Raw genomic sequence first — 144,179 nt, forward strand, 5'->3', positions numbered from 1 at the left:
TCTCCTTCCAATCCAGGTCTATTTCTTCTTTCAGCAGTCCCTGGTACTTTCCGTATGCCTTGCTAGCACTGTTCTTCAAATGGAAATCCTAGTCCCTATGAGTTGACATCAATTAAATGGCAGTAGGTTCTGATTTTTTTCCCCCTAGGTTGCCCCAGTCTGAGTTGAGCCATAGTTCAAGAACTTTGGAGATGCTTAACTGGAGTTTAACTAACAATTACTTTGCTTCTGAAAATCAGTGAGAAAAATAATTCAAATATTAATTGATGGGAGAAGGAATAAGAGTTTGGAAAGCTTGTCTCTGGCCTTGTTTAGGTACACAAGGGAGTTCAGTGAGTCTTACCTGAATCATATAAGAATGGAAGTTATTGGCAGCAAAATATTTTCCTCAACACAAAGAATTGAGGGTAAAATTTTGGAGGTGGGAGCCTTTAAATCATTTCCAGTGTCAAAGGCTTATGGTTAAGTTCAGAATTAAACTTTGTGATGAGATGAACACCTCCCTTTTTTGGTCAAGAGCTGAGGAAACTTTTTCTTGGCCAAGGCCATTCAGATCTTTATAACATAATTTTCAGGACATACAAAATTACCAACTTAAAAATTACCCTACTGTATTTGGTTGGTCAGACATTTAGTTAATGAGCCCCTTATTTGATGGCTAGAAGGGCTTCTATTTGGTGAGATGTGTGATGTTAGCCGGTGGTGCCATAACTGATTGCCCAATGATGGTTTAGTGGTTACTGGTTGGGCTGTAAATCAGAAAGGTCAGCAGGTGGAAACCCCCAGCAGATGTGGGAGAAAGACGAGCTTACTGTATTGGCCATTGACAGGGGCACCTCTACCCTGTTCTACAGGTGAGGTAGTTCACATTTATTGTGCCAACCTCTGCAATAACTAACACGTACCATCACTTTTTAGTCTGGGTAGACTAGAGAAACAAATCCATAGAAGGTCATGTGTATATAAGACAAGAGTTTTGTATAAAGGTAAGTGTACATTAAGAAAACATCCCAACCCAGTACTGTCCAAGCCCATAAGTCCAACATTAGCCCATATGTCCCACACCGATATATAAAGTCCTCCATCTCACAAAACACACAATGATACCGGGTGCAGGAGGAGAGTCAAGTCAGTGAACGCGTAAGCATTTCAGTGCTGGCAAGGGTCTCCACATGGCTGCTCCAGCACCCAGGGCTGCATCGGGGTAGGTCCATGCGGCTACTCCCCTGGGATGTCTTTCAGGAAGTGAGCCTTGCCAGCTGAAGCAGGGAACTGGCAGCTGCAGCCTGGTCTGACCATCAGAAAGCAAGAGATCCGAGAACAAGAAAGGCGAGGCTCACCGATCCATGTATCTCTCTGTCCGTGCTTCAATTAACTCCACATGTGTTTATTGGACAGGTTGGCACAATAAACGTTAACTAACTCAACAGTGTCATAACAAATAGGCATCAACTATGACAGTGAGTTGGTTTTTACTGGACATACAGGAGTGCTAGTCCTAGAGTCCTTACTAGTTGAACTGCTAATTACATGGTCAGCAATTTGAAACCAACAGAAAGCCCACAGGAAAGAGATGAGACTTTCCACTCCCTTAAACAATTGTGGTCTTAGAAACTTACAGAGGGAGTGCTGTCTTGTCTTATAGGATTGCTAATAATCACTATAGACCCGATGGCAGTGAATAGGTAACACACACAAAAGGTTGCAGGTACAATTAGAAAGTGATCTGAAAAAAGGATTTTTCTTTAGTGGTTTATGATCTAAAATAACAATTCCTAATGCTAATTCCACATTTGATATAAATATTGCCTCTATCTTATATTTAACACTGTTTATATATATATAAAATATTAGGATACCTGTGCTCCAATTCCACCCCTTTCTGTCATGTTCACAGATCTTTAACCTCTATCAATCTGTCAATCATTTTAAACATTTAATATATTAAAATAATTTAAATTTAAATAATTTAGGCATATTTAGGAAATGTTCTTTTAGTGTTTAAAAAGTAACCACATGTCTATATTTGACTAAAGAGAGATACCTGGCATTCCTATGTATCATTGTAGCATCCTAAAATGTTGCATTACAATCTATTACTGACTCCATGTGTGGATTTAGTTTATTTTAAATAAAATAACAAGAGGAATAAGTTTTCTCTTCATAAATGAGTCTATTGTTTTCCCATACCTAAAGTATGTTTTCTCTCTACTTATTCTGAGGGCTTATTCAGAAATTTTGAATATAAATCCCATCTCTTTAATATGTGTTGCAAATAGTTTTCTTGTCTGTTATCTACCGCTAAATGTTGCAACTGATATATTTAATCTAAGCAACATTTGATAAATATGTTAAATTCAGTTTATTTTACTTTATTGTTTGTGCTTTCTTTGTTTAAGAGAGTTATCCCTAGCAAAACCATTAACAGTCTTATGATTGTAAGAAAAATATGAGAATGCCAGGGTATTTGTTGACCAACCTGAAGAAGATTGATACATTTATTATATTGGTTATTAGAACCTATATGGTACATCTCTTTTATGGTATACAAAAAAATCATGTTTTCTTCATAAGTCTTCTGTGAAATTGTTTTTAGGCACTTGACAATTTCGTTGATTTTGTGTACACTTAAAGACTGTGAGTCAGCTTTCCTTCCTTCCGTCCATTAGCCTTTATCTCCCCTCCCTTCCTTTATTTATTTATCTTTACTTTTATATGTGTATATAGAAATATATTGTTACTAACTTGGGTTTGCTTATTTAATGATCAGAAAAATTATTATTATATCATTGATTATATTTTAAGGTAAGGCTTATTTTAATTAATATTTAGACATCCATATTATTTGCAATTGAATGAATTTTCATTTTTCTCTGATAATATATTTTCTTTTTTTATATTTCTTGTTGCATTATATTTGGATAGCATGGATAGAATCTGAATGGAGTGTTCTCTTTAACACATTATTATAGATGCAATTAACATACTATATGTTCATTCACTTAAGTTTACATTGAAAAAATTTACAATCTTAAAAGTTCTTCAACCATTATTGTAATCCGCACTCCATTTTTTAAAAATATGTGTCACTGTCAAAATATACTCAAAACTGATTGACATTAAGATAATGATCTCATTCTCTCCTTTTCAATGCTGTGTTGGTATGTGCCCTGACTCCAGTATGATTACATTGTAAACGGTCTTCATATTGACCCCAACTCATAACAGCCCTGTGCGAGACAGAGCAAACCGCAGCTGCTCCTGTGCCACACTCAAACTAAATGCCGTGTTTACACTCACCGTGGCAGCCACAGGAGAAGTTCATCTAGCTGAGGGTGTTCTTCTTCACCATTGACCCTGTATATTACTGAGCACAGTGCCCTTCTTCAGAGACGGACTCTTTCTGATATGTTCAAAGTGTGTGAGATGAAGTCTTACCATATAGACTGTGCTTCTTCCAAGGTACAACGCTAACATTTTTAGTACGTCTCTCGGAGCTTCTCAATACATCACTTTTTATCATGGATTTTCCTTCTAAAATGCATTAGTTTCTCTTTGAGTAATCAAAAACAAAATACAAAAATAAGGAGAATTCATTTAGTCAGGACTTTCTTCTCATTTGTCCTTGTTATTCGTGCTGTTGAGTGAAATTCCAACTTGTAATTTTCCTATAGGACAGAGTATAATGTTTTAAAACTGTAAGTATCCAGTTTAGCATGTCTTTCTCCCAAGGTAATTAGGTGATTTCCAACAGAGGACTGTCAGGTAAGCAGACAGGTACTTAGCACTCCAGCCATGAGTGCTGCAATCCTCGCAGTTGAACGGCACTTACTGTACTCCTTGATGCTCATTTACAGCACTTCCTTCCCTAATCCAAAGTCAACTGGAGCAGTATCCATTATTGTTCCACTTGCCAAGTAGCCTCTTTCCTTTCTGTTGATAATCAAAGAGGAATCTTACCATTGCTACAATGCTGAGGGCTACCTTTTGAAAATAACTGATTTCTGAATCAGTGCATAGTACTATAACCCAAATTAAAATATTTATATGTTTATTTATTGGCCAGTTGATTATTAATCAATATTTAGCATCTATCAAATGTTAGGCATAGTAATATGATTAAGGGTTATGGAATTGTACATAACACTTTCCATTTAATATGCATGCAGGTTTAAATCTATAGTGTATGTGTAAAATAAACAGAATTATTAGTATATTTTCCTTCTCAGTGTAAAATATTCTCTTTTATTTTATGCTGTGATAGCTACAAATTAAGTTCTATTAACCAATAGCTTTTATGTATTAATGTCATGCCTCTGTATATATTAATGAAAAATAACACTTTTGAAATCTCAATATAAAAGAAATTAATGCACTATTTTATTTAAAAAGTAATGATATGCTGGTTTCAAATCAAGAAATAGATTTGTGACTTTAAAAGAAAATGGAAGGTTTAAGCAATGGATCTTAAAATAGCAAGTCCACTAAATCAGTTCAGAGTTCATACAAATGCATGGAAAGAAATATGAAATAAAACTTAAGGAACTGTGAGGATGCAAAGAGCAGCATCCTTTATCAAGTATTAAAAATAGGATGAGTCTGAGTTTCCACTAAAATAAATGATTACACAAACTATAGGAATTGTAGCAGATAGGATAAATTAAACTCCTAGGATACTAATAAGAAGTTCACATTAGCCTCAGGCGAGGTCAGATTTTAAAATTCAGCTGTGTGATCGACGGATTTACTATTTTGCCTGATTTATTCATTATCATTATCATATCCTTAGTGCCCAGAGCAGTGCACAGTACATAGGCATAGGCAGCTTTTACTTAATATTATTGAATAAAGGAAAATAAAACATAGGTGCAAAAATATGTGGCTGTTACAAAAATATGTCTTTAAAAAACCTTCAGTTATTTTCATTTTAAATTCTGATTTACGGAGAAAATAGTGTACAAATGTGCATGTGATTGTACAAATTTCGAATATTTTTATGTATATCTATAGCAGTTTTCCATATTAAAATGCTTAGTAAGAAGGTTTATAACAACTGTCAGCCAAAACAAGTTATCAAGCGAACTGTTCTGGAAACTGTAATTAGAACATAGGATTGTTTATTTGCATTAAATTTCCAAGAAGAAAGTAATGGAAACCTAACATTATTTCTTAGTGTGGTTTCAAAAGACAGATTTTTTTTTTATTATTTGCCCTAGTATCCCTTAGGGAGATATTTTATCTCAGAAGGTAACAGCACTCACAATAATTTATTTATTTGTTTATTCAAAGTAATTTAATGAGTAGACAATAATTGGGTGCTTATAATAAGATTTGTAATATTTATCTGGCTATAGGATTTTGCTGAAGGAAACTATGATAAATAGAAACAAACATTTAATTCAAGGAATTACTATACATGGTAGGGAAAGAAAGAAGACATTATGTGATACTGGGCTTTTAACCACAAGGTCAGTAGTTCAAAACCACCACCCACTTCACAGGAGAAAGATGAGGAACTTTACTGCTGCAAAAGACTATAGTCTTGGAATCTCAGAGGGAACTTCTACACTGTATCCTGTAAGGCTGGTATGAATTAGAATACACTTGATAGCTGTGAATTTGGTTTGGTTTACATTACGTAATTATGATCAATCAATTCCTTTTGAAGTTATGATCAATCAATTTATTTGCCTATTAGAGGTTAATAAAGCCTATAAACAATTAATCAATTAAAAGATTGGCAGTGTACATATTTGTTGTACTTAAGTGTCATTTAATAAATTTTTCCCAAGGAACAGTCCATATAGCCATATAGTAAATAAAAATTGGGAACATAAGAAAATTATATAAAATAACCTTTGAAAGCCCAATCTTTTCAAAGAAAAATGTTTGAACTCTGACTAATATTTAATTTATGATGTGTTAATATTTGGAAATCACATTGTTCTTACTCTCTTCTACAAACCCAGAATCCATGTTGTTTACCAAATATTTACCACTTTTCATTATGTATGCATACCTTTCTCCAATAAATATTCAGAAGAAGCCCAAAATCACATCTCATCAACCAGTGAGTGCTACTGGAGAAATGCACTCAGGTTTTGGACACTTCTGAACTGTCAAACTGCCCAATAATGATTTTCTACCTTGTTTTCCTGAGCATACTACAAAGTTACTTGGAAAGTAAAATAGAAGGATTCAAGTCCAAAAACTAAAGCATGTTTGATGATTAAAATTCTGAGCCAGTGTAAGAGAAATCTCATAAAATATTTGATATGGTAAAAGTAAGATTTAGTGACTCCTTGGAATCAATTATTGGTATGTGTGGTAGTTACATAATCTGATGTCAATTTAAGACTATTAAGAGTGAAGAGGTGGAGTTTAGTGTGTCAAAGAAGTTGTTGCTTGATGACCTCATTTGGAGGCACGAAGGACATGAATAACTTGCTGAAGGCAAGACATTGCTGTTGACAAGCCAGATGTGCTATGCTAATGGAGTCAGAGTCCTGGGGCTGGAGGAACCATATGGAGACCCATGTCAGTGCTGAGATGCATCCTGTACCACTGGATCCACAAGACTTTCTATCTACTGGCCTGTGATCTTTCTTCCTGTACTCGGTGTCATTGCCTGTGCTGCATGAGTCTGAAGAAGAATTTATAGACCTGTTTTGGACATATGGGTTAATATCGGATTTATGTTCTTGACTTGGACTGGACTGGGATGTGCTCTTAATGGACAATTGTTCTTTGATATACAGTTCTCTCTTGCACATATATGAATGTCTATGAATTTGTTTCTCTAGTCAACCCAGACTAACACAGTATGAAACAATAAAAAGTGGAATAAAATGTGTGAGGCATGTACAGGATTCAGAGTCCTGGAATCATTTTTGCCATTTTTTTCCAGTAGCTATTTCTATGTAGGACACTACAGAAGTCGTAAACTTTACACATTCTCATTTTTAATCCCTTTGACGAAACTGTGGAATGGCTTCAACTCATCTGGAAACTTGTCTTTATTTCCTGTTGAGAATTTGCTCTGAGAGTAGTTTCTCTCAAAGTGAAATTGACTGCGCTGTCACTCTGCAGTCCATTCTGATGCAGTAGGATAACCACCTTTATGCCTGCCCCCTCAGAAAGCCTGAAAGCATTCTCTTAAGCTCTTTAACCTTACTGTCATAGCCCCTAGCCACTCTCTAAAGTACATATGACTCATAAAAGGATCAAATGTTTGATTAGAAAACTCTGCAGAAAGTTCTGTATTGTGTAGAATGTGAGGAAAATTTTATGATGCCCAAAGGCATCTACTGAGATAGTTTTGGACACGAAAAAGGTAATTCCATTGTATAAGTATAAAATTCAAGATTTCATTTAAGTTAAAAATACCATGGTATTTAAAGTAACTCATTAAACAGCGGTCAATTTTTAGTTATACATTTTACAGAATAAATGTAATAACCATTCCCTTCAGAAAATAATGATGATTAAATTGCGTCAACTTTTAAGTTTGCAAGATACTTCTGTGACTTGTTCTTTTCCACTCAGTTTCTAAACTATCTCTTGAAAAAGATATGGTCTTATCTCTATTTGGAAAAAAGAGATAAGAAAAATTCAAGTTAACTAATCTTGCTCAAAATTATGTAACTTGAAAGTATTAAAACCAGAATGAGAATGGGATATTCTAACTCATTTGTTCATTTAAGATTTCTTAAATTGTAAAATTCATTAAAAAATGTGAAATACTAAACTGTGAATTCAAAAAAAATGTAGGTATGCAAGAAAGAAAGCCCGAAGGAAAAAAGAAGCCTAATTCATTACTGGAACTATATAAATCTTTTGCTTTATCTTATTCAGTTGTTTCCGCACAGTTAAGGTAAATTTGCTTCACATGTTTTTCAATTAATGTTTTCAATAAATATTGATCTATTCACAAATTTTCCAGTAACATTTTTTAGAGAGGGGAATTATCCCTCAGGGAACCTATGATATTCCCAAGACATGGGTCAATCACAAGATCCTTGAAATGAAGGTAGAGATCCAGCTGTGAACTTCATTAAAACGTTTAGGACATAAAAACAATGTGAAATGTGTGGGTTTTATCTAGAGGTTTGGGGAAAGTCTTCACTAATAATGAGTGGTATTTGAGCTAATATTTGGAGACTATAAGAAAATTCACCAGATAAAGAACAATAAGAGGGCAGTGGGGGTGGGAGGGGGGGTGGCTGAACACATACCACAGATAGAAGAAAAAGCATATACAAACAATGAGTATAGAGAAATTACAGTATATAATTGGCCCTGATAGCAGGCAGCATGATTTGGCTGAAACGGGAAATAGGGACAGGTCCATTCAGAGGCTATATCTCAATATATCTTGATCATGACCATGAGAGTAATAATAGTTCATTAAATGATTTATTTGCATTAAGACAGGGAAAGTATTTCCTTTTTGGGGAAAAACCTGGGATCAGCAAAAATCAATGTAGACTTAATAGTTAGGAAACTATTATGTTAGAACAGGCAAGAAAATACTCTTGATTGGGCTAGCATATTTGTTGCTTAGATGGAGAGTGTTTGTTTTAAAAATTTCAAAGAGATATTGAAGAGTTAAAACCACAGAATTTGATAAAATATTAGAAAGGGAAAGTAGAAGAAATCGAGGTTTTAGTGATGACTCTCAAATTTCATGCTTATATAAAGGTAAATAAAAATATGGCTATAAATCATAGAAAAGTATATTAAATAAAAGTGAAATTACAGCTTCTCAGCCTATCTTCAATCTAGGACTTCGGATAGCTGTGTTTCCATCTCATTTGCCCTTCCTTGAAGAATTCCTATGCTTTTCAATTTATACCATGTCAAAATGGCAAATTTAACATCCTCAGCGCACTCAAATAACATTCCTTTGAAATGATCTTTGAGTTTCTGGAACAGAATAAGTCCGAAGGGGCAGGATCAGAGCTCTAATTTGAATGTGGTTTCCCAGTGGCATTCTTATAGGAAAGCTCTTGCTTCTCTTTCAGAATGAGCAGGTGTATTGCGACAGAAAACATTCCTTGGCAAAATTTTCCTGAGCTTTTTCTCACCAGAGAAAATTCCTATTTTCTTAAAACTTCTCCATAATAAGTTCCATGATCATCTTGTTTCCTTTGAGAAAATATATTACAATTACTGCTTTCATTCCCCCCTTCCCCCAAACAAAACAAAACAAAGCAAACAAACCTCAACTGTCACAATAACCCCCTGGGATAACCTGCCTGCCCTCAAATTAATTGACTCAGCAGCCCCCCTTAGAAACTTCTGTTTTGACTGGACCTTGCTTTCTGTAGAGCTTTGGTAAACTATACTCAACCCATGTACTCAACCCAAGTTATTATTTGAAATATTGTCAATAACTTTGTTCTTGCATAAAAGGGTGGTGGAAAGATCAATCCTTTGAGCTAGCTGATCTTTGAATAATGCTTTCGGCACCCACCTAGCAAATGCTTGCTTAAATTTCCAACCCTGTGAGAGTCCAACTTGAGTGGCTAATGTCTTCAACCAACGTCTATGAAATGTCCAGTAACATTTTTTAGAGAGTTGAATGAGCTCTCAGGAGCCTGTGCTATTAGCCAATCCATGTGTCCATCACAAGCCCATTGCAATGGAGGCTGTGAGCATCAGGGAAAGGTTTAGGACATACGAACAATGAAAAATGTGTGTGTTTAATCTGGAGGTTTGGGGAGAGTCTTCGCTAATAGTGAGTTGTATATGGTCATTATACTTAGTCTATAAAATTCTCATGTCTTCTATCCACTTTGTTTTTGGTCAACTGTACCAATGATCATGATATTGGTTTCACACATAGCTTCATTTGTTTGAAGCATCGAGTCCATGACTGCAGCCACTGTGTCCATTCAGCTTGTTGTAGTTCCTCTTTCCCAGGGCTCCTCTACTGTCCCAAGAATGACGTCTTTGTCCAGCAATTTATCTTTCCTGATAACGTGTCCACAGTACGTGAGATGAAGTTTCACCATTCGGACTGCTAAGAGAATTTCTCATTGTACGTCTCCGAAGACAGATTTGTTGGTTCTTTAGGTAGTCCATGGTCCTTCCAATCTTCTTCACCAGCACCACAATTCAAATGCATAGGATCTCCTTCAGTCTTCCTTATTCAATGTCTAACTTTTCATATTGGGATTTTCATATGCATATGAAGAGATTGAAAATGCTATGACTTAGGCCAGGTGACCTTAGTTCTCAAAGTGATATTCTTGCTTTTCAGTGTTTACAGAAGTCTTTGTGCAGTAGATTTACCCAATACAATGTCCATTTGATATCGTAACTGCTGCTTCTCTGGGGATTGGTTGCGGATCCATCTTTTCTGTTTATCAGGATGGTGCCAATTGTGAGGATTTTGGTTTACTTTTCATTTGAATTGTAATCCATACTGAAGACTGCCATCCTTAACCTTCATCAAGTGCTTCAAGCCCTCCATGCTTTTAGCAGATAAGGTTGTGTCCTCTGCATATCTGAGGTTTTTGATAAGCCTTCCATCCATCTTAACGCCACATTCTTCTTCTTACAAACCAGATTGTTTGATTATTTGCTCTGCATACAGATTGAATAAATATGCTGACAGGATATAACCCTGACACACACATTTCCTGATTTAAAACCAGGCAGTATTCTCTTGTTCTGGTTGTTGTCTCTTGTACAGGTACATCATGAGCACAGTGAAGGGTTCTGGAATTCCCATTCTTAGCAAGGCTATCTATAGATTGTTATCAATTACACCATCAAATGCCTTTGCATGGTTAATAAAGATCATGTAAGCACATTTTTGGTATTCTCTTCTTTCAGCCAAGATCCCTCTTACATAATCACCTTTCTAAGTCCTCTTCTGATTCTGCCTTGATCTCGGGCAGCTGTCAATGTGCTGCTGCAATCAATGATCTTTAGTAAAATTTTACTTGCATGTGATACCAATTAGATTGTTTTATAATTAGCACCTTCTGCTGGGTCTCCTTTATTGGAATGCATTCCGACATGAATCCCTTTCAGTGAGTTGGCCGGATATCTATCCTCCGCAGTTCTTGGGCATAGCTGAGCGTGCAGCCAGCGCTTCATTAGCTTTTGAACATGTCAGTTAGTATTCTGTAAAGTCTCAGCCCCTTGCTTTTGGCTAATATCTACGGTGCAGCTTGAAATTATTTCTTCAGTACTGCTGGATCTGGCTCCCATGCTGCTTCTTAAAAGGGATGAATGTCAATTAGTTCTTTTAGCTACAATGCCTCTGTGTATTCTTTCTATCGTCTTTTGATGCTTCAATATTTTCCCATTGCCTTTTTCAATAATGCAACTCAAGCTTGAGTTTTTCTTCACTTCCGTCTGTCTGAGTGTCTGCTGCATTTCCGGGTTCCTGGCTCTCAGACTTCACTATAATACTGTCCGTTGTCTTGTCAAGTTGCCCTGTGAACGTTTCTTACCAGCTCCTTTACTTCATCCTTTCTCCAGAGTCTTACCAACACTGTGATTGAAGGCTGACCATCCAAGTCTTCCAGGGCCTTGACTTCACTTTCCGAAGGCAGCTCTTCCTCACTCATGTTTGGAAGGCCTTTGTAGCGAGCAGATCAGGGTTAAGCGATGTCTCTAACCATAGTGGATCATGCTCCATTCGGTTGGCAGGGTCTGACGAGGTTCACTGTTACCCACAAGGCTCTCATGGGGAATTCCTTTGCGGTGCACACTCTACTCCGTCTCCGGAGTCTGTTCGGAGACTGCAAGCTCCACCAGGACGTGTTCAGGCTGCGTGACCCTGCGGGTCTTTAAGTAGCAGTGGCAGAGCTCTGGCGTCACAGCAGCAAGCAAGCGATCACAGGATGACAGAAAGGGGTGGCAGTATTATTGAAAGATAAAGGTTATGAAACACCATTCACTGTAGGAATGATGAAGTCATTAAAATTCCAGGAACTATCTTTTGATATAATACTCAGGTTAGAGCCACAGCATGAAGCAAATAGAAAAGAAGAAAATGGAGATAGGTAGTATATTAATATTCACCCTTCTAATGCTTGTTCCATACCCTGGGCAGTGCAATTCGTTTGCCATTGTTTCCTCACCTAAAGGTTGGAGGTTTAAATACACTCAGCGACTTCATGGTGGGGGGGGGGAGGGGGAAAGGTGTGTGATTCGCTTACACAAAGACAGCAGTAAAAACAACTGTTCTAGGGGGCGTTTGTATTCGATGATGCAACTGGTTACCATGAGTCAGAACCAATCCAATAGCCAGTGGCTTTGTTTTGGTTCCGATGCTTACTATTTAACCCCACATCCTTCAGTGTACACGTTTTCCAAACCATTTGTACTTGGAAAGATGTGGGGAGGGAATTATTATTAGTCACAATATATTAACATTCACATAGCATTTTTCAGGCATTCCAAAAGCATTAGTGTGCTATATAAACTAGGATGAATGGGGTGTTTCCTCTTCTTCCTGTTAGTATTTTATTTAACATCTGGCTGCAACTTATTTTGGACAAGTTAACTTTTAGAAACCCATTATGCACTTCAAAATTAGTTCCATAATTGTATTATCACTGTGTAAGAATTGGCTACATTTCAGCATAAAATATAAATGGATCTGAATTTCTCATTAATGTTTGATGCTACATGGTTTAATGTTGAATTGAATTGGAACCCTCAGGTGGTCATGAAAAGGACAATTTATAAATGTGAATTTAACCAGGAATAGTAGATAAAATAAATCTTAATTTTAGTTCGTCTAGGTGAACTGGACTTTCTTGATCACATAATAAGCAATATTGAATTAAAGTAGACCAAATTCATGATTGTGATGGCAAAAGAAGGCAACTTTCTATGCTGACTTATCTTTTTTCTTTGTTGTTTGGTTGAAAGCTTACAGAGCACATTAATTTTCCATTCAGTAATTAATATTTTGTTTTGCGATATTAATTTCAATCCCCAAACTGTGTTTACTGTTTTCATTCATCCTCCTTTCTAAGTTTTGTCTTTAGAAAATGCTGCCCTTGTGTTCTCTCATGGTTGATTGTTCTAGTGCATATTAACCCTGTGTGTTAGCCTGGGTTGACTAGAGAAGCAAACCCAGTGACAGTCATATATCTTTAATAAAGATCTTTATATCAAGTAATTATATATCAACAAAACATTACAGCCCTGTCCAACTCAACTTCATAAGCCCGATACTAATCCATACATCTCTCTTCAGACTCCAGCAGCCACATGCAACAATACAGAGCGAAGGAATATCACAGGAAAGTAGCTACAAAGTCTTGTGGATCCAAAGGCGATGGACACATTTCCTGGGCTCTGGCAGTAACTAGGGTCAGCCAACAGGACTGAAGGCTGAGAGAGCAGGAGAGGTCCCCAGGGCCCTCCTTGTGAGAAGGCTATGCCCACAAAGAGTCACCATCAAGCTGTCACCTGATTGACAAGGCTAAATTCCACCTAAACTAACATGAACATTTGTCACTACCAGACCCAGCTAAATCTTATTAACCATTACAGATTATGAGGAATCAATAATATCTAAATATTTTCTACATCTTCCTCACTGATACAACTGAAAGAGATAGTTGTATATACTTGAGGTAGTTAGTTTATTGTGCCTACCTGGCCGATAAACACAGGTGGGATTAATTGAAGGGCAGAGAGAGAAATGGCTAGGCGAGCCTCACTTTTCTTGTCTCTTGCTCTTTGATCATCCGCCTTGCTTGTTTTGTGCCTCCATTTGCAAGCTACACTACCTGTGGGACACATAATCTGTGGACTGTGTCGCTGTAATTTGAGGTTCCTTCAAGACCTGCTTCGCCACACCATTCAAATTTACATCTCTTGAGCTGGGGACTGTTGGACCCTGTTATCTGGCTGACTTTTGGTGACCTGCCTTGCTGTTTGCTGCCTATGGCCGGATAGCCTGAATCACTCTACAGAGGACTACCAGGTGGCTCTCAAAACTTGAAGGGCTGCCAGTGTCTCAGAAGTGTCTCATGGGAATGAGGTGCACTGAGCCATTTGTACTGCTTTTTAATTTAATTGAGTGTTTATTACTTATGTTTTATATCTATCTGTTTTAAATATATATAAAATTATTAGAACTCTGGTTTTGTCTCTCTAGAGAACCCTAACACAATACTAAATCAATATTTTATCTGAATAGTGTTAACTAGCTATATCCAATTGATTTTAGAAAAAAAATACAATAAGAGTACTCCTTAAACTCAAGGAAGACAAACCTTCAAGTGCCTTAATTTGGATGTGCCAAAGTCAAAAGCAATCACTAGTGAAGGATGCCATGTTTGATCAAGGGTGAGTTACAAGTAGGAACATTCTTCCAGAGATGAATTGAGAATATAGCTCCAATGGGTTTAAGCAAATCAAAGATTAAATAGAGGATCTGGCAATGTTTTATTCTGTTATATATTTCTTAGTTCCAACCAGCTTCATAGATACTAACAACTAAATCAACCCACAACACCAAAGCTTAGCATTTTCAAACAGGCTACTTGTATTAGCCCTCATTATCTTGCTTGTCCTTTATAGCAAATACATTTTGTTTGTTGAGATTTCATTAAAAAATGCCTAGCAATAAACTGTTTTGCTATTGGCTTTATTGTGTTTATTTTTTGAGAAAACTGTGTTTAAAAACTATTGTGTTTAAATAACATTAAATAATCCCATCTCTTGCTAAGGAAACTGTGTGTTTGTTATAGATTGTTTTAAATATGATATTGAGTAGAATGATAATTAGCCAATTTTGTTTGTGCAAGATAAAAAGTTATGAGAATCTACGTTGCTCATGAACTCAGTTATCAAACCATGGTTTAGGATAAATTGGGTTTCAACTGATGAGTTTTATAAATTACTTGGTTAAAGAATAAATACATTGTTACTGTAGGAAAAAAGCAAGACAAGCTGCACAATGTGCAGACCCAGTGCAAAATGACAACATGGAGTCTCATTTTTCAAAAAGTATTAAGAGCTGCAAGACATCAGTAGCCGTGTTTTAAACCAAACACAGAGCTCTAGGCAACTGCATAGTTTGTTTATCAAGTCAGCCCTAGGTCAAAGACATCTAAAGAACCCTGATAAAACTGAGCCAGGACCAAAAATATCTGCTCCAAATTAAATCCACTATGAGACTCCATATTTACCTTTCAGATAGTTACTGATACACCTTTTCAAAAGAGGCCAAGCATTTTTATCCCTTTAAAAAAAATGGAATGTGTAATTTCCATCAACTACTTATACATGCATTAGTATATCATACTGTCGTGGTACACATGCTGCTGTTATGCTGAAAATATGCCACCAGAGTTTCAGCTACAAAGAGAAGCATCCATGATAGACAGATGTCAGTGGTCCTTCCAGATTACAACAGACTAGAATGGAGGATCTGGTCATCTTCTAAAACTAAATGGCCAGGGGAAATCCCATAGCTGTGGCACACTGGCTGCGGTATCACTAGAAGCTGAAACTGTAAGGTTCGATAGTAATCCAAATACAACAAGGCAAGAGTTGCTTCCTCAAAGCAGAATTGACCCTAAATATATAGATGGACTCTAGCTGTAGGAACATCCATTTGCCAATTTAACCTGACTCAGAATGAGAGAAAACTGCTATACATGGTCAGTAACAAACCAATGATGGAAAGCATGAAATAGCAATTCAAGATGATAGCTCTCAAAATGAAATGGAATTGATAAAAAAAATCAATTTTTCACTAGAAAGATCTAACCTGAGTACAATGCTGTCGATCTGAGTACAGTATCCATAAGCCAAGATCATATGATAGAGTAGTACACAGACAGATCACCTACTCAATAAAATTAACTTTTTCAATAGCTTTATTGGTGACTAGGCAAATGAATCACAAGAGATAGGGTCCATAAATTCAAATTGATTATATTTGTGAAAATAAAAGATGTAGAAACTCAATATAATCATTCAGAACAAGACCAATTTCAGCTGTGGAATGGATATCCAAATGCTTAACAACATCTACTCCAAGTTAAAGTTCAAGTTAAAGGAAAAAAAATTAAAACAAATCGACAAGAGCCAAAGTTTGAAATTACGTATATTCCAACTAAATTTAGAGGTATCTCCAAATCAGATGAGACACTTTGAACATTAATGACCAAAAACCAGTCATGTTGTGGGATGACATCATTAGCATTATCCATAAAGTGAGCAAACATCTTCAAAAAGAAAAAGAACAAAGAGGAGAACCTAAAGTGGGTATCGGAAGAAACTAAAACTATCTCTTGAATGTAGAGTCGCTAGAGCAGATGGAGGTAATACATCGTCCAAGCCAAAGAAGAGAACACTATAAGCCAAAGGGTGTCTTGAAAAGACAATGCAATGTATTATAATGAACTATTTAAAGATTTGGAGTTAGAAAATCAAAATAGAAGATCACGCTTGGTATTCATCAGGCTGAAAGAAAGGAAGGAAACATCAAGTTTAAATTTGCAATGCAGAAGAAGTCTGTGAGGATAATATTGGTCAAAACAGGGATCACACACAGAAAATGAAAGAAATACACCGAGTCTCTGTACCAAAAAGAATTGATTGACTTTCAACCATTTAACAGGTAATATATGATGAACAATTGGTGGTATTGAAGGAGGAAGTCCAAACTTCACTGAAGGCATTAGTTAAAAACAACACTCCCAGAATTGAAGATGTCTAACAATTGGAGCCAACAGTGGAAACACTCACTCATTCATGTCGAGTAATATGGAAGCCTGACTATAAGAGATTCAGATTTGGTGTCCGTTTCAAGGTAAGGAGATCCATTAGAATACAGAAATTAGCCAACATTATTGTTATTATATTCAAAAATAGTTGGAGTATTAAAAATACAAGAAATTGGCATTTAAAAGAAAATATGGAACAAGGGATTTCATGGCTGATGTCATTGGATCTTGGCTGAAAGCAGAGAATACAGAAAGAGGCTTGCCATATTTGCGCAGTGAAAGTGTTCACTGGGAACCTCCTATCCATAGAGCAAGAGGAATTTGTTGGAGCAGAACGAGGGGATACTGTATGGTTTAACATCAGGAAACACATGTGTTAGGGCTATATCCTTTCACCATATTTGTTCAATATCTGTTCAGCAAATTATCTGAACTTTTATGTCTGAAATTTCATGAAGAAGAACATAGAAACAAGATTTTCCCAATAACCCTCTCACAACAGTGTTTTTATAAATAGCGCCCCGGGCTAATTAATGACCATATTAACTGAAGATCTATATGTTCTAGGGAGTTGTGCCATAAGACACTTTCCCCCAAATTGACAAGGAGGTCATTAAAGGGAACCAAAGAAAGTTAAAAAAATATAGATCCAGGATTGGGTTTGGGGCTCCCAGTAAATCCTAGCTCCAATATAAGAACAGTTAATTCTTACATCATGGCCCTGCTTAACCCTCACCTCTGTTATATGATTTTGTGTTTCTCAGTATATGAAACACAGGGTTGTGAACCTATAGAGACAGCAAGTAGAATTAGGGTGGGTGAGAGGTACAATGGCGGGGGTCAGGGGTGGGATAAAGGGGAAGCCGATCTTAAGAAGTTCAAGAAGGGGGACATATTTTGAAACTGATTGTGGTAGCAATAGTACAATACTGCTTGATATGTTTGAAGTATGGAACAAAAAAATGATATCTGTATTAACTCCCAAGGAAATTGTTTAGAGGCAAAAACGATTAAAGGGCACAGTTTTAACTATGGGTTAAATTTCAGTGTAAAATTCTCACAACTAGACCAATAAGCATTATCACGATAAACAGAGAAACTAATTAAATTGTCAAGACTTTCATTTTACTTGGATCCACAACCCATCCCCATGGAAACAGCAATCAATAAATAAAACATGATAGTGTTTTGGACAAATCTGTTACAGATTGACATGAAAAAAATTCACTTTGAGTAATAAGGTTCTTATGACTCAAGTCATGGTATTTTCAATTGCCTCATAGACAAACACAAGCTGTCCAATGAGTAAAAAAAGTTTGGGAAACGTGTTGCATTTGACTTACTGTTTTGTTAAAGAATATTGGATATGCCAAGGATCGATGAAGAGCAAATAAATCTGTCTTGGTAGAAGTACAGCCAGAATGCACTTTGTACATGTAAACACCAGGAAGACCAGTACCCGGAGAAGGACATCATGCTCAGTGAAAAGGAGGAAGGCCCTGAGTACCGTGCATTAGGATGGTGGCACGCTCTACTGGGCTCAGATACAGCAATGGTTGTTAGAATCCAGCCGGGTCAGGCAGTGCTGTGTTCTGTTTTGTACAGGTTTGAACCAACTTGATGGCATCTCCCAACGAACCACTGCATAATTTCACCGCATAGCTACTGCATACTGTTTACAATGGCTCTCCTTGGCACTGACTGTCAATCATGTAGTCTATGGAACTGCATACTGTTTACAATGGCTCTCCTTGGCACTACCTGTCAATCATGTAATCTATGGACCATCTGTTACCAGATGTATTTTATAGATGATTTTGTAGCCTCAGTTTTATCAAGCAAATAGCATTCTTAAGAGTTGCCAGCAGAAGGGCTTCCGCCTCTCTTATGCACAGATTAGTTTTGTCCAAGTTATGTTTATTAAGTATTTCATCCCAAACCAATGCCCAATCAGGTAGATGCTTAGAAATTTAACACAGCAGACTAAAATGAAGTTTGTGCATTAAAAAAAGAAGCTGAAGTGTTAAATGGAGTATAAAATTGAAGCAGTTTGTTTTAGAGTATAGGCTGGCCTGAGGCTCTGGATGCTATCAGACTCCAGGTACTTCTAAGGTTGACAGCAATTGCAGGTCCTGTCTAGGACATTTTAAACTGAAAGAGGGAGAAGTTGCGAATGGGGGAAGAGAGCAAAAGTCAAAACAAAATAAAAGCACCTGTCAATACGTTTTAGCCATTTGAGTCAATGATATTTTTAATCCTACTTATCATTTTATAAATAAACATTTCATAGGAAGTTTAAAATTTTATCTTTCAAATGGGAAACATTCATATTATAAAATCTCTAATTCTGATTAAACTAATTATCTTAATTGAAGTTTAGCACTTTACTTGTTATTGATTCACATTGCGAAATGGAAATGCTTAAATAAAAGTCAGATGGTAACGATAATAAGAGAAAGGAGCGCTCATGTTCTAGTTATTTGATTCGCATGGCTAAAGTCTACACTTTTATAGTTATCCATACATCTTTGTGGTGCTTGAGTATAAAAAAAATAAAAGCATACATCATACGTTAAATCTTTTAAAAAGCATACACTTAAATATTTTCAAATGTTTGCTTGCTTATCTTTGTTTTTATCTGTGCTCCTCCCTAAGATAAAAAAATAAAACCTTTTAGTTTTGTTTTGTTTGTCTTTCAAGTCAAGTGAAATATTAAAATTAGACACAGGAATAGACACCTGTGCTTGGTCCATGTCTTCTCAGCAGCTAAATTGAGCTGTTCATAGCTTCTGACTTCACTGACATAGACCTTTTATTTTTGTCTATGCAAGCACCACAAGGAACTTGCTTAATGTTAGGGTAAGGCTAAAAAAAGAGTTTATTCAGAAAACAGTCATGTCAATGCTCAACAAGTCCTGAAGGCTGTTTTAATGACCGACAGCAGTGAATGAACCAGAGAAGGCTTCGGTGAAGAGGATCAGGAGACATATTTTGTGAAGAGTCTTTTTTCTGTTTAAAACATGGTAATTTGTCCTAAAATGAACATTTTATGAGGTCAAGTCTCATTACTTACCAGACTTTAAGACCATGATAGCCTTCCTAATTATGCTTTTTAATAACACCACACAATGATGAAGGAAACTCACAGGCACGGTCAAAGTCAAGAGACAATTATTCTGGTCCTAGAACAGAACTGGGAAAAAGATCTTAAAAGTATTTTTAGGACAAGCTCTACTGTATAGCACATTTTTTAAACAAACAAACAAAAAAAACTACAACATCAAATACAAGATCTCATTAGATGCTTTATATGCTTTTAACAAAGCAATCAGAATGACCATAATATTGCTCACGTTTGTGTGCGTGTGTGTGTGTGTCCACTTCTTGGGTAAGTTCTGTGAGGCTTTTCACGATGAACGGGTATCTAGAAGGTATGTGTATGAATCACTAGAATAGAGAGGTGCCCAACACATGAAATGCCTATATTGTCCAAATAGAAAACTTTCATAGATAGAGATTAACATTTTAGGAGGGGAGAAGAATAAATCCTTGTAAAGACCATTTCTAAATAGGAGCTTCTCTAATTCATTTAGCATTATTTTGTCCCAAAAGATTATAAACTCCATAAAAGAAAATCTAAATTGTAAAACAAAACAAAAACATAAAACTTTACATTAAATTTGAAATTATTCTCCAAACTGAGGAGAAAAACTTGTGTAAAATATTTAAAGTTTTCTCTTCTTTTAAATGACACATGAATTAATAATGACAACTGCATGTCATTAAAGTAAACTAAAAGCTGAAGCCCTTTAGTAAAACATCTTGAAAGTTAAAAATTCACAATTCAAATTCATCAATTCTTTTTCAGTCTCGACTGAAAATTCAGCACGTCAAAGTTACTAGTAACTTTGGGAGAAAGATGAGGCTGGCTATTCTCATATATATATATATATATATATTTACAGTCTCAGAAATCTTTAATGAACAAATCCTACTTTGTTCTATAGCAGTAATTCTCAACCTTCGTAATGCCGCCACCCTTTCATACAGTTCCTCATGTTGTGACCCATAAAATTATTTTCGTTGCTACTTCATAACTGTAATTTTGCTACTCTTATGATTGTAATGTAAATATGCAGAATGTATTTTCTTTCCTTATTTAAAAAAATCATTTTATTAGGGGCTCCTACAACTCTTATCACAATCCGTATATACATCCATTGTGTCAAACACATTTGTACTTTGTTGCAATCATCATTCTCAAAACATTTGCTTTCTACTTGAGTCCTTTGTGTCAGCTCCTCATTTTCCCCTCCTTACCCGCCCCCTTCCTTCATAAACCCTTGATCATTTATAAATTATTACTATTTTGTCATATCTTACACTGTCCAACGTCTCCCTTCATCCACTTTTCTGTTGTCCAGCCCCCAGGGAGCGAGTTATATGCAGATCTTTGTAATAGGTTCCTCCTTTCTATACTACCTTCCCCTGCCCCTCCTGGTATTGCTACTCTCATTATTGGTCTAGAGGTGTTAATCTGTCCCGGATTCCCTGTGTTTCCAGCTCTGATCTGTACTAGTGTATATTCTCTGGTTTAGCCAGATTTGTAAGGTACAATTGGGATCATGATAGTGGGGGGCGGGGGGAGTAAACATTAAAGATCTACATGAAAGTTGGATGTTTCATTGTTGCTCTACTGTACCCTGACTGGCTCATCTCCCCATGACCTCTCTGTAAGGGATGCCCAGTTGCCTGCAGATGCGGTTTGGTTCTCTACTCCACACTCCCCCTCATACATAATTACATGATTTTTTTTTGTCCTTGATGCCTTATACCTGATTCTATTGACAACTTGTGATCATACAGGCTTATCTGCTTCTTCCATGTGGGCTTTATTGCTTCTCAGCTTTGTTGCTTTGGTCACTTGTTCATCTTCAAACCTTTAAGACCTAGATGCTCTATCTTTTGATAGCCAGGCATCATCCGTTTTCTTCACCACATTTGCTATGCACCCGTTTTGTTTTCTGTGATAGTGTCAGGAAGGTGAGCATCATGGAATGCCGGGTTAATCAAACAGAGTTCTTGCATTGAGGAAGTATTTGATTAGAGGCCCAATGTCCATCTGCTACATTAATACTAAACCCATAACTATATGCACATAAATCTATTTCCCCATCATCATATATAAATATATTTACATATGTGCATTCATGTATTTAGACCTCCATAAGTACCTTTTGCCTCCTGGTTCTTTCCTCTATTTCCTTTCACTTTCCTCTTGTCCCACAATCATGCTTAGCCTTCATTTGGGTTTCAGTAATTCCTCTAAGTTACATTGCCTTTGATCAAGTCCTACAGGCCTCTTACAACCTCCTTGCCACCAATTTTGGATCACTTGTTGTTTCCTTGTTCCTAGGTTTGTTAATACCCATTTCAATTCCCCCACAACCCCTTCTCCCATGTCCTCATGGAACTGTTGGTGATCCATTATTTTCTCCCCCAGATTGGTTATCCTGCCTATCTTATCTAGATAGACCTGCAGAGATATTAATATGCACAAAACTAAGACAAAGCAAAATAAAACAACAGAAAACAAAACAACAAAAAACAATGACAAAAAAAGAGAAAAGCCTGTACATAGTTGTAGGTCTGTTCTTTGACTTTAGGAGTGTTTTCTGAACGAGTCTGATGGGGTGCCATGCCCTGGCCTCAAAGTTTATTTTTGGTATTCCCTCGGGACTTCCTTGCTCTACTTCCCTTGCTGTTCTGTTACATATCCTTAGTGTTTTGCCTCAATGTGTTGGGGTCAGATTGGGTGCAATTCCCGCACTGTGTCCCCAGTGTTGTCCCCTGTAGGGCTTTGGGTCAGTGAGGGATGTCGTACCTCATAGTGGGGCCGGCCATATGGTCCTCTCTGTCAACTGGCTGCTCTTAGCGGAGATATCATCCTGAGGGCTGGGTGCGCTAGGGTGTACTCAACTCTCTCTTCCTCCCCCTTCATTTGCTCCTGTGTGCTCTGATCAGACATATCCCTCTGCCTGAACTGTAGCCTTATTTTTTTCTGGGGGGAGGGGCGACTTTCCACATAGTTGGGATTAGGACTGGCCCCTCAGACATCTCTATTGATTCCCTGCTTCATGCTGGTTTGGTATGTAATTCTATATTGTGAAATATTTATTTCTAATGACAAATAAGTGAAATTTTGTCTTGAAGCATGGTGTGGCATGGATAAGAGTCTTCACACCAGGTAGTCTATGTGTGAGTATCTGCATGTGGGCAGACCCTCCTGGAGACTGATAGAGGCGCGGTATCACGATTCTTAAGACCATCAGAAATACGTGTTCTCGACCTGTGGGTCGTTCATTCCCAAAGGGGTCACGACCCACAGGTCGAGAACCACTATTCTATAGGGTTGCTTTATATTAACTTTAATTCTCTGGCAATGGGTTTGTTTGTGGTTTTAATTCAAGAAATGAGGGTAAGGTGATCCTAAAATGTTGTTTAAAAATTCAAAGACTTAAACAAATTTCTGAAAAAGAAAATGGAAAAGGCAAATATTCTACAAGATTTACAAATAAAGTAATTATAATCTATGCGTGAATTAAAAGTCCAATGGAAAATATAGAGTGAATAACAATTATCCAGGCCTTTATAGAAAAGAATTATTAAATGTTAACATTTGAGTACAGGTCTCAGAAGGGAAAGGAGAAATACTAATGTACAATACAGATGATAATGAAAAAGATAACACTATACCCTGTGTAGAAGATAATATTGAAGAATATATTAATGTTATTTGTAATCTAAATGATGAGAAAACAACCAAAATTTGAAAAATTAATAAATTCTGCAAATTTAAATTGTGAATTTATATTATTTAAGAAGTACCATTAAAAGAAGTTATTTGCAAAACTATCTAAGGAATAAAACTATTTAAATAACTTAAGGATTAATCATTTTTACTTACCCCTCTTATACACACGTAGCAATTCTAGTTTGTAAATTTTATCATAATTCTCTCAGTCATCCATGCCTAAGCCTTTGTAGTTGATATGACTATTACTATATGTCATCTCATCAATTCATACGGATATTATTAATGCATGTGATAATAAGTCACTGTACTTTGTAAGTGGAAAACAATAAGGCAGTTCTTTGGAATAGAGAAACCTGCAACGAAATTCTAGAAATATATAAAAGCTACCTTGAAAGGTATATGGCTCATTCAGTAATGCACATAAAGTGGAACCACAGAACAGGAAATTTGATAGGTAAAGATTGTGGCTCCATTTATAAAATGTTTAGAAATAAAATAATTTTACTATTCAGACCAATGAAATATCCATGGCATTTAAAAGAATACATTATAGATTTGATATCAAATACATGGCATGTCATGATATAGTGAGCCATTAAAATTTACTACCATTACATTTGAAATAAAATTAGCAATTGAGATAGAAATTTATACTAAATTCTAGTTAATAAGCACTTTATTTTATCTGTATTCATTTAAAAAATACTAATGTCTAGATAATCATTTTCATTCTTGGTTTTCCCTTATGTACGAGGAGGTGCATCCCCGCAAAACAAAACATAACTAACCGAGAGGGTTCTGCTGGGCCGAGCTTTTAGTGTGTATGTCTTTCCGGGTAGGCGAGCATCTAGTACCTCCCCCTGAGCTAGTGCACCCAGTGGCATGATCTGGGAAGGTTGTCTCTAGTCACAGTGAATTTTTTTTCGCAAAAGCAATTTTGCTCGAACCTTGTTTTGTGTGATGGCTGATTTAAGAGAAAAGTGTGCGGCTTTGAAATGCTTTTTCCTACTCAGGAAAAATACCACAAAAACTGTTTTGGTGTTGAAAACAGCTTTCAGTAAAGACAGCGCTTTGAGAAAAACTCAAGTATACGAATGGTTTTCTTGTTTGATAAAAGGTGAAATATTGATTGATGACAGGCCTCATTCTGGATATCCATCGACTTCTCAAACAGATGAAAATGATTCTAAGGCATGTGGAGTTCGTTCCAGCAGGTCATACTGTTAATCAAGCTTTCTATTTAGAGGTTCTGAAAAGATTGCATAACTGTGTGCAACAGAAAAGGCCTCATTTGTGGCGGTTGGGGGAGAACTGACTTTGTCACCATGACAACGCACCTGCTCACATAGCCATCTCAGTGCACAATCTTTTTTTTTTTTTTTGCCAAAACAGCTCACTTGTCCCGCACACCTTACTCACCTGACCTCGCTCTGTGCAGCTTCCTTATGTTCCCACGAATGAAGAGCGACATCATAGGACAGTGACTTGATGACATGGAGGCGGTGAAGGCAAACACGAGGGAGATGCTGCCAGTTACACAAAGAGATGGGTTTGAAAATGTTTCCAAGAATGGAATCACTGGTTTGACAAATGCATTATGCAAAATGGATAGTACTTTGATGATTATAAGGTTGTTTTGTTAAGAAAATTAAATACATTGCTTTGAAATATATTCCTTTTTTAGAGGGTACCCCCCGGTATCTACATAAAATATTCTACAAATCAATGCCAGTGTTCTTTAACCAAAAGCATATAAGAAGAATATGTATGCCTTTAAAAAATTTACCTTTGTATCTTATCTAATTTATCACAAATCTGACTATTATGCACTAGCTTGATACAAAAGATACTTTATTTATTAAATAACTGAAACCAACCTGAAAAATCTGGTTTTTAGTGTGTGAATCTAAGACTGATAGTTATTTCTCTTCTCAAGGAGAGATAGCATAGTACATTACAGGCTATATTTTTTAAAGAAAAGTCAATTCCTTTAGTTTTTTGAAGATTGTTAATTGAAAGTCTCATTTAATAAAGATTTTTGGAAGGTGTTCATTTCTAGGGAGTGTGGATCAGAGAGTTCATGATTCAATAGACAGCAGCATCTGGAAGCTGTTATCCATAACGCCATGTAGAAAAAACGGCAATTGGGTCATGGTACAGTTTTTAATGGAACACGACGATCCGTGTAATGTGGAATAAGTCAAGGACAAGAACACTCATGGATGTTGAATACAAGTGTATAATCCTCTGTCACTCGGTAAATTGCAGGCATAGAAGGTGTTAGGTCTTACAGACACAAGAGGCAGAGTGAGGTCTTTAATTAATAGGTTTATTGAGGGAGGAGAAATTGTAGGGAATGGGAAACCAAAGGAAATAAAGCAAAAGGAATTTAGGATACCCAGACAAAGACAGGTTAGAGCTGGCCCTTTGTCTAAAGCCAGAGAATTAGCTAACTTATAAGGCATAAAGATCGTGAGAGGCGATATGACATAAAAGAAGAATTAAGTTTAAAACATACCCACTGACAAACTACAGCAGAGTCTGGCAAGGAAAGAATTAAAGGCTCTGGTGCTACCGCCGCAGCTCCACTGGGGGAACCGGCAGAGACAGGGACAGTGGAAAGAGCCCGAGCAGGAGGATGGATGTTCCAGGCAAAGAGCAGGGATCAGAAGCAAGAGAGAGAACAATGGATGTTCTCGGGTATTTATGTCTTTAGGCTGTCTATCTATTTTATAGACATCATGAATCCCACACTACTTTCTGGTGGGTGCGGATAACGCCAATGGTCTGGGTGCCCTTTTCAGCTGGCTGCGGTCACTAATCAGGTGGGAAGATGGGCAGAGTCGGCTTTGTAAAGAGAAGAAGCCTCTGCTGCTGCCTTTAGTACCTCTGGCACTGGACCCTAAAGCAAGATTCTTTATTTCAAGGGATGTACTGTCTTTTAGATAAACCTGAATTTTACCAGGCAATGAAGTACTATAATTAACTCAGTGAGTTACGGTTAAAGGTAACAAACACTGTCTTTGTTTTTTTTTAACCCATAAATGAGTGGTGCCTTCTTAAGTTTGGGGCTTGAAATATAGGTAGTAGTATGTAGAGATGAACCTGACATCTCTATATTTCATCTCTGCTTTCCCCAAAAGATAGACCAGAATAATGTGTTTCAAACTCAAGTTACTTATCAAAAAAATTATCTAATCCTCTATCTTATATTTTAGGCACTGGTTACGGTCATTCACTAGATAGGTTGAATCAGTTCAGCATACTACCTAAAAGTGTTGAAAAGAATTAGCAGTTATGGTTAGATAGGTAAGATTTTCCCAGCTATTAGGAACACTTGAAAAAGGAAGGGCTTGGATTCAATCCACTTGCCGATGGAATATGGTTATAAACTTTAAGGGAAATGCAGAGAGGAATAATTGTAGTATTTTTAAATTTTGATTTATTTTACTTGTTTTGGGAAGCAGGGGGTATTACTGAGAGGGAGCGCATTTACCTTAGCCATGGCTTTGGAAAGCTCGTGTACCAGTTCGAGGGTTTTGAGCCTTATGAGCACTCAACCTTTACTGGTTTGTAAATTTGTCCTCACCGTGAAATCATTGAACTAACCCCTCATCCAACAAATTCGTCACATTCACTTGCTGCGCTCTGACTTTCAAATCTTTGAAAAGGATTCAAGCCTTTTCTTGCACAAAAATCGAACAATAAATCCATTGACACCTAATCCATTTTGATACTTAGTAAGTAAGGTTATGTAAAAACTGTATTACTTTCTCAGTCTGACTAAAAAATTCTGGGAGACATAATTAGTAAATGGATCTTATAGGGCAGAGCTTTCCTTTACTGGGTTACTGTTAATACAATGAGAAGATTAAGTTTAAATTTCAACAGACTATTGACAAAACTTAATGATAACTAATGGATGGAGTAATATACATATTCTTATACAGTTCTCCAAATTCAATTTTGGAATGCTTAATTTTTTAGCTGTGAGAAAGCAAAATAAGAAAATCATGTTGAGAAATGTAAAACTAAGATATCAGAAAATAGGTTGAAGGAATTCATGAGTATATCAGGCAAAAGATGTCATGAATGTAGCCTTCATAATCTATGAGAACGCTGTGAGCAGGGACTGGGAACTAACAGTCAGCATATGACCAGGGAGGAGATGATTGGAGAAAGAGAACATAACAAAACGTAATAATCAGACTAGAAACAGAGAAAGGAGCGTGAGATCTCTTGAAGTTCAAGAAAATTATTTATAAAAAGAACCAATGATTTTGAGATTTAGCAATAAGTCAGTGGTAAGGGGCAAGGTACCAAAGTATTTTGTAAGAAAAAAATTGCATCTAATATTTGAAAGTAGAATTTCATGTCAGTAGATTGCATCTATTCCAAGGCCTGTAAATATTTCTCCTTACAAATGCATGTTCGTGTTCGGTTTGGCAGCACATATACAAATCCATATGCTTTTGCACATGTGTGTGTACTTATGAGAATTTATATGGAATAAAATTAAGAAAAAAATAAATCGACAAATATGCCCTAAGTTGATCAGTATAAAGTATCAAAAAAGAATGAGCAAATAAGACTACACCAATAAAGCCAAAGAAAATATTTAACTTATCATTTTAATTGTAAGTAGAGAGAAAAAAATCAACATATCTATGTAACATATATCCATCATGTATATTATATTTCCTGAATAATAATTGCTGAGAAGGGATCAATGTTGGGAGTTTCGATGGAGCTTTGTTTTCATAACCTTATATGAAAAAGTTAGGTATCATTGTAAAGCTGATACGTAACTAGGCAAATCAGGATGATAACCTCATGATAAGTAATTACATGAAAATTTGATAGTGGATGTGAATGTAGTGTGAATGTAAAACTGAAATGTAACTAGCCAAATCAGTATGATAACCTCATCATAAGTAATTAGATGAAAATTTAATATTGGATGTGAATTATAGACTATATTTTCACAAATGAGCTCCCCAAGGAGGTGACATTTGAGCAGATAGAATAGATTGATAAAGAGATTGTTGATTCTGGTAGAACAGATAACTGATGCAAATATTTTCATTCAGAAAGAATGAATATTTTAGTGAATTTGGTGTACACTGAATGAGTGAAATGAAAAATGTTCCTAAGACATCAAAGTAGATGGGGAGATTTTATATTATGTAAGAGCAAGTTGAACTTCATAAGACATTTGATCAACAGGTAGTGTAACCTTTCATAGATAGTGATTTTTTAAATAAAACTTTGTCACCCTATTTCCCATAAACCGATTAGTAATAATAGTAAACAATAATGAGCTTTATAAACAGAGAGTTATTGTATTCTTAGGTAAGAGATGGTCTCTGCCGAATGTAAAGACCTATTTTTAACCTTTTTGAGTTCTCAATATTATGATTTTCTGTGGTTTAGAAAACATAAAGAATGGCTATCCTATTTAGGAAGGAGATTTGATATCAGACTGGGAGAAGTTGGAGGTGAAATAGAGAGAATAATAGGAGATAATGCCTAGGTCCTAGCTTTGGTTTGTTAGATTTTGTTTGGTTTCATATGTGAACAATTAAGTTAATAGTGTAGAAGACTCTATGCCAGTGGTTCTTAACCTTCCTAATGTCGCAACCCTTTAATACAGCTCCTCATGTTATGGGAACCCTCAACCATAAAATTATTGTCATTGCTACTACATACTGTAATTTGCTACTCCTGTGATTCAGGCAATCCGTGTGAAAGGGTCATTCAACTGCCAAAGGGGGCACGCTCCATAGATTGAGAACCACGGCTCTATGTGGTTTGAGTTGGGAAGGGGTGGTGTTTGCACAACTTTACTGATGTTGGTAGGTGCTGCCAAGTTGGTTCCAACACTTAGTGACTCTACATAGAACAGAACAAGAAACTACACACTCCCGGGCCTTCTGCACAACCATTCCAGTCTGAGCCCACTTTATAGCCAGAGTGCCAGTCCATCTTGTTGAGGTTCTTTCTATTTTTTGTGTTCTTCTGCTTTACAAAGCATGAAGTTCTTTTAGCAGGGACTTTTCCCTACTAATGAAATATTGAGAACATGAGATATAGTCTCATTATCCTCATCTGAGAAGCATTCTGGCTCAATTTCAAGACAGATGCGTTCATTTTTCTGGCATTCCTTGATATAGCTATTATTCTTTGCCAACACCGTATTTCAAAGACATCAATTCTCTTTGATTCCTTAATCACTGGCCACCTTTCACAGGCATATGACTCGCTCACTTGCTGCCATTGAGTCGATCCTGAGTTACAGTTACCTTATAAGTCAGAGTAGAACTGCTGCTTTGGGTTTCTGAGACTTCAAATATTTATGGGGTAGATAGTCTCATCCGTATCCTGTGAGTGGGATTTGAACCACAAACCTGTGGTTAGCAACTCAGGGCTTAGCCCCACTACACCACCATGGTTCTTTACATACATATGAACTGATTGGAAAAAACATCACTTGGGTCAAGTGCACTTTAATCTTCACAGTGACATCTTTCTTAGCTTTCTTCTACACTTTAAAGACATCTTTTGAAGCAGATTTGTCCAATGAGCAATACCATTTGATTATGTAACTGCCATATTTGTGAGCCTTCATTATAGATCCAAATAAAATTAAATCTATGATAACTACAATCTTACCTCTATGTATAGTTATGTTACTTTTGGTCCATTATTTTGAGAATCTTTTATGTTTGTTTCATTTTCTATGTTGAGATATAATCCCTAGTGAAGGCTATAATCTATTAACTTCATCAATAACTGTTTCAAGTCTTTTGTGCTTTCAGCAACATGCAAGTTTGTCACCTACATATCGCAAGTTCTCAATGACTCTTCCTCCAACTCTGATACTATAATTCCCTTCATAAAATGCTGTTTCTCAGACTATTTCCCCAGCATATAGATTGAAGAAGCATGATGGAATTTCCCTGGGCTCCTCTGTTCTCAGACCCACTCTATAAAGAAGGGACCTTGCCTTCTGCTGACTAAAGATACTCAGGGGAGCCAAGAGCTTCCCACAGGAGCAAAGGTTTCTTAAGGAGGTGGCTTGCAGTTGGTGACAAAGATGAGCTGTCCGATGTTTACCCATGTCACCCCAAACACAGGCATCATCCGGTTTATGAAAGATCGAAAGAGTAGAAGTGTGTGTGGCTATTTATAAAGTAGACAGAGCTTTTAAGGAAGTGGGCCATTTAAGAATGGTTACGCTGATCAAGTGCACATTCAGAAGTCCTGGAACGATGGATTTCATCACAAATGCTTGTGGTATTGGTGAGCAAGTCTCATTCTGGGATGTTGCCCAGCTATGACTGAGCAGTCCGGTCAGGCTTTGGGCTCCTGATGCGGAAAGTCACTCAGCAGTTGAACTGGAAAAGCAGATTCGTGAGAAACTAAAGTGGGCTACAGTCTCACACAGTTACTTGCACCAAGAGAGGCATCAGATCTCCTTTGAGAAAAGCAGATGCTAAATTTTGATTGCTGTTTCCTCATTCTAAGGAGTCATGAGCAAAGACCAGTTTCTTGTATGTTCCCTGTCTCAGTAGGGTGCATCTCTGACACACACACCTTTACTGATTTTAAAACAAGAACTATCCCATTGTTTTGTTCAAGTAACTGCTTCTTGGTCTATGTGCAGGTTTCATGTAAGCTCAATTAAGTGTCCTAAACTTTCCCTTGTTAGCGATGTTATGAATAACGTGTTATGATCCACGCAGTAGAATGCCTTTTTATATTCACTAAAGCATTGGCAAACAACTTTTTGATAGTATCTGCTTCCAGGCAATATTCATCTGACTTTAGCAACAATACCCCTCTGGATCTGGCTGGAGTTTCTGGCATTTCCTGTTGATGTACAACTGAAACAATTTTTGAGTTATCCTCAGTACAATACATTTTATTTGGATGCTATATTAATGATATTATTCAATAATTTCTTTATTCTGTTTGATCAGGTTTCTTTGGAGGAGACATGGGTACAGATCTTATTCAGTTGGTTGGACAGGGAGTGGTCTATAAAATGTCTTGATAAGTGAGCATTGCTAGTGTTGTGGCTTTCATTTCAAACATTTCATTTGGAAATTCGGCAATTCCCAGGGAATCTAGAGGATACTCCTAGTACAGATCCTAGCAGGTAATTGCTCCCATGGTATTATGACAAAACATTCCCTCTCTTGTCTTGAAGAGTATGCAATGCCAATGGAAAAAGGAGTAAATCGGGAGAAGTGTAGTGTTAGAGAAAACAAAATGAAAACCTGATAAGCAAACAAGGCGATGACCTATTGAATATATGAGATTTATTTTGGACAATTAATAAATGGAACAAAGTTTGATGACTAAAATAATACATAAAATTAGCATAGAAATAAATTGGATGTTGTTGTCTACCATCAGGGCAATTTCAACTCATAGGGACTCTTCCGGAAATTCTAATGTAGAAAATTATACATTTTATTATTTGATATCAATTTCTGCATAGAGTTAAAATGTACAAAGCCAATTTATACAATCTCCTTTTATAAAAGTCGGGGGCAGAGCTTTACTTGTAGCTGACCTCTTTAAAATATTTGTCATATACAATTTGGAAGGCAAACCTCTAGGTGACTTTGCAGAATGTTGTGTTCATTTAAATACACCTGACATGTGCCATATTTGCATTTAACAAGTTACCTCAAGTCCCTTCTCCCTGGAGGGCTGTATAAATGTGACAGGAAGAATTCATTAAGCAGCTCCTTTTTTGTGTTGGCCTTCAATTCTCAACGTAATGTGAAATGTCGAAGGATAGATACTGCTGCTTTGATGTGTGCAGGAATCTTGGCTGACCCCACTGCGCTTCTTTCGGTTAAATACCGCCCCTTCCATCAAATAAGGAAGCCTCCTGGGTCAGTGATGGGCCTCAAACACTGTCACTAACATACAATCTTTGCATGGCTACGAGACGATAAAAATACACGTGAACTCGTGTACTTGGCTCTGGTCATCCTGCCATTGCACATCATGGACCTCCCCCCGGCTCTCAATCAGCAGCATCAGGCAGTTCCCTAATTAAACATACGATCTGAGAAGACCCGTCCAAATGTATGGCCTAAGTCATGCAACTTCTATGAATAGAAATCCCCTGTCTTATGTCAACATTTCATAATACTTGCTGTTCTCACACTATTTTTTTTCCTAGCAAGGCATCACACTAATGGGACTTGAAGATTGCGGGTTATAGCTTACCCCTAGTGCTATCGCTGGTGGGTTAGTGAAAAGCCCATCAGTTATGAAAACTCATGCGGTCTCTGTTGGCTAGGTGCTTCTCGTACTCCCAGAATCCGACCCTCCACCTTTGGCTCTAGTACGCGTACCTTCCTCCGTTCTCCCTCCAGATGGCCAGGTGCTTGCATGCTTGTCAATGGCACTGCTGAAGGAAATAGATCTGGGTAGGTAAATAGCTAAGGGAACTTGGAGAAAATGGAACAGCGAGGATCAGTTTTGGAGCTCTGAGATTACTAAAAAAATACCTGAAATGGCTCTTTCAGAAATTTTAAAAAGTTGAGACATCCCAGGCTCTGAAAAAAATTTGAAATGTATGTTTTCTGAAGTTATATTTTTAAAAAAATCGAGACAGGTATCCCGAAAGTATGTGTGTCTTATCTCACTGCTTGCTAGTTTTTTCTTTCTTTGCTCCTGGCTGCTTGGAGTCACTGATTAAAGGTCAAGTTTTATCACGTTACCAGCAAAGCAAAATTTGATCTTCTGAAAGTAAAAAACAAATAAAGATTACTTTAGGCTTCTGCCTGGCCTCATCTACAAATTCCATTTCACTCTTGTGAACACCAACCCACCAACCAACTTTTTATTAAACTTCTGAAGGTAGGTCCTTCGATTTGTGCTGGGACATTTTTGAAGCGTCTCAAAGCTATCACACAGGCAAACAAAGCTTATGTGATAAAGCTAAACTTCAAAAATAAACAACCCCTACTGCTGCCAATATAGAAATAAGTTTTCAAGATTTGCCTAATATACTATAGGACAACCCATTCCCACCCTGCCAAGCCCAGACATAATGTAGTAAAATAGATCTTCATAATAGAGAAAACTTTCATAAAACACTGAAAACCTCTTTACTTTACATTCCAAATGAGCCCTGGTGGCATAGTGGGCATACTAGATGGGTTGTTAATCCCAAAGTCAGTCATTCAAATCCATCTGTTGCTCAGTGGGACTTTCTTTACCGATGAAGATGCCTAACCTGGGAAACCCACACGGGCAATTTTACTGTGCTCAACCACATAGGGATGCTGGAGTTACAATTGCCATGATGGCCCTGCGTTTGTTTTGGGAGTTTTCCATTCCAGCATGTAGGCTAGTAATTACTATGTATCATATTTTTCAATATAATAAGTCATGAATGAATTAATGAATGGTGGAGTTTTCCCCTTATTAAAGCTTGCGATAGTTTTCCCCATAATTAGGATGATAATTTTTAGAATTATTGCGGAAACTTTGGCATACCAAAGTTAAAAGTCATACTGAAAGTAACATAATTTATGAATTGATATCTTTCTCATCACTCATTCTATCAATCACTAACTCTATTGTGATTCCAACTTCAGTGTTCCTTTTGCAACTTGAGCTCCCTGTGACATACAAAACACTGCACTCAATGCCACCGAGTCAAGGCTGACTCCTAATGACTCTCTAGCAGTGGGGAAAACTTCAGTAACCACCCATATGTGGCTCTTTCAGTACAGGCATGTGGCTCTGAAGTATAATTGAATAAAAATAAATGATATTATTCAGATAGTGCTGAATTTATTTGTTTCTAAAAATATATTTATGGCTCCCAAATAATTTTTAATTGTTGTGAGGGACTAGATAGATGCTTGTATGTTAAAAGTTTCCCAAACCCCTATCTAAAGGCCAGCGTAGACCTGCCCCTTGGGTTTCCAAGAGGGTGGGTCTTATGAGGAGCAGAAATCCTGGTTTTCCTCCCGCAGAGCAACTGGTCATTCCTGACTGCTGATCTCGTGGTGAGCAGCACAGCACACAGCACGCTATGCCACCTTTCTTACATCAACCGGAAGTTCCTATATTTCTGCAATTACTCTAAATACTTAAAATATATGAATTGATTTAAACGGTCTACAGTCTTTACAATGACACAATTTTTATCCTGTTTTACAAATGCTGAAAAATACATAGAAACAACTTGCTGAATAATAAGTTGATGAATGGTCTCTCCTGTATTTAAGTATAGGGAGGAAAACAAGTTTTTAAGTACTGAATTGCATCTCTTTGAGTATAAATTAATACACCATTCAACAAACATTTATTGACTGCTGCATCAGAAGTGAACTATTCTATGATTATGATCAGCATTCTAACCAAGGAGTCCTTGTTAGCATGTCCAAGATGATAAATGAACAATAAAAGATTTAATGAAAAAGTTCCTATCAATTTAGAATGTTATTTCCCTGACAGTCAGTGTTTTTTTTTGCCCTATTACAAGCAAACAAATAGGTACACAGTTTATTGTGAATATTCAGATAGCCACTGGTGACTTAATCTATTCCTTCATTCAGTTACAGAAAATTATAAGCAGATGGCTTCCAACAGGAAGCAGATATGGCTGCAGTGGTCGTTGGTCGCCATCCAGGAGACTCTGATGCATCGAGGACTTATGTACACGGAGGAGAATGGCAAGAAAATGACGGGATTAAAATGCTGCCTCCCTCACTTTCTAGCTCTGCAGACTTCTGTTCTAATATGTGGATTACTGTAATCAATACTTTTAAGAAAAGATAATGTGAGAATCAAATGAAATAATTCAATTCACATCCTCAAATTTAGGAGTAGTATTCACAATTTGATAAATTATGGAATTATTTAATGGTAAAGTAAAATATCTCAAAATGAAAAGTGATTTCCTTTTTGCAATACTTTCATTTTAGAGCGTTACATACCAGTCAGAAAACTAAATCCAACATGGCAGTGTCTCTATAACAGAAATTCCCAAATATACATTTTTTTTTCATTTTAACAATTATTTCCTTGGTACCTAAATAGCATCACTGTAATTCCAGTTAATTGTATTATAAGTGTTCATTAGTCACTTAATTGAATTAAGAGTTTAATTAGTCCTAGCATTTAAGAGAAATGCATATTAGCCAAAATAAGAAGTCACTTTTTTTCCCCTTTCTACTAGGATGTTATAAAAATAAGTAGGGTCTTTTTATCGGCATTGCCCTTGTACATTACACTACATTAAACTGCTGTTAAAAAAACATGGAAAAATTCAAAAAAAGTTGTTATGGACAGTATTGTCTGAGTGTTCAAAAGATAAAATCATTTCTTCAAATACTCCATTGCATTTTAATTCAAATACATATTTTATTTTTCCAGAAAAAGTAAACAATGCACATGGCTAGATGATCATACCAGTCTGCCTTCTTATTAAGACAAATACAACTGAAACAGCATCTAAATCCAGAAATATGGCGTAGAGGGTTCAAGACAAATGTAGGCAGGACAGAGCTCTGGTTTGCTAATTTGTGCTGTAAGTTCTAGGGAGAGAGAACACATTACTCAACAATTAAAAATAGCTTGGGCTCTAAGATGCAATTGAAATCTAACCATCCAATTGTCATATGCTACTTTTCTTTTTCAGATTATTATTTTATTTTTTTCAGATTATTTTTAAAGCAAACTTTAGCTCAAGCTTTTCTACTGTATTTAAAATTGTGAATTAGGTAAATAACGTGCCAGCCTTTAAGACTTTACATTATAAATTAAGTTTCATGAGCATAAATATAAATTATTATCTCTAACAGAATGATAGAATATTTAGAACTTGTGTTCTTTTTATAATTACCATAATTAGAAATAATGCATTTGAATTCTCACAAGTGCACTTTGAGTTACTTACTTTTATTATTTTCTTTATTGATCTGGATATTTTATGATATACTTATGTTCTAGCATATATTAAGTGGTGAAGTTTGAATTCAATCCTAATAATCTCTAAAACCAACCTTTACTCTTTCCTTAATCTGTGAGTTCACATACACAAAATGAGGTACACATACATGCCCATAATTATACTGAAAAATAATCAGATAAAGATTAATATGACAATTTAAATGCATCAGACTGATGCCTTTTCCAAGTAAATTGACACCTTAAATTATTATTAGAGTCATATTTTGTTTATTATTCATAAAAATCATATTATATATGTTATTAAGTAGTGTTCATTATTCACATAAAAAAGCACTCATACTGGTTGCTGGGAATATAATTGTATCTCACGCTCTAAGGAAGTGTACCTTTTTACTATTAAATAAAAAACAACTAGTATATCTATCTATCCATCTATTTATTGGGAGCATGGGTGAACAGTGGATCATTTATTGGGCTGTTAACAGCAAGCTAATCATTTCAAACTGTCTTCTCTATGGGAGAAAGGCATGAAGATGTATAAATTTGGAAACTAGAGAGGTAGTGCTAATTTGTTCTATCGGGGAGGTTATGTACTGGAATCAACTGATGACAGTGAATTTTGGGGGGCATATATACACAGAAACACATATATACATACATCTATATGAAGTTAAGGAAAAGTATTTCTACTAAGTTCCCATTCATGCATGTATGGGTTTAATCCAAACAAAATCTTTTCAAACAAGTTTGTGAAATCAATACGTGGCTGCAGACAGTTTTCTCAGTAACAGAATTCTGTTAGAGTGCCTTCAGTAGCAACAACAAACAACAGCAACAACAAAATTCCTATCAAAACAGTGGTTTGCAAGGAAATCAACTGGCTGGACCACTTAAATTCAAGGCAGAAAGAACATCTCAGAAAATTCTGGTCCCTGTTTTTGTGTTTTGGTAAAGTGGGGGGTAGATTCCAGTAGGGTAATCTTTATAGATTTTCTCAGTAAAAAACAGGACAATCGTGATTGCTAATTTGAAAGACGATTTAAGGAGAAAAGGAAAATTACATTGGGGTGGGAAAGGCCAGTAATATTGCCTTGAAATATTTGCTTGTCCCACGTGCTTGTTCATTTTTGGGGGGAAACTTTACCCACCTATCCCACAGTTCTGATCTTGCTCCTGGAAGAGCAAGGTCGTTTTTGATCTCCAAACTAAGAGAACGTGGTGTAGAAACAAGATTTGAGTATGTTGAAGATGCTCAGCTGTCCTTTCAAAATGGTATAACTAAGGAGCATAAGAGTCTTTTGAGAAGTGTTTGAGAGACATGAGCTTTGCTTCCAAAGTGTATAGACGTGAAGGAAGCATATGTGAGATATCAATAGCATAGCATTTTAAAATTTTTTAAAATTTCATAAGCACATCTATAACAATACTTCTTAATTTATCCTCATATACTGTGGAATAAATATGACTAAAACGGAAGCATGCATAATTAAAATGATAATCTCTGGATTATATTAATTTTTAAAATTATTGTTTTATAAAATCACCCATTCTCATTAATGATACTTTTTAAGACTAAATATGAACAGAAATATATAATGTATCTGAAAAATTCGAGGCTGTACCAAGCTTTCCTTTGCTCCCACAAGTTTGGTAAAGAGAGCATTCCTTACAACAGTTTCCTGAGTGAAATCTTTGCCCAGGTCCTAGCTGCTCACCGGAATTGGTAGAGATATATATGGTAAATCAAATTACTGTGTCAAGCCATGAATATGTGGGGATTATTTCTTATTTTAAACCCCAAACTAAACTCATTGCTATCAGTAGCTATTTATTTTGTGCTATGTTACTGTTGGTGTCAAATAATTTCTTAAGGAGAATTTAACATTAGTCTATGTTAGAAAGAAAATCACATTTTTAAGGGAAGAAAGAAGAATACTGGTCTTCCATAATTTTTCAGATGTTTTTTTTTCCTATCAAGTAAGCTTTTCTGTAATAAGTCGTTGATTCAAAATGATCTGTAACCATCATCACATATAATACTTGAAAAAATATATCTGAACAGCAGTGATTGCTCTTTTACCACCCCACATTTGACAAATAATATTTTCTTTTTTACTGACAGGTCTTTTATTGCATAAAATAGTCTCTTACAGTGGGCTGTATTTCCTGTTATGTAATAAATCACACAATTCTTATCATTGAAAGCCTTTTAATTCCAGTTTAAAGGTTTTCTTTGAATACAATTTTTTACAATGTAAGGGAATCCCCTCTTGTTTAGTTGGCTACTGAAAATGAATATATTCATGTTGCTTTCTCATACATTTAGTGTAGTATAGTTAACTACTATATTTTCAATATTGTCTGTCATTTCAGCATAATATTTAAGACTATCTATTTCATTTGGACATCATTGGGAATCATCTGGAGAAGCAGGTCTACATAGCAGATGATTAAAGAGAATATATGAAGATAGAACAATTTTACATATCCATAGACTGCTGCTGTGAGATTATTAAAATGTATACTGGTGAGCAGTGTCCATTAATGGAAAACAGTACCACTGGAGAAATTCTTGCCCAAACGAGGAAATACTAGTGAAACACTCATTTCCGTGTCATTGATGCAAATATTGGATCGCCTTACTGGTTTTTCAGTTGCTGTTCCATGTAGGATATTGGCTCCATCATAGTGCCAGTGCTGTGGAATTTCCCAGAGCAGCAATTGCCAAATGCACACAGGCCAAGGTCAGTCTTCTAAGCAGTGTTTCTAGTACAGAGCTTTTTCTGGTTTAGCTTTCTGAGCTATAGAATGCTTCTATCTACTCTGATTTTTTTAAGTGCTTTTCAGTAGTGGAAAGACATATTCCTATCAGGCTGTCTACAATGGTGTTCCTGAGAACAGTCTTATAAGTTCACGAGGCATTGGATCTTATAGCACTGATCACACTGATGTCCATGCCATCCTTGCTGATGTTAATTCTGAAATATTGGCCTATTTCTAGACACCAAATTTTGTAAAGTAATACTTGGAGCATTCATGAAAACTCAAAATTTTACATTAAATTTAATTCAAGGTAATTCTAAACCGCCTAACATTTCAAACTTTGATCTGATTGAGAACAACTCTAAAATTTCCTATTTCAGGATAAAATTTTAATTTGGATATCTCTATCTATGTCTATACTACTAAATGTGATTGAATAGCTCAACTCTAGTCAAGGGCACAGTAACACTAACATGAGATACTGTGAGATTTGATGGAATTCCTAGGAGTTGTTTCTGCTCTATAGACTCTTTTCTATTTACCCAAACATGCAGATTTATACAATCATTTCTATAATTAATTGTATTAAAGATTTTTAGCTCCAAAACATTGCAGGTAAAAATAAAGTGACGAGAATGTACCTTTAAAATCCTATTCTCTCCTTCTAGAGAGAAGAACTGAAGCAAATATAATTTCCACTTTTATGTCTTACACAAAATTATACACTAAGGAATGTTTGGTTTTTGAAGGCCAGCTTTGTGCTGTAAACTCATGCAAACTACTTTGATTTTCACCTCTTGCTCAAATGACTTGCCAAATACTGGTCAGATTTCAAAGAGTATAAGACATCAAAGAAAGAGACCAGGCAGAGAATATTAGAGTCATTTATTTAAGGAAATAATTATGGGGCAAAACAATAAGGTCACCGTGAGGAAGGATTTTGTGTCAAATATTGATTCTACTGACCGTACTTAAAACTTCTAAACTGATGGCTGTTCTTTGAGACTTTTCACTAAATGGCTTATTGGCCCAAGAACAACTATATTTAATCACACTGTGGTATTTTATAAAATAATTTTCTTATCAATAGTAATGGGTTATCTTCTTAGGATATTAATATTTCTCAGAGTAAGGAATTCAACTGACATATCAAGGTTTTGAAATTTCACTGCATTGGTATCAGTTGTTTTGAAGAGTAATCGGAAGGTAACGATAGGGAAGTAGAGCAGATTTTAGTCAATTCATCTTTAAAAATTATTATATAAAAATAAACCAGAAATTATATAGTTTCTTACCTTTCTCCACGAAATCCAGATGGGATATGAAGTAGAATACAGGAAGCTTTTTCAATCAGCATCTCAATAGTACACATGAAACACATTTTGATACAAGTTTGTCGGTAAGAAGTGAACATTGATTTTCTATTATTGTCCATTATTGTTAGAGCTTAGTGTTCTAGTTTATTTTTACTTTTTGTAATGCCAGAGAAAGTGATGACTAATCCACTCTAACAAAACAGATTTTAAAGAATGCGCTGCAGTTGGTTCCAGGCAAACCGGGGAGAAGACCGGAACCTCAAGGTAGTGCAGGGCAGCCCAGATGGCCCTTCCACCAGAGGATGAGTGTAAGGGCTCTCTTTGATGTCGCTCTTACTCTGGGCCACATTACATTTTGGTCCAAAGCAATGTCTAAAGAAGACCAAAGGCAATTAATGAAGATTTATCTGGTGGGGGTGTGGGTTATGCATTGGCTTGCTGACTGCCAGGTCAACTGTTTGAAATGTTTATGAACAGTAGAAACATGATGCGTTCTGCTCCCCTCCAAGTTTCCAATCTCAGAACCCCAGAGAAATAGTTCAATACCCTGTCCTGTAGGGTGTCTATGAGTTGGAATTGACTTGATAGCAGTGTGCGGTTGGTTTTTATGTTTTTTTAAATGATCTTTGAAGAACGAAATATAATAATGAATGTGTTTTTAAAACCCATACACAAAATCAAGACTGCACAGTCTTCTAAGTAACACATTTATAAGGTTCATTTAAGTTATTTTACAGAGTGAAGTAGCAAGCTAACTGAAAGCAACTTTAATGTTTGGCTTTCAAGGAGACAATGGGGTAAGGAGGATTTCATGTGTTCAAAGGAAGCTATTTAGGAATTTACTTCAAACCCCATGTTCAGTGATTTGAGTGAGAGCTGTTGGAAATTGAAAATAAATGAGGAAACAAGACACTCAGAACTCACTTCAGACAGAGCCAGTGTTTGAGGGAACCTCTTAAAGCCAGAATGTTGATTATTATTGCCAGTTAATTACACATTTTAACATTTATTGAGCCCGATCATTGCGCAGTCACAGAACAGAATATGACTGAAAGCACTCATTCCTACCGAATGAATGTGTGATTCTCATGATGGGATAAAATGAGGACCAACCAAGAGATAAATGTATCTACAGAAGTCATCCTAGGAATATTAAAGACATTGAACACGATCTCTTTAACAGCAGCACATGGTAGAGCACAATTCAATAGAGGTTTCAAAGAGACTGGTATTGTTATTCACATACATTTTCTTCTTAAGTACCAAATTGGGACCATACTTTCCCTATGGCCTTTTCACCACAATTTACATTCAGCAGTCTCCTTTTACCATTTACAATTCCCTGCCTGCATTTAATATTTATGCAATATTGAATTAAATAAAATCCTGCAGTTTTGCTCTTGTTCGTTTGTTGAGTGTTTGGGGAAGCTGTGCAGAGTTTAATGGAATATGAAAATGCACACTATATTGTATTCATTATGAGACGAGTTGCTAACTGATAGACTATCTTGGGAAATTAAAACCCTTTAGGCAGTGTATCCTTGCTTTCTTGTACAGATTCATAGTTGTTGGATTTTTCTCCCATCAGTGAAATTTGTTTTGAAAAGGACAGCTGATAAACAAATTCTTCTGTAAGCTCTTTATTCTCCTGAAAAACACTGGTGAGGCATTGTTCCTCTGCACCTTCTCCTAATCCAAATGCTCTCTCCTTAATCTCATCAGAAGTCTTTCAACAATTTCAAACTATCATAATTTCTGATTTGACCACTTAGCATATGTAGTTTTGCTTCCCTTTCGATAGCCTATGGTTAGGAAATACTCAAAGCACAGATTTCTTATGACTTTATGCGTAATAGCATCTTCCATTTTATTCCCGCTCCCCTTCCCTGAACTTGGCAATAACTCTAACCTAATTCAGTATCTTCATGGGGTCTTCCAAGCATCTCAAACTATGAGATATATGTGATTGAATAGAAAGTTCAGATTTCTCCCTTCCCCACCAAAAATATATACTTGAATGTTACGTGATCAGGAATCTCTCCTTAGAAGAATCTTCTCTTTTAATTTGTTTTAATAAGATATGAAAAAAATAAACCAGACAATGTAGATTAACATTCAGAAGCTGTAAGAAAGTCCTGAGTCCTAATTTCGATTCCAATCTGGCCTTTGTAGTGATGTGACCTTAGTTAATATGCTCAACTTCCCTCAAGCTCTGTTAACTTAGGCCATTTCCTTCATTAGACATCTTTGTATAGAATTAATGCACAATGTTCCAAGCTCACATACCTAACTAGGGGTAGTGAAAGAACGATTTCCTGTGTTCTGTCATTCAGACTATATGTGAAAGCAAGATTTCTTCATTTTAGTCACGTAATCACTCCTAGTTTGTGATTTTGGTTTATTTTTACTATGCAAATTTACAAATAGCATTTATTATGTATATTTTAGCTTTATAAGAAGTAGTCTGCAAGCAAAGTCTGTGTGTGTGTGTGTGTGTGTGTGACAGAACCACAGGTGACAGAGTGGTTATGTGTTGGCTTCTATTTGAAAGATCAGCGGATCTGAAACACCAGCCTCTCCCAAGGAAAGACAGTGCTTTGTGCTAGAGCAAACCCTTACAGCCTCGGGAAACTCACAGGGGCAGTTCTACCGTGCCCTGCAGGGTTGTCATGAGTCAGCATTACTCATTAGGGGAGGGGGGGGGGATTTGGGTTATTTATTTATTTTTGGTTTGATGTTATTCCAATGTCCCTTGGCACAATGGGACAAATCCACCTTTTGGAATTTTTTTCCCCCAAGAGCAATGTATCCTTGAGGCAGAAGACTTCTTTCTGGATGAAACAGATGATTAACAAACAACAATAGGTGTGTTTTTCAGACACTGCTAATTATGATCTACAACTAGTCTATTTTGTTCCTCTGTGGTTATGTGCACCACACACGTTTTATATAGATTGACACAACTTTATGTTTCTTAGTATATTTTAAAGTTTTATAATTAAAGGTTGAGATTATTAAACAACCATTTATAATTGTGCACCTTCAAATTATTTTACTCCTGGGAGACTCTATTGACATATAGATTACATGGACATTTAGGTTTCAGACAGACCAATTTGGTTAGACTATCTCTTCTTCTACTTGTGAATTGCTAATTTGAACATGTTATGTGGAAGGTTTTGTGCAGGAATGATTGCTTCTGGAGAGACCCAACCTGGCTGTGTGCCCAGCCGAACCATTTCAATGAAACATCTGTATTTGAGGTAGCCTGAATTTTATGAGGCAAATGCTGTACTGTAGTGATATATTTAAATGAAAAATTTAGAGAGGTTAGGGGAATCTGTGTCTTATTAATGGCAGGTGGGTAATTTTAATTTATAAAGATGTTAAAAAGGAGGATTTGCAATTGCTTAAGTGCAAGTGAATCATAGCCTACTGCATCAGTTTAGATTTGTTCTTTTACAACTATGGTAGTGTTGTTTTTATTCAAGGAATATTTAAACAGAAGTGAACAATTCAACATAGGATATGTGACTTGCATATGTAGATGCCTCCCCATATTAAAACTCTGAAGAAAAAAGAGTACATTAGTTTTGAGAAGAAGAATTCCTTTAAAAAAGTTCAAAAAGGAACTCATTGTTGGGTATCTAAGAAAAGAGAAGTAAATATTTCATATAAGTATCTGAGAACCGAGGGTCCTTTATTTACTCCTGCAAGTACATACTTCTAATTGCTATGAGTGTACACAAGAATGAGAACCGCATATCCTGTAAAGCCGTGTTTCAAGTCATGCTCCCCAAATACTTGTCCAAGGCCTGGGATTTGACAACTAGAATATCATGATGACTATTTTAAAGCCGGCCCAACCCCCTGCCATTGTGTGGTCACACCTGAAAATGATCTTCCATAGGCTTTCTGAGGTGGAAGTCCCAGCATCCTCTTGTTTCAGAAGAGAAACTGATGACTTCGAACTCCAGCACCTTGCATTTAACAATTCAGCACTTAACCTGACACCTCTGCCAGGGCTCCTGGCTTGCTAAGGAGCAACTCACTACCATCAAGTCAATGCTGACTCATTGGACAGTCAAGGCCAAGGTAGGACTGCCCTTAGTGTTTCAGAGATTGTAACTGTTTACGAGAGTTGAAAGCTCCATCACAGAACACTTTATTTTAGCCATGTTTGACATTTTGAGTGTTTCAGGATGACTTAAAACAGAAAGAAATTTCGAGGTGATTTGTGAAGTTTTACTTTCCATAGAAATTAAATATCAGAGATGAGAGAACTTTGAGAACTTTGGTGTGTGTAAGTGGAATCCCCAGTGATCCAGAGATGAGGAAAATTATCTATTTCCCAGCACAGTTGAAAGGGATGCCTTTCATTTATGCTTGGCCTTTGAACAAGCACATGAGTTTCTTTATATGATTGCCCATTTCCCCCCACCTACTGCTGATGTGGTGCACTCAAGCGTTTCAAGTGTCCACTTAAAACTCCATATGATGTATGCACTTGAACAGCATGGTCTGTGGCTGCGAAGGAGTGGTATTGGAAATATTGCGCTGCTATCACCCCCCATTGACAGTGTTAATGGTGCTCCATCATTTCAGAGTTTAATCTGTACGAATCAACTATTAATGCAATTCCATTCAGAACTTGTTTACACTTGTATAACTGCCTTTTCTCAACAGTGAGTTTGATTCCATACCATCTGATAAACCACCGACACTATCAAGAGAAATAGTTTATTCCTCAGGGGTATGATTGGTAGTATTCTCTGTCATAGAATTACAATGAAGTCTCTGAAGTGAATCAAACACAATATAAGCCATAGATATGTGAATAGATCTTGGACTAAATTTAATTGTAGCCTCAACCTAAGAACAAGTAAGTCTTAGGACATGGCCCTGCTAAAATTCATCCATATGAAGAGATCACTGAAGATATGGGTGCTATTGAAAAGTGTGATGAAGAAATAGACGGCATCCATCTATCAAAAATAATATCATCTGGGATCTTAGTCTTGTTCACAGTTAAAAGGCTATTTAAGTAAGGCATCAAAGAGGTCCACATGGAAGAAGCACATCAGCCTGTGTGATCTGAGGATGATAAATAATAGGATGGAATTCTATCAGAGTTTACATGGGAAATTCAAAGGATGAAATACTATCAGAGTTTACATGGTTAGCACTCAATTTGCAGAAGGCAATGGATGACAGTGGGAATCCAGATTCCATTTGCATGTTATCTACATGGAGTTTTCCTCAGATGAATCCCCTCTGATGATAGATGAGTGATGTGAATTGCCTTGCTGTCAGACAGAGAATATTGTAAACTTGCATATGAAGGCATAATTAGGTTAAAATGTGATACCTGACTCATTTTAAATTTGTTTTAATTTTTATTTTATCCTGATTTTATCTCATTTGGAATTTTTCCCTCTGGTTTATTTTGTTCTTGTTGGTCTGTTTTTGAAGTGTTTTCCAGGAGATGAAGTCCGGGCTGGGTGAAGCTATAGGGAGAGTGCTCGATTCGTTCACAGAGGGGAGTGCTGGGAAGTGGGGAGCTAATGATGAATACAAGAGTGAAGAAAATGTTCTGGTGCCGATTCTATAACTTAAAAATGGGACTGAAGTATGGAATTGTGTAATGTATAACCTAGGAACTATATGTCCATAAAATTAATCTACAAGACACGTCATCGGATGCTCATCATTTCCACTTGAGCTGTTCTTTTATCTAGTGATACATGGGGATATTTTGTGTGCCACTGGGAGTTTGTAGGGAATAATCCAAATTCTTACACTCACTAAAGTAACACCAGGGAAAAAAATGAGTGGGCGCAGGCTGTTCAAATCTATGTCATTTTAGACTTGACTGAAAATTATATGTGAAGTTTCAATTGCGCAGGAGGTCAGAACCCCTAAGACCATATTATTCAAGGGTCAACTGTCCGTCTATATTCTGCAATGATGTCCTGACAAACAATATCTCAACAAGCAATTGATGAAGGATAGATACCGCTACCCATGCAAGGTACATCCTCCTCACGGCAGACTTTGAGGCCCTAGCGGTAGAATCTCACATGTGTTCAGAGTCTTGTGAAGTTTAAGTTGGGAACTCTCAGTCTCTGCTGTGTAAGAAAAGTGTAAAAGCAATGTAGAATTGAGAAACTAAGCATTTTCCCAAACAAATAAAAAGGAGAGACCCCAAACTAAAACTGATACTATCTACTCCGCATTAAAAATTATCTACTTTTAAGAATTCTAGTGAGAATAAGATAGAATACAATTTATTGGGCTTATACTATTCTTATCACAATCCACACATACATCCATTGGGTCAAGCACATTTGTACATTTGCTACCATCATCACTCTCAAAACATTTGCTTTCTACTTGAACCCTTGATATCAGCTCCCCATTTTCCCCCACTCTTTTCCCTCCCCACTCCCTAATGAACCTTTGGTAATTTATAAATTATTATTTTGTCATATTTTCCAATGTCTGAAGTCTTCCCTCATCTGGTTTTCTGTTGTCTACCCCCGAGAGAGGGGGTTATATGTAGATCCTTGTAATTGGTTCCCCCTTTCTACCCCACCTTCCCTCCACCCTCTAGGTATCGCTACTCTCACCACTTGTCCTGAAGGAGTCAGCTGTCCTGGATTCCCTGTGTTTCCAGTTCTGACCTGTACCAGTGTACATCCTCTGGTCTAGTGGATTTGTAAAGTAGAATTGGGATCATGATAGTGAGTGGAGGAAATATTTAAGAACTAGAGGAAAGGAATCTTTATTTCAATTGCATCTACCTATGACCTAATCAAGGGAGCAGTACTCCATCCCAACTGCTGGCTGCTAGCAAGGTGGATTATGTTGATCTCATCATAGAGTTGATTATATTGTGGTTGCGACCCCTTTAGGGATTGAACAACCCTTTCACGGTGGTCACCCGATTCATAACGGTAGCAAAATTACAGTTATGAAGTAGCAATGAAACTCATTTTATGGTTGGGGGATCACCACAACATGACCTTTATTAAAGGGTCTCGTCATTGGGAAAGTTGTGAACCGCTGAGCGGTTCTCCTAGGGTAGCATGGGTGATTTCTTCTAAACTACTGAGAACACTGACCCCGCCAAGTTGATACAAAACCTAATTATCACAGTAACATGTCTTTATTAAACAGGAAGTAATCTATGATGTTTGTTGGTTTTATTCATACCTGGTGTCTTTTTGGGTCAGCTAATGTAATCTGATGCATAGACAAATGACTGGACAAACAAAACTGTATGAGAGACTAGCACCATGTTGATTAAAATGTATATAATCTTATCACTCAATACATTTTTTAAATTATTATATATTTCCATAAGTGTCATTTGGCCACTCATAGATTATCTGTAAAAATGTATAAATATGTGTTTATTCTACAAATCAATGAAAGTAAAGCCCACATTATTTTTTACATCTTCATGCCCATGTAACAGAAAATTGATAGGATTTTGTTTGATATGTTTCTGAATTTGAGTATTATTTAAACTCCGCAAACATTCAGGGTTTCTAATACTTGGTATTTATGTTCTTGATTATGCATTACAGGGTGGGAAACTAAGTACACATGGGAGAATGAATTGTGATGATGAACATAACGAAGGCAATACAGAAAGAATAAGAGTGAGCAGGTTCAGTGATTTGGCACAGAATAAAACAAATTTTGGAGAGACTAATCTACAATGTGATTTAAAGAAATTCATTTCTAAGTGGGAGAAGTGCTCGAAATAAGGAGGTATTTTCAGCTAAAAGGGGGCATACTAGTAAGGAATGACAGACAAGCAACCTGGAAACTAGTGATGATTTGAGAACACCTAATTTTTCAGAGTTATTAGACATATAGACATTTTGTCTATATATTGTGCCAATGAATAACCTGTTTTTTTTATTTCCAATAGAGTTACATTTACAGATTCAGGGCTTAAGATTTCAACACATGTTTCTGAGGAATGCAATACAATCTGGAGAAGACACTAACTCCCAGAGTAACCCCTTAAAGAATAAAACCCGTGGCCTACAAAAGACAGAGATTAGAACATATGACAAGAATACAAATAAAAAGCACAGTATCATATAATTGTGTAGAATATTAATGCTTTTCTTAGTCTAACAAAAGGACAGGATGACACCACATATATTTGTAATGCTCCACTCTCAAAATCCAGTTGAATGCACACGATGCCTACAAACTCTAACTCCATTCCACCTCCAATCAGCACTGCCGTCTCCATGGAAGAGTGCTGTCCTTTAAATAAGTGTAATATTGCATTGTACTATGAAATATCTGGGCCACTTATCATGGCAGAGGAGAACTACCCCATAGGTTTCTTAGGCTATAATCTTATAGAAGATGGTCAGGCCTTCTTTCTCTCAGAGTGTCTACTGCATTTGAATCACTGACGTTTCAATCCTGAATGAAACAAAAACAACCAAAGAACCAACCTTTTATTCTTCTTCCTCCACATAGAGTTTTGTGGGGTCAAAATCAGGAAACCTCTATGCCAACCCTTAACATTTTATACACCTTTTATGTATTTTGAGTAAATTAACATTAATAATGTTTGAGGCTAACACATAAATTACTACTGCAATCTGCATCATAAAATGTAGCTATATACCAATAAGGTAGGATGCATTGAATCATATAAAATCTAAGGAAGTAACCCCCGTAGCAACTCTCTGGATATTTGGATAAGAATCTAGATCAGTGTGGTCAATTCATACATAGTGAGTGAGAAAATAAAATGTACTATGGTGGAAACCGGCAAGTCACATCATTGAAAGTCTTGTAGGCCATGTGTAATAATGGCTGCTAGCAATAGCCTCTCTAGGCTTCCCATGCCTCTCCCAGTCCATTAGCTCAGAGGACTATAGTTCTCATCATCTGTGATGGCAGTGCTAATTGGAAGTGGAATGAAGACAGAACTCCTGTTTCATATATATTCCACTGGACTTAGAAAGAGAAGCATAACACATGCATGTCTTTGATAGCAAGAGTTGATGGGTTTTTATCTGATGATCTATGCCTTCATGTTAATATGTCATTTAAATATCTAGGAGGAATCAGGCCAATTTAATTTAGCTTTTGGCATTTTATCTGACAGTTCCACACATAAGATCATTATAAAACTTTTGGGAAGTTAATTTATCAGTAAGCTTATTCAAACTGATCTAATTTTTAAAAATCATTTAATTGGGGGCTTGTACAATTCTTTTCCCTATCCATCCATATATCCATTGTGTCAAGCGCATATGTACATTTGCTGTCATCATCATTCTCAAAACATTTGCCTTCTACTTGAGCCCTTAATATCAACTGCTCATTTTCCCTCTCCCTCCCCATCCGCCCTGCCTCATGGATCCTTCATAATTCATAAATTATTATTATTTTGTCATATGTTACACTGTCCAACTTCTCCCCACCCCTTCTTCTCTGCTGTCCCTCCCCCAGGGAGGAGGCTATATGCAGATTCTTGTAATCAGTTCCCCCTTTCCACCCCACATTCCCTCCACCCTCCAGGCATTACCACTCTCACCACTGGTCCTGAAAGAGTCATCTGTCCTGGATTCCCTGTGTTTCCAATTCTTACCTGTACCAGTGTACATCCTCTGGGCTAGCCAGATTTGTAAGGTAGATTTGGGATCATTATAGCGGGGGTGAGGAGGTATTCAAGAACTAGAGGAAAGCTATATGTTTCATCTTTGCTACCCTGAACCCTGAATGACTCATCTCCTCCCCACAACCCTTCATTAAGGGGGTGTCCGGTTGGCTACCGATGGGCTTTGAGTCTCCACTCTGTACTCACCCATATTTACAATGATATGATTTTTTTGTTCATTGATGCTTAATACCTGATACCTTCGACAGCTCTTGGACACACAGGCTGGTGCGTTTCTTCCATGTGGGCTTTGTTGCTTCTGAACTAGATGGCCACTTGTTTATCTTTGAGCCTCCAAGACCCCAGACACTATATCTTTTGATAGCTGGGCACCATCAGCTTTCTTCACCATATTTGCTCATGCACACATTTGTCTTCATTGATCATATCAGGAAGGTGGGCACCCACTGATATGATTTTTAGTTTTTTGATGTCTGATAACTGGTCCCTTCTGCCCCTCATGGTCAGACAGGCTGGTGTGTGTCTTCCATTTGGGCTTTGATTCTTCTCAGCTAGATGGAAGCTTGTTTGTCTTCAAGCCGTTAAGACCCCAGATGCTGTATCTTTGGCTAGCTGGGTACCATCAGCTTTCTTCATCACATTTGCTCATGCACACACACATTTTTCTTCAGCAATTGTGTATCCTGGAATGCTAATTTAATAGATCAACGTGTTCTTGCATTGAGTAAGTGCTTGAGTGGAGGCCCAATGTCCATCTGCTGCTTTAATACTAAACCTATAAATATATGCACATAGATCTGTTTCCCCCAAATCTTATATAAATATATTTACATATGTGCATTCCAGTCTTTAGACCTCTATAAATACCCTTTGCCATCTAGTTCTTTTCTCTATTTCCTTTTACTTTCCTCTTGTCCCACTATCATGCTCAGCCTTCATTTGGGTTTCAGTAATTTCTCTACGTTACCTTGCCCTTACTGAATCCCTAACAGGCCTCTCACATACTCCTTGCTACTGATTTTGGATCACTTGCTCCCCTGTCCCTGGGTTGGTCAGCACCACCTCCTCACCCACTCCTACCCCTCTCCCGTGTCCCCCCAGAACCATTAGTCCCATTGTTTTCTCCTCCAGACTATTCATCCAGTCTATCTTATTGAGATTGTTCTGTAGAGATAATTATATGCACCAAAAATCAAGCCATAGCAAGATAGGTGATGAATGAGTACACAGCGATGACAACAAAAAAGAAAACAAATTACCCATAAAAGAATAAATTAAATGATAGGAAAAAAATGAAAAGAAAGAAAAACCTGCTAATAGATCAAGGTCTGATTTTTTATCTCTAGGCGTGTCTTTCAGTCAGATCCAATAGAGAACCATGCTTTGGTCCCTGAGTCTGTCCTTTGTACTCCCTCGGGGGCTCCCTGCTCTGCTCCCACAGTTGCTCTGCCCGCACGCCTTTAGTGGTTTGTCTCGGTGTCACAGGGTCAGCCTGGTTCAGTACCGACCCTGAGTCTCCAGTGTTGTCCCCCTTAGGGCCCTGGCCCATCAAGGGACGGTGTGTCTTGTAGTGAGATCAGCCATATTGTCCACTCTGTCCATTGGCTGTTCAGAGCAGGGATATCGTCCTCCAAGACTGGTGGATCAGGATGTGCTCCACTCTCTCTTCCTCCCCCTTCATTTGCTCTGATCAGACATGCCCCTCTTCCCTAGCTGCAGCTTCAGTGCCGTGCTCTCAAGGAAATTCTTCTGGGGTGAGGGAAAGTTGTCCATGTAGCTGGTATGAGGGCCAAGCCCTTAGGTCCCTCCACTGGCTCCCCACTCCGTGCCAACACACTGCATTCATCTGGCACTGGCTTTATATCTGATCCCTCTTTCCCTGTGGAGACACAAACAATACCTTCCCCTTAGGTGAGTCAGTGCCCTATTCTCCCATCACACATCTTTTATTTAATTTCCCCTTTCCTCCCTCCACCCCCTTTTTAGTTGGCTACCATATGAACCCCTGGATTTTATCTGACCCCTGACATACTATCTGGACCTTACCCGTTGTGTGTTTGTATACAGTAGCTTTTTCCCTGTGCCCCTTTTGCACTTACCTTTCTTTCTCTCTCTCTCTCTCTCTCTCTATATATATATATATATATATATACTTACTATATATATACTTACTATATATATTAACATACATATACATATATATACATACTTACTATATATATATATACATACATACTATATATATATATACATACTTACCTCAGCGGACTCTGTTGTTGTGCTTGGCTTACTTCACTTAGCATAATTCAATCCAGTTTTTCCCACGTGGTGATATGCTTCATGTGCTTATCACTGCTTTTTAGTGATGCATAGTACTCCGTTGTATGTATGTATCACAGTTTTTTAATCCATTCATCTGTTGATGGAAATTTGGGTGGTTTCCAACTTCTTGCAATTGTGAGTTGTGCCGCAATGAACATTGGAGCACAGATGTCTGGCCGTGGTGAGTTTCTTGCCTTTTCTGTGTATATGCCCACTAGCGGGGTTGCTGGGTCATATGGTAACTCAATTTCCACCTGTTTGAGAAATCGCCAAATCGATTTCCATAGTGGCTGTACATTCCTACAAGTCCACCAGCAGTGGATGAGAGTTCCTATCTCACCACAGCCCCTCCAACACTTGTCGCTTTCTGAGTTTTTGAATTGGGCTATGTTTGAGGGTGTCAGGTGGTATCTCATAGTTGTTTTGATTTACGTTTCTCTTATCGCTAATGATCGCGAACATTTTCTCATATGTTTATTGGCCATTTGGATTTCAGACTCTGGAACTTCTGTTCAGGTCCCTTGCCAACCTCCTCAGTAAGCAATTGGTTTTTCTCTTATTGTAAGCTTGCAAAGTATTGTAGATTTTAGTACTAAGGCCTTTGTCTCATGTGTCATTGCTAAAGATGTTTTCCCAGTTGGTGGACTTTCTTATTACTCTCTTGGTGAATTCCTTCGATGCACACAGGTGTCTTATCTTCAGTATATCCCACTTGTCTATTGGCGACAGCTCTGCATTTGTATCCTTCCTATTTCTGATAGCCTATGTATTCCCTGTGCCAAGGTTCTCAGGTTTGTCCCAATTCCCTCATTAATGGCCCTAAATGTTTGGGGTTTTATCTCAGGGTCTGTGATCCACCTTGAGTTTGAATAACCAGGTTTAATACCACACAGGAGTTTCACAAGACGGCACCAAAGGGGGAAGCTGAGTACCATTTTTGTTGTTGTTTGTTTGCTTCAACTTTATATTACCCTACAGATTTTTTTTCAATAAAAAGTTATAAGAGGAAGCAAATGGGGCAAAATATTTACAGAGATTAAAAGGTCAGTGCCACTGTCCTGGAAAGATTTCTAAGGAAGCCAACTTCCTACGATCGGTGCAAAAACCAACTGACCGTGATCAAATGGATTCAGACTCATAGTGATTCAAACAGATTATCGCTCCCCCTTTGAGCTTGAGAGACTTTCAATATTTACAAGAGTACAGAGTCCATCAAAAATATCAAAAAGTGCATGCACACAAATATTTTCAACTATTTGAAAAACAAAACATTTTAAAATATTTGAAATTTATCATATTGTTTGATATACATCTGGAATTATTTAACTTTGGAAGAAGAATTGGTGCCATCTAAAATACAATATTTATAGGGGTTTCTCTAAGATTCTAAAATCCTCAGAATACTAACTAGAGCTTATTTTTATAAATATATGCTTACAGAACCTACATTCATGACTATTTTTGATAGACCCTGTTTATATTAGTTGGGATGAAGGGTGAACCATTTTTAATTACTTACAAAGAGATTCTAAATTTCAAAAAATATTCAGAATGAGTCAAAAGAATTTTGAATTTTTATACTTCAAGAATTAAAAAGTTAGCAATGCTGACTAAATGCTGAAAATTTCAGAAATGCTATAATTAGAAAATTAAATTTCCTTGTAAGTAATTGAGAAATTTAATGTTAATAAAAGACACTTCTGGTCTTGTTAAAAAATATCATTACTAGATTCAATGTCTGTGGCTTCAGCATTGAGCTACTGGCTTTTCTTTCAGCTAATTATTTCATATTCTTTACTGATTATCGTTTCATTTCCAGCGTGGATCTGATCTGTTAGGAGATGGTAATTATTGGTAACATAGAATAATATAAAGTGTATTTGTGAGTTAAATCTTAGCAATTTTATATTATTTTTAAATTTGATGCATTGAGTTTACATAGCCTTTTTTATTTCTCACCACCTTTCGGTTGATTCTGAGTCCCCATGACCCTTGAAGGCAGGGTAGAATTGCTCCTTTGGATTTCTGACGCTGTCAGTCTTTCCTGTGGAGCAACTGGTTCTTTCCAAATGGCTGACCTTTCCCTCAGCCGTCCAGTGTGTAATCTGCTAAGGCTTACACCACCAGGCTGCCCTATTTTTCACTTCCTGTGTAAGACATCAGCCCCCGTACAGAGGATTCATTGAACAACCACTTTCTTCATTAAAATGATCTTTTAACCATTATATTTAAAAATTGTATCAGAATTATATTTCTACCTAAGGTAATAACTTTCCCATACCAATAATGCATAGAAATTATGAAATTAAATTAACCTATGCTAACATAGTACAACCAGGTATATGCTGTACATATATCCTGACATTTCCCAAAGTAAGTTTTAAAATTATTCACCCATTCTTTCATTTTCCAGGTAAATCATACATTTATTTTCTTTAGTCTCCAGTTTAGATATATAACAACAGTTCAAAATATTACTTTTAATCATAATTATGTTTCAGTTTAAGAACTATGAAATATTAAAATAAAAAACAATATCCTTTAACTTTTTGTTTTAGGACTAAAGCATGTCATATTAATGTTATACATTGATTCATATATTGATACTCTTTGGTTTTAATATGACATTCAATGTTCCATTTATAAGAATGAAAATATTCATCAAGACAATATGAAAATTAAGTTTTGTATGTTAAAATTTCAAGTAATACAAATTTAATCCCTATGTTATATGAAGTTTTCATGTGATCAGAAAAGTACATTGAATATATGTAAAAATTAGATTATATAAATTATGAAAAAAGAAAAAAATGATATAGTATGCTTACAGAAACTAACACTAAGATTGCATGGTTGGGAAAATACAGCTGTATTAGAAGCAGGTTGCTTGCAGAAAAAAATACACAGATAATATGCTTCCTTTATTTATAAGTTATAACCCTTTTTACAAGTAATATTGCATTCAAATGTATGTTACAGTTCTGCACCTAAAAATTATATCTTTAATTGTAGAAACCTACTTACACTTATAGAAAATTTTATTTCATATATCTCTTTTGATTAGAAATATGGACATTTTATTAACGTTTAATAATGCACAAATCACTCAATTCTTTAAAATTAGTATGGCTTATTATAGCACATTTTCTATTGTTTAGTTCATTAGCTGGGATATTAGAAATAAAGTTACTCATATTCTTATGAGTCAGGAAGCAGGAATATGAATTTTCAGAGAGACATTTAGTTCTTCTCAATTGACTCCCAATCATATTATATATCATAGTCCTATAGACAGCCATTCTGAAAGTCTGCCAAATTGGTCTGAATTGAAAAAATTTTAAGAAAGTTTTGAGAAAAATCTGAATCTAGTAGAAGTAGGACTTTTGAATTTTAAGCGATAGCAAGGCATGCTATTTATTAAGTGTCTAAAACAGACCAGAATGTGTGGAGTCTTGGGTGGCATATATAACAATGAATGGCTCTTTAGATTACAATTTTATTGTTATTTTTATACAACAATATTAGTATATAATTCACATATCATACAATGTAAGTTTTGTCATATTAAACAGAGTTGTACAATCATTGCCAGTCAATTTTAGAACATTCTTTCCTTTCTTACTCTTTCAAAAAAATCACACTTCTCACTGACATGATCATAAGCCTGTATGAATGCAGGAGTCAGGGCAATGGTAAATAGAGTTGAGTTTATGAATAATCTGATTCTACAATAGGCTCCCAACGGTGAGACATTTTTGATATCTTCCATGCAAGCCTTTTAGTGCATTATCAGTGGGAGAACAAAGGAGACTTTCTGCTAGCGTCTTGTATAATACTACACTAGAGGGCAAACATGCTGACCTGCCAGAAATGAGAGTTTAGTGAGAAGAAGAAAGGGTTTTTGTTTAGGTGCACCTGGCCTTTTATTTGGGTGCACACCTACATATTCAGAAATGTCTTCCCTATGGGTGCAGATTAAGTCTGTACAAATGAGTAGTTCAGGGTAGTTGTAGAGAGAGGAGGTCACTGTGCACTCCCAACAGCGAGGCCGCTTTCTCTGAAGCAGACCGGGGTTGTGAGATCCCCTCTAGGCCATGGCTGTTCAAGGTGACCTGATGCATTCTACAGCATCCTCACAGCCATTCTCATGTTGTTGACCAATGCTGCAGCCGCCGTGTCAGTCTTTCTCTTTCAAGGCCTTCTTTTTCCCTGTGCCTTCACTTTACCAAGCATGGTCTTCTTCTCCCAGGAGACTTGCCATTCATTATTTTGCCAATAGGTTACAGAGTGAGACTCAATTCCCCAGTTTATTAATAGAAAGTGCTTTGAGACCAAGGCCTCAGTTTTGGCAGCTAGACAGGGGATCATAAAGACAGACCATCCTTCCAGTAAGATATTAGCTAGAAGCGTCATTTACATTCACACACCTCAGACACAAGGTTCACAATTTCATATTATCAAAACCTTTCAAATTATAGACAGAATAAGAAATAAAGAGGAAAGTGGGAGATAAATACGGGAGAAGAGCATATAAGAGAAAACAAAAGAAAAATAAGTGGGATGAGAGATTTTTGCTTCTTATTATCTTTTCCTACCAGCATTACAGAATGAAAATAATCTATACTTTCAAATATACATTCCAGGCAGCAGGCAGAATGAATGTGGAATCTCTATTGAACATGCCGTCTGGATAATGTGACTAAAACCTTGTATCTCTTAGGAATGAAAAAAATATGTAAAGTCTAATACACTATTATTTTGTTGTTATTGAAGAAAGTAGAGATGTCATAAAATTTCCAATGAAAAAATAATTTAGGAAAGACACCATTTATTTATTAAACGCAGTAAAAATACCTGAGAGGTTAAATCTATTTCACTTAGAATTGGCACACCAAAGAATTTCTTCAGCATTGGTAACTTAGTATGAGCTGTTTTATAACTATTAAAAAATAATTAGGCAAAGAGAAACCAAAAAGAAGGTCATGGATTTATGGAGTCTAACTGGCAACCTAAAATATTTGGGGAGTTTAATTCAGGGCTTTTATATTATTTGCGCAAATTTTAGTAACATTATGGAATCTTATCCGACTTCTATTTTCCTATAATTTTAACAGTTGCTAGAAATATAAAGTAATATATTTCGACATGTGGTAAAGCATATATGGACTACGAGAGTTTTGTTTTTATTTTACCTATTATAATAATAAAGTAACATTTTATTGTAAATTTAAAAAGCGAGCACAAGAATAATTCTAAATTTTAAATAATTAAATAGAAAGGTATACCCTTAAAATAAATGCTTTATCAAAAACCTAGACAGAAATGTAAATAACTCAGTACTCCAAAGTTCTATATTAAACTTTTATCTGTGATATTGAGTCAAAATACAAAATAGGAAAATCTTTATTCTTATATGAACTCTAAAAAATCATGGAAAATGTATATTATGAAAATGCTCTCCATGGATTTCAAAATGTGTTTGCATAAACATAAACTTGTGCTAACTTGTTATAATATGTCTTAAAAGGATTTAGTTTGAGGTACTTAGGAGCCCCTATAGTAGCAACATGAATTATGCTAAAATTGAAACAAGAACAAACACAATTTATGGTGAAGCTCAAGTGAAAAAATGGTGAAATCCTGATGTTTTATAAAACTTTACGGGGCCAATACCACAAAGACACCAACCGCTTACAAATTAACAACTCATTTTAAAAAAGGAACAAGACAATATTGAAAATGAAGCATGAAACAGCAAACCATAGACATCAATGTGTGAAGTAAACGTAATCATTTTTATGGCATAATTGAAGAGGGCAGATGACTAGAAGTAGAAATAACCAACAACTTCGGCATATCCATGGGTACAGCTTCTCAATTCTGACTGGAAAATTAAAGTTGAACTGACATTCTGTTTAGTGAGTACCTGCACTGCTGTGTTCAGATCAGCCGCACTCTTGAGTACTGTTATTCATTCCTCTGTCTAGGTTGTTGATAAAGTGTTTATTTTACTGGTGTACACTTCAATCTCATTATTTAAAATTTAGACTTTTTCTCGTGCTTGCATTTTAATGTACAATCATATAACACACAAACAGGAAACAAATAACAACAACCATAAACACTAGACAAAACTCTAAAAGAAAACAGAAAATAGTGTCAACCAAACAAGGGGATACCCTCCAAAATGGGACAAGCTCCGCTGGTTGGAGCTTTCACAGTGCACAGTTTTCCTGTTAGGTGAGCAACAAGCAACTCGCACTGAGTTAGCACACTCAGGAGCATCACCTGGGAACGGACCCTCTGGTTGCAGTGAATTTTTTGTAAAAGCAATTTCACTCAAACCTCATTGTTTTGAGATGGCCAACTTAAGAGAACAGCTTGTGGCTGTGAAATTTTGTTTCCTGCTTGGGGAAAATACTGCAGAAACTATTGTGGTATTGAACAGAGCTTACAAGGAGAGCACTAGGGGAAAAACTCTAGTGTATGGTGGTTTTCTGGTTTCAAAAAAGGTAAAATGTCAATTGATGACAAACCTTGTTCTGCCTGTCCATCAACTTTTCAAACAGACGCAAATGTTTACTTTTCGTGCATTTGGGGTTCATTCCACCAGGCCAGACTGTTAATCAAGCTTTCTATTTTGTGATTCTGAAAACCCCAGCATGCCTCTTTGGACCCACATACCTTAGTCACCTGACCTTGTTGCATGGGAAGCTTCTTTTTGCTTCCATAAATGAAGAGGGACATGAAAGGACAGTGATTTGATGAAGTAGAAGAGGTGAAGAAAAAACGAGGGCGGTTTTGTCAGCTATCAACAGATGAGTTTCAAGAATGGAATAGCGGATTTGGCAAGTGCATTAAGTGTAATGGAGAGTACTTTGAAGGTGATAAGGTGGTTGTGTAAGTAAAGTTAAATACATAGCTTTGAAAAAAATAGTGTTTTTTGTTTTGAGTGCCCCCTCATATTCTTGGTGTAGCCCAAATCATCAGTTAAATAAGCATAAAAAGATGACCCCATTCCATTGTTTAGAAACTTAAAATAATTATCCACCACTAACAGTCATTTGTTCTGTTCTAACAACTGGAATTCATTTCTGATACCATTTGAACAGAGACTCAATTATGTTTTAGGGTATCACCCTTTTTGTTTACTGGAAAGTAAAATGAACAAAACATTTTATCTAGGGAAGAGATAGTTCTGTTTACTTGCAGAGTTTATCCACTCAAAATAAACCGTGGTTCTTTGAACCATATGTGCTTTTTTTTTTTCTAAACCCCAAACATTACTTCCTAAGATGGTTTCAAGTACCTAAATCATCTTAGGAACTACCTTGCTTTTCTTCTCTTCTGACCAAGTTATATTGATTTCTTAACATTCAAAATGTTAATATCCTTATAAAAGATTTTTATTTTGCTTGAATTATCTAAATTCAGTTATTTGTTGCATGCAATCAATGGACCTATATCCATCACTGTGTAGTAATTATGCTACCAATGTTTAACTACTGGTAATTAATTAAGCAAAGACTATTGATCTCCATGTCTGTGACATCCTCAGTTTTTGTTTCGAAAGCTCACCAGGGTTAAGATGAGCCAATGCTATTTTCAGTCCCTGAACTATCTGTGGGATGTGTAACACTTTTACCCTTTTATCCTAACCAAGCTGTCCAGTCTTCACCTCCGCCCCTTTCCTTTTTATGCCGAATGAACCCCAAATACACCCTTCATTTTGGAGCTCCTAACAGTTTTGAGCTTTCAGTTTATCTATCTTCCACATCTACCTGCTGCACCATAAACATGTCATTATTCTTATTAGGTGCCGGGTAGTTGGTTTTAGCTCCTATTGATCCCATGTGCAATACAAGAAGACAAAGCTCTGCCAGTTCCTCACAGTTGTTATGGTAGAGCCCATTCATGGTGGGGCAGGTCAGAGGGGCAAAACCCAAGTTGCGGATCTCTGACTTTCCTGAGAAAGGAAAACAGACACAACTCGGTGCACTTAGCTTTAAGGCGGAGCACCTGGGGTCAAGAAGCATGGATTGACTTCAGTTGGGTCCTCTCCCAACTTTGCAGAGACCCTTCCCACAATTGCTACCTGGCAGTCATACTCCTCCTTTGCTTGAAGTTGATTTTTAATGGAATCAAGTTCATTCTTTTTAAAATTTCACATCAGTTTGTCTATTTTCTCTAAAGAGTCTTATGATTTTAAACACTATGAAAATCTTCCATTTGTTTTAGAAAATATATCTTCAAATGCATCATAGATAATTCCTAGCTGGATGGAATTTTTAAGAAATATTTAGGAGATTTTAGTTTTATAGACAGTTTCTCATGCTATCTCAACTGTAAATAACATTCAGGTTAAAGTTGGAGAAAATTAAAAGAAATCCCTGGGAGTCCCAACATGATCTTGAGTGCCTCTCCCATGACTTTCTAGAACATCTCAGGAAGAGATGACACCTTGGCATTCTCGCAAATGCTAGAAGAGCTCAGGGGCAGTGGGATGCTATTAGGCACATCCTACTTGAAGGAAGCTAATGGTTACCAGAAAGATAAGATATAAAGGAAATATCAAAGTGGCTATCAGAAGACACTCTGAAAGTTGTACTTGAATGTAGAGTAACGAAAGCAAGTAGAAGAAATGGTGAAGTAAAAGTGCTGAGTGGAACATTTTGAAGTGCAGTTCAAATAGAGAAGCACAGAGATGATAAACTCAGACTCAGAGAAAGTATGATGTTGTTCGATTGCCTTTACAATCTTTCCTTGGTTACTGGTCATTCTTTTGGCCATAATAAAAAGTAACTTATAATTAATGCTCATGGCTTTTGTAATCACTAACCTTATATGAAATAGTATATTAAGATACTTTGCTGGAAATAATTGATAACTACTAATCATCTTGTAAAATGTAAATTGGTATCAGATATAAAGGTATCTTTTAAGGGGACTAGGTGACAGTAAGAGTAAATGTTGATAATGAAAGTCGTTTATGAGAACAATTAATTTCCCATAATTTAAAGGTAGTGAAGATGGCGTCTCGATGGGTAGAATAAGCTGCCTCGGTGGGCTCCAAATTTTCTTCAGAACAAGGAAAGCCCGCTGAATGAAAATATCAGATTGAATCATTTCTATTTATTCTAGATAAATAACCACCAAAGACGCTTACATCCAATACTCAATTTCAAAAGACCTGCTATGTTTAAGGAGAGAATGTTTTTCTGTTTTTGAAAAATAATTAATAAAGTAATATATGTATGTGGTTTCAAAATTCAAACAGGTCTTATAAGGCTTATACTGAAAAACATGATTCTTTACCCAATTTTAGACTGATTTCTAATTCTGAGAATGCCCTTTTACTTTTTACCACCACATTTTTAAATACAATTCTTATGTGCCTATATCTCAATATTTTAAATAAATCATGAGGTATTGATATTTAACAGATTAAAATGATTATTAATGCTAATTACATCACATGTTGTGTGCAGCATTACACATGATTTATTTAATGTTTTGGCTACCATTCAGCATATTTAAAGTGTTATTTTCCATTATGAATGGATATTTTTATAGCCTGTACAAAATTGGAATGAATATAGTGCATTAAGCAGCATTTTATTTATTTTCCCCAGCACTTTTATCACAAGTAATTTACATATCATATAATTCAATAGTTCGATCATTCAATCATATCACAGAGAATGGTACAATCACCCCCACATCAATTTTAGAACCTTCCCTCTCCCTCCGGGGAAATTGCCTTTAAAATGATGCATGCAGTCATAATTCGTGTCCGTGCTCCCTCTGTCCTCCCGCCCTCATTAGCTACTCCTGAAACCCCCTTCCTCCTTATTTCTCCCCACTCCTGTGTTCCCTTTATGCCCTTGCATCTGTTATTAGCATCATGTCTCCACTCCTCCTGTGCTTAACGTCTGAGAGACCCAGCAGAAAACAAAATTACGCTAGGTTGGCAAGAGTAAAAACAGTAGTATTCAGGCAAAAATAGTAATCATTTGAAAGAAGGAAAAGCCCACCAGCCATAATCAAAAAGCCAGGGAAGAAATTTCTGTCCTGGAACCAGTAAGAGATACTTGCTGCCAGAACAATTCCGGTTACATCTATCGGTGATCAATGGCCAAGTGTTGAATTTGAGACAGCATAATCCAGATTACCATGCTCTCTGTCTTACAGTAAGGTTGATCATGATTCTTGCCTGTGGCTAGAGGGGGTCTGCCAATGGCCCAGGCTAACCAGATATTCTAAGTAGCATTTTTATCAGTTCCAACCGGTATATCTCTGATGCAGTGACTCAGATTAATTGTGCCTTTAATAAGTTGCATTTATTAAGAGAAGGAACCAGGTGTGGGAAGGTGTCAATACAAATATATTAGACATAAAGAAAAATATCTGTGTTATACCCATGTGTATAAGAGATCTGTTTTCCTAGCACTTATCTCCCTACAAATACAGTCACTGTTTCTTTTTTAATTCGCTGAATAAAACAGCATCCTAAACCTTGTTAATTGCCAGTGATTACATATTACAGCCCTGTTTATGCTATGAACAGCTGAATAACTAGTTACAGGGGCAGCACATTTTAAAATTCTGGCGAACATCTCTACTTTCTACAAAATGATCTTTCCCAGCGTGGGTCTCATAATAAGGTGGGGGGATGATACTGATAGGATTAGCTTTTGAACTATTGAGAAGAGGATTCCCTAGAGTGCCATCCTACTGTATAACTCTTTAAGAAGAAAGGAAAAGGTATCTTTTTACCAGCAAGCGCCAATAGTGAAGCAAGATCCCAAGGTCCCTAAACAATGAACCTCTGGGATCCAGAAGACAGCTGTAGCACAAGAGGAGCAGCAGCAAAACCAGAGGCCAGAGCATGGGGCAGAGTGAGAGACCTCCAGACCAAGACAGCAAGCAACGATGAGTGCTCTTGTGCAGGAGGCTGGCTGGCGGAGTAGGATGGCTTAGGGTCGTCAATTGGGGGAGTTGGACTTGCTGTCCCATGGAAGTGGTATGAGTGCCTTTGGATGGAGGCTTAACTTGAGTGGGATAGTTCGGGTACTTACTTTAGGGAGTTCGGTTTGCTGATCCACTGAGTCAAAGCTGAAAGCCTTAAGGTTGAGGCTTATAGGAGAGTGGCATGCCCTTTGGACATTTGTTAGCAGACTCTCAGGAACTTTGTCACTTGTCCTGATAAACAACCCTGAGTATTGCTCACTGGCATAGCTACCTGTTAACTTCCTTAATAAACCCTTCAATCATAATTTTTGTCTGTGAGTTCTGTGTGGACATTGCAATGGATATTAGAACTTGGGGATTTATAGAGCATTCAAACAGCCAGCAGAATAGTGCACTATGATTCCATTTCCTTTATTACGTAAAAGCTTTTTTCCTGGTATGCAAATTACCACCTTTGATAATTTCCCAATTGCTTCTTAAACATTACCTTGACAGTCAAATAATCTACGTGGTTTCATTACTTCTTTTTCTGTTTATCTGCCTGTCTGTCTCTCTCTTACACACACACACACACACACACACACACACACACACACACACACACACACCCCTCTAATCATAAACCCTTTAAGGAACTTTGCAGCGCAAACAATTTTCTTTCCCCTGGCTTCTCACACAGCAACCAAATTTCTGCTCAGGTGTTATCACTTGGCTACGCACTACCCATCACATAAAGTGTGCTGACATCCTTCCTCTGCTCTAGGCCTACCTTGCTCTTTAGGGAATGTTGTTGTCATTTCTTCAATGTCCTGTAAATGAAGGATTGGGAATTTTAATAAACTTAAAAGCTTAGGTTACAGAAGCATTCTTTGATGTTACAAATTAGAGCAATAATCCATCTAGGAAGTAATTAATTAAAGGCATTGGGTGTTGTTTTTCATTTTTCAGTTAAGGGCAAGAGATTCCTAATGTTAGCCCATTCATAATATTACATGATATTGCTTTATCCTTCTTTACGCTAAGTGGAGGTATTAAAATAGAGCATTAAAAAACCAGAACAAAATAATAAAGAAACTCAAAAAGAAAAACGCACAATCTTTCCTATCTATATATTGTATTTTAATAGATTATAAAAGCAATTGATAAGTGAGTATATAAATATTGCAATGAGAATCAGATCATGATATGTTTCTAAGGTCACAAAGAGAGAAACCATAAAGGGGAACAGAAATGGGAATGTATTTCTTGTTGGTATAAAATATAGAAATATGTCACTGGAAGCTTCACCAGGGTGTCTTCCTCCACAGTGACAATAGCCCTTCCCATTCCTCTTATCAAACAAGAGCAAATTTTCAAAAAATAAAAAAATTAAAATATGTTAATATCCCATGCATTCTACGTAAATGTACATTTATGTCAATTCTGAGTCATTACCGCCCTATGGTTCAGAGCAGAACTCACCCTGTGTGTGTCCAGGACTGCAAATCTTTACATCATTAGATGGCCTCATCTTTCCCCTGCTGAGCAACTGATAGTTGGGAACAGCAGACTTTGTAGTTACCAACCCAATGCGTAACCCAGTCTGTTATCAGGGCTCCATAAATCTATAGAAGTAAATGAAATATTTGCAATGACTAATATCTTAAAGATTATTTGCTGCACTGGTATGACAAGTAATAAATTAACATGACCCTTGTACCCATCATTCCTTACATGGTGTATTAGAATTCTAGATTCTATGCATTGACTATAATCTATTTTGGAGAGAATTATTTGTTACAGGATTAAAGTGAGATGTATCTTTATACACTACTCCCATTTAGGTGGAAGTTCTCTGTCACAAGATTAAAGTGTGATATATCTATAGACTCTACTAGAGAGTGTGAAGTAAGTCATTGCCCTCTATTTCCCTGGGGATATGGTTTGCTAGAAGATAAAAACCCCACTTCAGTGAAAGCCATTCCTCTGTGTAAGGGCTATTTTGACTACAGAAAGAAACCCCAGCACCATCAAATGTGCTGTTCCTCTATTAGAAGTGGGGGAGGCTGAGACCAGAGGAACCAGAGACTCAGAAAATCAGTTTTGAGGCTGTGAGGGACCTTCTCCACATTTCAACAGAGACTGTGGGACTGGGAGACAGACACAAGTGGTTGACCTGGTCCATGGAAGCACATTGAGCATGTAGCTGAGAGGCTGAGGACAAGACAACAAAAACTTGGCTACTGGTCTTGCTGTGGACCAATGTTTGTATCCTTACTGTTTCTTGATCCTGCCATGTGCTAACCTGTTAGCTCTCCTAATAAACCCTTTAATTGAAGTTCCTACTTTAATAATAATAAGCAGTCTGTGAGTTTTGTGTATCCATTGCAACACATATTCAAACCCAGCATTGAAGGAAAGTGCTATGAAAGGAACAGTTGGCGTCAGAGTAAAGAAGGATGGAGCCTGGAGACCTGTCTGACCATGGCTCCTTGCCAACAGGGAAGCCAGAGGAGGTCAGAAAAGGCCTCCCAATCAACTTAGTCTACATAGAATTAACAATAGCCTGCCTATGCCATTTATCATAAAACAGGGGTGATTTTGAGAGGGAACAATGACTATCAGTAATTACACAGGAAACACAGGCATCATGTGGGGCTTTCCTGACAAAACTAGAGCAATAATAGAAGGTATACTCCCTCTTTATGACCTATTAATCATGAGAAAACTTTAGTGAGAGTATTAGGAAATAACAAACATTACAAAATATAGTAGGGATATTTGTATGCTCCTTCTTTCCAAGGGAATATTGAACCTCTGTTCACTTACTTCTATCGAAGGAATATATGGAGAGGAGAAATAGGTCATTGAACAGTCATATCGCTGATTATCAGAAAATGATGCTGGGTAGATATGATAAGAAAAAAATGAAGAAATGATAAACTTTTGTTAAGATGTTATTTACACTTTAGTGTTCAAAACCAAGTTAGTCAAAACTCATATGTGCTAATTCACAAAAGTAAAAAGCCCACAGTTAAATCAGTAGTTAGATATAACAGGGTAAAATGAAGTCTTAAAGATTAATCCCTTGATTTTACCTGTTCTGACAATATTTTTTAATCAGAAAGAATCCACAAATGCCCAGAATTTTCTGTATCTTCTCATCTAAATCTTTCTAGAAAAAAAATATACACCTATAATGCCTTGATAAATCCCCAAAATTGATTCTTATTGGTATACCTATCATGAAGTCACATGTAACTCTAGGCCAAGCGATTAACACATATTACTTATTTTGGAATCCGTTTCCAAAGTTATTTATACAGAAAAACAAAGAGACTACTTTCCAAACCAAAAGTATGAACTGTTTCCAGAAGTAAGCTAATGACTACAACAACAACAAAAACAACAACATTGTACTACCTTATCTTCTCTCCTCTGATTAATTTCAAACTCATGGCATGGCCTCTGGAACATATCAGGGTTGGGTTAGAGTTACAAAAGTTCTTAATGACTTTGTTACTAGTTTTCATCTTTGTGCCTCCATTTTCTCATCTATAAAATGGGAGAAAAAAACTCTAAAACTCAGGGCTTAGAGGACCCCAATGAATAATGACCTCATAAGACAGAGACCTGTCCCATTGGTTTTTTATGGCTGGAATCTTTATAATAGGTTTCTAAATATATCCAATGAAGCAGCAGGTGAGTTTCAATCAGCAACTTTCAATTAATACCTGAGCCCTTAACCATTGAACAACCGTAGCTCCTAAAATGAAATTAATTATGTGTATTTTCAAAGGTATCCCTAAGGATTATACATATTGCATATAATGAAATCAATTTAAAGTCTAAAACATTAAATGGTGATAAAACTATCAGGAGGCCGCCTCTAAAAATGGAGCAATGTTCCCTTTGATAGTAATTTAATGCACAGCATGTAGATCATGCATCCAAGATTCATTGTTAATTATTGGTGATTGAAATGCAAAAATTGGAAACAAAGCGGAACAGACAGTAGTTGGAAAATAGGGACTTGGTAATAGAAATGGAACTGGAGATCACATGACTGAAGTTTCCAAGAACAACTATTTGTTCACAGAAAATACCTTTTCAACAATACAAACAGTGACGATATACATGGACTTCTCAGATGAAATACCCATATATAAAATCGACTACATCTGTGGAAAGAGATGATGGAGAAACTCAAATGCAGTAGCTAAAACCAGGCCAGGGACTGACTGTGGAACAGACCATCAATTGCTCAAATGTAAATCCCAGTTAAAGCCGAAGAAAATTTAAAACAAGTTCATAAGAACCAAAATACCATCTTGAATCTTTCTAACCTGGATTTTAAGAATGTTAAGAACAGACTGGGCACATTGTACACTAATGACAGAAGACCTCATGAGTTGTGGGAGAACATTATTCATGAAGAAAACAAAGAAACAAAAAACCCACAATAAATAGACAAGAAAGAAAGAAAAGATCAAGGTGAGTATCAGAAGAAACTCTGAAACTTGCTCTTAAAAGTAGAGAAGCTAAAGCAAATGGACGGAATGATGGTGTCACAGAGGTAAACAGAATATTCAAAGTGAAGCTCTAGAAGAAAAAGTAAATTATCATAATAAAATGTACAAAGACCTAGAATTAGAAAACTAAAAAGGTGAAACACATGTAACATATCTTAAACTTTATGAATTTAAGAAAAATTAAGCCTTGAATTACACTTTTGAAAGATTCTATGAGCAAAGTATTGAGATATGAACAAAGTAAAGGTTTTGTGAGCAAAGTGCAAGGATCAAGAGAAGATGGAAAAAATACACAGTCACTCTCTCCAAAAGAACTAGTCAACATGCCAACATTTCAGGAGGTACCATATGAGCAATTGTGCTGAAAGAAGAAATTCAAGCTCCACTGAAAGCATTAGCCAAAAACAAGGTTCTAGGAATACATGGAATACAACTTAAATATTCCAACAAGTTGACGACTCATTGGAAATTTGGAAAACAACTACTTGGCCAAGTAACTGGGAGAGATCTGTATTTGTACACATTCCAATAAAAGATGATCCAACAAATATTCAAACTATAGAACAATATCATTAATATAATATGCAAATAAAATTTTGCTGCTGATACTCCAACAAGCGTGGCAGCAGTGCATCCATAGTGAGCAGTTAGAGATTCAGGCCAGATTCAAAAGTGGACCTAGAACAAGGGATTTCATTGCTGAAGTCAGATGGATCTTGGCTGAAAGCAGAAAGATGCTTGCTTAGGCTTCATTGACAGGCCAATGCATTTGACTGTGTGAATCATGAGCTATGGCTAGCCTTGAGAAGAAGGCGTATTCCAGAACACTTCATTGTGCTCTGTGGCGCTTCTAAATGGAGATACTGGAAGGTTTCATATCAGGAGACGTGTGTGTCAGAGTTGTAGTCTCTCATCATACTTATTCAATCTGTATGTGGAACAAACAATCAAAGGAGATGGATTATATAAAAGAATGTGGCATTAGTATTGGAGGAAGGCTTACTAACAAATGCAAGTGACACAACTTTACTAGGTGAAAGTCAGGAAGGCATGAGGCACTTCACTTGGTGGTAAAGATTAAGGATTGCATCCTTCAGTACAGTATGGAGTACAATTCAATGAAAAGGAAGCAAAAATTCTCACTAGAGTAATAAGTGACCTCATGATAAATGAGAAATAGTCGAAGTGGTCAATGAATTTTTTCTTGCTTGGGTCCACAATCAATACTCATTGAAGCAATATTCTTCTTCATACAATTCAGCTTCTCTTATTATATTTGCTCAACATACAGATTAATTACCAATGGAGGGAAGATACAACCCTTTCACACACCTTCCCTGATTATAAACTGTGCAATATTCTCTTCTGTTCACATAAATGCCTTTGATCCATATATAGGTTCCAATAAGTACAAAGAAATATTCTGGGATACCCATTCTTCTCAAAGCTACCCATTGTATGTTGTGGTCCACAGAGTTACCTTTGCATCATGAATAAAACACAAGAAATATCTTTCTGATAGTCTCTGCTTTAGCCAAAATCTATCTGACATTAGCAACCATAGACTTAATTTCATGTCTTCTTCTGAATCTCTCTTGAATCTCGGGCAATTCCTGTTTATCTACTGCTAACTCTAGATGGATGAATGTCAGCTAAATGTTACTTGCATGTGATATTTATTATATTATTCTGTAATTTGAGTATTTAACTGGATGGCCTTTCTTTGCAATTGGTATAGCTGTGGATCTCATCCATTCAGCTGGAGAAGCAGCTGTCTTCCAAACTCCATGGCACAGAAAATGACTGTGATTCTAATATTTCAACAGTTTGTTGATAAATTTCAATTGGAATTCTGTCAGTTTCTGGATCCTTGTTTTTGGCTACAGCTTTTTGATTTTTTAAATCATTTAATTGGGGGCTCGTATAACTCATCACTATCCATACACACATCCATTGTGTCAAGCACATTTGTACATTTGTTGCCATCATCATTCTCAAAACATTTGCCTTCTACTTGAGCCCTTAATCGCGGCTGCTCATTTCCCCCCTTCCTCCTCACCCCCTACTTCATGAGCCCTTCATAATTCATAAATTAATATTATTTTATTATATGTTACACTGTCCAACATCTCCCTCCCGTGCTCTTCTCTGCTGTCTATCCCCCAAGGAGGAGGTTATATGTAGATTCTTGTAATAGGTTCCCCTTTCTACCCGACATTCCCTCCATCCTCCAGGCATCACCACTCTCACCACTGGTCCTGAAGGAGTCATCTGTCCTGGATTCCCTGTGTTCCCAGTTGCTATCTGTACCAATGTACATCCTCTGGTCTAGCCAGATTTGTAAGGTAAACTTGGGATCATGATAGTGGGTGGGAAGCATTTAAGAACTAGAGGAAAGTTATATGGTTCATCGTTGCTACCCTGAACCCCAACTGGCTGATCTCCTCCCCACAACCCTTCAGTAATGGGGTGTCCGGTTGCCTACCTATGGGCACTTTACTTGGTGGTAAAGATTAAGGATTGTGTCCTTCAGTATAGTATGGATTACAATTCAATGTAAAGAAAACCACAATTCTCACTAGACTAATAAGTGACCTTATGATAAAAGAAACAGTCGAAGAGGGCTTTGAGTCTCCACTATGGGCTTTGAGTCTCCACTCTGCACTCACCCACATTTACAATGATATGATTTTTTGTTCTTTGATGCTTGATACCTGATCCCTTCGACAGCTCGTGGTTACACAGGCTGGTGTGCTTCTTCCATATGGGCTTTGTTGCTTCTGAACTAGATGGCCACTTGTTTATCTTCAAGCCTTTAAGAACCCGGATGCTATATCTTTTGATAGCTGGGCATCACCACATTTGTTTATGCACACGTTTGTCTTCAGTGATCATATCAAGAAGGTGGGCACACACTGATATGATTTTTGGTTCTTTGATGTCTGATAACTGGCCCTTTCTACACCTCGTGGTCAGACAGGCTGCTGTGCTTCTTCCATGTGGGAGCTGATGCTACTCAGCTAGATGGCTGCTTGTTTATCTTCAGGCCTTTAAGACCCCAGACGCTATTATCTTTTGATAGCTGGGCACTATTTTCATTAATCCTTTCAATGACACTTGAACTTCTTCCTTCAGCACCACTGGTTCTTTTTCATATGCTACCTAGTGAAATGGTTGAATGTTGATTCTTTGTGGAATGGTGACTGTATTTCTTTCCATCTTTTTATTGTTAATCATTTTATTGGGGGGGCGCTCTTACAAATCTTATGACAATCCATCATTCAGTTGTATTAAGAAACTTGTACATATGTTCCCATCAACATTTCCAAAACATTTTCTTGAGTCCTTGGTATCAGCTCCTCTTTTTTCCCATACCTCCCAAGCCCTCCCACCCTCATGAATCCTTGATCAATTACAGTATATATTGTTGTTATTCCACATCTTACACTGTCCGTTGTCTCTTTTCACCCACTTTTCTTTTATTCTTCCCCTGGAGAGTGGGCTATAAATATAACCTTGTGACTGGTCCCCCTTTCTCTACCTCCCTCTGCCCCCACCATCTCCCTATCCTCACGCTATCGCTACTCCAACTACTGATCCTGAAGGTTTTATCTATCCTGAATTCTATGTGTCCAGAGCTCTTATTTGTATTAATGTGTGTACTCCAGTCTAGCCAAATGGGTAAGGTAGAACTTGGTCATGGTAATCAGGGCTGGTGGGAGGACCATTCAGGAACCAGAGGAATGATACATTTCATTGGTGCTATCTGCACCCTTGCTTAATTGTCCCTTCCTTGTAACCCTTCTCTCTCTCTCTCTCTCTCTCTCTCTCTCTCTCTCTCTCTCTCTCTCTCTCTCTCTCTCTGGAGGGGGAGGGGATGTCCAGTTGTCTAAAGATGGGCTTTGGTTCTCCACTCCAATCCCCTTCATTCACATTAATATAATTGTTTGCTTTGTGTCTGTTGATGCCTGATAACTGATCCCTGATAACTGATCCCAAACCTTCATGGTCACACAGGCTTCTTCCATGTGAGCTTACTTCCTTCCCTGCTATATGTCTACTTTTTAAATTTCAAACCTTTAAAACCCCACATGCTATATCTTTTGAGAGCTGGGCACCATCCTCTTTCTTCATCCCATTTGCTTATGCATTCATTTTGTCTTCAGTGCTCGTGTCGGCAAAGTTAGTATCACAAAGTGCCAGGTTATTAGAACAAAGTGTTCTTGCGTTTAGGGAGGCCTTGAATAGAGGCCCAAATCTGTCTGCAATCTCAATACTTAACATATAAATAAATATATATATTTAGATGTCCCTTTCATTTAAAATTAATATATTTACATATATGCATATAGCTATACCTCTATACATAGCTTTTGCTTCCTATTCTTTTCTGTATTTCCTTTCACCTTCCTCCTGTCCCACTATCATGCTCACCCTCCACGTCGCTCTTGGTAATTCCTCGTGGATACATTGCACTTCATCAAAGTCCAACAGGCCTCCTCGCCATCATTTTTAGATCTCTTGTTTCTGATGCTCCTTGCATCATTCAATATTTTGCCCACAGAATCTTTAGATTTTGCAACCCTAGGCTTGAATTTATTTTGTATTTAAGTTTAAGATATGCAAAGGTTGTTCTCCCTTTTGTTTTTCTAATTCTATATCTTTACACATTTTGTTAAACTAATTTTCTTATCCTTTTTCTTCTCTCGCTGACCTTCAAAATTTTCTATTCAATTCTTTGAGTTCCTCATTTCTTTCATTTGCCTCAAGTGTGGAAGATTATGAACTAGTTTCAGAGATTGCCCTTCCCTCCCTCTTGAATGCCCTTTTTGCTTTCTGCGTGTGTGACATTCTTTTCGTTCACACCTTATCATTACTGTTCACTGCATCCAATGTGTTCAGTGCATCCAATATGTTCACTGCATCCAATGTGTTCTGGAGAAAATCTCAACATTCAGGTGGGTGTACAAATTTGTTTCTTGACTCATTTAATTTTTTCTTGTGCTCATTTTCATTGTCTTCACCTGCCATATCAGGAGACGTGTGTGTCTGAGTTGTAGTCTCTCATCATACTTATTCAATCTGTATGTGGAACAAACAATCAAAGGAGATGGATTATATAAAAGAATGTGGCATTAGTATTGGAGGAAGGCTTACTAACAAATGCAAGTGACACAACTTTACTAGGTGAAAGTCAGGAAGGCATGAGGCACTTCACTTGGTGGTAAAGATTAAGGATTGCATCCTTCAGTACAGTATGGAGTATAATTCAATGAAAAGGAAGCAAAAATTCTCACTAGAGTAATAAGTGACCTCATGATAAATGAGAAATAGTCGAAGTGGTCAATGAATTTTTTCTTGCTTGGGTCCACAATCAATACTCATTGAAGCAATATTCTTCTTCATACAATTCAGCTTCTCTTATTATATTTGCTCAACATACAGATTAATTACCAATGGAGGGAAGATACAACCCTTTCACACACCTTCCCTGATTATAAACTGTGCAATATTCTCTTCTGTTCACATAAATGCCTTTGATCCATATATAGGTTCCAATAAGTACAAAGAAATATTCTGGGATACCCATTCTTCTCAAAGCTACCCATTGTATGTTGTGGTCCACAGAGTTACCTTTGCATCATGAATAAAACACAAGAAATATCTTTCTGATAGTCTCTGCTTTCAGCCAAAATCTATCTGACATTAGCAACCATAGACTTAATTTCATGTCTTCTTCTGAATCTCTCTTGAATCTCGGGCAATTCCTGTTTATCTACTGCTAACTCTAGATGGATGAATGTCAGCTAAATGTTACTTGCATGTGATATTTATTATATTATTCTGTAATTTGAGTATTTAACTGGATGGCCTTTCTTTGCAATTGGTATAGCTGTGGATCTCATCCATTCAGCTGGAGAAGCAGCTGTCTTCCAAACTCCATGGCACAGAAAATGACTGTGATTCTAATATTTCAACAGTTTGTTGATAAATTTCAATTGGAATTCTGTCAGTTTCTGGATCCTTGTTTTTGGCTACAGCTTTTTGATTTTTTAAATCATTTAATTGGGGGCTCGTATAACTCATCACTATCCATACACACATCCATTGTGTCAAGCACATTTGTACATTTGTTGCCATCATCATTCTCAAAACATTTGCCTTCTACTTGAGCCCTTAATCGCGGCTGCTCATTTCCCCCCTTCCTCCTCACCCCCTACTTCATGAGCCCTTCATAATTCATAAATTAATATTATTTTATTATATGTTACACTGTCCAACATCTCCCTCCCGTGCTCTTCTCTGCTGTCTATCCCCCAAGGAGGAGGTTATATGTAGATTCTTGTAATAGGTTCCCCTTTCTACCCGACATTCCCTCCATCCTCCAGGCATCACCACTCTCACCACTGGTCCTGAAGGAGTCATCTGTCCTGGATTCCCTGTGTTCCCAGTTGCTATCTGTACCAATGTACATCCTCTGGTCTAGCCAGATTTGTAAGGTAAACTTGGGATCATGATAGTGGGTGGGAAGCATTTAAGAACTAGAGGAAAGTTATATGGTTCATCGTTGCTACCCTGAACCCCAACTGGCTGATCTCCTCCCCACAACCCTTCAGTAATGGGGTGTCCGGTTGCCTACCTATGGGCACTTTACTTGGTGGTAAAGATTAAGGATTGTGTCCTTCAGTATAGTATGGATTACAATTCAATGTAAAGAAAACCACAATTCTCACTAGACTAATAAGTGACCTTATGATAAAAGAAACAGTCGAAGAGGGCTTTGAGTCTCCACTATGGGCTTTGAGTCTCCACTCTGCACTCACCCACATTTACAATGATATGATTTTTTGTTCTTTGATGCTTGATACCTGATCCCTTCGACAGCTCGTGGTTACACAGGCTGGTGTGCTTCTTCCATATGGGCTTTGTTGCTTCTGAACTAGATGGCCACTTGTTTATCTTCAAGCCTTTAAGAACCCGGATGCTATATCTTTTGATAGCTGGGCACCACCACATTTGTTTATGCACACGTTTGTCTTCAGTGATCATATCAAGAAGGTGGGCACACACTGATATGATTTTTGGTTCTTTGATGTCTGATAACTGGCCCTTTCTACACCTCGTGGTCAGACAGGCTGCTGTGCTTCTTCCATGTGGGAGCTGATGCTACTCAGCTAGATGGCTGCTTGTTTATCTTCAGGCCTTTAAGACCCCAGACGCTATTATCTTTTGATAGCTGGGCACTATTTTCATTAATCCTTTCAATGACACTTGAACTTCTTCCTTCAGCACCACTGGTTCTTTTTCATATGCTACCTAGTGAAATGGTTGAATGTTGATTCTTTGTGGAATGGTGACTGTATTTCTTTCCATCTTTTTATTGTTAATCATTTTATTGGGGGGGCGCTCTTACAAATCTTATGACAATCCATCATTCAGTTGTATTAAGAAACTTGTACATATGTTCCCATCAACATTTCCAAAACATTTTCTTGAGTCCTTGGTATCAGCTCCTCTTTTTTCCCATACCTCCCAAGCCCTCCCACCCTCATGAATCCTTGATCAATTACAGTATATATTGTTGTTATTCCACATCTTACACTGTCCGTTGTCTCTTTTCACCCACTTTTCTTTTATTCTTCCCCTGGAGAGTGGGCTATAAATATAACCTTGTGACTGGTCCCCCTTTCTCTACCTCCCTCTGCCCCCACCATCTCCCTATCCTCACGCTATCGCTACTCCAACTACTGATCCTGAAGGTTTTATCTATCCTGAATTCTATGTGTCCAGAGCTCTTATTTGTATTAATGTGTGTACTCCAGTCTAGCCAAATGGGTAAGGTAGAACTTGGTCATGGTAATCAGGGCTGGTGGGAGGACCATTCAGGAACCAGAGGAATGATACATTTCATTGGTGCTATCTGCACCCTTGCTTAATTGTCCCTTCCTTGTAACCCTTCTCTCTCTCTCTCTCTCTCTCTCTCTCTCTCTCTCTCTCTCTCTCTCTCTCTCTGGAGGGGGAGGGGATGTCCAGTTGTCTAAAGATGGGCTTTGGTTCTCCACTCCAATCCCCTTCATTCACATTAATATAATTGTTTGCTTTGTGTCTGTTGATGCCTGATAACTGATCCCTGATAACTGATCCCAAACCTTCATGGTCACACAGGCTTCTTCCATGTGAGCTTACTTCCTTCCCTGCTATATGTCTACTTTTTAAATTTCAAACCTTTAAAACCCCACATGCTATATCTTTTGAGAGCTGGGCACCATCCTCTTTCTTCATCCCATTTGCTTATGCATTCATTTTGTCTTCAGTGCTCGTGTCGGCAAAGTTAGTATCACAAAGTGCCAGGTTATTAGAACAAAGTGTTCTTGCGTTTAGGGAGGCCTTGAATAGAGGCCCAAATCTGTCTGCAATCTCAATACTTAACATATAAATAAATATATATATTTAGATGTCCCTTTCATTTAAAATTAATATATTTACATATATGCATATAGCTATACCTCTATACATAGCTTTTGCTTCCTATTCTTTTCTGTATTTCCTTTCACCTTCCTCCTGTCCCACTATCATGCTCACCCTCCACGTCGCTCTTGGTAATTCCTCGTGGATACATTGCACTTCATCAAAGTCCAACAGGCCTCCTCGCCATCATTTTTAGATCTCTTGTTTCTGATGCTCCTTGCATCATTCAATATTTTGCCCACAGAATCTTTAGATTTTGCAACCCTAGGCTTGAATTTATTTTGTATTTAAGTTTAAGATATGCAAAGGTTGTTCTCCCTTTTGTTTTTCTAATTCTATATCTTTACACATTTTGTTAAACTAATTTTCTTATCCTTTTTCTTCTCTCGCTGACCTTCAAAATTTTCTATTCAATTCTTTGAGTTCCTCATTTCTTTCATTTGCCTCAAGTGTGGAAGATTATGAACTAGTTTCAGAGATTGCCCTTCCCTCCCTCTTGAATGCCCTTTTTGCTTTCTGCGTGTGTGACATTCTTTTCGTTCACACCTTATCATTACTGTTCACTGCATCCAATGTGTTCAGTGCATCCAATATGTTCACTGCATCCAATGTGTTCTGGAGAAAATCTCAACATTCAGGTGGGTGTACAAATTTGTTTCTTGACTCATTTAATTTTTTCTTGTGCTCATTTTCATTGTCTTCACCTGCCACTTGAACCTACATAGGGTTACTAGTTAGCCTCTTCTACAGCTGACCCTGGCCTGTTTTTTAGATGCTGACTGGGTGAGTTTCTCCATTTTTCTTCCCACATATATAGTCAATTTGATTTCTGTTCTTTTCACCTGATGGAGCTCAAGTATTTAGTGATCATATGTGTTACTGAAGAAAGATATTTGAGATTAAGAAGCCAGTGGTCTCAAAAAATCCTGTCATATGATCCCCAGCTTCATTTTTATCACCAAGGCCATGTTTTACAGTTACTGTTTCTTCCTCTTTGTTTCCAAGTTTGCATTAAAATCATTAGTAATTATCAATTCATCATCACTGCATGTTTGATTGATTTCATATTGAAGACTGATGTTTGATCAATTTATTAAAGGTAAAGTGCTTGACATTCTGCATCATTCACTTTATTTTTGTTGCATAAATTTAAATACTATTTGTATGAAATAGATTGCCTTATAAGTTATAGCTATTCTCCCATCAAAGAGAGCCTTGTACTTCAAAAGAGATGCTATGCCCTTCCTCTTGTCTCTTTCACTTGTGGATGGTAAACTATATGCCTAATTCAAAACAACCAACAATCCTCACTAGGGCCTAGAATACCTATCTTTATTTTCTTCATTTCATTTTTGACAACTTCCAGTAGTGCTAGGTTCATACATTGTACAGTTCAAGTTCCAATAATTAATAGATTTTGCAACTGTTTCTTCTCATTTTAAATCATGCCCATCAACAAATTAATGTCCCAAAGGCTTTACTCACACAGGATTTACGTCATTCTTGTCTTTGAGAAGGCAACTCTTTCTCAGTCATATTTTGATGCCTTCTGACCTGAAGAGGCTCATCATCTGGTACTATTTCTGACAATATTCTGCTAATCATGAAAAGTTCAGTATCTCACAATGTTTTGCTGCTATCCATAAGGTTTTCAGCGGATAATGCCACTGAAAGTAGACAGCCTATTCCTTCTTCATAGTCCGTTCTTAGTCTGGAAGCTCTGCTGAAACCTGTTCACTTTGGGTAGTCCTGCTGATAACTGATATATGAGGCTTGTGGTCTGTAGGGTCAAGCAACACATGAACCACTACAGTATGACACACTGACAGACAAGTGATGGGAGGTTGGTAGTATGTAATTTTTGTGGAAAAGTCTATTTAAATTTTGACTGAAAATTATAAATGCAAGTCTGAAATTCATGATGTACATGGATATACTGACGCCCCTTCACATAAAATAATTAAAATATTTCTCAACATGTTAAAGTGAAGAAAGATATCCATGGCCCAGATAGTTTGTGCAGCCTGCCCTAAAGTCCAGACCAGACAGTTCTGGGAAGTTCTGAATTCTTAGGATTTACAGGTCCAGGTACTGCTTACTACCTCTCTCTACCCTTCTGGCCTGTGCGTAACCCTTCCCTCATTTGTAAAGCTCCCAATAAAAGAATGACACAGGCAAGACCACCAATGCAGGGGTGACACGGTAGCTACCTCTGTCCCCTTTCATCTTGCCCTATGTAGTCCTATAGGAGGAAGAAACATAAGGTGTTTGGAGAGCTCTTGGCCTTGGCCATTAATTCAACGTTGCTCCACCAGCAAAAACAGTTTTACGTAAGTTTTTTTAAAACTGGTTGATTTCATTTGTTGTAGTAACTTTCTTTTTACCTAATAGTCACTTAAATCTTTATATATTTAGTGTCTACCTACTTTTTTGGCATTTTGTTTTATAATACTAATTTGAATATGTTGATATTTGATCTATGATAGTAATATAACTTTATTCACTGCTATTTACAAATACTGATGAAGTTTTGCAAATATAGTCATGGCCAGACACTGAGAAGAATAATTTAGAATAAGGGAAGTATGGGAAATTAATAATCATTATTGTCTTGCCAGTCAAATACTTAACTAGATTTGTAGCCATATATGAATTTCTTTTTTCTTAAATGGTCATATACTCCAAATGAATTGGTCACCTAACTAATTTATCTTGTATTGTACTATTAGATATGCAAATTGTTTCAAGTCTGTATAATTTCCCATTGGAAAATGTATCATGCTTTGTGACTCAGTGACTAATCAATTATAGTTTGGCTATACCTTCTTGTTCATAAATTCAGTTTCTGTATTGATGGCGCATTTTGCTAATTATTTCAAATATGTCATCCTCCTAAATATCATCCCATACTTCCTATTACTTAGCTCTTCATAAAGGATTTCTATTTCTTCAATTTTTTTTCTTAATTCCATTCTCATTGCCTACATCACACACCGGACCTAACATTCCTAAGGCATACTTAAGTTGTGAGTAGTCCGTCCATTGAAGTGTTCCTGATATATCTTTTTAAAACTACTATGTGTTTATATTAGTTATCTGTTCATGAGCTTAAATTACTCTTGTTAAAAAATAACAACAAACTCTAAATATCAGCAGATGCTAAAGTCTACAGTAGGTAAACATTAAAAGTGTCATGCAATTCATTCACAGTATCATATTTTTCACTCACATTGGCTCCTTGCATTGACCAGACACTGTCATCATAACTTCAGAGATTAGGTAGTGTCCATTTTTACCATCTCTCTGATGTTTTGCCATTTTACCAAATCTCAAACCATATTTCAAAAATGCTGATTTTCCTTAAATCTTCCCCAACAATTTCAGTCATTTTAATTGAACAATTTTAATATATTTTAATCACCTTTTGTGATTTCTGTTGCACCCCTGGGGTGTACGGGTTAAGGGTTGGACTGCAGTCTGCATAGTGTGCAGATCAAAACCACAAGCAGCTCCAGGGGAAAGACTGGGTTTTCCAATCTGGTAAACAGTCTCAGAAACCCACAGGGGGCGCTATGGGTCAGCATGGACTCGGCATTGAGTTTGGTTTTGGTGTTATTTCTATATTATTTTCAATAATGCTTTAAAAAGTGCTTTAATATTTTTCTGTAAGGTAAGTTCAATTATTTCTTCTATTCATGCCCATGACATTATTCATCAAAATTTGTTCTGACTTCAACCCTTATCATGCAACAAAGTCTTTAAAAGATTAATCATATGCCTCTCAATTGAACACGCTTTCTCCAAATCTTGTGTTCATTTGTCTTTTATTTGACTTTAGAAATTTAACAACTGTCTTCAGAACCTCTCTTTTTTTTCTTTTTTTTACATTTTATTAGGGGCTCATACAACTCTTATCTCAATCCACACATATACATACATCAGAACCTCTTTTTTTTACTTCTTTATTTACTTTTTCTAGTTTTAATTTTGGTTCTCTCACCACTCTTGTTAAGTCTCTTATAAATTTATTCTCTCTTCCATTAATAGTGGAATTCTTCAATGCTTAGTTCTAGACCATTTATTTTACATCGTCTTTTGCCTTATATTCCCCAGAATATCTCATTCATGATTCCGTAACTAACCACATGTGAATGACTCAGAACTGTATATCTTTAACAAATTGCCTCTTGATGCATAAAATGTGTATAGTGAACTATTATTTGTCATTTCCATGGGTAAATATCAAAATAAAACTCATATAATGCATCATAGAATTAATAGTCTTCTATATGCTTCTTCTCAACTCCCAACTCCAACTATCTGGTTCTTCCTCAGTTTTTATCCGTTAATACACCCAACTTCACAAACCCAACTGAAGAGCAATCCTTGTCTGATGTCTTCCCTGAACCTCCCTGGATAGCCTCCAGCATGTGGTTACAGTGATTTTTACTTCAACATTTTCTTTAATTTGTCTATTTAACTTCTTCAGAACTCCTTAAGCTCTTGGTCATATCATCATTCGCCTAGATCAGGTTGTGTCAAACTGGTGGTCCATGGGCCGCATGTGGTCCCTGAGATAATTTTTTTGGCCAGCGATGCTATGAAGTGAAATGAAAATAGAAAAATATCTTATGAAGCAAATAGCACTTAGGGAAAATCGAGGCAATACCTCACAAACAATTCCCTTATTAAACCTTTAACTACTGAAGATAAGTATACACGAGGCCCAGTGCCTTTCCAGGGGGTCTGTGGACGTGCATTAACGCGCTGACTCAGTTCCGGCAACTTTGGAAGCGATATGTCTGCCACTCTCAGTGTCACATCATGTAAACAGATCCCAATAGCGAAAAGGTAAAAAAGAACACTCTGGGTTGTGCTGTTATGAATCATACCTAGCGGCAGCGTTAGTTATCATTTTTAGAGGGAAGCCATTACAATTGTGCATCACGTTTGTCAGCTGTCCAACATTTTGTGTTTTTTATTAATTACTTTGTTATATTTTCTGGTCACAACATAAGAAGTAAGTGAAAACTAGTAGGAGGAAAGCACTGGCAAGTTTCGGGTAAAAAAGAATAATTTTAGTTTTATAAATACATTAAAATAAATGTGTAAACAAAATGAATTTTATATTATTTTAATGATCCTATCCATATTCCTGAATCTTCACTTCAAAATATAAATTTAACAAAATGTGTAAACGTGACGTGGCCCACGTAACTTGTGCCTGTTGCTCCACTTGTCCCGCGTTCTAATTGAGTCTGACCCCCTGCCCTAGACCTATGCAATCATTTCCTTAGGTGGCGCCTAGTCTGTGCTCTTGGTTTTTTAATATCCATTATTCACAGATATAGTTTTTAAATCTTCCCAACTCCTTCTTCTGCTTAAAATAATAAAAGCATTTAAATCACTTTGAAAATAAAGATAAAATTCTTAAATTTGGCATCATCTTACTACAAACTGCTTCTCCAGCTGTCACAACCCTCTCTCCTCGCCTCCTTTTCACAGTCCTTCCACCTCTACTGCTTTGTTCCAAGTGCTTGACTGCAGCAGGCCTCAGGGCCTTTGTAAAAGTGATTTATACTCAGAGTTCCGTGTAGCAATAATGAAACTCACAACCTTCCTCTTGAACGCTTCCTCCTCGCAACTACCATGATCCCAATTCTACCTTGCAAACCTGGTTAGTCCAGAGGATGCTCAGCGGTACAGTCGGGATCTGGAAACACAGAGAATCTAGGACAGATGAACCCGTCAGGACCAACTGTGAGAGTGGCGACACCTGGAGGAAAGGGGGTGTAGAAAGGGGGAACAGATCTTGAGGATCTACATATAACCTCCTCTCTGGGGGATGGGCAACAGGAAAGTAGGTGAAGGGAGAGGCAGGACAGTGTAAGATGGGATAGAGTAATAATTTATAGGTTATTAAGGGTCCGTAAGGGAGGGGGGAACAGGAAGGGAGGGGGAGGGAAAAAAGGAAAATGAACTGATTCCAGGAATCAGAGCGGAAGGTGAATTTTGAGAATGATGAGGGCAATGAGTGTATAAGTGTGCTTTACTCAATTGATGTATGTAAGAATTGTGAAAAGAGTTGTATGAGCCCCAATGATTTTTTTAAAAAGTGATTTATTTAGCCTCGGACACTTTTTACTATTTTTACATCTACACTTTAAAAGCATGGTTAATTTTTATTATTTTATTGCCCTTTTCAATTTTCACTTCTTTGAGGAAATTCTGTCTAATAATCCCCATGCAGTGGATACTGATGTAATAAATTTTTGTCACCTAAATAGTACTTCTTACACTTACCACTTCAAATTTAGTTCACTATAATGGCATTTGAACAACTAGGAGACTTCTTTGACAGAAAGAAGATTGTTTTCTTCTGTTTCTTTTTATTACTCACACACCCAAGTCGTGCGTGGCACATTTGGTAAGTAGTCCAAAAAGACTGTCAAATAACTAAATACAAGTGGAGTTCGGAGCCTTTGTAGAAAACCATCTTTTTTTTTAAGTCCTTGTGCACCCAACATAGTAAACTTTCAATAATTCATTTTCCCAGATTCATTGAGCACTTTTTGATAATCTTGGAAGGTATCCCCAAAAAAGGAATTTAAGGAAGAAAATCTGGACAGGCCCAAATAGTTGTCAAGTAGAGAGACAAAGAAGATAGTTTGTCAGCAGAATGTGCGAAAGATCTATGACTGGAGACAGCACAGATTAGGGAAAAGACATGCTGATCCATGGGAGCTAGCGATTGCCTGATAAATGCTAGATATGGTAGCAAGTAAAAATTAAAGAGACAGAGGGTATTAAAATCACTGAGGGATCTATGTGTGCAATGGAGTAAAATGAGAGGTAGAAATTAGTTGTTTTCTGAAAATGACAATTAAATTTTGGAACCTGAAAACCTTGTATAAGACTATACTTGTGAAACTACACAATGATAACAGAAATAATTTGTGCAAATTGTCTTCAGTGTTGTCCTATTAATTTAATATAGGTATTCTTTCTTTTATATTTATGATATGTACATGTGTAAATATTATATCTATATTAAACATCTAGAGTAAACAAAAAGAGTTACAGTCACAGCATATAACTTACACACTTTCTATATCTCTGCCAAGAACATAAGATAATAAATACTAATATATGTGAAGAAGTTATGAAAAGTGAGAAAATTCTATTTTTAATGCATTTTAGTGCAACTTTTTGGAGTCTGCATGCATGAACACACACATGCAAGTGTCCATCCCAACTCCAAAACCACAGGACACTGATTAAATAAATGATTCAGCTATCGGGCTGCTCACTGGAAGACGTGGCTTTTAGTCTCCTGAAAGATGCTCCTGACCCTGAGTCACCTCATGAACAACACAACCGCACCTGGCCCTGTTGGGGCCCGTCCTCCACCTGTTCATACCTGAGTCCAATGTCCTAATCACAATCTGTCTTTTTAGATGTGCCTCTACTTTATTAAACATGATGTCCTTTTACAGAGACTGGTCTTTTCTGAAAAGTTAATGGTTCAGATCCACCAAATGCTTTGCATGAGAAAAATGCGGCAATTTGCTACCATAAAGCTTTATCACTTCGGAAACCCCATGGGATAGTTTTACTTTTTGGTATAGGGTGACCATGAATCAAATCTACTCAGCAGGGTTTACACACATGCATACACACAGGGGCTTCATTAAGTTTATTGCAAATTCTCATTTTCTTTTTATTACATTTTTGTGAACATTTTAAAGCATGCATGAGCAAACAATTTTAAGTATCATTTTATATATATTTAGTCTATTTAAGGTTGATTATCTCTATATATTTTATCTCTATATATTTACTTTGAGCAACTTGTCTGCTAAAAAAGAGAAAAATGCTGTCCTAGTAATTACAAAATTTTAGGTAGGAAAATTGTTCAGTTATATTTTATTATGGGACTCTCAGTTACCAAAGCAATTGCAAAATGCTAAAAGTGATGATTACAATTTTTAAATCAAGTAATTTCACTGTTTAAAACCAATCAATGTCTTTTCATTGCTCTTAGGATAAAGACAAACTTCTATCAATCAACTGCTCAATCAAATATAAATCACCTCTCACTCAGTCAACTTAGGAGGCAGGAGCTACAAGGAATCCAAGTTTCCTAGGCTTGACTGACAATCATAAAGCAGACTTTTATTATATTCACCGTACAGAGTTTCCTCAAAGGATCCTTGGTGGTCTATTGGTTAAACAATGGGCCGCTAACTGCAAGGTCGACTGTTTGAAGCTACCAGCCACTCCATGGGAGCAAGACTAGCCTTTCTACTCCCATGAAGAGTTTCAGTCTCAGAAACTTACAGGCACAGTCAGCACGGGCTTGATGGCAGCGAGTCTGCTTTGATTTAGATTTGGCAGAGTTTTCTCAATCCAGAGAGTTAAAAGGCGAGTCAAATATGCGTCATGACTCTACAGTGGAGAGACGACTTAACGATGTAACCCAAAAACATATCATTAAATGTCAACATGCATATAAAACTCAACATTATAAATATCAAATATGTTATGCTATGTAAGTAGTGACTAAGCAGTTCTAGCATATAATATCCATCAATCTCTCTGCCACGCAATCAATTCTGAAATACAGAGACATTATGTAGGGCTTCTGACATTAGACATTATGGAAGCAGACAGACTTATCTTTCTCCCAAGGAGACACTGGGGGTTTTAAACTGAAGCCCAATGCCTAGTCTACAGTTTCAATGGGCACACAAATATCAATGCTGATTCCTAGTTAGCCTGTAAGACGGGGTAGTACTGTTCCTCTGGGCTTACAAGACTAACTCTTTAGGGGAGTAGCAGGCCTGGTCTTTCTGGGGAAGAGCAGTTTGGTAGTTTTGAACTATTGACCTTGAGATTAGCAGCCCAATGCATAATCCCTACACCACCAGGGTTGTGCTTCCCACAGGTATTGTGGAAAGCAACTCAACACTGTCAGTCAGAAATCTGTGTGTTCTGTATGGAGAATTTCATATGTATAGTTGTAGGGGACCAGCCTCCACACTGGTGGGGTCCTAAGGAGCAGCTGTGTAATTGAAAGAGAAATTTGAGACCGCTGACAAGGCATGCAATAGTTTACCTCTTCTGTAATGTCTGAAACTAGAAGGAAGGGCTAATGTATTATCCAACAGGCTTTTAGAGTTTGGGGGCATGCAAGCCACGACATACACATATGTAACAGGAAGGGCATATACTAGAGGTAAACACGCAATAGAAAGGGGAGTTACGAGGGGATATACATGTGAGAAGAAGGCAGGTATTAGTGTTAAGATGGATCCCTGACATGGCTTGACCTTGGGTGTCCTGAGCATTTCTCCAGGAGAACCATCTGTGATCCTCATCAGAGGGGAGTGGGCCAGGAAATTGGGTGTGATTGCTCTCCATGGAAGACACCTCTCCAGCAGGTAACCTTCTGGTGTATAATAAGCAACTATGAACTTGTAAGAGGCATCTTACCATTGGGATTATTATGAGGGGACATTATGAAGAATTACTTTGTGTTTGGAGAATGTGCCTGGGATCCATCTCCAATTCAAGGGTCTGGCTCCCAGACTCATAATGATGAGCATAGAGAATTTGTCCGCACGCACTCTCTTCCCAGTTCTCGGTTTCCTGCACAAAATCACTTTTTGTGTTGTTAACAACGGGTGTTGGCTATGAGGAAACCCTTGTCTTACAACATTCTATCATGCAATATCCATATTTGTTTCCATCTCTAAGACCATATTTTCAAAACACTTTTCCTTCCCGTTTCTAACTTTTACATTTCAATCACCAATAATCATCGATACATCTTGATTTTATGTTTGGTCAATTTCAGCCTGAAGATATATTTTATAATCTTGGAGTTATCTATCACTAGCTTTAATTTGAAATACCAGTGACATAACTTCCAGCATTACAAGTCATGGTCACTGGTCATGAGCTTGAAGTTGAAGAAAATTAAAACAAGCCCATGAGAGCCAATGCAGTCTAGAGTATATCTCACATGAATTTTGAGAACTTCTCAAAAACAGATAGGACATATTGAACACTAATGACAGAAGAATTGATGAGCTGTAGACTGATTGCAAGAACATCAGATATGAGGATTCCAAATGTCATTGAAAACACAGAAAAGTAAGAAAATCTCCAAATGGGTGTCAGAAACTTGTGTTTAATTGTCAAGTAGCTAAAGAGCTGAATCGAAAATTTCCAAGTGTAGCCTTCAAAGACAAAGTAAATAATTGTATTGTAAAGTACAAAGACATAGAGATAGAAAACCAAAAGGGAACAACATGCCCAGCATATCTTAAATGGAAAGAACTGAAGAAAAAAATTAAGCCTTGAGTTACATTATTGAAAGCTTCTATGGGCAAAATATTGAATAATGCAGCGTGCATGAAAAGAATACACAGTTACTGAACCGAAAAGAGCTAGTCGGCATTTGAGCAAGAACCAATGGTGCTGAAGATGTTCAAGTTTTACTGAAAGCATAAGTCAAAAACAAGTCTCCAGGAATTGCTGGAATACCAATTGAAATATTTCAACAAGCTTATGAAGCATTGGAAGCACTTACTCACCTTTGCCAGGAAATTTGGAAGACAGCTACATGGCCAACTAACTGGAAGTGATCCGTATTTGTACCCATTCCAAAGAAAGGTAACCCAACAGAATGTTCAAACTATAAAATAATATTAATATCACTTGCAAGTAAATTTTTAAATCATTTTATTAGGGACTCATATAACTCTTACCACAATCCATACATGCATAAATTGTATAAAGCACATCTGTACATTAATTGCCCTCATTACTCTCAAAATATTTGCTCTCCACTTAAGCCCCTGGCATCAGGCCCTCATGAGCCCTAGATAATTTGTAAATTATTATTTTGTCCTATCTTGCCCTGTCTGATGTCTCCCTTCACCCACTTTTCTGTTGTCTGTCACCCAGGGAGGAGGTCACATGTAGATCCTTGTAATTGGGTCCCTCTTTCCAACCCACCCTCCCTATGCCCTCCCAGGATTGCCACTCACACCACAGGTCCTGAAGGGGTCATCCACCCTGGCTTCCCTGTGTTTCCAGTTCCTATCTGTACCAGTGTACATCCTCTGGTTTAGCTAGACTTGCAAGGTAGAACTCAGATCATGACATTTGGGCCGGGAGGAGCATTCATGAAGATTATCCAACAACAGTTGTAGCAGTCCAGTTAAAGGAAGCTGCTAGAGACTCGGGCCAGAATCAGAAGAGGATGCGGAACAAGGAACATAAAATGAATCTAGGGCGGAGGCATATACTATTAGAAAAGATGCTCGGTGTGCTTGTTGGACTATGTGCAGGCATTCAACTCTGTGGACCATCGCAAACTGTGGATAGCGTGGGGAAGAATGGGGATTCCAGAACATTTCACGGGGCTCATGGGAAATTTGTGCATGGATCGAAAGGCAGTTGTGTGAACAGAACAAGGAAATACGACATGGTTTAAAACCCAGTAAGGTGTAAGACACAGTTGCATCCTTTCACTATATTTATTCTGTCAGTATTTTGAGTCAGATAAAAAGCAGAGGATTTTAAGAAGGAGAAGTGTTGAGTGGAACTTTCGTTGCTACCACTTAATGAGAGCACTTGCCAATAAACAAGTTCTACACTGGGGTAGAACCTATCTCTATCTCAGGGTACCTCACGGAGGGACTTTAGATTTATTTTTAAGTGCAGTATCTGACCTTCCATTCCACTTAATTTTCAAAGAACCGTTACGTGTTGGGTTGCTAAGCACAAGGTCAGCAGTTCAAAACCACCAGTGGCTCAGAGGCAAAAAGATGAGGCTTTTTAGAGACGCCTAAGTAAGAAAGACTTCCCTTTATTACATGATTCACTGTTCTTTCTTTCAGAACTTTCTTATGATTTACATTCTACCCTAAAAGACCAAAACACAACTTATTTCCATTGAATCCCTTCACTCACCGAGACCAAGGGCCAGGAGCTCTAGTAGAGTGGTGGTTAGGCATTGGACTGCTATCTGCCTGGTTGGCAGTTTGAAGCGTCCAGCAGCTTCAACTGGAGAAAAACTGAGCTTTCTACTTCCTTAAACACTTCAGTGTCTCTTAAACCCAGGGGGGTCGGGATGAGTCGGCACTGACTCAATGGCAGTGTGCTTTTTATTTTTGAGAGGCCACGGTAGAATGACCCAAGTATGTTTCCAAGACTGGAAATGACAAAGGGAGTAGAAAGCCTCGTCGTTCATTTGTGGAGTGGATGCTTAGGTTTCCAACCGCTGACCTTGCATTTGACAGCCCAACTTATACCTCATTTCACCACCAAGGCGCTCAGGAAACTCGACTCTTACCTTTCCTGAATTCTCAGGATTTACAAATATGAGTAACCATAGAACATGCCAGGTAATAAGGTTTGGAGGTTGCAATATAAATAGGTGTCTATGATTTAGCTATTTTTGCAAATATATCTGAATACACACATATGTATTAGTAGAGTGACATTATTCATTATTTGTATAATAACATTAGTAATTAAATAATTATATATATATATATATATAATCAGCAGGCCTATGTGCCATTTATATATGATTAAACAAACAGGAAAATAAATGAAGTTGGTGACACAGGATTTGAAAAATTAGAAGAGAAATCTGCAAAGCTAGTGCTATATAAGGGGGGTCCTCTTGAGTTTTCCCAGCTCTAAGGGTGACCCTGTGGAACTGGAACCTGCACTTCTGAGCAGGCCCCTTCAGTGTGCTGGTACTCTTGTCTCAGAGATGGTGCCGCAAGACTGGGTTGTCAGTGTTGGAAAGATGGTGCTTCACTGAGTGTCAGAAAAACAGAGACTTGGCCTGGGCTTTTGGATGGAACTGAAGGCTACTGGAAGTATTATCAAATGGGGTGATAGGAACAGAAACAACAAAGAAAAATTCTCAACCCTCCGATGTCCTTTTCTCAATCCCAGGCTAGATAGTAGCAATAGGTTAGCACAAATGTGATTTGTGAACTGTAGGCCCAATCAATCTCTCTCTCTCTCTCTCTCTCTCTCTCTCTCTCTCTCTCTCTCTCTCGCTCTCTCGCTCTCTCGCTCTCTCGCTCTCTCGCTCTCTCGCTCTCTCGCTCTCTCGCTCTCTCGCTCTCTCGCTCTCTCTCTTGCTCTCTCTCTTGCTCTCTCTCTGGCTCTCTCTGTCTCCCCATCCCCACCCCGCTTTGTGTGTGTGTGTGTGTCTGTCCCTCTCTGTCTCTGTTTCACTGTTACCCTCATATATATGAGGTACGTGCGTTTGAAGAGGAAAGACAGTCGCTTAGGAATGGCACACTCTACAGCCTGTACCAGCCTTAGGCCTGTAATGAAAATAGTGCTCATCTTTAGTGCTATTTCCAACTGCTTTTCAGTGACTCTAATTGAGATAAATTGTGAAATTGTATCTATGCTCAGCAGGAAAAATGTGCTTTAAAAATTAGCAATATCTGCCATGGGTTATGGAAGGGAGAGAAGTGTGTCTTTATTTGCTGTCCCTAATAGAGCAGCTCCAAATCCTGACAAAATCGTTCCCCATAACTGCTCCTTTCATTAAGATCACTGCTCCACACACATAAAACCTTGCAGAAAGTGGCACGTTTAACTCTCCTTAGCTCAATTTTCTTTAACTGTAAAATGGTAAAAATAGCAGTAGCAAACATTACACTTTAGTGAGATGCATGCCATGAGTATGCATGTAGGGTATATTCCCCACTACCAACATTGCTTAGTTAATTAGTTTCATCAAAGGATGGTGGAGTTATGGCATTGTCATTAACTAGAGGACCTCGCAGCTTACCATGCCTATTTGAGAGTCAATAAAAAGAGGAAGACCCTCGGTGAGATGGATTGAAATAGTAGCTTCATAGAGATGCACAAATAGAGCAATGGTTGTGAGCATAGTGCGGGTGTGGACAGTTTCTTCCTATTACTCACAGGTTCACTATGAGTCAGAACCAACTCCAAGACACAACAATGACAACATGCCTCTCTTCCTGTGTGCCATGGAACTGATTCTCTGTCAGCATAGGCTGTTATCTTTAAACTTATATGAAACTAGTTACAGTTATTTAAACACTTATAGCCAAAAGTAGTGATAAAAATGCAGACACAATTTTCCTGTATAGGATACACGGTAATCCCCTTATGTTCATGAATTATACATCAAGTCGATTCTGATTTCTTGGGAAACTTTAGCACAGAGTAGGACTGCTGGTGCGGCTTTTAGAGGCCGTCATTCTATCTGGAAGCAATACAATCTCTTCTTCCTTTGGAGCAGCAGGTGGGATTGAATTGCCAACCTTGCTATGGTTCACAGTCCAGGGCTCAGCAGCTGGTTTGAAGTGAAAGCAAGTACGTGGGCAATATGTATAATATCCTCCATACATTGTTTCTTTAGCATTTTATTGTGATTTGGGTGGAAATTGAAGTGGAAAATTGGCTTCCTCTTGCACAATTACATCGATTGAAATCCCCATCATGAAGCAGCATTCTTCCCACCCCCGCCCTCTGCTGGTTATTTTTCTTTTTCTTTCATTTCAATACTTTCATGCTTTTCAAAAGTTTTTTTCCACTGGCAATTCTGACCTTTTAATCTCATACGGCTGATTGTGTAATGACTATGTACCTCGCTGGTTTTATTATTCAGCTTACAAGCCTGTCCATCATTTGACTGGAAGCTGAGTCAGAAGGGGGAGTTCAGGTATAAGCTTGAAAGGTGTCTAATGGCTAAAGTCTCTGTGGAACACCAATTATCCATCAAGCCAGTGAACTTGGTATTCTTTATGATTTTAAGTTTTGTTTCACATTTCTGTCTTCTCCTTTACCCAGGACTTCCTATTGTGCTCTTTCAGAGTGGTCAACATTGGAAGTCTTTGGGTCTCAGGGTCATGGAGCCTATTGGCCCTTTGAATTACCATATATACTCAAATATAAGCCAACCCCAGTATAAACCGAGGTACCTAAGTATTACCTGGGAAACCAGAAAAACTTATTGACTCGAGTATAAGCCTAGGGTGGAAAATGAAGAAGCTATTGGTGAGTTTCAATAATAAAAAAAAATGGAAATAAAATTACTAAAATTTGAGACATCAGTGGCATAATGTATTTAAATATTTATTTTTAATAAAAAACATAAATAAAAGGACAAGTCATTTAACATTAGTAAACCAGCACAGTAAGTGGAAAATAGGTTCAACAAAACCAATAAGGTATCAGCAATGATACCTTAAGAGTACTATTCCCTGAGCTCAATCAGCAACCAAGCTAAATGTAAAGAGTTAAAATCCTTCAAAACTGGATTCCTCATCATCATCCGTATCCCAATGCAGGGCTTCAGCTGGTGTGAGGTCATCATAGACGCTGTCATCACGGAGATGCCATCATCACCATCACTGCTGTCATTTTCATACAAAGCGCAGTCTTCACTGCCATCCATAGCATTACTAATACTACATTTCTGGAAGGCATGTCAAACCATGTCTTCTGGAATGTCTTCCCATGCATCTCAAACCCACTTTGCTATTAACTCTATGTCAGGCTTCTTGAGATTTCCTCCTTTTGTTAGTCGGGCTTGACCAGATGACATCCATTCATGCCACATCCTTCGCACACAGTCTTTAAAAGGCTTATTCAAAGATTCACGTCATCAGATGGCTCTGATTGGTTAGATGTGAGTAAACAAACATTCAAAGCCCTGCAATGTCAGCAGGGCTTTGAATGAACAGCGGAGAAACAGCTTTCCCCTGGGGAGCCCAGCAAGATATCACACCTCTCTGGGATACCACTGACCTGTGTATAAGCCAAACCCCAGTTTTTCAGCACATTTTTTGTGTGCTGAAAAATTCGGCTTGTACATGAGTATATATGGGAATTGCTTGGTTACATCTTCGATTTCCACCAATAGTCTTTGCTCAAGAGGCTGAGGAACTAACAGTTGTCCCTTAGATGTTGCTCACAAGCTTTAGTTGCTAATCACCAAGTAGGGTTTGTGGCATTGCCTCTGTGAATCAGATAATGTCAATCGAACTTAGTGTCCCCTGAAATTATGGTCCTGAGCTTCCAAGCACAGTGACTCATTCTATCAAGGTGTTCATTTATGTCTGGAAATTTTTGGTATGAGGACCACATCTGACCTACTCTTACTCACTCTGGGATGAAAAGATTTCAACTCTATGTCTTCTAAGACGACTCACCCGACCGGGATTGTGGAAGCAATCTGTCCCATAGAGCACTCCCTACCTCATTTACTTCTTGCCACCCAGTCTTGTGGGAGTTACAAAGTGGATAGAAAAGTCATAGTGGGTAATTTCACTACACTCCAATATACATAAATAGATTAGCAGTGCTTGTAAATACATATGCAAATATATCCACTCTCAAACCTGTTTCACCTCTTCATTGGTGCAATCACGTGGCTTTCCACCACTCTTTGGCTAACATATTCATCTATATATTTACTCATAGGTTATTATTCTTACTGCTACTTCAGGATTTTGGATGTAATAGCTCTTCCTTTGTTGACTTTGACGCTTGTGATCCTCCAGTGTCTTCCTTTCCCTTGATCATTCTGTGCTGAATTCTCTCTTCTTGCCTATTGCTTTCCAGTGTCTCCAAGTTAACAGGCATTCCCCCTGTTAGTGGGTTACCTTCTCTTGCCCTCACACCCTGGTAAATTTTAAAAAATGATTTCCTTTGTGTGTAAACTTTTTCTTGATATTTTTAAAGTTGTGGTCTCTCTTTTTGATGTATTAAAAGATGCACACATCTGTATTTCTTCCTTAATCGGTGACTACTGTATGGCCCACCAATGTGATCTTGTCATTGCTGGTACAGCATAGACGCCAGCCCATGGCAGCTCCCTGCACGGTAGAGCCAAGCATTGTCTACTTCTGCTCTATCCACAGCATCAGGTGTGGCTTGAATTATTGGATCCATAGGATTGTCGCATGCAGATATAGACAGTATATTTCCAGGCCTTACTTTCACATCCATCAGTGCTTGGTTGTGTTCTCTAGAGAAGCAAAACGGTGATGTTTGTATGTGTTTGTATATAGAAAATGCCAATATTCACATTGTTATATAATTATGCATTATAAATGTGTGTATTTTTATATTTTCATATGCATATATATACGAGGGGACATAGAAGTTCATAAAAAAGGAATTAAAATGAATTAGAATTTCCCCACAACTTTTTTTAATCCCCCCATATAACATGCAATATGAAGATATGCTTATGTATCTATGCCCGTGCACACATGCATGTGTGTTTGTGTGTGTCGAGAGACAGGGAAAAATGGATTCTTTCATATATGGAATACAGAAATGATTCACTTTTTTTAGCAAGGAAAAATGTGTGCTGAAAAGAGCAAGCGGGACCTTACTATGCAGATCAGGAAATCCCAGTTATCAAAATTAATTATCTGCTATCATGGGATTCCTTTGGGTTTATCTTTGAAACTCCCAAATTTCAAGATTAGAAACATTAAAAAGAAAACTCTGTCAAAGTCGAGCAGGGCATGAAAGAAAGGAGAGACCCAGGAAGTAGCACTCACCCCCGGGAAGCCCCCTCAGCTGCTCTCTCGGCATTGCCTGTCCGTCTCTTCACGGGGAGGAATTGCTGTTTTGTACAGAATGATCTGGAGGTCTATTTTGTCTTCTTGACTAATGCTTCACCAATTTTTCCCTTGGTCATTGTAATATTTTTTTATAATCTAAAAATGACGCACTTGCGTAGCTTGTTCTTCTCATTCAGTTTCCGTCTACCTTCTGACATGGGGGTATATTTTTAATCATTTTTCTTTCTTTCCCCAATAACCGAAATCACTGCAAGATTATGTCTGATATCTTTCACCAGCTGGTTTATTTTAGTTTCAATGCTAAGTGGGAATTGCTAATGAATTGAATTATTTGATTTCTATTTCATCTTCATCTCTTTCTCAGATATTAAAGTGAACAATCATAGAGCATGATAATTAAGAAAATTAAATTGTCCTTTCATCTTGCCAAGATGGTATTTCTTTCTAGGAATAAGGTGTGCCTCTGTACATTTTTTTAGGGAAAAATGATAGGAAAGTTTATTTTTATCTCCACTACTTGTCTCTTAGTTTGTTGCACTGTGGGGCTATGTGCTGCCGTGGTGAAAGAAGCTATGCCACTCATATTTCATATACTAGCATGTTCACCCAAACTTAACTGGTTTCAGCAGCACTCCCAGAGTAAGAGCAGGCTTTGAAGAAGGACTGGTCCGCCACTTGTGAGGCGCCCACCGCTGAAAACGTTATAAATAGCAGCGAAACACTGTCTGATACTGAAAACTTCACATACAGCACCTTGCTCCTTAGCGGCTGGTTCTAACATATCAGCAATGGTGAGGACGGCTTAGGATGTGGCCGGGTCTCGTTCCCTTGTACACAGGCTTGGCATGAGGCAGACCTGAAGTGATGGGACCTCACACAACAAGTCAACATTCTGATCTCTGTTATTTCTTTCCATATCCAGAACATTTTTAATTTGCATTGATTTGCTAGCTTGTTCACTCATTGAATCATACTTTGAGAAGTAGACAGGGACAATAAAGAATGGAGCTTGTGTCTCAGGAATATTGATCAAAACGATTTATGGAGATTTTGTGTAATTGGGAATAATTTGCATAAATGCTTACTTCTGACTGGAAAATACTTGCCTTCTCTTTGAAGTCTTTTTAATGCATTGCAAAAAGTGGAGTGGAGCTTTGAGAAAGGAGGTATAATCGAGTGATTACGTCAGAGAAAGGAGCCCTTTGCTTTCATCATTATTGCTGCACGCACCCTACAATGATGCTATTATCCCCATTTTACAAGGGATTAAGTAAGTGGTGTCTGTTAGTCCAGGCAGACTGGAGAAACGAATCCAGAGAGACGCTCATATGTGTGTCAGAGAGCTTTATAACAAGCAATAATTTTATATTGAGAAAGCATCCCCGCCCAGTCCAGATCAAGTCCATAGTCTGATGATTAGCCCACATGTCTGATACCAGTCTCTAAGTTCCTCTTCAGACTCATGCAACACATACAATGACACTGAGTGCAGGAAGATCACAGGTCCAGGTGGAAAGTTTTATGGATCCAGTGGCATTGGAAGCAGCTTAGTGCTGGCGTGGGTCTCCACGTGGCTACTCCATTTCAAGACCTTGGCTGCCATCGGCATATTTCCATGTGGCTTGTCAACAGGAAGGTGAAACAGAGAGTGTGTGCCTGGCCTCCAGTGAACTATTTACCGCCTTTGTGCCTCCAAATGAGGTCATCAAGCTGTGACCTGATTGACAGGCTAAACTCCACCTCTTCACAAGTTGACGGAAGATTCTGTCACTGCCACATGGTGCAAACCATCAACAGAGTTTGACGTCATTAACAGGATTGTCTTTAGTACACCTGACGTGCCGTGGGGAAATTGCCTGTGTGCTGGTGCCGAAAATGAACCATTAAAACCTGCTGGAGCACAATTCTACTCTGGTGCACTTAGAGTGTCCACAACGTGATGGCATCTGGTCTGAAAATTCAAGTTAAATCTAAGCCCCGCCTTTAGTAAATGGGAAACTGGGACATGGACTTAGTACAAGACCAAATGATGATACTTCAGTCACCTAAGTATTTTACGAATGCCATAGCACATTTCTGAGATCATCAAATGGAAATGTACCTTAAAATAACACCCACACAAGAAAGATAGCACAACCTTGACCCCTCCTACCCCACAATTAGTCTACCCCTCTTGGAACATTCATCTACTCTGTGAAAGGTCTTAAAATGTATGTAGAGCTAAAATCTCATTTCTTCTGACTTCACAAGGGGAAAAAAGCAAAAGCCAAACCGACTGCCTTCAAGCCACTGCTGCCTCAGAGGGACCCTGCAGGATAGGATAGAACTGCGCCAATGACTTTCCAAACCTGGAAACTCTGTACAGGGATAGAAAGCCTTGTCTCTCTCCCACTACAAGAGTAAAAAGAGAACAAAATTCAACATCCGCCCAGGGACAATTCCAACATGATAGAGGCCACCACTCCTCTACCATGCAATCTTATGTATCGATTCTGAGGCTAGTTGTCCTTCCCATGTCATTCTTTCTCCTTCTCTGGTGATTTGATCATTTGTTGCAAACGTTACACAGAACTCAGACAATGGCCACGATTATAGGGCTTCTCAGGGAGGTTGACAGGTTACAATGCAGGATCAAAAATGAAATGCACATTCCCAGAAGCACTTCATTTCTGACCCACTGGGCACATGGGCACTTGGCCTCTGCTGGACCCAGGCAAGTATAGCAAAGCACCATTATCAAAAAATGCTCAAAGGACTCTTCTTGTGAGAAGCATTAGACCCAAAGTGCCCAGTTCTAACTCTGTGGGTCAGCTCCCCAATTAGATGTGCGGGAGCACACAACTTCATAAGTGAGCCTCCTACGCAGAGGGGCTCAGTATGGTTCACTCCCTGGGCTGGACGCCACTGCAGTGGCTCTTGCTTTGGCGCTTGGTCCATGCTTTGCTCTTCTGCTGCTCCCCTGGCATCACAGTGTTGTCTTCTTAAAGGAGGAGCGTTAGTGTGCAGGCATCCGATGGCGTCCTGCATCACTGCTGCTTCTTTCTTGATGGAAGTGAACTTCCCCTTCCCACTTCTCAGATCGTTCACTTTATATATTGTGAGATGCCAAATTTGGCTCAAATCATATTTTCGTACAGCTTATTTACATCATCCCATTTCTGTTTGTAGACATTCATATTCTATGTTGTTTAGGGAATAATACAGTTGATTAATATTAATTTATTCATACTTTACTATTATGCCATTTAAAAAATAATCTCACCATCCCAACATTATTGCTGAAGACAACATGGGTGTATAAGTAAATGTGCTGAAGAAAGCTGATGGTACCTGATACCCAGCTATTAAAAGATATAACATCTAGGATATTAAAGGCTTGAAGATAACCAAGTGTCCATCTAGCTGGGAAGCAACAAAGTCCTGTGGAAGAAGCACACCAGGCTGTGTAGACAGAATCAGGTATCATAAAACCCAAAACAATCATATCTATGCAAAGAAAGCTGGGTGGAATGGAGAACCTGAGCCCATTTGTAGGCAATTGGACATCCCCTCACAGAAGGGTCAAAAGGAAAGGATAAGCCAGCCAGGGTACAGCTTAGTTTCATTGAAAGATACAACATTCCTCTTGACCTCAGTTCTACCTGACAAATGAGGTTAGACCTGAGCATGCACACTGGTACATATAAAAGCTTTCAACACACAAAATTGAACCCCTCAGGAACAGTAATTAGAGTAGTGATACTATGATGCTAGGGGAAAGGTGACGGGAGAAAGGTGGAACCAATTGTAATGATCAACATATAACAACTCCCAAAGGGTGATGAGTAGCAGAAACATGGTTGAAAGAAGAAAGCAGACAGTGTAAGATGTGAATATAATTATAATTCATCAAGGGTTCATGAGGGTGGGAAAGTGCAGGGCAGATGGGGTAAAAATGAGGAGCTGAAACCAAGGGCTCAAGGAGAAAGAAAATGTTTGGGAAAGGATGATGGAAACGTATGTACAAATGTGCTTGACACAATGGATGTATGGATTGTTATAAGAACTGTATAAGCTCCCATTAAAGTGATTTATTAAAATGAAAAAGAATAATCTCCATAAAAATCATTTTGCAGATGTCATGTATTCTCTCACTTTTACTTGATTAAAACAATTTTCATGGAATAATTTTAGTAGCAACATCATTCAACAAACATTTATTACACAACTGTTATGTATCAAACGATATAATAGACTTATTCCCATATCTCTCTCACTTAATATACTTCCTGTAAAATATACTTCCCATATCACTCTCACTTAATATACTTCCCACATGACAGACTCATAAACTTAGTGATGTAAAACGTTGCAAAAATAACTTTTTTAACCACATCTGGAAAAGTGTTATAAACACAGACAAAATGTGATTCTTTGCCTATGAAAGCAAGTGTGCCATTTGACGATGAAGATGCACCTGACTCATGACATGGTACTTTCAATTTCCTCATATTCATGCAAAATATATAAAATGAAAAAATAAGATCAATATATAACTATATATATAACTATATAACTATATATATATGAGGGATTTGAATTAAGACATTGATAATGGATATTGAATACCCATTGGACTGCCAGAAGAATGATCGAATCTATCTTGGAAGAGATACAGCCAGAATGCACCTTAGAAACAAGATTTTGTCCCATGAACTTTGGAATACTATCAGCAGGTATCAATATCCCAGGAGGATTTCATCCTTGATTGAAAGGCTCCTGAGAAAAGGGAGACCATTAATGGGAGAGACTGACACAGTGCCTACAACAATGGACCCAGACACAGAGGGGTCTGCTCTGTGACACCAAAGGAAGGCAGTTGGCCGTGGAAACCAAATGGAAAGTCTTTCACAGCAAAGACCCATGTGGAAATGCCTGCTCCTGCCAGTGGGTAAGCTGTAGACAACTAAGCACAATGTCAGCTGGTTACGCTGAGTCAGAATTGACCTGATGGCAGGGAGTTTGTGTGGTTTTTGTTTGTTTGTTTGAAGTTAACAGGATATGTTGCAAAAATGGAAATCAAAATTTAAGTTATCACGGTAACAATAACCAGTGAATGAAAAATTACACTCTGTATTGCCTGAGAAGTTTATACAACACTAATTCAAAGCAAGAGAAAAGCATATGAATATCTCAGTTATGCTTACTGGTTACAATTTTGAAACTATAGCATCTTAATATGATAAAAAGAACACTCTGTTTTTTAAAAAGAAAAAATATTGTCCAATACATCTGTCAAAACATTTATCCAGTTGCCCACAGATGAGTTTAGAGTTCCCAATCTGCACTCCCCCTCCTTCACAATGGTATGATTTTTTTTTTTGTGATGCCTGGTACCTGATCCCTTCAACACCTCGTGATGACACAGGCTGGTGTTCTTCTTCCATGTGGGCTTTGTTGCTTCTGTGTTAGATGGCCGCTTGTTTACCTTCAAACTTTTAAGACCCCAGACGCTGAAAATAAGATAAATCTGTTTTTAATAATAATTTTATTGGGGTATAGTACAACTCTTATCATAATCCATACATACATCCATTGTGTCAAACAAATTTGTACATTTGTTGCCCTTATCATTCTCAAAACACTTGCTTTCTACTTGAGCCCTTGGTTTCAGCTTGCTTCCTTCCCCCCATGCCCCCCCACTACCATGATCCAAATTCTACCTAGCAAGTCTGGATAGAGCAGAGGTTGTACACTGGTGCAGATAGGAGCTGGAGGCACAGGGAATCCAGGGTGGATGACACCTTCAGGACAAAGGGTGTGAGGGCCGATACTAGGAGAGTAGAGGATGAGTGGGTTGGAAAGGGGAAGCCGATTACAAGGATCTATATGTGACCTCCTCCCTGGGGGAAGGACAACAGAAAAGGGGGTGAAGGGAGACACCGGATAGGGCAAGATATAACAAAATAATAATTTATAAATTATCAAGGGCTCATGAGGGAGGGGAGAGCAGGGAGGGAGGGGAAAAAAGAGGACCTGATGCAAAGAGCTTAAGTGGAGAGCAAATGCTTTGAAAACGATTAGGGCAAAGAATGTACAGATGTGCTTTATACAATTGATGTATGTATATGTATGGATTGTGATAAGAGTTGTATGAGCCCCTAATAAAAAACAAACAAACAAAAAACCCAGATTTATCAGAGTGATATATAAATATAACAGATTGCATCTGATCTTCAATTCCTTTGTGGCAAAAATAATAAGATAATTAAGTTTGATTTCATAAGTAGATTATCTGTTTTATTAAGAATAATGCTTATTATGTTTGACATGTTATATATTAAGTTTTGAACTCTAATTTGTATCAGGAATTTTATTGGATGTCAAGATATTTTATCTCTGTAATATACTGAATTTCATGTAAATATGCAGCTATTATCACTATCTAAAATAAAGTATATGATACTTTATGGGTTTTCAATTAGAATCCTGAACATTTATATACCTTTAACATGTACAATATACATGAACAACTATTAAGTTATTATAATTAAGAGTTTTATGAATTCACTTTTTTCTAAATATAAATGGAACTTTAATCCTAAAGATTTTAGTTGACTTTTTAAAAAAATCTATTACTTGAAAACTCCTTCAATGTCAAACCAAAGCAACCTCCAGGCCATCAAGGCCATGGTAACTCTCAGTGATTCCCCTGAGTTTCCGAGATTGTAACTGTTTACTAGTAGAAAGCCCCTCCATTTGTCTCCCTGAACTGCCCACCATGCGGGTCACAGGCCCAATGGAAGCCCCTACCCCAGCAGGGATCCTTACTCGATGCAAGTTCTGGGTAAACTGCTTTACTGCTGATTTTTACTGAATCATCACTCACACAGCCAGATGCTTTTGCTTCTTTTGAAAGCGTGTAAGCTGCAACCCTCTTTTGACAGTGTTGCTTTTTCCCGTATATGCACACCTTTATAAAATGGTTTATGTATTGCCATAACCACCGCTCAGATGGAGCTGATGTGTCTATCACCTATGATCATCGCATTGCTCAATGGAGCACTGGTGGTGGAGTGTGGGTTAAGCACTGGGCTGCAAGCCACAAGGTCAATAGCTTGAAACCATCAACAGTTTCAAAGGAGAAGGACAAAGTTTCTGACTCACAGAAAGAGTTATACTCTCAGACATGACAGGACAGCTCGAGTCTGCCCATCAGAATTGACTCATGGTAGTGATTTTTTTTGTTTATTTTTAATGATTATAAATATTTCCCTCATAATATCAGAGCCAATGTCCTATGCCAATACATAACTGTTATTCTAAACACTGCTACTGAAGATTGCATCTGCCTGCTCTGGAGCTTCATAGTAAAGGAACCAGGCAGTATATACTGTTTGGTATTTGAATTATTCTTATCAACATAGAAATTTATTTAATCCACATTGTTGTGAAGACATAATTTCAGTCTATGAACATTATCTTTTTATAAATTAAAAGATCATTCTATTGTGGGATCTTATAACTGTTATAACAATCCATACATCAATTGTATCAAGCATATTTATACACATGTTGCCTCATTCTTTTCTAGACATTTATTCTCTATTGAGCCCTTGGTATCAGCTCCTCTTTTCCAACCTGTCCCCTCATGACTCCATGATAAATAATAAATTATTATTATCATCATATCTTACATTGACTGATGTCTCACTTCCCCATGTTTTCTGTTTGTCACCCTGATAGGGGGGATTTAGTGGTTATGTGTGGATCACTGCGATAGGTGCCCCCTTCCTCCCTTCCTCTGCCTACCTTCCATCTACCCTTCTGTAATTGCTATTTCCATTCTTGTGCCTAGATTCTGTGTGTCCTGAGCCTTTTTCTCTGCCTGTTCCCATGTTTCATTGTAGTCCACAGTGAAAGGCAGGACTGGGGTCATGATAATGGGGAATGAGGAAGTCTCAAGGAACCCGAGGAATATTGTGTTTCATCGGTGCTTTACTGCACTTTGGTTGAATTCTCCCTTCCCTGTGACCCTTCTCTAAGGGATGTCCCATTGTCTGCAGATGGGCTTTGTGTCTCTGCTCAAATCACCCTCATTCTAAACGATATGAGTTTTTGTTTGTTTGTTTGTTTATTACGGGTCTTCTGATGCCAGTTACCCAGTCCCAACAACACCTCATGACTGCACAGTCTGGTGTGCTTTTTCCATGAGAGGTTGTTGCTTCCCTGTTGGATGGCTGCATGTTTAAGACGCCAGACTTTATATCATTTGATATCCAGGTACCATCTGCTTTCTTCACCACATTTGCTAAGGCACCCATTTTGTCTTCATCGATTGTACGGGGAGGGTGAGCACCAGAGAATCCAGCTTGTTAGAGCAATGTGTCTGTGCATTGAGGGAGCCTATGAGCAGAGGCCCAAAGTCCATTCATTGCTTCAGTATAATGCCATATAAATATATGTATATAGGCCAATACTCCTATTTTTATCAATTAATGTATTTACATATAAACACACATATGCTTATACTTCCATCCATAGCTTTGCTTCCTAGATCGTTCCTCTGTTTCCTTTTACCTTGATCCTGCCCCACCATCATGCGTGCCCTACGTCCACCTCTAAGTAATTCCTCTCAGCTAGATTGCTGCTAAAATATTTAAAATTTTGTCTGTGTGTGCCTGAGTTTAAGAGAAAATGAAAAGGTCTTTTGAATATTTTAAGAAAGTGGAAATAGAAGGATTAAATTCCCTTTAATGTTCCTAAGCATAGACATTATAAAACTTTGGAAATATAGTCACAATAAATAATAAAACTGATCATAATTATTTTAGATTAGCTGCACAAAATGGTAAAATGTTTATATGTACGTAATTAAGCACATTTACACATTACTCTAATAGTTATACAATCAAGTTTGTAACATAAAAAATATATTTATGTGCTTTATACAATTGATGTATGTATATGTTTATGTATGGATTGTGATAAGAGTTGTATGAGCCCCTAATAAAATGTAAATAAATAAAAATAAAAAAAATATTTAAAGTGAATAGGATTGTGTTACTTTTTGTCTTCAGAAATATGAATTTGATATTTTAAATATCTTTTAAAATGTTAGTGTTATGATGAAACCCTGAGGATCAAATTGGAAATACACAAGTATTTTTTAATGTAACAATAATCACTATTACAACTGTTAAAATCATCTGCATTGTTTTCCTATCACACATTATTTCCAAATCACATATTATCAGAAAATAAGAAAATCTTTGAGAGAAGTTATATGTAAAAGAAACAGCAACAGAAAAATCATACCATCTATAGTGAATACTATCTAAAATCTCACACTCTGACTTGTCCTTTATCAGAAAAAGCACACCACTAAACAGTATAGGCTATCACTCTAGAAGTTATTTTTAACCGTTTTTTTTAATATCCCAGAATATCCAGAACTTCTGTTGGCTCTACATTCAAATTACATTTCAAATCTCGTCATTCTTGACTCTGGGAGAGTCTCCTTCCCAACACAGACCTGAATTCTTGCCGTGGCAGCAGATCTGGTATTTCTGCTGGGACTCGTGTCTACCTGCAGATTACTCCTCCCGAGCTTGCTGCCACAGCCCTTTAATGCACCACCATCAGCAAGGTCTGCATCATAGTGACCCTAATGGATAGAGCAGAAGCCCCCCCTGCTCCCAACCCAAGTTTGCACGCAGAAGAGTCTAGTTGTGGAGCTTCAGTTAGCAGGAGTTGTATGCATATCAATGGACAAGCTGAACAAATTATGATTCAGAATTCTATTTTTTTCTTAATGTGAAATTAAGACAGACATTTTAATATCACCATAAATAGAAAACCATTATCATTAATTAGTCTTCTTGATAATTTTATTAAGAGAATGTAATTAAATTCAGAGTGTAAAATAACATTATTAAGATGCCTTAAAATATTTGTTTTCATAGTCATAACCTAAGAGGGCTGATAAACAGTATTATCAAAAATTGGTACCTTAAAGACTACAAAAAGGAAAAGAAAATTTAAATACCACATTGAAATTAAGGTTCTTAGAATAGAAAACATTTGTTTTCTTTTCTTTTTTTGAGGAGTAAAATGTCCCTGACCAAAACCATGGTATTTTCTATTGCCTCACATGAATTTGCAAGTTGGACATTGAATAAGGAAGACTGAAGATGAATAATCAATGCATTTGAATTATAGTGCTGGCAAGAATATTGAAAGTGCCACAAACTGGCCCAAATCTCCCTTGGATGAAGAGTAGTCAGATGCTACTTACAGGCAAGGATGGGACAACTTCACTTCATGTATTTTGAACATGTTGTCAGGAGACTCAGTCTCTGAAGAAGGACATCATGCTTGGGGAAGTGAAGGGGCAGCAAAAAAGAAGGCCCCCAACGCGCTGAATCAGCACAGTGGCTGTAACAAGGGCCTCACACATAACAACAGTTGGGGGGTGGTACAAGCCTGAGAGGTGCTTTGATCTCTTTTACATAGTATCCTAAAATGAGCACTGACTAGATGGCACCCTGTTGCTATATTTTTATCCTGCCCAATTTTAATGGACACATTTTAGATTTTTATTGTTTAAGGAGTATAGGTATGATGAAGTAAAAATACTAAGCAGGACATTCCAAAAGGCACAGGGAGAAGACCCAGTATTCTATCGAAATGTGCAAAGATCTGGAGTTAGAAAAGCAAAGGGGAAGAACATGTTCAGCATACATCAAGTTCATAGAACTGAGGAAAATTATCAAGTTTCTAGTTGTACTAGTGAAAGCATTGAAGGGCAAAATCCTGAATATGACAGGGAGCATCAAAAGATGATAGTAGAAATCCATAGAGTCATTGTATCAAAACCAACTGATAGACATTCAACCATTTCAGGTAGTAGCATATGATCAAGAACCAATTATATTGAAGGAAGAAGTCCAAGCAGCATGGAAGCCAATAGGGATACTCCTGACACCAGGAAGTGCAGGAATACCCATGGAAATGCATTAACGTGCTGATGAGGCACTGGGAGCACTGGTTCACCTACCTATGCCAAGAAACCTGGAAGACAGTTACATGGCCCACTGACTGGTAGAGATCCATGTTTGTACCCATATTAAAGAAAGAGGACCCAAAAGAATGAGGAAATAATTTAAACTATTAATATCATATGACTCACTGAAGATAATTCAACAGTAATTGTAGCAGTACATAGACAAGGAGCTGCCAGACATTCAAACAAATTCAAAAAAGGATGTGGCATGAGAAATCAGGTGACTATTGTCAGATGGACCTTTTCAGAAAGTAGAGTAGCATATAAAGGTTTCTACTTGTGTTGTATTGACTACACTGGGTCCCTAAACTGCTTGGATAATAAACTACGATTAACATCGACAGGAATGGAAATTCTAGAACACTTCATTGTGCTCATGTGGAACTCGTATAAAGACCAGGAGACTGACGGATACAAAACAAGAGAATTGTGTGTGGCTTTAATCAGGAAAAGTATATATCAGAGTTGCATACTTTCATCACAGTTATTCCACCTGCATGTTTAACAAAGAATAAGTAGGCTATATGAAGAACAATTATATGAAGAACAATTTGTCATTATGATGAAAGGAAAGCTTATTAAAAACTTATTATATGCAAATAACAAAACCTTGCTTGCTGAAAGCAAGGAGGACTTGTCGTACTGGTAAAGCAGATCAAGGACTACAGCCATCAGTATGGATTGCAATTCAATGGAAAGAAAACCAAAATGCTCACAACGGGACCAACAGAACACGTCATGATAAAGGAAGAAAATATTGACATTGTCAAAGATTTCATTTGCTTGGATACACAATCAGTCAACCATCAGGAAATCAAATGATATATTTCACTGGGAAAATCTGCTGCGCAAGATTTTTTAAAGTGTTGAAGAGCAGAAATAACAACTTTGAGGAGTTCAGTGAGCCTGACGCAACCCAGGTTTTTTTCAATCACCTTATATGCATGCAGGAGCTGTGTAATCCTCCTGGTATAATCCTTATGTTTTGGACTGCCAACCACAAGGTCAACAGTTCAAAATCACCAGCTACTTAATGGGAGAAAGATGAAGCATTTGTGGTAGTTACATAATATCTTGTCAATTTGAGACTTAAGAGGGAAGAGGTGGAGTTTTGCCTGTTGATCAGGCCACAGCTTAATGATCTCATTTGGAGGCCCAAAGGAGATAAATAGCTTGCTGGAGGGAGGGTACATGTTCACTCCCTGTGAGACATTCCTGAGACAAGACACATGGAGCTAACCTGATGCAGCCAGAGTCTGGGAACTGTAGGGGCCACGTGGAGACCCATGCCAGCACTGAGATGTTTCTACAGCCACTGGATCCTCAAAACTTTCTATCCACTGGGTGTGATCTTCCTGCATTCAGCATTATTGCATGGCTGCATGAATCTAAAGAGGAATTGATGGACTAGTATTGGACATATTGGGTAATATTGGTCTTATGGACTTGATCTGGAATGGACTGGTGATGTTTTCTTAATGTACAATTTCGCTATGAAGTTCTCTCCTATACACATATGTGTATCTTCAGATTTGTTTCTCTAGTCTACCTAGCCTAACACAGCATTCTACTACCATAAAAACCAGTGGCAGAAACAGGAGCAGTTCTACTTTGTCCTAAATGATGAATAGGAATCAATATTGCTTAGATGGCAGTTAGTTTTGTTTTACTTATATGCATGAAAATGGAACATTGAATAAGGAAGACCCAAGAAGAATCAATGCATTTGAATTATGGTGCTGGGGAAGACTATTGAAAGTACCAGAAGAACAAACAAAAATGTCTTGGAATAAGTATAGCTAGAATTCTCCGTAGAAATGAGAATGGTGAGACTTTTTCTTCAATATTTTGAACACATTATCACATGAGATCAATTTCTGAGAAAGGATATGGTGCTTTGTAAATCAGAAGCCTCCAAAAGCAGAACTTCAGTGAGCTGGACTGCCACAGTTATGAAATGGTCTGGAACACAGTAACACTTGGGAAAGTAATGTAGGACCCAGTGATGCTTCATTCTGCCGTTTATAGAGTGCCTTTAGGTTGGAACCCATGTGATAGCATTTAATAATAGCAGCAAGAACAACAGCTATAAAGGAAGAAAAATCTGAAATTTGAAAGTCTTTTGAAGCCACCATTACAAGCATTCTGATGAAAAATAATGATTTAAATACACTGACCATAAACTCATTGCATGATGAACATTTTTTTTTCAAAAATATAGAATACTGCTCCAAACTCACTGCCACTGAGTCAATTCTGACTTATAATGACTCCATAGGACAGACATTGTAGACTCTAACTCGTTAGGGGAGAATAAATCGTCCTCTTTCTCCCACAGTGACAGGCATTTCTGGCTGCTGACCCGTGGTTCGTAACCAATGCATAACCGTTTTGCCACTGGGGCTCCTTCAGAGAATGTGGACCTGATTCCTTTTATTAATTCCTAGAAACTTTTACCTGTCTCATTCTTCCTGACCCCAATACTCCTTCCCTCACATAGTCAGTGTTATCACATTAAATGTAATCTATGCACAACATTAATGACGTGATACACTGCCTTAATCAAGTCTCATTTAGTCCAGTGGGTCTTTATGTCAGCACTTGGATAACTGTCCATACTGAATTTCTCTTAACATTTACTTTCTACAGAATTAATGTATTTCATCAGCATTAATCAAATATGGTGTCATGGTTGTTTGCATGTGAAATTATTAAATGGGATCTGAATAAGCAGCAACTGGTTTCTGGGATATCATTCAGTTGACGTTTGCTTAAATTTTCATAAGACAAATATTCTTTGTAGACATTTGTATATTAAAAGGCTTTCAAATTTTGAAAATTGTGTAAGACTTGCAAAAAAATTGCCCTTTTTCTAATGAAAGTTTCCTCAAGCAGAGAAAATCTGAAAAAGGTGTATCATTTAATAGAAACATATATTTAAATCGAGATTTTGTTTAGTAGCATATGTAGTTCTGTCTCTTCTTTTTGTGCCTTGAATATTTTGTTACATTTTACTCATACTATAAATATTCTATAAAACATAATTTAAAGAATAGTGTGTTCTGTGTGAGCTCTCTCAGCAGGAAAAAGTAATGATGAGATGCATACTCTTGAACTATGCCGAAAATAATTTCATGGAGTTATTGTAGCATGCTGAGTAGTAGAAGGTCTTTCAGATTTCAAACTGGTATTATAATGATTTATAATATCCACATGCTCTGAAGTGGCCATTCGTTGAACATCTCATTATGCAAAAAAGTCACTAACTCTTATCCAAAGTTATATATTAATCACTGTGGTCATGAACAAAACCTATTCTTGTAGTAGCACTTTCTAGAGTTTATGCCCTATTATTTTACTGTTAGAACTAGCTGGAAAAGAAAACCAATGGCTTTTGAGTGTTTTGCCTCTAATCTTCAAAAATCATACTAGTTCAATTAAATGAATACCTGTGTTTAGGAAATGGCACTGATAGTGTTCACAATGTACACTTTTTATTTTAAAATAACATTTAAAAACAAGCCAAAACTACTACCAAATCATAGCGATACTATGCAAGGTTTTTGAAACTGTAAAATCAATAGCTATGAGAAAAGACAGTTTCCTGTTTCTTCTACAACGTGGCTTGTGGGTTTGAACTGCCGTGCTGAAAGTTAGTATTGCAATATCTAATTAATATATGTAAATGTACATTATCACTCTATATCCTATAATTGTTGGTCATTGAAAAGATATATTTTCTAAGTGGTTTTTGAGAAATTAAAAAGAAAAAAGTTTGATCTCTTGCCAAATTTCTAGATTTATATAAATTTGAGTGATCACTGATCATGGGGTCCCTAGATGTACTAAAGCGTTAAGATTTGGGCTACTTACCTATTGCTTGGCACTTCAAATACAAACACAGTCACCTTCAATGAAGAACTCCATCATTCATAAACTTCCTAAAGGCCACATATGAAACCGATATGAAACACAGATCGGAAACCCTATGAAATTCATCTGCAATATGGGGTTCTCTAGAGTTGGATTTTACTCAAGGACAACTGGTCAAGGGATCATTCTCTGCTGTTGTTTCTGGGTGCCATTGAGGTGTTTCAGACTCATAGTTACCATATTTAACAGCATACACAAACACTGGCTGGTCCTGGGCTCTCTGCACAATTGTTCTTACATTTGAGCCCATTGTTGCAGATATTGCGTCTATATCCCTGTTGTCCAGGGCTTTCTTGTTTTTTGTTTGTTTGTTTGTTTTGGGCCCTCTACTTTACCAAGCACGATGTCCTTCTCCAGGGAACCGTCTCTCCTGACATGTCCAAAGCATGTAAGATGGAGTCTCAACGTGCTAGCCTCTAAGGAACCTTTTGGCTGTCCATCTTCCAAGAGCGACTTGTGTGTTTTTTAGCTAGTCCTTGTACTTGCAGTACCCTTCAACAGCGCCGTGATTCCGTTTCATTGGTTCTTCTTCGGTCTTCCGTAGTCAATGCTATACATGCACATGCACATGTGCGAATTGAAAATATCATGGCTTAGGTCAGACACATCTTAGTCCTCAAAGCAATCTCCTGGTTTCTCAACATTTTAAAGATTTCTTGTGCAGAAGATTTAGTTAATGTAATACATCCTTTGATCCCTTGACTGCTGCTTCCATGAGCATTGATTGTGCATCCAAGCAAGGCAAAATCCTCGACCACTTCAAACTATTCTCCATTTATCATGATGTTACCTATTGGTCCAGTTGAAAAGATTTTGGTTTTCTTTATATTGATTGTGATCCATACTTAATCTATATTGTAATCCAGTCTATAGTAATCAGGATAAATTTATAGAACTGTTTTTAAGGACTTGTGTAGTATGGTGGTAGTTAAATTATTTTATGTCAACTTGAGGATGTATAAAAATGTAGGGATGGAATCTGTCAGCCTGGTCACGCATTTAGGTTAGTGTGGCCTTCTTAAACTGGGTAAACTAGGAAACTTCCTCTCTCCACCACTTTACCTTCGTGCCAGCTGGGACTCTCCCACCAACACTTAAAACTGCAGCCACCCTGCCACGTTTCCACCAACTTTGGATCAGTGCGATTCTGCACCCACTGGCCAATGATCATTCTGCCTCATGGTTCATCATTCTACACCACTGGCATGTGGCTATGTGAATCTGAAGAACTAATTGATGAGTATTGGACTTGAGTTGAATTGGGCTGGGATGCTTTCTTGATTTATAACTACTTTTTGGTATAAAGCTCTTTCTTATACATGTATGAGTGTCACTCTGTTTTTCTAGTCACCCTGGACTAACACAAAATTGAAAATATCCCTCAACTTTAAATGGCCTTTAAATATTGTATTTAATAAAGTTGTTCCTATTTTTGAATATTTCTGACTTTTTATATTTTATTTCCCCTCGGTGTTTGAATCTACCTTAGAGATGTCGATTGTGTGGCACACGTCAATAGCATTTACCCATTTCTTAACGTAATTTCAGCATTGTATCATGGAGCGGCAAACACATTTTCCCACATGAGAATTCACTACCAAATTTCAACCATTACTTTTTTTTCTTGAATTTCATCTCAAATTGCATTATATTGGAACACAGATGTAGACTTGTGAGAAAGTATCAAGTCCAACATACCCACCATTTTGCCAAATGTGAAGTAGGGAACTTATTGGCCTCTCTCTCATTTTGTTTCCTCTTATCGTGACTTTTACAATATAACTTTCCTGAATCTAAATCTGTAATATATTAACCTCTTACATAGATTTTATCAAGCTGGATGAATGTTGAAGTGTTCCGGCTGTGACAGCAGGGAAAAAATACTTGACTCATTAAAATCTTGAACATATACCTTGAATAAAGATTGGTTGAATAAAAAGCTTAGATAGAGAAATCATAAGTCTTAAGCTTGAGGCACCATGGTGTACAAAATGCATCATTATTGTGGTTTATGGTAGTGAAATTTTAGAGATGTGATTTACAAATAATAAAAAAGCTATGAAGGGAAGGGTTACAGGCGAAGAAAGAAGCAGGATACAGCATGAGTTATTTTATTTTTGGAATAGCTATAGATTTTCAAATATAATTGAAAATAAAACAGTAGAGGGAAAGAGGCTGCAGATGTCAATTTGGGAGCACATGCTTGCATAGGCATAATATTTAAGTCCTATGACACATAAGAGAGATAATTTAATTTCTAACCCTTGGAGATTTAATGACTGAATCTTGGATCATGCAACCACATGTAGGCGGGGAAGTGAAGTAGATCTACCAAAGAAGACATCAGACCCTGAAAGAAAGTGCAGCATCGATGATTCCAAAGAGGCGCCTATACCTAGGAAGAGCGACAAATAATGATGCCTTCTATCAGTGTACTTTGTGCACAATGCTGAAGAAACCCCCTGCTGTATCTCTGATATGTATTGTTGTTATCTGTGTTAGGCCAGTTTGACTAAAGAAGCTAATTCATTGGCAATCCTATTTGTGTAAGAAAGAGCTTTATATCAGGAAGTAATAAAGAAGGCATGGAGCCCAGTCCAGCGCAAGTCCCTAAGTCTGATAAAAGTCCAAAAGTCCCTCTTCAGATTCACGCAGCCAATGAGGCAGAACACAGGAAGATCACAGGCCGGTGGGTGCAAAGTCGTGCGGATCCAAGGGTGGTTGTAACCTCGCAGGGCTCTGGCAACAGTCACGGTCAGACAGAAGGTGAAGGCAGAAAGAGAAGGGGTCGTTCCCAGAGCCCTTCTTATAAGACCATGCACAAAAGATGTCACGCTCAGGCTGTGACCTAATTGACTTGTTGAATACCACCACTCTACTTTTACATATCTTAAAACTGACATGAAATTTGGTAGCTATTATAGCTTCTTTCTTTGTTCATCTATTTCTTTTTATTTGGGGGTGGGGGCGGTATGGATTTCAGTAAATCAAAAATAAATTATCATTGAGTAGACCTGACTGATGTTGACCCCATGTGTGTCAAAATTGTGCTCCACGGGCTTTATGCATGTGTGTGTGTGGAATCCATTCATGTTTATTCAATTTTTCATCTCAGGCACAGTAAATCATATAACTGTTTGATTAAAAATGCAAATGCCAGTATTTCAGCTCACCTAATGCCTACCATAGCAACATTTATACACTCTCTTTCATTTTTAATGACTTCAAATACTCCTAGATTTAGCACTCCTAAATTTCACAAACAAGTGTTCACAGGTGTTTGAAGCTGTTTCTTCTCATGTTGAATTTTCATGCTCCCATCAGCAAATGGATTCCCGAAGGCTTTACTCAATCCTTCCACTGTGATCCACTCTGTTTTGAAAAGAAAGCTCTTCTTCAGTTGGATTTTAAATGGTTTCAAACTGAAGAGCGCGTCTTCTGGAAATATCTCTAACACTGTCCATCTGCTATCCATAAGATTTGCAGTGACTAATCATTACATAATAGGCAGCATAATTCTTTGTAGTCTCTTATTAATCTGGAAGCTCTGCTGAAACCTATTGATGGTGGGCGAGCCAGCTGGGATTGAAACATGGATGCTATAGCTTCCAACCTCACAGCAACAATTCAACAAATTCAGCCCATCACTATGAAGCAAGAGATAGACAGACGTGTGGTAGATTATGTATAATGTTCTTAGAGATTCATCTTTATCTCCTGTGCATGTGGAGTGGGTAGGGGAACAAAGGTGGACAGTTTCTGACTATATTGATGTAGTATAGCACAGTGGACGTTAACATCAAAAGTAATCAATATAGTGCCTGTACTCTTAAATTTATTTAGAATAAAATTACATACCATGTATTTCTAGTGTTGTCCATGAACATTCTTTTCATATTTCTGTTTTAGGACTCTAGATCAACAGCTCCAGAACAGTTGTAAATAGACATAATTCCCTTCCAATTCTAAACCGAGTAACACAGCCTGTATGTAGCACAATGAATGGAGTGCATTTAGTTTAAAAAATGTTCTACTTCCAAAACTTGACTTTATGACTGTTTGATTTATTTTTCAGAATCTTTAGCAATGCATCTAAAGCATGAATATAAACTGTAAGAAACTGTATTACCATTATTTTCTACATTTTAAGTAAAGCTTTTGACAATGATGGTGATTATTAACTTTGTCCTATAGGAGAATGGAAGCATCATTCACTAGAAACAATTGAAGTTGCCAGAAAAGATTATTTGACTGAAGGAAAAGCAATAATGTGAGCAGTGGCTATGAGTTTCTTTCAAGTGGTATCTTCTACATAAACTTTTATTCTCCTTTGACTGAGTACCATGCTTTGTAAACGCACTTCAAGTCAAGTTTACTATCTATGTATTGAGTTTGACTTTTAGGCATTGCTCATGTTCTATAATGTAATGTTTTATTATATTGTATTAGGTCATAAAGGGAGAAATATCAATAATCAAATAATTTATAAGTATTTTCATAGGGATTTAAAATATCAGTTGTTTCTCTTCTAACATATTTAAAATTTTAAAAGCGTTATACCCAGTTCAAATGTATCATTCCTCATTGATTATCTCATTCTCCGGGAGGACATTCCATCAGCAGTAGGAGTAGACACCATGCATCCGTCATCCTGGGTCAAAAGGTCATCGGGTCGATGACTCCTTTTGAACTTTGCTGTTTCAGAAAACCATAGCTGAGTATTGTAGGCAGAAGTTTGACATTTTCGGGATTAAGATCAATTTCCTTTTATTGTTTCTGAATTGAGGCTTGTGTTTTGATGGCAGAAGCAACAACTTTTAGATCTTGAGGATATCAAAATTGGAACTAAGAAGACATTTAGCTAACAAGTGTTTTAAGAAAAGCAAGGGGGTATGTATTTAGTGGTATAATATTTAAAACACATGAAAATAGAATTTATGGAAAGAACCACAAGAAAATAATATATTCGTCTTAACGGTGAGAGTAGGTATAATATTTTAGAAAATAAATGTTTGAAATATATATATATATAAGATTATAATTCATAACTATTAGAAATATATATAATTGCATGTGAATACACTGCCTGCTTACCTTTGCTGTTCCCATCACCCACCCCAGAATGTAGATTCTGAAAAGAATAAATAACCTGTCTTTTTTGTCCATCAATGTTTTCACAGCTCTTACCATAATTCCTGGGACATGATAACCACTCTAAAAGTATTTGCTATCTGAATATTTTAAAATATTAAAAGTTCCAACCTCACTTTTAATGTTATGTTTACAATGGAAAGTTAAATGTGACATAAAAAGCAGTGTTTGGTATACATTTATATAATTTTGAAAATAGAATACATTTCTCTCTTTAACAATTATGAACTCAAGTAGGTTTTAAAAGTGCTCTTCATTCCTCTTTGTATATATAGATATGTCAGTGTGACTAGTTTAAAAGAAACACGAGCTTTCTTTTTTGAAGAATAACTTTATTCCTCATATAAAGAGATTTAAATTCCTATGGTACACTATTTTATGTAATATTTTTTATTTGAAGACTATGATAAAATTTGGAAAACCAAAATCCCTGCTTCCATTTTGCTGATGAATGCGTAGAAGCATAGAAAGTAAAATTGAAGGATTGATTCCATGTCCTAAAATTTCTTGCTACTTTATAGATAATAGACAAATAGATAGTTTAGATGAATTGATAGATATGTAGATACAGATAGATGATTGATGATAGATAAAAAGTTGATTCTGAATTGGTCTGAAAGTTTGTAGCATAAGCATAATCATACGCAATACTTCTTAATACATTCCTAGAAGGGAGAGTTAGGCCCCTCATTGTATTCAACTCAAACCACTTGTACAGAAAGAATGCATTCAAATGTAGGCGAATAAATTCAGCTCATCAAAAATCTCTTTCACTGGAAATACAAAGGTTATCCCTTTGAAAAAAAAGAGAGCTATCTTTGAGCTTCTCCTTTTGGTGAACTACACTGTCCCTCCCCCGCCCCCACCCTTTTTTTGTCCTGGTCTTAGTGATTAAATATACAAAGGATTACCCAAAATAAACCAGATTTTTTTTCAAAATCTATGTATTCATTTTTTAAAACCAAACAACTTTATCACTTTCAAAGAACTTTTCATTACACTTAATACATTTGTCAAATCTGCAATTCCATTCTCGAAACCATTTTCAAATGCATTTGTTTGAATAGCTTATGACACCTTCTAGTTGTTCATTCATCTCTTCTACATCATCAAATGACTGTCCTTCATGTCCCTCTTCATTCGTGAAAGCAGAAAGAATTCACAAAGAGCAACGTCTGGTGAGTCAGGTGTGTGAGACAAGAAAGGCATGCTGGTTGTTGTTTTTTTTGTACAAATTTATACCATTATTTATGGACTATACAAAATTATCAACTTATAAAATAGCTTGCTATATTTGATCAAAATTTGATTAGCCCTCCTCTATATGTGATGGCTGAAGCTGTGTGTCTTTGATGAAGGGTGTGGTGATAACTGGCATTCGTGATTTCTCAAGCCTTTGACAGTCCTTGGGTCAGCTAGTCCTCCCCCCTGTCGTAAAGCATTCATGAAAGGAAGACAATCAGATGTGCTGACACAGTGGCTGCAACAAAAGGTTAAAACATCACATTCGTGAGATTGCACAGGATGCTGTGGTGCTTTCTTCTGTTGTACATGTGTTTGCTATGAGTCAAAACAGACTCAGTGGTACCTAACAGTGGCACCAACACCTCCACAAGAGTTCTTTCTGTGCACCCTCTCGACAGTATCAGTCAACTGCAGTTTTAGTAAGCCCCTTGGTGCACTATAAACACCTTATTTGCATAGCCCCATCCAATCAGTATGTGAGACTTGCGAGGCCACTGTACCAGTTGACTCTATGTCCCTGTGTCCTAGGAACCAAAGGTAGAACAGGATGGAACATTGCTTGTTCGTGTGCCATCTTTATGAGTACAGGCATGCTACAGACTCTTCTTGTGGCTTTCATATCGCATGCTTTCATTAAAGATTTCACACTATTTTCTAGGCCCTGCATGTTACTGAACATCATGCATCTATTCTTGCTATCCATCTTTCCTGATAGTGTGTCCAATGTCTGAGTTGACGTCTAACCATTTTTACTGAGAGCTCTGGCATGTGTGTGTGTGTGTGTGTGTGTGTGTATGTGTGTGTGTGCCCGTGTGTTCTGTGGGCAACACATGTACCATAGTTTGAATGAATCCTTTTTTTAATCATTCTTTTTTCATTATCCAACTTTTGCATGCAAGTGCGACAATTAAAAAGGTCATGGTTTTGAACAAGCATACTTTAATCATCAAAGTAATATCCTTGATTTTCAAACTTTTTCACCAGATTTACCTAATGCACTGCATTAACGCCTTAATGCCTGCTTCCATGAGTTTGGTGTATTGCTTCAAGCAGATTGAAATAATGGACACCTTCAATTGCTTCTCCTTTTATCAGGATGCCGTTTATTGGTCCGTTTTGATGAATTTCACTTTCTCAAAGCCTTCTCAATTATACATCAAGGAAAACAAACACACATTGACCAAAGAGCGTTGAAAAACTGTGTGTGAAGGAACTCTCTGTGAAATAGTTGGAACCTGCGCATCGTCACCTGGGCTAAGGGTTTGGAGCATCTACTTCAATATCCTCAGTTTCCTTGTCGGTAGATATGAAGGAAACTCCGAGTGAACTGTTAGTCTGAAACGACAGCAGTTCTACTGCCCTGTGCTCCCTCTCCTCTGCAACAGAGGTGGGGCGAGTCCATGAATTCCATGGTGTGTGTGTAGCTGAGCTAATATATCTTTGTGGGTTTAATGCATGTCAGTTTAGAAGACAATACCAAAGTTCTTAAGACTATTGCTGTCTTGACATACTTACAATTTATTTATGTATTTGGTATTAACTTAAGTGAATGGAATACATAGGTTGTGCACATTTCTAACATTTCTAATCAATACATCTAAAGACACAGTTTGATTTAGAATCTTTTTGTGTCACCAGTATATTTATTCCAGTTGAAGACACATAGTTCCTAATGGGGGTGTAAATGAAGCAAAGTAAGGGAGAATATTGAGACTGAAAAAGTAGTAATTTAAGAACTGTAAGAAAATATAGAAAGTTAGTTCTACATCTAACAGGGTCTATAATTGTGTAATCTATCACATTAATGTACCTAAAGCCTGAAATCCCTGACTCTATTTAAATTGGATTAAATAATTTAAATCCAAGATCATAGATTCTCCCCTCAAGTACATTTGCTGCTGTTTCGATGTTAATTATCCACATCACTCAGATAATTACCATCTACCTTGTTTATAGCACAAGGTATGCTATATCTTTTACCTCAAGGAAGCTTAAAAGTATCCTTCTAACTTGGACAAGTGCAGTATTCGAAGGGGCCTAATTTTATTAGGGAAATTGCTAGCATAATAAATGAGTTCACAGAGGCTTAATATTATTTAATAGCGGTCATCACTGAAAAAAGCTGCAATTCAATTTTTTTTAATTTCCATTTGTTTGTTTTAAGTAAGTGTTTACCAAACTGATGATTCTCATATCACTATTCCTGAAATATGACTCATTTAAAAAGAAACTTAGAGAAAAGAAAAGTGGTGAAATGACATGGATACTTGAAAAATGTAGTAAGAATTAAAGGCTCAGAGAAGTTCTGCCTTTAAAAAAGAGAAACCAACTGGAAAGTGTTTATTTTTATTTGGATATTAATTTCCTCTTATTTATCTTATTTAATTTTCTTAATAACATCAGTGAACAAGTTTGTTTTTTTTAATAAAGGACCAGATACTACTTTCAACTTTGTGGGCCTGTGTTAGGCCATGTTTTAGAGAAACAAATCCATTGACACTCATATATGTGTAAGAAAGAGCTTTATATTAAGAAGTAATTGTATATTAGGAAAACATTCCAGCTCAGTACAACTGAAGTCCATAAGTCCAAAACTACTCCATAAGTCCATCTCCAGAGTCACACAGCCCCATGCAATGATGCAGAAGGCAGGAAGATCACAGGCCAGTGGGTGCAGAGCTGTGTGGATTCCTTGGCAGTGGGCGCATTACAGGGCATGGGCAGCACCAGAGTGGCTTGCCAACAGGAAGGTAAAGCAGATAGAAAGGGGCTGGTGTCCAGAGAGGCATTTATCTTGGTTGCACCTCCAAAGGAGGTCATCTAGCTGCAAGTTGATCGACAGATTGACTCAACCCATATCTCCTTTTTTTTTTTTTAAACATTTTGTTAGGGGCTCATACAACTCTTATCACAATCCATACATATACATACATCAATTGTATAAAGCACATCCATACATTCCCTGCCCCAATCATTCTCAAAGCTTTTGCTCTCCACTTAAGCCCTTTGCATCAGGTCCTCTTTTTTTTCCCCTCCCTCCCCGCTCCCCCCTCCCTCATGTGCCCTTGGTAATTTATACATTGTTATTTTGTCATTTCTTGCCCTCTCCGGAGTCTTCCTTCCCCCCCCCCCCTCTCTGCCGTCCATCTCCCAGGGAGGAGGTCACGTGTAGATCCTTGTAATCAGTTCCCCCTTTCCAACCCACTCACCCTCCACTCTCCCAGCATCGCCCTTCACACCCTTGGTCCTGAAGGTATCATCCACCCTGGATTCCCTGTGCCTCCAGCCCCATATGTACCAGTGTACAACCTCCACCCTATCCAGTCCTGCAAGGTAGAATCTGGATCATGGTAGTTGGGGGGAGGAAGCATCCAGGATCTGGGGGAAAGCTGTGTTCTTCATCGGTACTACCTCGCACCCTGACTGACCCATCTTCTCTCCTAAACCCCTCTATGAGGGGATCTCCAGTGACCCAAGGCCCAAGTGTCAGCCACGGGAGAACCCATATCTTCTTACAGATGCCATGTTGACACACACAAAAAAACCCAAAATCTAAGAATTACAGGGTCATGTGGCACTCTGGCAAATATTTAAGTCTTCCATTATGGTGCTAATGTGCCACTGTTGCTATGTGCCAATGAGTTGGTTCTGACTCATAGTGACCCTATAAAATAGAGGAGTATTGGTCCAAGAGTTGCTTAGCCTGAAAACTCTCCAGAACCACAAGGCTAGCTCTTGACTCGTTCAAAGGGTTCCATGGATCCAAAGGGCCCCCCCTTTCAGTTAGTTAGTAAGCAAGCACTTAAACTTTGTCCTAATTGTAGTTACTCTTATTCAGAGTCACCATCTTCTCTCCCCACAGACATAGTCCATTTTATTTCTGTGTATACCATCTAGAGTTGTCCATGTGTATAGTCATCACGTTTGTTATTGAAAAAGGTTATTTTCTATGAACAAGTCATTGGTCTTACAAAATACTGTCATGTGATCTCCACCTTAATTTCTATCACAGATCATATTTTCCAATTACCATCCTTTCCTTTATGTTTCCACCTTTTGTATTTCAATAGCCAATTATCATCCATGCATCTTATTGCATGTTTGATCAGTCTATGAATGAATGCATTGGAAATTGAAAACCTCCTATGTTCTCATGACTAGCTTTTGTGATTTGTGGATAAAACTAAATAATCATTGTTCTCATTAGATTTTCTTGAATGTGGATAGATATAATCCTAGTAACGATGATAGATCTTAAAATGCCCATAGGACAATGAATGACTGCAATGCCATCTCTCTTGACTGCATCGTTCTCAGCAGGTAAGCCATATTATTTTCTTATTCTAAATGGATACCCGTCCATTTCATCTCACTAATGCCTAGGATATCCACCAATATTCATTTCGTGTAGGGAGTGGTGAATTGAATTTAATTACTTAATGGCTCTTCTAACCATGTCTTTGCAAATCCAAGCCAATGATTCGGTAGGACCATGCAGACAGGGTCTGAGAAACGCGGATAGAAGATATCAACGTTCCATTAGTTATGTAAAAATAGCTATCTCAGAAGCAGGGAGGAAGAATCCTGTGACCACCAACAAAGAAAAGACACCAGTGGAAGATGTACAAGATCCTCACCTGCAATGTCAGAGGCAATAGAGATTGTGGGAACTGAGATCATAAGCCAAGACAGAGGAGTCATTAAGGGTTTGCCAGCTGGAACATTGGCCTTCCCGTGGCATGAACGAGGCAGTGCCCAAGGGTCCATGTGGCTAAGAAGCTGCAGATAAGAGAGAAAGATGGTTGCTGTCTGAGAAGAGGTGCTGCTCAGGACAAAAATCGGTATCCTTAATATTTTCTGATCTTGACTTCTGATATCCTATTAATGCCCCTAAGAAAGCTCCATGACTGTGAGACTGCCCAGGGGGTTCTACATAGCACTGACTACATAGAGATTATTTCACACTGCAGTGAAGTAGAGTGCTGTGGGAAGGATGGCTGGTGCCAAACAGGGTAAAAGTGAGACGGAGGGTAGAAGTTGGCGTGACCTTTGCTTGGGGCACTCTACCTGATGCTGGTGTAGAGTTGGATCATCCTCCCTACTGAAGCTGAGTGAAGGAGGTCAAATGTGATATTGGCACCGTTTTCTCATGTGGCAAGCATGCTAATAAAGTCTGTGAGTAAGGTCAAGTGATGTTGCTGGGAAAAACATACTTTATCTAGCCAACAGTCGTTTATCAGGAAGATATAATATACATTCGGAAAGTGCACGCCAACAACTTACTTAAATGGCATAATATACTAAATGTTAGCATTGGTGCAAACTGCCACTTCCCCCATACCGCCCCCCCGCCCCCCAAAAATCCCACCACCATTGAGTCTATTCCAACTCATTTTTCTCCTGCAGGACAGCTGGCGCCGTCATGTTGCATTCAAACTTATTTTTCTCCTGTTGATTTTTGTCTGGAGTAGGTAAAGGTTTGGCAGAGCAGATCATATTTTTTATTAAACAACATACAGTCATTTAAGACATCCATTACAATCCCCAGTTTACCATTACTTATCCCACTTTCTCCTTGGGTTTCCTGTTTCAATTCTTTCTTCTTTCCTCATCCTCTGAACTTTACCTTTGGGTAAATACTTTCTTTGGATCCTAAATGATTGATTATGCTAACATGGACAGGAGTTCAATGTCAGTTCTAAAAGGTAAAGGCCATGATCTTGGGGCTACCACTAATCTCTATCTGACTAATAATCTTAATATGTTACAATTTTCAATTCTGTTTCATGGTTTGCTCTCACTCTATGCAGGCACTTTTAATGTGATCCTTTTGAAGAGCAACTGGTAGTGGGGGTAGCCAGACACTATCTAGTTCTTTGGGTTTGGACCCAATCGAGACTAATATTTGTGTGGTTCATTATAACCTCGAACTGATGTTTGCCATGTATTTTTCTACTTTAACTTTGTTCTTTCTTCTGACGGGAGGAGACCAAGAGTTGCATCTAAGATGGTTGCCCATACGTCTTTAAGAGCCTAGGTCTTACTCAACAAAGTAGGAAGTGAAGCATTGTCTATGGACTGTGTTATTCCAGTTCCCCACAACCACAGTCCTGAACTTCCGGGACTCATTTCCGCAAGCTGCTCTCAGGACTTTGCTTCCTGTATATTGTATCACATTTATGGATATATTGTAGCAATAGTAAATACATGTATGGAATGTATGCTGTTCAATCTCTACATACCCAACCTCCCTTGCCCACATTTAATGAATAAATCTAGTGTCCCAAAACTGAAGAGTATATAATTAAGTTTATTAAACCCATTCACTTGTGGCATTATGGTTATATCCGTACGAGATAACTCTGACACTATAATTTAGAGGGGAAAATATATCTTTTAAAATAGAACTAAGAAAGGTATTTGAGAAGAAATGACACAATACAATCTACCAGACTGGAGTGTGACAGTACATTCAACAACTTTTCATTTGAAACTGTATGACTGTCTTTTCAGACAAATGTTTATTTGTGATTTGTGATAAATAGAGCAGAATGGCATAAAACATATAGTCAGCATTCTGAAATAGAATCATAGGTCCTTAATTAATGAGCTATTGGACTATATTAAAGTCATTTAGTCACACAGAACATGTTGATCATGTCCTATTGGTTTTCTGACTCCAAGGATTTTTGCATGTCTTTAATGTTTTCTGACATCCTCTGGAGTCACTCTTTGAAATTTTTGGTGAGATTGTTACATCATCTTCTCTGTTTGTTTTAGTTACTCTTTGATCAACAACCAATACATATGTGTTTTTAGATGCTATAGAGTTGTTCCCCGCTCATAGTGACCCTATAGACAGCAGACTGCGCACTGCCCGGTCCTGTGCCATCCGCATGATTGTTGCAGTTTTTGAGCTCCTTGTGGAATGTACCGTGTCATCTACCTCTTTGAAGTCCTTGAACTTTTTCTGCTGACATTCTACTTTACTATATGTACAAATGCACACGGATATACACATATAAGTAAATATATCATGCTAGTCTGTCAGATCTCAATCTTTTTAGAATAAAATTACCCAGTATTTATATATAACTGATACCACCAATAGTTTTTATCATGCAGTTTTATCATGTCTTTCTACTTAGGTCAAACTTCATCATGCTATTAGGTGATGCTATTTTAATGTTTACTTTTATTAATACTTCAGAAACTTTTCTCTCTGACCCCTGACCCTCTTAAAGCCTGTCAGATATTATAGTTTGTATTCATCATTGGGACATTAAAGTTCATAGGCAAAGATTAAGGGATTGATAGTGAAGCTACTCTGTCTTAGAATATAATCAAAGATTAAATGATTTGTTGGTCATCAATAATTAGGAGGGTTTCCCTTTACAAGCAATACAAGGAATTGTTACTCTTTGAATCAATGACCTTATTTTTCCCTTTATTTTATTTTTCTTATTTCTGTTAATGTCTATTGTGTAAATAACATTCTAAATAATTACTATTCACATATCAGATCACAAATCCAAATAGTGACCCTCATTGTAGATAGCTTTTTTTTTAAAAAATTAATGGTTACTCAAACTAGAAAAAGGGGAAAATGTAAAAATACAAAACTGTTCATATATGTATATATTGTAATGTATATATTATCTTGGTATGTGGAGTATTCAATTTACTACTAATAGGTATTACATTCAATAATGATATCCATATAACAAATCTTCTAAGCGCACATCACTATACCTCCCTTTATACCTACCTTTCTCTAGACTGATGCAGCCTTGTGCTAAGATGCGCAGCTGGTGAGGTGAAGAGAAGGCTGGGATTCACAAGTCCATTTGGAAAATACAGGAGAGATGAGAGCACAGCCTTTGCAGTCCTAGACATGACCCTGCGTTTAGGCCCAAAATCTTGTTCCAGAGAGCTTTCGCCTTTCTTTCCCTTGATAGAGGAATTTCAGAAATACAAGTCATATGTATGAGTAACTGCATAAAGTAGATCTGCTACATGACACACTGGTAGATAATAATATAACTTGAATATTTCCACTGAAATAAAGAAATCGTATCGATAGGATGGAGAACGTTTAACTCTCACCCGAGTCATTAAATAAATAAGACACATGCCCACATTCACACATGCATTCAGACATGCATACATAAAACAGCTTCCTGCAGTTTTTATTTGTTCTATTACATAGTTTCTAGTTCCTGACTTTACATCAGAATGCAACAGTTGTTTATCTTTTTAATTATTATCCAAGTATGTACTGTATTCATTGCCAACCATGAATTCTATTTTAAAATTTGATTGAATATCTAACTCATCTTTTTTTGAGTGTCTTAATTGTCAGAATTCAGCTTCTTATTATCTCCTACTAAAATGCTTCAATATTTCCTTTAAGCTCTTTGTAGCTTTGAGATATTCTCCCCATGACCGATGCCACCTCGTAGACAAGATGAACTTGAACCATCAACCTCATCTATTAGTAAATCTTAACCCCCAAATCTACCAGCTACATGAACTTTTCCTTTATTTTTATCATCAGTTTATGCCCAATCATTCTCCTTTCTTCTCGCTATAAATTGCACAACCTAAAACAATAAATTAAGGACACATAGGACCACAATCCCTGGTCCACTAAAAATAAAAATATAAAAACCTGACAATGAAATGTTTTTTCTTGTTTTTGCAATAATTAGATGACCTACTTTAATACTCTTTTTAGACTGCTTACCTACTTCTTAAAGTTCTCATTTCTCTATAAAATTGTACATTTAATTATGAGACAATGAAATGTTTTGTAATATGCTACCTAGGAAAAATTACTTTTTTAAAGATATGAATTTATGACTTCCATTATCAAGACTTTTTGAATAAAGGTTTACATACTTAGAATTGCAATATCACAGAATACATTCAAGCATCTATATCCTTGCCAAGCATCTATATCCTTGCCAGTTATTGGAAAGCCTCCATTACATCTTTAAACCATAGGTGTCAGAATCCTACATATCACTCATTATTGCCTGACTTGACTAGCCTTTTTGTGTGAGGTAAAATCATCCTTTCTAGATCTCCTCTTTATCCATATGGCATAGTACTTTATCTGTGTGTATGAGCATGCCAATTAGACCTACAAAGTATGATGACTAGAAATTTGAAATTCTCATCTTGGTATCTTCAGTTATTAACATTTATCTTAATAAGAAACCACTACTCAACAATGGTTAGTTAACATTAGATGAATAATACCAGTCAGCAAAGACGAATGTATTATTTCTTTCTAAGTGTGTGCTACACTGTCATGTGGTACAGGGTGGAATATGGATCATAATTAAAATTTTATATCCAGTTATCCCTAAATCAGTAGACCATTATCATGTGATGCTTTTCTGTTTTATTAACTGCTAGCTAAACTCGCAGATTCCTGACACAGAACAAGAGGGAGTTTTTGTAACAGAGTGATGTGTTACCAAATAGTTGACCATCAGAATAGTTGCTCATCAAAGATGTATCCTTTGACCATATGTATTTAATCTGTATGCTGAGAAAATAATAGGAGAATTTCGACCATAAGATGAAGAAGTGAGTATCAGGATCTGAGGATGGCTTAGATATTCCAGAGAAGGTACACGGCTTCTTGCTGAAAATAAAGAGAACTTGGAAAACTTACTGTTAAAGATTAAAGGTTCATCCTTCAGTATGCACCACCTCTCAATAGAAAGAAAACAAAAATCCTCACAAATGGACCAAAGATTGAAGCTGTAGATGAGTTCATTTCACTTCAGTCCACATTTAACATTCGTGTAAAATAAACATCGTGTTGCATCAGGCAAATCTGCTGTGAAAGACGTGTTTAAAGTAAAAACTTTTAAGCACTAAGCCATGGTATTTGCAATCAGTCCATATGCATGCAAAAGCTAGACAAAGCATATTCATTTCTCCACATTTCCATCATATTTTTTCAATACTTACCATTTCTTAATGTTGAAGAAAATATGAATCAATTACATTTTCCGTTATGTGAAGAAAACTATTTTATCATTTCCAAGTACTTACATGTACATTTTCAGTAAACTCAAAGTCTATCTCTCTAGGTTTAAGATATGATAAAAATTCATATCTCACAATAAGGCCACTGAGAGAAATACTCTGGGAAATATGATGTCGGTGTCTTCTTCTCAGTTTCAGGAGATATGGCAGGCTCTTCTGGAAGACATGATGGGATGTGCATCATTGCTGCGTAGACAGATGCTTGGTTTTATGCAAAAGCACTATCTTACTATTAACTGTGATATTCAATTTATCTACTTCATAAGGATGAAGGACTTAATTGACTGCAAATGTGAAATTGGGATTCCAGTCTCTCCTGGTTACTGCTCAAACATGCACTGCATTTGGTTTCCTCATTTTAATATTCAACAGCTTTAAAATATAACCGAGAACACTTGGCTTTTCGTTCCTGCTCTGTACATCATTTCAAATATTGCATTCACTGCTTATATTTTCTTTCTTAGCATCTACTGGTGATATTTGAACACCAGTGATAGCTAACATAACTTAAGGATGTTTTACATTTATTTCTATTCCTCCACCATCAAGGAGTCTCCCTCATCTAACTGGAGTATCATGACAGTCTCGTTTTCCTGCTTTACAATATGAGCTCCCTGGCATGTGGTTGTGCGGGCTGCTGGTTAACAGGCTGCATAATTTTTCCATCCAGTTGTGATATCATGTCAGAAATAAAGCTTTATTATGTGCATTTAATCGAACCATTTGCCTGTGGCATATTTTTTGTTACAAATGTGATTGTAACTATAAAATGGTAATGTTTTTCTTTGTAGCAATTCTATATTTACATTTCACACTTAAATGACTAACTGTTTGGTTCTGATTCATCTTGACTTTGCAGTTGCTAAAAAGCAAACAACGGACAAATTATATGTGGGTTTAGCAGTATCCCAGAACTTTCACAAATCTTGTTTTAGCAGCATTTTCAGCATGTGTAAAAATTATGTACTGCATCCAGTGGTTAGAACTATTTTCTCATTAAGACGTGATTTTACTGCTGTTCACCTGGTATCGACAGACTGCACTACATATCCATTACCTACTCAGAACACATTTAGCAAATTCTCTTGCAATTATATATTTATTTTTCCCCTAAATGGGTCTCAACTTCACCAGCATGTGATTTCGGTTGGCATGTATTAGTATCATGTTGGGATTCATGAGGATGTTAGCCCTAATTATAATTCACTGCGTGAACACTATTTCTCTGGCCAAATTCAGGGACAAGAATACAATATCTTTCAAACAAACCACGGCCAAAATGTTTTAATTATGGGCTAGGGATTGAAACATCATGTAAAATTGCTGTGCTGAAGTTCCCTAGAAGGTATCACAGGAAGCTCATCTGAAAAATGAAGTGAAGGGACCTCACCTTAGTTGAGTTGCTGTTTGGTCGCGTCGACCCACGGCAGTTCCATCTGATCGGGACTAGAGCTGTGCTCCCTCCACTGTCTCAGGGAAGCAACTTTTGGAGGGGGATTCCAAGGTCCTCTTTTCAACTGGCTCTATGTAGAACTCAACCCCCAGCCTGTTCATCAGTAGCTACATTTTAAACTCCATTCCACTACACCAACCAGGAACTTCTTCATGCATAGATATATAAATGCCAAATGTTAACTTTAAGTACTTTCCGTTATATGACTCATCAAACCTTGAACATTTTCCTTCTATGCTCTTTTAAAAATTTCACTGGGGGCTCTTACAGCTCTTATTATATTCCATATATCAATTGTATCAAGCATATTTGTACATATGTTGCCATCATCATTTCCAACACTTTTTCTACTTGAGCCCTTGGTAAAAGCTCCTCTTTGTTTCCTTCTTCCCCCCTACCCTCATGAATCCTTGATCAATTACACGTTTCTATTATTATTTTGTATCTTATACTGCCCATTGTTGCCTTTCACGCACATTTCTGGTATTCGTCCCCTTGGGGGAGGACGGGGATATATGTTCAACCTTGTGGTGGGTTCCCCCTTTCTCTCCCTTGCCCCTCCCCGGCCATTCCCCTACCCTCATCATATCACAGTTTCCACGACTGTTCCTGAGGGGTTTATCTGACCTGAATTCCATGAATCAAAAGCTTATCTATACCACTGTGTGTTCTCCTGTCTAGCCACATTTTTTAGGTAGAACTGGGTCATGGTAACAGGGAGGAAGCATTTAGGAACTAGAGGAATGATGTGTGTTGCATTGATACTGTGCTGCACCTTGGTTGAATCATCCCTTCCTTATAACCTTTATGTGAAGGGATATCCAATTGTCTACACATGGGCTTTGGGTCTTCATTCCACTCTCCCGCTTTTGCATTGATACAGTTCTTTTGGATCTTTTGATGCCTCCTCTCTGATCCCGTGAGCACCGCATGATTACATAGGCTGGTGTGCTTCTTCTATGTGGGCTTTATTTGCTTCCCTGATGGATGGCTGCTTGTTTAATTTCAAGCCTTTAAGACCCCAGATGCTATATCTTTTGACAGTTGAGCACCATCCTCTCTCTTCAGCATATTTGTTTAGGCACCTATTTAGTCTTCAGTGATCATGTGGTGAAGGTGTGTATGAAAGAGTGCCAGGTTATTAGAACACAATGTTCTTGTGTTAAGGAAGAACTGAGTAGAATCCCAAAGTCTGTCTGCAATCTTAATACTTACCATATAAATATATGTATATTGGCCTCTAACCTTTTTGTTATAAAATTAGTATATTTACATATATACATGCCTATAGCTATACCTTTATAAATAACCCATGCCTCCTATTTCTTTCCTCTACTTCTGTTCACCTTCCTTCTATCCCACTGTCTTGCACAGAGAGTCCTGTAGGGCTGGCCCCACCATGAGGCACAAATTCCCTCACTGACCCATAGCGCTACAGGGCCCATGCACTGGAAACCCTGTACAGAAAGTGTGCCTGGTCTGTCCCATACACAGGGGGGTGAAATGCGAAGAGACTGAAACAGGGCAGCAAATAGAGCAAAGTAACCAAGACCCCAAGGAATCTTGAAAACAGACTTCAACTTGGGAGACAGGGCCTGACACCTCATCAGACTTGATTGGAAAACATACTGAAGGGTCAGCAGACAGACCTGGAACTATCTATTGTCTTTGTTGGTTTTCTTTTGTTTTCTTTTCCCCTATGTCTATCTAAGATAGGCAGGACAAACAATGCTGAGGAGAAAACAACAGGACCGGTAGTTCTGAGGGGACATAGGAGAGGAGGGGAAGTGGGGAGCCAACAAACTCAGGGATAAGGGAACAACAAGCGATCTAAAAATGATGTCCAGGAGGGCATATAATGCCAGGTGGGGATGAATCAAATGCAATGTATCTGAGAGGAATTCCTGAGAGCTGAATGGATGGTGAGCAAGATAGTTTTCTGCTATTTTCAATATAGATTCTTAACTGTAATGGAGAAGAATTAGGTTTACATGGCTGGGCACACGATGCTTGTAGTCAGAAATGACTCAATGGCACCTAACAATAAAAACACAACAACATTAAAATGTCATCGTCAGAGAGTATTCATGAAATGTTTGTATTTTAAAATTATATTTTAGAACTATACTTTTAGCAGTATAGCTATAAACAACTGCCTAATTTAATGACATTTTATCTGTGATACTGTTTAATACATTATATCATTCCCCAAAATAGAATTCTAAGACTTCTAAGAAACTGGTAGTGTTCTGAGTTGTCTCTTTGTCCAGAAAAATATGAGGTTTTCTGGTCCTGTAAAGAGTTACAGCCTCAAAATTCTAAAGGTGTAACCCTACTGTGTCCTATAGGGTAGCTATAGTTGGGATTGATTGAATGGTCATGTATTTTGGATAGAACATTAACTTATTTTATATATATATTATTAAATAGGTCTTTGGATTTAATCAAATCTAAATTTATTTGGATTTATTTTCAATAATTTGAGAAGTATCCCTTTAATAACTGATCCATATCTGATACTTGGAAAATGATTATACATTTTAGATAGCTTAAAATACTATACACTATGTAGACAACACTGACATATATATGTAATTTATATTAAACTAAGGAATTTTAGCTCTATTTTTTTCTGAGAGATTTTAGGTTGTAATTAAAAAACTCAGTCTTTCAGATGAAATTCAGATGATTTATTTAGGGGAAGAAAAGTATATTTGAATTCAAGATGACATCAGCCACTGTAAATGAGAACGATGACGCCAACCTTCTAACAAGAATAGACATGGTACAGGAAACAAACGATATACAGTCATTTGATTCTATTGTATTGGATTGAGGTCATATGGAGCACAGGTTAGAAACTCACAGTAAATGCTTTCTAGGACTTTCAGGAAAACTTCCAGGAAGTTTTCAAACAAAGTTTCATTCGCTTCAGGAAGAGTCATTACAAACATCACTGGTTATTGAAACAATTTTGTGAGATATCTTAGGAACTTGAGATAAGACTTCACTTATCTGAAACAACTAGTTATCTGGGAAACTTTAGATAAGGTTGGCTCCAATATTTCACTACCTCAAGCCATTCTCTCTATTACATCCTTGTTATAAAGAAATACTTCTTGGACCCACCTTAAACACAATTGTATCAGTACATCCCCCCCCTCCCTTAGAATGTATTTCTTTCATACCCTTGCTTGACTACGAAGGTAAATCACTTTTTAACTTCAGAAATTAACAAATCACTTTTTAATTTCAGAAATTAACTTGGTCAGATGACAGCAACTGAAAAAGCCTGGGGGGTGATTCTGTAGACTTTAACTAAGCAATGTGAGGCCATCAAAGGCAAAGACCCGCTAGTTAATCAAGGACCGAGTTCAATGCAGCCATTCAATTTTGATCAAAAAGGCTTCACAGACATCTTTGCGTAGTCAACGGCTCAAATTGACTCAATATTCCCAGTAAGATACAACCAAATTTATACTGATGTTATCTTAACAGAAAGCTTCCTTAAATGTGATTTCTATTTACTCCCTTAGATATAATCTGAATTCATCTTATTTTTGTGACTTTTAACTACAATTGGCTTTTATTTTAAATACGTTTTACTCTCCTAGAGTGAAAACTCACACTCTAAAATTAAACCAAAGTAAGTGACTTAAGATTCAGAGAATGGTCCAGACTGGAAAACATCTAAAATCACATCGTGAAGACAGCTACTCTGCAGAGCAAAAGAGACTTGCTCCCTGCTAACATTGGAACCACAGCTTATGAAGTCTGGTGGAAGGCAGTCAGGGACACTGGAAGTGAATTACTTTAAAGTGAGGATTTGGGGGAACACATGTGGATTGCATGAGAGGAAAGGGCACATAAATTGCGTGCGTGATCACAGGATAGTCACAAGACCGTTGAAGCTCATACTACTCTGGGAGCATGTTATTAAAACTGTTTTCTCCAGCATGTTTTATTTCCCTGGGGATTTATTGTAAAGAAAACTTGTTGACATTATTGTGTGTAGAGGTCCTTCTGGCTTAGGCCATCACATCCTGAATCTTTTTGATCACCAAAGACCCACTGGGAGAGCCATCTGCCTTACGACAGAGAAAAATCTATTTCCTTGAAGGTAGATGGTTATTATGTGAACACAAAGGTTAAGCACAGGTGGAAGAAAGAGAGAGCAATAAAAACTGCTGTTAGAAAAGGAAACGTTAAAATTCCATATAGATTCCAGATTCCTGTCAAGACATAAGGCAGTTAAGGCTGTACTTCCTGGCAGTGCTATTTGCTCCCCTGCAGTGGCTCAGATTTTATATGCCCAGATACGTCTGGGAACCCATTGCGTATACGTTAGCCAAAATGTGGCTGACACTGACTGTGTTACAAAGATTATTTCTGTGTAGTATATATGAAGTGCTTTGGAAGATTCATTCAATTAAAGGAAATTTTAAAAGTCTAACGTGAAATTTAAAAAGTGGTTATAATTTCTCTGCCCTATGGACAATTTATTGAAGTAGACATTCCAGTAAAATGCTGAAATATATTTTATATAGTGAAACTTAATAAGCTACCAAATTTAAGATCATAATTTACTTTTAATTGTCTATCTGAAAGGTTACATTTGAATACTAATCTTAACCAGCTACTATGAAATCATGAGCTTGATCCTGCCCAGAAGGTCAACCATTCCCTGGGTTATAACCTGAAATGGTCTCCATTAATCTCAATGAGCTAATCTGATGATAGATACCTCTTGAGTAACAACTGTATCCCATTGGACCTAGTCCATCATATCAGAAAATGTTCATAATTTTGCCAGTATAGTATAATCTTTATTTGATTTATACCCTCATTTTTATTTTGATTCACTTGTGACTTAATAACTTCTTCAGTATGTAGTATATTTCATAAACGACCTCATTACATGTTGCACAATCTCTTTCTGTTCATTAATAGATAATTAATGTATTTTTAACAAAGCATTTTGTCATTCTTTTTGTAACATTAAGTAAATAATTTTACTTGGGAAAATATTGAAACACAGAAATAAGGGAACAAAGCATTTAATTTAGTATTTCATGAATTATAATTAAAAATATTTATTTTCTGTCAAGAGCTTTACTTTAGCTTTATATATGTTTTAAGGGCACTATAGAATGTTATAAAGGACTGTGGTAGAGTTAGGAGAAGAAAGACTTTTATTTCAGAAATTACATTTCAGAAAAACAATAATGAGTACCAATACTTAATCATCAAGGAAAAAGAAAATCTGTCATTAAAATTGAAAACCCCAATGTTGTAGAGTTGTAGCTCAGTCTGTGAAGCCTAGAAAGCGCAAAAGGGAAGAGAGATGGAGAAAGAGAAGGGGAGAGATGACAATGAAAAGGAAAATGAGGGGGAAGAAGAAGAAGTAGAGAAAGAAGATTCGGGAAGTAAAGAGAAAGGAGAGCAAGGGCCTGAAAGAAAGGGTAAATAAAGGAGGAAATCTGAATAAGGAGGGAAGAGGGGAAAATGAGTTACAGTTTCAGCAAGGCCAGTAAATAGATAGCTGAGTAGCTTATATTCCCTCACTGCATGCAGAGCCTTTTAATTGTAAGACAGATATTTCCTTCTTTCAAATTATGATACTAATTTTTTCTTACCCCTTGATTACCAGGAAGTTACAGTGTGACACTAATTCTGCTAAACAGTGCTAGAAAGTTGACTTTCACAAGCTTAGCACATTGATATTTTCATATGGATACTTTTTTATTTAAGGAAACTTTATTTTTCCTAATGTACTTGAGACAAGGTCTCCCCATCCTTGCTCCTCATGTCTCCAGATATTACAGAATGCTTCCTGGAGGGAATTCATAGTTGATACATTTAATTTGATAAGAGTCCTTAAACTAGAAGAGACCCTGATATAACCACGTGGCTCATTTCTTTTTTTTAAAATTAATTTCTTTCTCTGTTTTCCTAAATATTCACAATAATTTTTGGGAAATGCAAAGACAAATGATTACACAGCACGTGGTAATTATTGAACAGTAAGCCTACTCCCACGCACCGGTTGCTCCAGAGAAGAAAGACAAGACAAGCTGAGTCTTCAAAGATTGGCAGGCTAAGAAACCCAAAGCCAGCACCACTCAATCTTTATTGGCACACTCTAAGTTGGACTGAAGTGGATGGCAGTTGTTTTTCTGTCTTGTTTTTATATTTTTAGATATTGCAAAGGCAGCTGAGTGATACACATAGTTCAGTCTTGCCCACTAATCAAAAGATTGAAGGTGGGATCCCACTCAGTGACACCCGAGAGAGGTCTGGTCAACTGCCTCTGAAAGATCACAGCCTCGCGAAGTCTGCGGGGCAGCGCTGCCCTGCACACCGGGGTTCGCCACGAATCCAGTTTAACGCAATGAGGGTCAGCAACAGGTGGACACTGTGATCGCCGGCCAAAGGATGATTGGCTCTGAAACAACCCGCAGGTCTTTGCAAGAAAGACTGGGTGATACAGACTTCTAAAAATTCACAGCCTGACCTACAAAGGCCTCGCAGGCGTCCTCCAATTACGGCCAGCGGGCCACCGCTGAGGACATTTATGCGGCCTGCCGGGTGTTTTTGCCCCATTTGTTTTTTTATGAAGTGTGCACAGGAATTTGTTCCCAGTTTTTGTTGTTTTTTTAAACTATAGTCCGGCCCTCCAACGTGTCTGAGGGACAGTGAACTGGCCCCCTGTTTAAAAAGTTTAAGAACCCCTGGAGAGTGTACACAGAGTGACACAGTGTCACCTAAACGTTCCCATAAATGGGAATCAACTCAGGTTTAATATAGGATATTGTGATAACAAGAGCCTTTGTTTTTTCTACGTATATAGATTATTAGCCAATATGGTAAATTAATATATAAAGCATTTTTCAACTACAGATTTTTTCTTATTTTAGATGTTGCATCAGTATGTTTAATACTTAGATATGTGTTTAAAAGGAGTCATGCTCAAACACCTATTACGTAAAAATATGTAACAACTTCTGGTTCTATCTCTTATAATCATATATACTGTTATAACAGAATGTAGCCAAAGTTTATTGTAGTAAATCACACTTATATTCATAGGCTACATTCCAGTATTTATAAAATTCCAATATTATTTTTTTTTAAAAACTTTTTATGTGAAAAGCGATTGAAGTTTTATGTCATTTTCTGATCAGGGGAAATATTCAAGTTAAAAGTTTAAAGAAAAAATATGAATATATTTAATTTGTTCTGATAATTTCATTAACCATGTAACCCGTACCAATACTACGTGTTCTCTTCCCAGGTAACTTCTTTTGTGACTTCTTTTAGATTATAGGAGTTTTGCCTATGTTTACATGACATCCAAAGATGAAATACATAATATAGTACATGCCTGTTAATGTGTTAATTATTTTTATATATTTTTGAAGATGACTCATTTTGCTTCCTGCATCATTCTTACCTTCTGATGTCACTATACTATTGGGATGTCACTGTACCACAAACATTCTCTTTCCAAATTTTCATTGATACTGTCGTTAACATTCATAACCATGGTTTTGAGTGGTCATAAGTTTTCATTACTCTTAGATAAATCCTTAGAAGCTGAATCGTTGTGCCATAAAGCATGTTTGCATTTGTGAAACCTTATCAGGCAGATTTCCCAAGTGCTGCCATCACTTCACACTCTCATTAAGACTTCAGGAGAGTTTAGGGTTCTACAGACCCTCACTGTGGATTCACCTGGTCAGTCTTTTCAACTCTTGCCATTTCAATAGCTACAGAGTGGAATCCCGTGGTAGTTCTAAGCTGCATGTTCCTGATGACCACTTCTTCCTATGATTTTGACCATTAATATTATCTGTCTTTAGGAAGTGCCCATTCATGCCCTGACACCTTTATAATGCCTTTCTGCCTGTGTTTAAATCAGAATGAATTGATTTGATGCATTAAAGAGTTGAATGGGTTGCTCATACAAATGTTTTGTCCGGGAATGTGTATTAAGAGTATTTCCCCCACTTTGTGCCTCACTTGAGTGCCTTTTCATCCCTGATCCTTTTACAGTTTCCTTTCCCTTCACACCAGCAATTTTAGCCATTTCAGCCGTAATTCTGGACTCTTAATTCCTGTCTCCTCATCTTGCCTACTTCCCGCCCTCTCTTTTGGAATATTTTTCCTCTCTTTTGAGATATTCTTGCTACAGTCAAGAAAGTACCTCCAGGCAGGAAGTGTGGGACATTATGCATTTTACCTCATTTCTTCTGTTCTCGGCGTGTCCTCAGTCAGGGCTGCTACCCCTGCCTTTTGTCTACCTTGAAACTATGGCATTTCATATGGTTTCTGGAGTTTTTGAAGTTTATGATTGAGGGGCTAGTCCAACACTGGCTTCTCTCAAATAACTGAAAGAAACTCTTTGCATGTTATACTGTTATTTTCAAGCATATAATGAATGAACTAACTCAATATACATGTCTTTTCGATTTCTGCCTACATTCTTTCCTCTTTCGTAACTTCTGAGCTTCATCCTGCAGTGGACGATTTCAAATGGGCGCGTCTTCTAAGGTGTGTGTCTGTCAGTAGTGTAATTGTTTCTTTACTGAACTTATTACTTAACTGAAAATTGAGCCATGCAGGTGAATTTATTTCCAGATCTGAAGGCTGACAGTGGGTCATATCTAACAAGGGTTATATTTATTTCAAAATAGACATTCCATTCAAATGTAGATTTAATTAAGTATTGGAAATTCAAAAGCTTACGTGCATTAATACTTGGGAATTTGAATTATGGAAACTATCATGCATTCAATCTCAAAGGAAAAATATTGAAGTGTTATAGAATTTGGGGACATGGCACTATGAAAATATTTAATAATTCCAAGTCACTTCTTAGCTTGTTCATTTTTAATGACAGAAAATGCCAGTAATTTTGAGACAGTTGTTCTATTTGTGATTCTCTAGTAAGACACATTGCAAGTATATTTCACATATAAAATTGAAATTCTGGGAAAAAATAATCATTATTTTAAAGCAACCTATGGTTACCTTGAGAAAACTAGTATGATCTATTGAAAATAATTGATATATAAACTGAAGTCTGGCATAGAATAGAGCTCTGTGTCAGGAAATTCTGAATAGTGTATAATTATAGTCATTATTTAAAATACAGAAAATATTTTTCATTATAGATTATTTTGCTTAAGAAACAAAATTTTTCATACATATTTAAAAAGTACTGAAACTGAGAGTATAAGTCTTATAATATTGTTTCTTTACTTTTTGATCATTTTGTATTTTAATACAGGTTTTTTTAAACTACGTAATATTATTTTTTTTCAAAATAATAAGATATACATAAAAACTAACTATTCTTTTTGTTTTCCTTCTGTATACCACCCAACTCCTTTAGAAATAACTCAGAAAAGTAAATTAAGTTCCTATTAAAATGCTGGGCATTTTGTCTTTTTCGTATATTTATGCTTAGTGAGTAGCAATACATATGTATTCTGGGTTCTTTGGAATGATTGTTTACTTACAGATTTTTAATGAAGCTTGTTCAGAAAATGTACATGTCCTAGGTTATAACTACTAGGTATTATTTAATCAAAAGTGACAATAGCAATTGGTTGAGGTTTTTTTTTTTCATTTAAAGTAAAATATAGAGAGGCCATTGTAAATTGATTACTTTCTTATTTATTTTTCTGATAGTAGTAACACTTTCAAGCTACTTCTGGTGCAACTTAATTATTGTCTTATTATGTGACTGGTTTCTTTGGAAAATAAAATTGTGTTATAAGGCTCTATCATGAACTTAATTTTATCCTCAAATAACAAGACACTCAAAGTAGGCGGTGGGAGCCCTGGTGGCTCGGCATTTGAGTGGCGGCCACAGGACGGATGGTCAATCCCACCGGCTGCTTCACCTGATGACTGCCGTGCCTCTCGCAGCCCTGACAACCTGATCCAGCCATGTTACTGTCCACCAGAGTGTCTCCATTCATCGGAATCCACATGATGGTCAAGTGCCCATTTGTAGATCATGGATAGGCCGGTATCTTTCCCCGTAGTAAATGAAAGCATCGGATGCTCCTTCATAGGACAAACTTCTGACTCATAATAAGCTTGCTGAGGATGTCATATCACACATAAATTATAGATAGGGAAGATATGAAAGAAAAGAGGAACAACATTGTGTCCAGCTGAGCACATCCCTTTTAGTAAAACAGAAAAGAAACAGTAGCCATCGAAGGGATCTCTAAGCACAGCTCAATGACGAGAGTGAATCATTTGGCCAAATGAGCTGCAGATCTGTCTAATTTCTCATTTGGAAAGTTGTTGAAATCTTAAGTTATGTATTCCAGTCTCTGGAAGTTCATGCATATGGACAATTTGTATGGACAATTTGTAAACATGATACTCTCTGTAAACAGTTAAGTATTTGGCTGCTAAGTGAAAGATTGGTGGTTCAAATCCACCCAGAGAGATTGGCAATGGGTTTCTGTGCAAATAACAGCCAAGTGATACTGCTGGGCACTTCTACTCTGTACCTGGTTGCATTGAGTAACAATCCTATCATGGGCACCCGAGAAGGCAGCTCTTCCTCAGTTACATTTGAATGCCTCTGACCTGAAGGTTTCATCTTTCTGACAACATTATGCTTCTTTTCAGTAGGTTTTTAGTAAATTAAAATGCTCCAAAGCTATCCGTGGGGTTGTCAGTGACCAATTCCTCTGAAGCAAGCCCTGCTAAAATCTCTTGCCTTTGCTTGACCCTGCTGGTGTTTGAAATACCATTGCCATAGCTTCTAGGATCTGTCAACATACAAGCCACCACAGTTCAACATGTTGACAGACACACGGTGGTATCTACCCAAGTCCAGGTATTTACAATTGCCTCTTATGCTTGTGAACATTGGACATTGAATAAGGAAGACTGAAGGAAAATTGATGCACTTGAACTATGATGTTGGCAAAGCATATTCAAAACAGTATGAACTTCTAAAATACCAAACAAATCTGTCTTGGAAGAAGCATAGCCAAAATGCTTCTAGAGGCAAGGATGGTGAGATGTCCTCCCATGTACTTTGTCTGTGTTACCTGGGGAGACTAGCTCCATCCTGCTTGATAAGGTATAGGAACAGCAGCATGGGTTCAAAGGTTAGACCAATGTGAGGATGACTGACCTACTCAGTCTTATCTCCACCTCCTCAGTCCAGTCCATATCAATTTATAGAGGCCCTGTCGGACAGAGTAAAATTACTCCTTCAGGCCCTGAGACAGTCAATCTTGATGGTAGCAGAAAGCCTGATCTTTGTCCTACTGAGGGCCTGGTGGTTAGCAGCCTCTTTCAATCCCACCTAGTGCCTTACAGACACTTAATTCTGTGCATATTTTCCAATTAAATCTAGAAAGTCTTTAATGTTGTGAAGATCTACAATTAATTTGTCCACACCCATTTTACTATGAATAATCGCCACTTCCTGCCTTCACCTTTCTCTTCACCAAGCATCAATGCTCCTGGAAGCCAAAGTCAGGAAATCAAACAGTGCATTGACTTGGGAAATTTTGCTGCTCAATCATTCCTTAAAGTATTGAAGAGCAACAAAGACACTTTGAGGACTATCTGCTACTGGCTGAAGTCATGGTATTGTTAATTGATTCATATGCAAATGAAAGTTGGACATTGAATAAAGGAGGCAGAGGAAGAATAAATACATTGAAATTATCACGCCGGCAAAAATACCAAAAGTATCAAAGGAACAAATAACATCTGTCTTGAAAGAAGTGCAGCCACCAGACTGTTTAGGAGTCAAGATGGAAAGATGTTATTTCACACACTTTGGGCATATTGTCCCTTGAGCAGGCCTTAATCCCTATTGAGGTAGAATGGCAGTGAAAAAGAGGAAAATTGGCAAGGGTATGGATGGACAGAATGGCTGCACCAATGTGCTCAAACCCAACAATTTTGAGAGAGGTGCAGGCTCAAGCAGTGTTTTGTTCTAAGTAAGGCCACTAACAAACAGAACCTAATCCACAGTACCTTAACAACCATCATCTTTATAATCATCCTAATTTCCTCACTTTTATCTGCCCACAACAAACTTGCACCTGAATACTGGCATATTTGGGAAGAAAAATCAGATTGTACTAACAAATGTCACATAACCTTGTGGTCAAATTTTAAAACGGTGTTTAGCAGGGTCTATCTATCGTACTACATATTTATAAAATGCTCTACTATTCTCTCATTTCAAGCCATTTGCCCCCAATTCTTTATAAACCTCTCTCTTCTATTCTTCTTTGAGAAAAGAAAACTTAGACTATATCATTTTCAGTCAACCCCCCTCCAAAAAATGCCCTATTATTTTGCTTTTGCTTGTCCTCTAGATATGAATATCCATCACTTGCTCAACACACATCTCTTCCCCAAGCTCTGCATCATTGTTTTCTTTTTCCTGCTGAGTAGGTTTTCATTAGCATTCATATTTCCTCTAGTGATTCATTTCAAATAAACAACTTGATGTGATTTCTCATCCCTTTCCAAAATACTGACTGTCCTTTATTTTCTCTTCAACATTTACTTCTTCATCCAATATGGCCTCCATACACTCAGTTAGTTCTTCTGTGTCCAACTATTCTTAATGTTGTTGTTTTGTTTTCTTTTGTGTTTTTAATGTTATGCCTACAGCATTGGGAAGATTAGGGACAACTTAACTAAAGTGAATACTAAATATGAAATATGTGAGCTGAGATACTTGAAAGGCTTTCAAAATATTCTTTAAGGGAAGAAGAAAGAGTGGAACACATCCCGTCCTGCCAAGCCCTGAGTACAATATTCTGGCTCAGAGCAGCCAATGAACAGAGAGGACCATAGGGCTGGTGCAGCCATGGGACACAGCACCTCTCATGGACCCAGAGCGCTATGGGGGCAACACTGGAGACCTAGTGCACGAGTTGTGCCAGATCTGACCCCACCACACCAGGGCAAAACACTAAGTATGTACAACAGAGAAGCAGAGGGAGCAAAGTAACGAAGTCCCCGAGGAACACCAAAAATAGACTTTGGGGCCAGGTTGTGGCACCCCATCAGACTCAACTGGAAAACACTCCTAAAGGTTAGCAGACAGACCAGAAACTATTTACAGGCTTTTCTGTTTTTGCTGTTGATTTGTTGTTGTTTGTTTTCTTTTGTTGTTATGTTTCATTTCGCTTTGTTTTTATTCTTATTATTTTCTGTGCATGTCTATCTAGACATGACAGGTGGGATAAAGAATACAGAGGAGAACACAACCGGACCAATGGTTCTGGAGAGACACAGCACAAGGGAGGCGAGGGAAAGAAATTGGGTGTTAACCAACCCAGGGACAAGGGAGCATCAGTGATGTAAAATCAATGGTGAAGAGGCCATAGGATGTCTGGGGAGGGCTTGATACAGGGCAGTGTAGCCGAGAGGAATTATTGAAACCTGTTGAAGGCCAAACATGATAGTGGGACAAGAGGTAAGTAAAATAAATAGAGGAAAGAACTAGGAGATAACGGATATTTATAGAGGTCTAAATATAGGCATGTATGTATGTAAATACATTAATATAAAACTATAGGGGAATCAATCTATGTACATATATTTATTTATTAACTATTAAGGCAGTGGATGGACATTGAGCCTCCACTCACGTACTCCCTCAACCCAAGAACACTTTGCTCTACTAATCTAGCACTCTGTGATGCTTACCTTACCTGGTGTGATCATTGAAGACAAAATAGGTGTGCTAGGTAGGTTTATTATGCTAACCTGGCCAAAACACACATGTGGGGTTAATAAGGTTGCTGTTTAATTTAAGGGTAAAGAGATAAATGGCTTGGCGAGTCTCATCTGTCAGCCTCTTACTTTCTGATGATTGGACTAACAAGAGGCTGCCTTAGCTAGTTCTCTGCCTCAACTTGCAAACTACACTATGTGTGGGATACCCAAACTGTGGGCCATTTTGCGATAGTGTGAGGTTCCTTTGAGACCTACTTCACCACACTGCTGGTGTATACATCACTTGAGCTGAGCTGGGGACTGTCAGAACCTGTCATCTGGTGCTTGTTGGTAACCTGTCCTTCTGTTTGCTGCCTGTGGCTAGACTACCTATATTGCCCTATAGAAGACTCAGCTGTCTTCTTCCTTAACTTGCACCCAACAGCCCTAGTTAGTTGAAGGATGGCCAGTATATTAACAATCTAATGGAAATGAGTTGAAATGAGCCCTCCGTACTGTGCTGTGCACTAATTAGATGTATATTTCATTGTGTTATGTCTATCTACCTATAATCATAAGTGTCCTTGTTTTGGTTCTCTAGAGAACCCTGTCTAACACAATGGGTGTATAAGCAAATGTGGTGAAGAAAGCTGATGTTACAGGCTATCAAAAGACATAGTATCTGGGGTCTTAAAGCCTTGAAGATCAGCAAGTGGCCATCTAGCTGAGAAGCAACACAGCCCATATAGAAGGATCACACCAGCGTGTGAGCATGAAGTGCCGAAGTGATCAGGTATCAGACATTAAAGACCAAAAATAAAACAAACAAAAAATCATATCATTTTTTGAGAGGAGGTCAGAATGGAGACCCAAAGTCCATCTGTAGTCAATTGGACATCTTTCATAAGAGTCACAAGGAAGAGATGAGCCAGTCAGAATACAAAATAGCACCAATGAAACACACAATTTTCTCTAGTTCTTTAATGCTCTCTCAATAACCACCACTACTATCATCACCTCAATTCCATCTTACAAATTTGGCTAGACTAGAATGTGTGCACTGCTACAGATAAGAGCTTGCAACACAGGGAATCCAGGACAGGTAAACCCCTCAGGACCAATAATAAGAGTAGCCATACTAGGAGAGTGAGGAAAGTAGGGGGGAATACAGGGGAACTGATCACAGCGATTGATATAAAACCTTATTCCAGGGGGATGGACAACAGGAAAGTGGGTGAAGAGACATAGTGGCCAATGTACGACATGAAAAATAATAATTTATAAATTGTCAAGGGGTTGCGAGGGAGGGAGGGTGAATTACAGGGGAAAATGAGGAGTTTATATCAAGGGCTCAAGTAGAAAAATGCTTTGAAAATGATGGCAATGTATGTACAAATGTGCTGACACAATGGATGGATGTGTGAATTGTGATAAGAGTTGCAAGAGCCCCCAGTAAACTGATTATACCGATATTCTTTAAAAATATAGTAGGCTTGTACCCACAGAAGATGACCTAGAGCAAGAAAAGCCTATTCACAATTTGGGGTGGAATTTTTCGCCATTTCTCAATTCCACACAAACTGTGTATAAAAGGCACACCAAAGGAACTGCATTCTATGGTAGGGAAGTGTCCATGATCTACAAGACCTCATGATTAGTCATACCTTTGTAGATATCATGAAGCATAAGAAATAGGAAACTAGGCTACTATAACCCAAGTTCACATCACCACAAGCTCCTCTGTTTTTAAATAAAACAGAAATGCTGTACACTTTTCAGTAGTATAAACTATATACTCTCAGGAGGAAGAGTGTAAATGAATAGTTCACATTAGTTGCTGGTGCCTGAATTGTATAATTGGCAGTGGGTTTGTTTCATAATTTAGACCCTCAATGAAATGAATCGATGGAGTGGCTAAACCAATGGGGTCCAACCTAATAGCAGAGGTCCACCCATTGCTTCTTTCTGTTACACATAGTTTGCTGTGAGCTGCAAGAAGCACAAGGATGCCTAACAATAGCAATGCTGGAGGGAGAGGCCTGGCATCTCCATTGTTTTTTAATCTATTTTTTCTCCGAACAAATATTCTGCTGGCACTCCCTGGTGCTCCCCATGGAGCAAAGTGTGGTAAGAAGTCTCTGGGAGATGGTTCTTGCAGATGAAAACTATTACAGATTGGCTTCACTGCAGAAAAGAAATGATAGTTCCAGTATGTTCTCACAAGTTAATGAGCATATACTAAAGTGTAGACATTAGCATGACCATCGAATCTAGAGACCCAGGATAGTCTGTGTCAGCAGGGCTTAACGAGGCAGTGATATAAGAAGCTAGACAAGGAGAGAAGAAATACCTCTTCAGTTAGTGTTTGTAATTCCATGTGAAATATATGAAGGGCATAGGAGGGATTAAAGATGTGGATTTTCACAACCACCTGGTGAGCCCAAAATTGGATATGAAACCTCAAGAAAAATGGGTGGCAAGGTCAAAACGAAAAGTAAGTGTCCAGGTGGAGAGTGGTTTCCAATTAATGAAAGCATTAATAAGGGAGATATGTTGCAGGGAAAAAATGTGTATCTTACTAATGAAATCATAAGCTGGTGTCTAAATATTTTATATATTTTTTGTTCTTCCAAACATTATTGTTTTTCAAAATATTTTTTATTTTTATTTATTATTTTTTAAATCATTTTATTAGGGGCTCATTCAACTCTTATCACAATCCATACATACATCAATTGTGTAAAGCACATTTGTACTTTCATTGCCCTCATTATTCTCAAAACATTTGCTCTCCACTTAAGCCCTGGCATCAGATCCTCATTTTTTTCCCTCCCTCCCCGCTCCCCTCTCCCACATGAGCCCTTGATAATTTATAAATTATTATCTTGTCATATCTTGACCTGTCCGACGTGTCCCTTCACCCACTTTTCTGTTGTCAGTTCCCCAGGGAGGAAGTCACATGTAGGTCCTTGTAATCGGTTTCCCTTTTCCAAGCCACCATCCCTCTCCCCTCCCAGTATCTCCACTCACACCACTGGTCCTAAAGGGATCATCTGCCCTGGACTCCATGTGTTTCCAGTTCCTATCTGTACTAGTGTACATCCTCTGATCTAGCCAGACTGGCAAGGTCGAATTGGGATCATGATATGGGGGAGGAGGAAGCATTTAGGAACTAGAGGAAAGTTGTATTTTTCATCTTTGTTCCATTGCACCTTGACTGGCTTGTCTCCTCCCAGAGACCCTTCTGTAAGGTGTGTCCAGTGGCCTACAAATGGGCTTTGGGTCTCCAGTCTGCACTCCCCCCCGCCCCTCATTCACTATGGTAAGATTTTTTGTTCTGATGATGCCTGATACCTGATCCCTTCGACACCTCGTGATTACATGGGCTGGTGTGCTTCTTCCATGTGGACTTTATTGCTTCTGAACTAGATGGC

This window comes from Tenrec ecaudatus, chromosome 16 (genome assembly GCF_050624435.1).
Source record: "Tenrec ecaudatus isolate mTenEca1 chromosome 16, mTenEca1.hap1, whole genome shotgun sequence".
Lineage (NCBI taxonomy): Eukaryota > Metazoa > Chordata > Mammalia > Afrosoricida > Tenrecidae > Tenrec > Tenrec ecaudatus.